Source organism: Nerophis ophidion, linkage group LG01 (genome assembly GCF_033978795.1).
Source record: "Nerophis ophidion isolate RoL-2023_Sa linkage group LG01, RoL_Noph_v1.0, whole genome shotgun sequence".
In the NCBI taxonomy this organism is placed as follows: domain Eukaryota; kingdom Metazoa; phylum Chordata; class Actinopteri; order Syngnathiformes; family Syngnathidae; genus Nerophis; species Nerophis ophidion.
This window is the reverse complement of record NC_084611.1, coordinates 32,314,686-32,454,680: the sequence shown is the minus strand read 5'-3', so window position 1 is coordinate 32,454,680 and position 139,995 is coordinate 32,314,686. Positions and strand designations below refer to the sequence as shown.

Genomic DNA, 139,995 nt, shown 5'->3' with positions numbered 1-139,995 from the left:
TTGTCCGTGAGGGTGCCGCGCAATATAATGACGACCTCCGCCATGCTGCACAAGACAAGCGCAGACTAAGAAAGGAGAGAGCATCCACCAAACAGGCCCAACCCAAACCCACCACCACTACGTTCCCTTGTCCACATTGCCCCAGAATAATCGGGTCCAGAATCGGCCTCCACGCCCACCTGAAGACCCACAAGGACCAGGAAGCAGGACAGTCATACTCGACCACGAGTGACCGCCGATGGTGTGTGTGTGTGTGTGTGTGTGTTTGCACTCTGCTTAGATCAACATTTGCACTCCAACCATCGGAAATAAAAGTTAGTGTGAAAGAGGAGAAACAGACAATTCTTAAATGCAAATAGAAAAAACAAATTTCGGGCCATTCTTCCTATTCATTTCTGAAAAAAAAGTTGAACAACTAATGACAGTTTTTTAAAACGACAGTAGGACTCCTGCTGAACAAAGATGTTACCGTTATGCTGAAAACGTGCTAAACATAATGAAAAAGCTAAAATACTGCTTCCGGTTCAATTTGTCATTTAACAGATGAACACGCATTTTTGCAATTTGGATGAACGTATATTAGATTTTTGTGTTTATCTGGAAAAAAAAAAATCCATAAAAGGAAAACAGCACAAAATCCAATTCAATGGCAATATTTTTTTAATGAAAATCAACCCCTTTTTGTTTGTTTTAAAATCTGCCTCATATAAAAAAAATAATGGCCCTAATTAATTTTTTTATTTGCGTTATAAGAATTAGAAATAGATTGAAGGGAAGGTACATGGTCTCAAAAAGGGGTTGATTTTCATGAAAATATTGCCATAAAAGTGGATTGTGTGCTGTTTTCCTTTTATGGATTTAAATTTTTCCAGATAAACACAAAAATAAAAAAAAAAAGTGTCCAAAATGCATCTGTGTGATGACAAATTGAACCGGAAGCAGTATTTTAGCTTTTCGGTCCATGTTCATTCTATTTCCAATTATGAAACGCAGTTCAAAAAATACAATGAAATCCGTTTTTGGAATTTTATTATATATGGCAGATTTTAAAACAAACAAAAAAGTGTTGATTTTCTTAAAATGATTGCCGCTAAGTTGAATTTTGTGCTGTTTTACTTTAATGGATTAGAATTTTTCCAGATAATTGCAAAAAAAATCTACAAAAATTTGTGGCTATCTGTGTGATGACAATTGAACCGGAAGCAGTATTTTAGCCTTTCCTTTGCGTTTAGCATGTTTTTAGGACAACGCTAACATATTTGTTCAGCAGGAGTCTTATTGAGTCCTATAAAAAAGTGTCATTAAATACTTGTCGAACTTGTGTTTCAGAAATGAAAATACAAAAAATGGTCCAAAACTTGTTTTTTAGGACTTCTGCTAAACAAATATGTTAGCGTTGTGCTAAAAACATGTTTAAAGCAAAAGAAAGGCTAAAATACTGCTTCCAGTTCAATATGTCATCACACAGATAACCACGCATTTTTGCACATTTTTTTTTTATTTTTGTGTTTATCTGGAAAAATAAAAATCCATAAAAGGAAAACAGCACAAAATTAAATTTTATGGCAATATTCTAATGAAAATCAACCCCTTGTGTTTGTTTTAAAATCTGCAATATATAATAAAAATAAAAAAAACGGCCCTGATTTTTTTATTTTGATTTGCATTTAAGAATTGGAAATAGAGTGTACAAAAGGTACACAGACCCTTTTCATTTGCATTTAGCATGTTTTTAGCATAACGGTAACACCTTTGTTTAGCAGGAGTCCTATTGTTGTTTTAAAAAAGTGTCATTAAATAGTTGTCCAACTTTGGTTTCAGAAATGAAAATGGAAAAAATGGTCCAAAATGTGTTTTTTGACTTGCATTTAAGAATTTGAAATTGAATGAAACAAAGGTACACAGACCATGAACTTACTTAATGTGAATTCAATTGAAATAATTTCACATGCATTGGAAAAGCAAGATGGCGGCGCCCGGACGGGCTGCGACACTGCGGAGCTCTTGCTAAAGATGGAACATTTGGCGGAAATGCCGGACAGTTCTGCAGACTTCATGGCTGGCTCGCATCGTGGTCACTCCGTGATCACGTACGACCGCCAGACACTTCTGGATATGGACATATCGGGCCGTTTTGGACTGATAGACGCGTGCTTGCTGGACGTGCTAACTAGCACGGGAGTGCTGCGGCGGCTACATCCAGCGGCCCGTGAAGCAGCGGAGTATAGTAGCAGCGGGGCCGTCTACGGAGCAGACGCCAGCGGTGTGATCGGAAACGCGGATGTCGAGCGGGGCTAAAAACAAAGCAGAAGGCTAATCCCCACAGAACACCACTTCCCTCCATCCTGCAGCCGGATTTAAATAAAGGATGCGAGACTACTGGTCTGGGTAAGGAGTCAGTTAAATTAGAACAAGTTTTTTCTGCTTTGAGTGTTTCAGAGTTGGACATGTGTTTTACCGAGGTGGCTAACTATGATGCGTGCAGTTTATCAAAGCAACAAACAAACAATCGAAAAATTCCCGTTACTGAGGTGGCTAACCATGATGCGTGCAGTTTATCAAAGCAACAATCAAACAATCGGAAAATTCCCGTCGTATCAATTCCTAGATATGGTCGTAATTATACTGAATGCACTGGGCATAATAAACACAACATTATTAAAATTGCTACTACGGATAATTTGATCAAAAATTCCCTAAAACAGCCCACTACCTATAATATAGGTTTTTTAAACATAAGATCATTGTCTCCCAAAACGTTGTTAGTTAATGATATTATCAGAGACAACAATCTTAACGTCATCGGTCTCGGTGAAACCTGGCTTAAACCAAACGACGTTTTTGCGCTAAATGAGGCATGTCCTCCTAACTTTACACATGCGCATATTGCCCATGTGGGGTGGGGGGGTCGCACTAATATACAACGAAAACTTTAACCTTAGTCCTAACATAAATAATAAATATAAATTGTTTGAGGTGCTTACTAAGAGGTCTGTCACACCGCTGCCTCTACACCTGGCTGTTATCTACCGCCCCCCAGGGCCCTATTCGGACTTTATCAATGAATTCTCAGAGTTCGTTGCTGATTTAGTGACACACGCCGATAATATAATCATAATGGGGGACTTTAATATCCATATGAATACTCCATCGGACCCACCGTGCGTAGCGCTCCAGACTATAATTGATAGCTGTGGTCTCACACAAATAATAAATGAACCCACGCATGGCAACGGTAATACGATAGACCTAGTGCTTGTCAGGGGTATCACCGTTTCCAAAGTTACGATACTCCCGTACACTAAAGTATTGTCCGATCATTACCTTATAAAATTCGAGGTTCAGACGCATGTTCGTCAAACTAATAATAATAATAACTGCTATAGCAGCCGCAACATTAATACGGCCACAACGACAACTCTTGCTGACCTACTGCCCTCGGTAATGGCACCATTCCCAAAATATGTGGGCTCTATTGATAACCTCACTAACAACTTTAACGACGCCCTGCGCGAAACCATTGATAACATAGCACCGCTAAAGTTAAAAAAGGCTCCAAAAAAGCGCACCCCGTGGTTTACAGAAGAAACTAGAGCTCAGAAATTATTATGTAGAAAGCTGGAACGCAAGTGGCGCACGACTAAACTTGAGGTGCACCATCAAGCATGGAGTGATGGTTTAATAACTTATAAACGCATGCTTACCTTAGCTAAAGCTAAATATTACTCAAATCTCATCCACCGTAATAAAAACGATCCTAAATGTTTGTTTAGTACGGTAGCTTCGCTAACCCAACAAGGGACTCCTTCCAGTAGCTCCACCCACTCAGCTGATGACTTTATGCAATTCTTTAGTAAGAAAATTGAAGTCATTAGAAAGGAGATTAAAGACAATGCGTCCCAGCTACAACGGGGTTCTATTAACACTGATACGATGGTATATACGGCGGATACTGCCCTCCAAAATAGTTTCTCTCGTTTTGAGGAAATAACATTAGAGGAATTGTTACAACGTGTAAATGGAATAAAACAAACAACATGTTTACTTGACCCTCTTCCTGGGAAACTGATCAAGGAGCTCTTTGTATTATTAGGTCCATCAGTGCTAAATATTATAAACTTATCACTTTCCTCGGGCACTGTTCCCCTAGCATTCAAAAAAGCGGTTATTCATCCTCTTCTTAAAAGACCTAACCTCGATCCTGACCTCATGGTAAACTACCGGCCTTCCCTTTATTTCAAAAATCCTCGAAAAAATTGTTGCGGAGCAGTTAAATGAACACTTAGCGTCTAACAATCTATTTGAAACATTTCAATCCGGTTTCAGGGCAAATCACTCCACGGAGACAGCCCTCGCAAAAATGACTAATGATCTATTGCTAACGATGGATTCTGATGCGTCATCTATGTTGCTGCTCCTCGATCTTAGCGCTGCTTTCGATACTGTCGATCATAATATTTTATTACAACGTATCAAAACACGAATTGGTATGTCAGACTTAGCCCTGTCTTGGTTTAACTCTTATCTTACTGATAGGATGCAGTGTGTCTCCCATAACAATGTGACCTCGGACTACGTTAAGGTAACGTGTGGAGTTCCCCAGGGTTCGGTCCTTGGCCCTGCACTCTTCAGCATCTACATGCTGCCGCTAGGTGACATCATACGCAAATACGGTGTTAGCTTTCACTGTTACGCTGATGACACCCAACTCTACATGCCCCTAAAGCTGACCAACATGCCGGATTGTAGTCAGCTGGAGGCGTGTCTTAATGAAATCAAACAATGGATGTCCGCTAACTTTTTGCAACTTAACGCCAAAAAAACGGAAATGCTGATTATCGGTCCTGCTAGACACCGAACTCTATTTAATAATACAACTCTAACATTTGAAAACCAAACAATTAAACAAGGCGACACGGTAAAGAATCTGGGTGTTATCTTCGACCCAACTCTCTCCTTTGAGGCACACATTAAAAGCGTTACTAAAACGGCCTTCTTTCATCTCCGTATTATCGCTAAAATTCGCTCCATTCTGTCCACTAAAGACGCTGAGATCATTATCCATGCGTTTGTTACGTCTCGTCTCGATTACTGTAATGTATTATTTTCGGGTCTCCCCATGTCTAGCATTAAAAGATTACAGTTGGTACAAAATGCGGCTGCTAGACTTTTGACAAGAACAAGAAAGTTTGATCACATTACGCCTGTACTGGCTCACCTGCACTGGCTTCCTGTGCACTTAAGATGTGACTTTAAGGTTTTACTACTTACGTATAAAATACTACACGGTCTAGCTCCATCCTATCTTGCCGATTGTATTGTACCATATGTCCCGGCAAGAAATCTGCGTTCAAAGGACTCCGGCTTATTAGTGATTCCCAAAGCCCAAAAAAAGTCTGCGGGCTATAGAGCTTTTTCATTTCGGGCTCCAGTACTCTAGAATGCCCTCCCGGTAACAGTTCGAGATGCCACCTCAGTAGAAGCATTTAAGTCTCACCTTAAAACTCATTTGTATACCCTAGCCTTTAAATAGACTCCCTTTTTAGACCAGTTGATCTGCCGTTTCTTTTCTTTTTCTTCTATGTCCCACTCTCCTTTGTGGAGGGAGTACGGTCCGATCCGGTGGCTATGTACTGCTCGCCTGTGTATCGGCTGGGGACATCTCTGCGCTGCTGATCCGCCTCCGCTTGGGATGGTTTCCTGCTGGCTCCGCTGTGAACGGGACTCTCGCTGCTGTGTTGGATCCATTATGGATTGAACTTTCACAGTATCATGTTAGACCCGCTCGACATCCATTGCTTTCCTCCTCTCCAAGGTTCTCATAGTCATCATTGTCGCCGACGTCCCACTGGGTCATTATTGTCACTGATGTCCCACTGGGTGTGAGTTTTCCTTGCCCTTATGTGGGCCTACCGAGGATGTCGTAGTGGTTTGTGCAGCCCTTTGAGACACTAGTGATTTAGGGCTATATAAGTAAACATTGATTGATTGATTGACATGGGCTTGGGCTTTGGCTTTTTTTCGACTCAGTCGTTATAAAGTTGAAATTATGAGATGTTTTCTTATTTATTGTTGTTTTAACCTACCCGTACATTGAAGGTGTAGCATAGTAAGCAGTACAAAAATAGAAATATATGCATATTTTGAATATTCATGTTTGTCTGGATATAGCTTTGATATCTGTCGAAACCCTGTATGCAGAAATGCTTCCAGGATTTTGTTTTCTCTCCAGGGGCTAAGGGGAGGCTTGAACGATACGTATATGGGTAAGAAAACAATCGATTTTTACGACTTAAGTAAGTATATTTTATTTATAAAGCGCTTTTCACAGATAAAATCAAATTGCACTATACAAAACAATGGTGAAGTACAACAACAATTCAATTTAAGAGAAAAGAAGCAACATCCTAAAAAAATATACAAAGTGGATTAAAAATTATAGTTAAAAGGAGCATTAACTAAGCTTTTCAAATGTTTCATGCAAGTTTCAACACAGTCAAGATCACAGAGGGACTGGTGCAATTTGTTCCAGAGTCTGGGAGCTTTAGCCTGGAATGCCAGGTTTCCACAGGTTTTTAAAACAAGTTTTTGGGATCTTTAGAAGACCCTGGCCTGAAGACCGAAGACTGCGCCCTGAAGAGTAGGGGCATAACAAGTCAGTGATGTACTGAGGGGCCCCACCATGCAATGCATATAAATGTCAGGACTAAAATGTAAAAAACTCAATGCGGAATTTGACTGGAAGCCCATGAAGACTGGATAAAACGGGGGTGATATGGGCTGTTCTGGGTGCACAGGTCTAAAGTCTGGCAGCCGCATTATGTACAGTCTGAAGTCTCTTTAGCTTTGACTTGTTGAAAAGAGGATTGCAATATTCATTGCGAGACGAAATGAACGCGTGAATGATCATTTCGAAATCCAATTTTGACAACAAATTTCTCACTTTAGAAATTTTTCTGAGATGATAAAAGCAGTTTTTGGTCATTTGACGACAGTGACCCTCCAAAGACATGGGCTGATCAAACACAACCCCCAGGTTTCTGAGGCTGCTTTTAACAGAATCACTCAGAGCACCAAGGGAGTTCTTGATCAGGGGGATCTTTTTTATTGGGAGCAATTGTCAGAGGGGTTAGTGCGTCTGCCTCACAATACGAAGTTCCTGCAGTCCTGGGTTCAAATCCAGGCTCGGGATCTTTCTGTGTGGAGTTTGCATGTTCTCCCCGTGAATGCGTGGGTTCCCTCCGGGTACTCCGGCTTCCTCCCACTTCCAAAGACATGCACCTGGGGATAGGTTGATTGGCAACACTAAATTGGCCCTAGTGTGTGAATGTGAGTGTGAATGTTGTCTGTCTATCTGTGTTGGCCCTGTGATGAGGTGGCGACTTGTCCAGGGTGTACCCTGCCTTCCGCCCGATTGTAGCTGAGATAGGCGCCAGCGCCCCCCGCGACCCCGAAAGGGAATAAGCGGTAGAAAATGGATGGATGGATGGATGTCAGTTTTCCATTTTGTTAGAATTTATCTGGAGGAAATTTGAGGACAGACTTCAGTTCTCATTTTTTCAATAAAAGCAGTTGTGATACCCAGCACAAGCCAGTTCAATGTACAAATAATTTATAACTGAATTTGACCGAAGAATACTCAAACAAATGATTGGCGAGTTTTATATGAATGGCGCTTGACAGCGTTGTGTTATTTGAGTCCAAAATGGCTCTTTCAACGTTCTGAGTGGCCTACCCCTGTGTTAGTGGAAAAGCGGCAAATGAGTGAAAGCAACAGACGTTGCCATGGAGATGAGGGTTTTCTTACGTGCCTGGCTGCAGTCACACCGCGACACCTGTCCGTCAGTAATAACAGTCCCCGATAACCTGGACCAATTCGAACCGTTATTTGTTGGGTTTTTGTTGGGACCCCAGGTAAATTGAGTTTGAGACCCCTCCCCTAAAGGGATATGGATGTTTTGCGAGATCTCGCAATACTTTTTGCGAAATCTCGCAAAAGTTTTTTTTCCTAAGTCAGTGAGCCGGAAGTAAAACAGACACAGTGATGGTGAACCAGAAGTGAAACAAACACAGCGATGGTGAACCAGAAGTATAACCGACACAGCGATGAGGAGCTGGAACCTACCCCATTATCTGTGCTTTGTTGTGGGACCATAATACGATTAGATGTCTTTATATGTTTATATGCCAATACCAAAATAGAAATCAATAAACTTCTCCCAAGGACAATGGGTAGGCTCCTCCATCGCTGTGTCTGTTTTACTTGCGGTTCACTGATATAGAAAACAATTTTTGGGCGAGATCTCGCAAAAGGTTTTTTTCCTATGTCAGTGAGCCGGAAGTGAAACTGACTCAGCGATGGTGAACCGTAAGTGAAAAAAACACAGCGATGGTGAACCGTAAGTGAAACCGACACAGCGATGGAGGAGCAGGAGCCTACCCCATCATATGTGCTCTGTTGTGGAACCATAATACGATTTGATGTCTTTATATGTTACGCCAATACTAAAATAGAAGTCAATAAACTCCTCCCACAGACGATGGGTAGGCTCCTCCATCGCTTTGTCTGTTTCACTTCCGGTTCACCATCGCTCTGTCTGTTTTACTTCCGGCTCACTCACATAGGAAAAAAATCTTTTGCGAGATCTCGCAATACATTTGCGAGGTCACTCAATACTTTTTATATGTTAGGCCAATAGGAAAAAAAAACTTTTGCGAAATCTCGCAAAACATTTGTATCCACTCCATGTCCCTTTGGGCATGCCTGGTCAATTAGTTTGACTCGGGAGGCCACATTTAGAGAAAAAATGTGCTTGGGGGCCTGTATGTTTCTTTTTATGAATACTTATACAAAACCTCACAATAATGTCTGATTGAATGTTAAAAACGTTATGACAAACATCCTTAAAAAACATAATGGAATTTTACATTTTTCTATGAAGGATAAAACACTGAATATTGAAAAAATATAAACGTCCCACCCCCTTTCGATTAACACATTTTACAATCAAGTGAAACGCAACAAACAGTGAAATATGAACGCGAAGGGTCCAAAATAAACCCACCTGCAATCTGCTTTAGAACTATGTTGTGAAAATCTCCTTTCGCATCTGTGGAAACGCTCCCCACCCACACTGCTTGGTGCCTTGTCTGAGCTGCTGTGACTTACATTACCATACTAACTAGATGACCATAGTAACTAATTAGATGACCAGAGTAACTGTTATATCATCCTTAAGCGCAGATTCAAACCATTGAAATACTTTGTATAGTTCAAGACTTACGGTCTTTAGAAAACATCATAATGGCAGCTACACTTTCCATCTTAAAGGGGAACATTATCACCAGACCTATGTAAGCGTCAATATATACCTTGATGTTGCAGAAAAAAGACCATATATTTTTTTAACCGATTTCCGAACTCTAAATGGGTGAATTTTGGCGAATTAAACGCTTTTCTATTATTTGCTCTCCGAGCGATGACGTCAAAACGTGATGTCACCTAGGTAGTCAACGCCATTTCCTCAAACACATTACACGTAGCAAATCAAATCAGCTCTGTTATTTTCCGTTTTTTTCGACTGTTTTCCTGTACCTTGGAGACATCATGCCTCGTCGGTGTGTTGTCGGAGGGTGTAACAACACGATCAGGGACAGATTTAAGTTGATTTACGTAAAATGCTCATCGATTAGCACGGCATGTTAATCGATGCTAACATGCTATTTAGGCTAGCTGTATGTACATATTGCATCGTTATGCCTCATTTGTAGCTATATTTGCATCCAGCCTTTCCCTCCACCCATATTTAATGCCAAACAAACACATACCAATCGATGGATTTAAGTTGCTCCAGTGTCAAGAGATGCGAAAGTCCCTCGTTTGGTCCGCACATTTTACCGGCGATGCTACGAGAGAGATGGCACAGAGATGAATGGATACCCTGCGACACTCAAAGCAGATGCATTTCCAACGATTAAGTCAACGAAATCACAAAGGTGAGTTTTGTTGATGTTATTGACTTATGTGCTAATCAGACATACAATATTTGGTCGCGGCATGACTGCCTGCTAATCGATACTAACACGCTATTTAGGCTAGCTGTATGTACATTTGTAGCTATATTTGCATCCAGCCTTTCCCTCCACCCACATTTAATGCCAAACAAACACTACCAATCGACTGATTTAAGTTGCTCCAGTGTCAATGAGAAAGTCCCGATCGTTTGGTCTGCACATTTTACGGCAGACATGGCCGAATAGCGTCAATAGCTATTCGCTCAATAGCTTCAGTTTCTTCTTCAATTTCGTTTTCGCTATCTGCCTCCAAACCCCAGCCATCCGTTTCAATACATGCGTAATCTGTTGAATCGCTTGAGCCGCTGAAATCCGAGTCTGAATCCGAGCTAACGTCGCTATATCTTGCTGTGGTATCCGCCATGTTGTTTGTTATGGCATCACTGGATGACGTCACAGGAAAATGGACGGTGGCTTCGCAGATAGCGAAAATCAGGCACTTTAAAGCCTTTTTTCGGGATATTCCGGGATGGGTAAAATTTGGAAAAAAACTTCGAAAAATAAAATAAGCCACTGGGAACAGATTTTTATTGGTTTTAACCCTTCTGAAATTGTGATAATGTTCCTCTTTAAAGATGTAAAAAATGTATTTGGGAATGTCCTGCGGGCCAGATTGATAAACTCAACGGGTCGCATGTGGCATCTGGGCCTTAATGTGCCCAGATCTGCTTTAGGGGCTCCGTACATAACGATTACGAACGATTGGCAAAGTACCACAAAAAAAATAGTGCAGTTCCCCTTTGGGTGTCTTAGCCGCCAGTAGATCTGCAATGATACCGTTGACGATACTGCCCTCACAAAGTAAGTGTCACTTTTTTTCACTTTGCTTTTTAATGCATGTGATTGCGTTAGTGTGCTCAGTTCACAGGTTTAGAAGTCATTCGCCAAAGATGAAAAGGAAAGTTGAGGTGAGGTCAGCCTGCTGCTGATGCTGATGATGCTGCTGGGACTCCCAGACTGAGCAGATGGAATTGTGGGAAAACATGAGATGTGAGACGGGCTCTCTCTCTCTCTCTCTCTCCCTCTCTCTCTCTCTCTCTCTCTCTCTCCCTCTCTCTCTCTCTCTCTCTCTCTCTCTCCCTCTCTCTCTCTCTCTCTCCCCTCCCTCAGGGCGGCCACACATCAGGCTGTCTCGACTCCTCACCAGCCTCCGTTTCTTTATCTCCTCTCATCTAACGGATCGATCCCAGCTGATGGCTGTCTGGTCTCCCACCACCTCCGGTATCATCCTCGTCTTACACACATGTATCCGGATAAGGGGGTGCATTGCTTGATTTAGACTTTTTTTTCCGCTATGAAAACTCAGGGGTTTTGTCTTTATCCTTTCATCGGATCTTTTGTGTGCAGACGGACGGGCTGACGTGATACTCCGGTGAGTCTGATACGGTTATAGTGTTATCGACTTCTGCACTTTTTTTTTTTCAACCGCTTCTTTATACGTTTTAGGGGATGCAGTATTCATTGTTTGGCTAGTTTAAAGGCACACACACACACACACACACACACACACACCGGCAGCTGCTGCATCAAGCCAGTGTGCTGACACCTGCAAATACACAGACCCTCTAAAGTCCAACGCAATCAGTTCCTAGATTTTTTCTTAATTCAAAACATTTAAAAAAAAAATGTCATATGTTGTTTTAACCCACATTTAGACTTTTTTTTCTTTTTTTTATTACCTGGCATGAAAAAGTAGTGAACTAAAATATACAACATGCACTGCCTTTGACAGGATGTATTGTTAAGTGTAATACAAGTGTAAAAAGCAGTTAACTCACATTAATGACTGTGTGAGCCAGAGGTAAGGCACTTCTTGTCGACTAGTCGTGTATTACAGTGGTCCCCAACCACCGGTCCGGGGACTAGGACCGGTCCGTGAAGCATTTGCTACCGGCCCCGGACGAAACGTTAAATAACTTATAAAGGACTGCATTTTCTCCAACTTAACTTTGGCCAGGGGTGTCAAACTTGTTTTCATTGAGGGTCACACCGCAGTCATGGCCATACTTGCCAACCGTGAGACCTCCGAATTCCGGAGATTATGTTTTTTTTCTTTGGGGGTGGGGACTGGGGACGGTTGGCTGTTAAGGGGGGAGGAGTATATTTATAGCACTGAAATTCAAATATTTCTTATATATATATATATATATATATATATATATATATATATATATATATATATATATATATATATATATATATGTAAGAAATACTTGACTTTCAGTAAATTCTAGCTATATTATATATATATATATATATGTATATGTATATATATTTATATATATGTATATATACATATATATATAGAAGATATACTTGAATTTCAGTATTCATTTATTTACACATATACACACACATAAAAGTCTGAGCTACATTAAATAGTTGTCCAACCCGGAGATGGCACTCCACCCTTTTCCGGGCGAGAACCATGGACTCGGACTTGGAGGTGCTGATTCTCATTACGGTCGCTTCACACTCTGCTGCGAACCAATCCAGTGAGAGCTGAAGATCCCGGCCAGATGAAGCCATCAGGACCACATCGTCTGCAAAAAGCAGAGACCTAATCCCGCGGCCACCAAATCGGAACCCCTCAACGCCTTGACTGCGCCTAGAAATTCTGTCCATAAATATTATGAACAGAATCGGTGACAAAGGACAGCCTTGGCGGAGTCCAACCCTCACTAGAAACGTGTCCGATATACTGCCGGCAATGCGGACCAACCTCTGACACTGATCGTACAGGGAGCGAACCGCCACAATCAGACAGTCCGACAACCCATACTCTCTGAGCACTCCCCACAGAACTTCCCGGGGGACACGGTCAAATGCCTTCTCCAAGTCCACAAAACCCATGTAGACTGGTTGGGCAAACTCCCATGCACCCTCAAGGACCCTGCCGAGAGTATAGAGCTGGTCCACAGTTCCACGACCAGGACGAAAACCACACTGTTCCTCCTGAATCCGAGGTTCGACTATCCGGCGTAGCCTCCTCTCCAGTACACCTGAATAAACCTTACCAGGAAGGCTGAGGAGTGTGATTCCACGATAGTTGGAACATACCCTCTGGTCCCCCTTCTTAAAGAAAGGGACCACCACCCCAGTCTGCCAATCCAGAGGTAACGCCCCCGATGCTGCAGAGTCTTGTCAACCAAGACAGCCCCACAGCCTCCAGAGCTTTAAGGAACTCCGGGCGGGTCTCATCCACCCCCGGGGCCTTGCCACCGAGGAGGTTTTTAACTACCTCAGCAACCTCAGCACAAGAAATAGGAGAGCCCACCACAGATTCCAACAGCAATGCTTCCTCATAGGAAGACATGTTGGTGGGATTGAGGAGGTCTTCGAAGTATTCCTTCCACCTATCCACAACATCCGCAGTTGAGGTCAGCAGATCACCATCCGCACCACACACGGTGTTGATAGTGTACTGCTTCCCCTTCCTGAGGCAGCGGATGGTGGTCCAGAATCGCTTCGAAGCCGTCCGGAAGTCGTTTTCCTTGGTTTCCCCGAACTCCTCCCATGTCTGAGTTTTTGCCTCCGCGACCGCTGAAGCTGAACACAGCTTGGCCCGTCGGTACCTGTCCACTGCCTCCGGAGTCCTATGAGCCAAAAGAACACAATAGGACTCCTTCTTCAGCTTGACAGCATCCCTCACCGCTGGTGTCCACCAACGGGTTCTAGGATTACCGCCCCGATAGGGACCAACTACCTTACGGCCACAGCACCAATCGGCCGCCTCGACAATAGAGGTGCGGAACATGGTCCACTCGGACTCAATATCCAGCACCTCCCTCGTGACATGTTCAAAGTTCTTCCGGAGGTGGGAATTGAAACTCTCTCTGACAGGAGACTCTGCCAGACGTTCCCAGCAGACCCTCACAATTCGTTTGGGCCTGCCAGGTCTGTCCGGCATCCTCCCCCACCATCGCAGCCAACTCACCACCAGGTGGTGATCAGTTGAAAGCTCCGCCCCTCTCTCCACCCTGGTGTCCAAAACATGAGGCTGCAAATCCGATGACACAACTACAAAGTCGATCATGGAACTGCGGCCTAGGGTGTCCTGGTGCCAAGTGCACATATAGACACCCTTATGTTTGAAAATGGTGTTTGTTACGGACATTCTGTGACGAGCACAAAAGTCCAGGTTTTACTGTCGTTGCCAACATGAGCGTTGAAGTCACCCAGTAGGACAAGGGAATCAACCGGGGAAGAACTTTCCAGTACTCCCTCGAGTGTACCCAAAAAGGGTGGGTACTCTGAACTGGTGTTTGGTGCGTAAGCACAAACAACAGTCAGGACCCGTCCCCCCACTCGAAGGCGGAGGGAGGCTTCCCTCTCATCCAATGGGTTGAACTCAAACGTGCAGGCTTTGAGCCAGGGGTAAACAAGAATTGCTACCCCAGCTCGTCGCCTTTCACTGCCGGCAACGCCAGAGTGGAAGAGAGTCCAGTCCCTCTCGAGAGAAGTGGTTCCAGAGCCCTTGCTGTGCGTCCAGCCGGAACTTCTCTACCTCGCGCACTAGCTCAGGCTCCTTCTCCCCCAGTGAGGTGACGTTCCACGTCCCAAGAGCTAGCTTATGTAGCCGAGGATCGGACTGCCAAGTGCCCTGCCTTCGGCTGCCACCCAGCTAACACTGCTACCGACCTCTATGGCCCCTGCTATGGGTGGTGAGCCCATTGGAGGGGGAACCCACGTTGCCTCTTTAGGCTGTGCCCGACCGGGCCCCATGGGAACAGGCCCGGCCACCAGGTGCTCGCCATCGTGCCCCAACACCGGGCCCGGCTCCAGAAGGGGGCCCCGTAGACCCGCGTCCGGGCGGGGGAAATCTGAGTCCTTTTGTTGTGTTATTCATAGAGGTCTTCGAGCTGCTCGTTGTCTGATCCCTCACCTAGGACAAGTTTGTCTTGGGAGACCCTACCAGGGGGCATAGAAGCCCCCGGACAACATAGCTCCAAGAATCATTGGGACACGCAAACTCCTCTACCACGTTAAGGTGGCAGCTCAGAGAGGAGGAAGTCTCCCGCGAAAATCGGGAGGGTTGGCAAGTATGGTCATGGCTGCCAATAGAGGGCCACTTGTAACAGTAAATAATTGATTTAAATATTTAACTTTTTTTTTTACTTGAAGAGTAAAACAAATCTGTGGATTTGACCACTGTTCTTTACAGGAAAAAAAAAAGGCAGCTTACTTGCCAAACTTTTACCGTAAAATATATGGTGTTATTTTATTATAATTATTTTTACAACATATTACTGTAAATTGAAATACAGGAGTGCCGTTTAATTTTATTTTGGCAACTTAGCTGCCAAATTTTTTACCATAATAAAATGTGGTACCATAAAATTATCAACCGCGGATTTAAAAAACAAAACTAAAACTGACAGCTCAGTGGACAGAATTTTACTGTGAAAAAACATCGGTCATTTTTTTTTTTTCAACTTAGTAATATGCTGTAAAAAAAAAAAATCCCTAAATTTTACAATAAAATCTATTGGTCTTTTTTAGTGTACAATTTGATGGATAACTTGCTTCGAAACCACAAGTTAAGCAGATATTTAAGTATTTCTTTGGATTTTGACCAACAAATTTAGCTAATATAATATTTTTTGCAATATTGGAAACTATTTTTTCCCTGTTAAACTAAAAAAAAACCCTATGCCTTTAGTAAGAAAATATAACATACTTCCAGGCTTTTGCGGGCCATATAAAATGAAGTGGCGGGACGTATCTGGCCCGCGGGCCTTGAGTTTGACACCTGTGCACTAGACACACCAATGAGCTTGTTTATAGATGTACAATAATACTCCTCATAGGAAGTTGCCATTTGTTCTAACTTTGTGACATGATACAATACACATTAATGAACATATGAATTATAAATGTGACAGATGGTAGCCAAAGGCTGATTACCATCAGCATTTCATTGTAAAGAAACAAGCCCAGGGCTTCCACTAATTCAGTGTTACAGTGAACTGTTTTTTTTCACAAATGGGAAACTGGTCCCTGAAAATAATGCCTACATTAAACAGATCCATGGTGCAAAAAATGTTGGGGACCATTGGTGTATAGCAATGATTCGCAGTTATGGCTGCCATCAGAGGGCGACTTGTAACAGCGAATAATGTATGACTTTGCCTCTAGATGTCATTATTAATTATATAAATTTTTTTAAGTAGACCCGCGACCCCAAAGCAAATAAGCGGTAAGAAATGGATGGATGGATGGGTTTTAAGTAGACTGTCGATTTTGCTGTAAAAATGTTACTTGAGGGCTTCACGGTGGCAGAGGGGTTAGTGCGTCTGCCTCACAATACGAAGGTCCTGCAGTCCTGGGTTCAAATCCAGGCTCGGGATCTTTCTGTGTGGAGTTTGCATGTTCTCCCCGTGAATGCGTGGGTTCCCTCCGGGTACTCCAGCTTCCTCCCACTTCCAAAGACATGCACCTGGGGATAGGTTGATTGGCAACACTAAATTGGCCCTAGTGTGTGAATGTGAGTGTGAATGTTGTCTGTCTATCTGTGTTGGCCCTGCGATGAGGTGGCGACTTGTCCAGGGTGTACTCCGCCTTCCGCCCGATTGTAGCTGAGATAGGCGCCAGCGCCCCCCGCGACCCCGAACGGGAATAAGCGGCAGAAAATGGATGGATGGATGGATGTTACACTTGCAAAATTTTACTGTAAAATATAGTGTTTGTTTTTTTTCACAACATTTTACGGTAAATGGAAAAACAATACCACTGTTTTTTTTGGGGGGGGGGGGAAGCGTGGGGGGATTTCAAGAAAAAAGCTGGCTGCTTAGTTGCAAGAATTTTTGTGTTAAATTGACATTGGTTTTTACAACATTATATTGTTAATGGAAAAACAGTGCAAGTTCTTTTTTTATTCTGGCAACTTAGCTGCCAGTTTATCTTCCGTAAAGAACAAATGTACTATCTTTCCATTTACAGTAAGACACCGTTAAAAACAACAACCGCAGATTTTGCAGTCAAAAACTGGCAGCTCAGTCCACAAAATTTTTACGCAAAAAAACTGTAGTTTTTTTTCAACTTACATTGGATATGCTGTAGGCTCCAGTGACCTGAAATTGAGATACGCCGTGAAAAATGGATGGATGGATGCTGTAAAGAATGTAAAATGTATTGTCATTTTTATTAATTTGATGGCTTAGTTTGCTGTGAAGTTAAGTATTTTTATTTGGACAAAAACCTGTTTGGAAAGTATGGTAATATACTGTAATATTTGTTGCAATATTGGATAATATTAAAGTTTAAAAGGTATGCAATTTCAAGCTGGAGATATATTTTCTCTGTCAAAATGACAAAAATGTATTATATTTAGTGAGAAAATATGAAGTACTTTATTGATACATTTCCAGGTGTTTGCGGGGCAAATCTGGCCCCCGGGCCTTGAGTTTGACACCCGTGACCTAGAGGTATGCCAAAGAATCACTTGATTAAAGTACAGTACAGTGTGTTATTATCCTTTATTCAAACACAGTGCTACTGTTCAAACTGTGTGTAATGTTACAGTGGCCAAAATATGAACTAAACTTGTCAAATAAAACCTCTGCCCTTTTTTTAATGTTAATTTTAATAAATAATTAGGTCTACTACGCTATAGTGTTTTAATGTAGGTCATTATGGCGGTACTTGGAGAGCCAAGTGTCTTCTGAGCTGGTACTCGGTGAAAAAAGTTTGCGAACCACTGGTGTAGTATTTATGCATCGGTTTTCATCACCTTTTTGAACAATGCTGTTGTGATGGTTCTATTGAACTAATTTTGAAAAGTCAGCTGCTGTTGCATAAGCTGCAGAATAACGACGAGTGAGTTCAAACACACAGACTCACTCACACACTCACACAAAAGCGTTGTCTCCAGCGGTGATGCATTATTTATAAAGTAAGTCCAGATCTGCACCTCCCAACCAACACCAACGCAGCCAGCTTTCTCCTTCTCAGTCTCTCAGCTCACTTTGCACTTTGCGTCGACTGTGAGGTGAACACAAACATGAAAGAGTAAAATGTGTTATGTCAGGGGGGGCTGCAATATTTTGTCTGTGTTATTTACTGCATATAACCTTGGTAGTCTAGCGACATCTGAAAGCTGGCAATTTAACAATCATATTTTTATCATGGTTGGTAGTTTATACATACCTTCCAATAATTACAGGGTTAAGATATGAATTACAAAAAGTATGACACACTACACCATCCATATGTGTGTGTGTGCATATATATATATATATATATGCACACACACACATACAAGGGGGTGAAGGGCTTTGCATCAAGGTTCGGGTATGGGCTGCCATTCTCCACCCAGGGCAGTGAGGATCTCGAGAGGTGGGAGGGGAGTGGTCTGGTAGTTCTTCCACAGTTCAATTGCGTTGTTAGAATGACGAAAATGGGTTCCATGTGTATATATATATATATATATATATATATATATATATATATATATATATATATATATATATATATATATATATATATATATATATATGTATGTATGTGTATGTATGTACAGTATGTATATATATATATATATATATATATATATATCTATATATATATATATATATATATATACACACCAGTGACGTGCGGTGAGTTCATGGCTGGTGAGGCACTGACTTCATCACAGTCAGATTTATAAACATATGAACCTAAACAGTATCTTATTCACCATTTGATTGCCAGCAGTTAACGGGTTATGTTTAAAAGCTCGTACCAGGATTCTTTACACATACAAACTGTAGCACACAAAAAAGCACATTTAATAAAAAAAAAACGTTATGATGATCTTACCTTTACTTATAAATGAAGTCCATGCGCCGTTCCTTCTGAACAAAAGCATCGATAACTTGTTTATAGAAGTCTTCCTTGTCTTTCTTCGGTTTTAAAAGTCTCTCTGTCTTGATGGAGATCACTGTCTGAAGCAAACCTGTTAGCTCCGGCGTTGGTCTTCCTTTAATTATTACCTCCTGCTTCAATTGAAAGTCCAGTTTAGAAAACGGTTTTATTTAAGATATGTAATCATCCATGTTAAAAGAGGAAAAAATAAACGATCGCTGCCTGCCGCTGCACTTGACTTGCTAACTGCAGCTTGTTGTCACTTATTCTGCAGCCGAGTATTCGCAAGAATGTTCTCTGGGATCACTAGCGCCCTCTATCACCAGGATGCGGGAGAACAGGTGCCTCACACAGTGCATCTTCGCAGCCGTTTTGTGATTGCCCAGCACAAGAAATACGTTACACACATACAGTTGTTGACAAAATACATTGTACATTATATACCTCAGCTAACTAAACTATGGAAATGTATAATATAGTTTATATAGCAATACGGTCTCACAGCACAGCAGCCAGCAGTTAGCCGCGTCGTTGCGCAATCCATGGTGAGGCTCAACTGGCTGCTGACTCACCGCAAGTCTCTTCTCAGTATTTCAATGTCAAATGTGAAAATTCAGCGTTTTTGAATAAAAATAATCTAAAACTGGTGAAGTTATATGGAAAATAACTTTTTAAAGTATAATCACAAGATACATATAACAATTTAATTAAAAAAAAATTATCTTACATTTTTTTTCTTTCCATGATGGCCTCCCCTGACTGCACGTCACTGACTAGAGCATACTTGCCAACCTTGAGGCCTCCGAATTTGGCAGCGGGGGCGTGGGGGACGGGGTGTTAACTCTTCAAGATAGTGCTGCAAGGGATTTTGGGTATGTGTTCTGTTGTGTTTATGTTGTGTTACAGTGCTGATGTTCTCCCGAAATGTGTTTGTCATTTTTGTTGGGTGTGGGTTCACAGTGTGGCGCATATTTGTATCAGTGTTAAAGTTGTTTATACGGCCGCCCTCAGTGTAACCTGTATGGCTGTTGACCAAGTATGCATTGCGTTCCCTTGTGCATGTGTGTGTATGTGTGTAAAAGACACATATGTGACTGTGGCAGCACGAATAGACAGTGTCTCTAAGGTTTATTGGCGCTCTGCACTTTTTGAAACTGATACCGATAACTTAGAAACCGATACAGATTTTTTACATTCTAAAGCATTTATCGGCAAATAATATTGGACATCTCTAATCTCTTATTATTATTGGCTCTAATGATATTGTGAAGGCGTATCTAATACTGTGGCCAGTGAGTGTGACATCAAGGACTATAGTTTGGCACCAGCTCAGAGCGAAGCGTCATATTGAAGTAGATGATCTTTGGCAGCCATATATTGCCATGTGACACTAACACCTCTATAATTGAGACTCTGTTGTTGTGTGACTTTCATCCATCTTCCTCCCCCAGCAGCAGCAGCAGATGTGCCGGCCTGAGTGACGCAACTATTGGTGGGATGCTGACCACCCCCCACGCTCCAAGCCAAGCATAAAGGCAACAGGAAGCAGATTTGCAAACGGATTAAAACACACTATGCTGCACCACCATTGGTTGTCTATGGACACCACGAGAAGACACTGTACACATTTTTGCCGTCATGGATGAAGAGGACGACAACATCATTGAGTCTTACATCTTACCTGACTCCACCCACTTCCTCCTCCTGACCTCCCTGTACAGACAAAGAAGAAACATGTCTGGATGCGTTTACATCCACCAGCAAGACGACGTCTAATCCAAAGTACCTCAAACCACGAAGCAGCCATGGCCAGACAAGACACCTCACACTTCCCCCATGGCTTTGACCTCAGCGCCCACTTTGTTGACCTGCGGCCCCTCGGCGCTGGTGGCACCGGTCTGGTCCTATCAGCAATGGACCAGCGTACGGGACGACGCGTGGCCATTAAGAAGCTGCTGATGCGGGATGCTGTGACGGTGAAGCACGCACTGAGGGAGGTCAAAAATCGCCCGCCGGCTGCACCATGAGAACGTAGTCCAGGTCCGTGAGGTTTTGGCACCCTACGGGAGACCCCCGGCGAAAGATCCGGTTCAGGTGGGAGCTCTGTATGTGATCCAGGAGTGCATGGAGATGGATTTGGCCAGATTGCTGGAGCAAGGAGCTCTATCTACAGGTACTCTGATTCATATCATGTGTTTACACTGCAAAAAAGTCAGTGTTCAAAAACAAGAAAAAAAAAATACAAAAATGAGGGGTATTTTACTTGAACTAAGCAAAATTATCTGCCTATAGAACAAGAAAATTTGGCTTGTCAAGACTTTCCAAAACGAGTAAAATTAGCTAACCTGAATGAACCCAAAAATACCTTAAAATAAGTATATTCTCACTAATAACAACTGTGCTACTATACGAGTATGTGTTTTCTATTGTTTCATTGAAGATAAAACAGCAAAGTCCATTTGACTGTCTTCTGTTTTGATATGAGACACAATTGTGTCAAAGTCATGAAATTATTACTTTGAAAAAAGCAGTTTTATACTTGTGAGTGTCGAAGACTTTGCAACTATTGATATTCTAGTTTCAAGCATGTTTTACTCAATATAGGTCATCAAATCTCAGCAACAAGCTGTAATATCTTACTGAGATCCTTTAGGACTAAAACCCTTAAAACAAGTAAAACACTCAAACTTAAAATCTTATGTATGGTCGCGCAAGTCCCGGCATGCCCAAAATGTCCATAACACACCAAGTCGAGTCGCAGCGGGAGGGGGGATAAAAGTTGGAAATGTCAGCAAAAGTTGTAAAATGTTCAAAATACCTACCCAGGTTCGAGTCCCACGAGTCCCACCGCCGGCCGGGATGCCCAAAATGTCCAAATCGGGCGCAGCACAGTCCCACGGGAAGGCTGGGAGAAAAGTGAGAAAAGTCGGTAAAATGTTCAAAAATCCCACCCGGGTTCCCATGTGGGACTCGAACCTGGGTAGGTATTTAGAAAATTTTTGCCGACTTTTCTCACTTTTCTCCCCCCTTCCCGTGGGACTTTGCTGGGTGCGTTTTGGAATTTTTTTTACTTGTACTTGTGCGGCCGGCGGCGGGACTCGTGGGACTTGAACCCGGGGAAATATTTTGGACACAATTGTGACTTTTGAACATTTTGGCCGCCTTTTCCCCTCTTTTTCCCTGCCTTCCTGTGCACCATTGCTGGGTGTGTTTTAGACATTTGAAAAAAATAGTTTCAAGCATTTTTTACTTAATATAGGGTCATCAAATCTCAGCAACAAGCTGTAATATCTTACTGAGATCATTTAGGACCAAAACACTTAAAACAAATAAAACACTAACATAAAATCTGCTTAGTGAGAATAATTATCTTATCAGAAAGAAAATAAGCAAATATCACCCTTGTTTGAGATATTTAATCTTACTTAGATTTCAATTTTTGCAGTGTAACTACACACCTCTGTCCCAGCATTGCAGATTACCTTTGTACACAGGCAATGATCAGACTACCTTTAAAGTCCTCAAATAGCCGGCCATTTTTTACACATGCTTCCAAATAGCCATGTGCAATCCTTTTTTACACAGTCCTCTCAAAATAGCTGCGTTCAGCAAAAGATAATTCATCCACATTTTCCTTTTACACAGAACCAAGTGTATTGCTGCCACTGTGTGTTTATACTGAAATCAGAAAATGAGATGACAGTTGCAACAACAATTGCTTTCAAATAATACTGTGAGAGAAAGTAGTCTTTGGTATTGCAGAATACCCTTCCACACAGACAGTATATAGTTTTAACACTACCTTCTCAGTTGTGAAATAGCTGGGTTGAATCCTACTTGTCCTTTTACATAAGCGTCAAGCTTTATTTAATACTACCATTGTTGTCTTCAAATAGACGGGTTCTTGTTCTGGGTCTTCTTTCAAACAGAGGTCCCAAATAGCCACATTCAAATAGTATCAGATTGTTTATCCATTTTTGCTTTTTACACAGACCCTGTGTGTATCATCAGGAGACTCTTAAGGCTCCTGTTACACAGGCATTAAGCTTTAATACTAACTTTGTGGGCGGAAAATAGCTGAGTAGACTTATTGTTCTTCATTCACACAGAGGTCGCAAATAGCCACAATCGAGTATGAGCACATTATTTATCTACCTTTGCCTTTTACACAGAGCCCAGGCTAATTCTGAAACTGTGTGTTCACACTGAAATCAGATAATGAGATGACAGTCGCAACAACAATTGCTTGTAAACAACACTGAGAGAGAAGTGAGTTTTTGGAATCTCATAATACCCTTGCACACAGGCAGTGTTCAGTTCTAAAAACTACCTTCTCCGGTGGAAAATACCTGAGTCGACTTTTAAGTCTCCTGATACACAGGCATTAAGCTTTAATACTACCTTTGTTGCCTACAAATAGATGGGTTCTTGTTTTGGTTCTTCTTTCACACAGAGGTCCCAAAAATCCACATTCGAGTGGTAACAGATTGTTTATAAACTTTTAGTTTTTACCCAGACCCTGTGTGCATCCTCACACTGAAATCAGATAATGAGATGACAGTCGCAACAACAATTGCTTTCAAACAACACTGAGAGAAGTGAATTGTTGGCATTGCATAATACCCTTGCACACAGGCAGTGATCAGTTCTAACATTACCTTCTCCGGTGAAAAATACCCGAGTCGACTTTTATGTCTCCTGTTACACAGGCATTAAGCTTTAATATTACTTTTGTTGCCTACAAATAGAGGTCCCAAATTGCCACATTCGAGTAGTAACAGATTGTTTATAAACGTTTTATTTTTACACAGACCCTGTGTGCATCCTCACACTGAAATAAGATAATGAGATGACAGTTGAAAAACAATTGCTTTCAAACAACACTGTGAGAGAAGTGAGATTTTGGCATCGCATAATACCCTTGCACACAGGCAGTGCTCAGTTCTAACGTTACCTTCTTCGGTGGAAAATACCCGAGTCGACTCTTAAGTCTCCTGTTACACAGGCATTAAGCTTTAATACTACCTTTGTGGGCGTAAAGTAGACGCAGAGGTCCCAAATAGCCACATTCGAGTAGTAACAGATTGTTTATAAACTTTTGCTTTTTACACAGACCCTGTGTGCAACCGACGCACGGAGGGGTGGGGGTGGGGGGGTTGAGTTGGTGGTAGCTGGGTGTGTAATGTAGCCCGGAAGAGTCAAGGATATATGGGATTCTGGGTATTTGTTCTGTCGTGTTTATGTTGTGTTATGGTGCTAGTGTTCTCCTGAAATGTGTTTGTCATTTTTGTTTGTGTGGGTTCACAGAGTGGCGCATATTAGTAAGAGTGCTAAAGTTGTTTAACCGGCCACCCTCAGTGTGACCTGTATTGCTGTTGAATAAGGATGCCTTGCAGTCTACTACGTGTGTCTGTAATAGCCTCGTCAAACAATTCTTTGGGCTGGCAAGCTATTTGTACAAGCTGTAGAGGGCGCTACCGGTAGTGCCATCATTGTATGTCCTTATTATTGTTCATTGAATGAACACCAGCGTACATTCCAGAGAATAATTACTCTGCAATTCGGGAGTTTCTGGTAAAATTGGGAGGGTTGGCAGGTGTGACGCTGTCAAGCGTCATTCATATAAAACTCGTGGGCCGCACTAACATTTAATTTTCTTATAAGGTGCGGGCCGCATGTCTGAGAACCCTGGTTTATACATAGCACGAAGCAAAAAAAAACTCTGTATGCAGTATTATTTCGTTATAATTTTCAAAAGAGTTATGTGGCTCCCATTGTTTTCTTCACTTTGTGAAACGGGTCAAAATGGTTCTTTGAGTGGTAAAGGTTGCCGACCCCTGATCTAGGGCAGTGGTTCTTAACCTTTTTTCAGTGATGTACCCCCTGTGAACATTTTTTCAATTCAAGTACCCCCTAATCAGAGCAAAGCATTTTTGGTTGAAAAAAAGAGATAAAGAAGTAAAATACAGCATTATGTCATCAGTTTCTGATTTATTAAATTGTATAACAATGCAAAATATTGCTCATTCGTAGTGGTCTTTCTTGTATTATTTGGAAAAAAAGATAGAAAAATAACTAAAGACTTGTTGAAAAATAAACAAGTGATTCAATTGTAAATAAAGATTTCTACACATAGAAGTAATCATCAACTTAAAGTGCCCTCTTTGGTGATTGTAATAGAGATCCATCTGGATTCATGAACTTAATTCAAAACATTTCTTCACAAAAAAAGAAATCTTTAACATCAATATTTATGGAACATGTCCACAAAAATCTAGCTGTCAACACTGAATATTGCATTGTTGTATTTCTTTTCACAGTTTATGAACTCAGGCATGGCAAAGTTGGTAGAGTGACTGTGCCAGCAATCTGAGGGTTACTGTTTCAATTCCCAGGTTCTACCATCCTAGTCACGTCCGTTGTGTCCTTGGGCAAGACACTTCACCCTTGCTCCTGATGGGTCCTGGTGAGCGCCTTGCATGGCAGCTCCTACCGTCAGTGTGTAAATGTGTGTGTGAATGGGCGAATGTGGAAAATACTGTCAAAGCGCTTTGGGCTCCTTAAAGGGGAACATTATCACAATTTCTGAATGGTTCAAACCAATAAAAATCAGTTCCCAGTGGCTTATTTTGTTTTTCGAAGTTTTTCTCCAAATTTTACCCATCACGCAAAATCCCGAAAAACGGCTTCAAAGTGCCTGATTTGCACCATCGCTATATCCACCCGTCTATTGTCCTGTGACGTCACTGCGTGAAGCCACCAGAAACAAACATGGCGGGTAGTACAGAAAGGTATAGCATAGTAGCTCGGATTCAGACTCAGATTTCAGCGGCGTAAGCGATTCAACAGATTACGCATGTATTGAAACCGATGGTTGGAGTGTGGAGGCAGGTACCGAAAACTAAATTAAAGAAGAAACCGAAGCTTTTGACCCATATCACGACCGACAGCGGCACGGGAGGAAGTGCGGACAAATTCAGCGATTGACTTCTAACCAACGATTGGTATGTGTTTGTTTGGCATTAAATGTGGGTGGAGGAAAAGGCTGAATGCAAATATAGCTACAAATGATGCATCATTATGCATCATTATGCATCATGCCGTGACCAAATATGCATCATGCCGTGACCAAATATGTCTGATTAGCATGCCACATACGTCAATAACATCAACAAACTCACCTTTGTGATTTCGTTGACTTTATCGTTGGAAATGCATCTGCTTTGAGTGTCGCGGGATATCCACACATTCTTGCCATCTCTGTCGTAGTATAGCTGTCGTCGGTACAGTGTGCAGAACAAACGAGGGACTTTCGCATCTTTTGACCACTGGTGCAACTTGAATCCGTGTCTGTTCGTGTTGTAACACCCTCCGACAACACACCGACGAGGCATGATGTCTCCAAGGTACCGGAAAACAGTCGAAAAAAACGGAAAATAACCGAGCTGATTTGACTTGGTGTGTGTAATGTGTTTGAGAAAATGACGGGTCGCTTCACGATGTGACGTCACGGGTGGAAGGTCATTGCTCCGACAGGCGAACAATTGAAAGGCGTTTAAATCGCCAAATTCACCCTTTTAGAGTTCGGAAATCAGTTAAAAAAACATATGGTCTTTTTTTCTGCAACGTCAAGGTATATATTGACGCTTACATAGGTCTGGTCATAACGTTCCCCTTTAAAAAGGGGTAGAAAAGCGCTATACAAGTACAACCCATTTACCATTTACATTCATATTTTGTTAAAATATTATTCAATAAATATATTTATAAAGGATTTTGGAATTAATCAAGTACCCCCAGGGGTACGCCTACCCCCATTTGAGAACCACTGATCTAGGGAGGGGAGAGCGTAGGAATCGGAACCGGAGTCGTCCAAATTCATACAATGCCCAAACCTAATGCCTGTTCACACAGAACAGTGACATGGAACTAAGGCGGGAAAAGGTCAACATTAACCTGCAAGTGTCAAAGGTCAACGGGAAAAGTTGAGGCCAGGGTCAGCGTGTCTCAGAGCACCCTTTTGATGCCAGAATACAGCAACAGCAGACGTTTCCAGATGGGAACACAAACATGTTGTGCTCAAGTGTACTGGATGGAATAATAAATTGGGATTTGGCCTCTTTGACCCTCCACAGGCCACGCTACTCTGCTTTTCTACCAGCTGCTGAGGGGACTCAAGTTCATCCACTCGGCTAACGTGCTGCACAGAGACCTGAAACCTGCCAACATTTTCATCAACACTGACCAACTGCTGCTCAAGATCGGAGACTTCGGCCTTGCCAGGATTGTCGACCCTCACTATTCTCACAAGGTACACTGCAAAAACTGAAATGTAAGTAAGATTAAATATCTCAAATAAGCGTAATATTTGCTTATTTTCTGTCTGAAAAGATCATTCTTCTCACTAAGCAAACTTTATGTTAGTGTTTTGCTTGTTTTAAGGGTTTTGGTCCTAAATGATCTCAGTAAGATATTACAGTTTGTTGCTGAGATTTTTTATTTTTATTTTAATTTTATTTTTTTTGTCATGAAAAAGGGAGATTTTTTGGGTTGGGGCACTAATTGTAAGTGTATCTTGTGTTTTTTATGTTGATTTAATTAAAAATAATAATAATAAAAAATTATTCTGCGGCCTAGTACCAATCGAGCTTTGGCCCGGTGGTTGGGGACCACTGCTATAACACACGTGTAAGGAAACTAAAAGTGGTGTTATCATCATTTTAGGAATCTAACAGAGTTCGTGGCTCTAGGTGGGTTTTATTTGGGGGGAAATGAGCTCCAATGGCTACGTATATGCTGAAGGTTGCCGACTCCTAACCTATATTGAGTAAAACATGCTTGAAACTAGAATATCAACTGATGCAAAGCTGTGTCATTAACACTCACAAGTATAAAACAATTTTTTTTAAAGCAATAATTTCTTTCTTCAAGAATGAAAAAAAAAATCCTGATGCCGAGCGCTTATCATTATGTCAAGATAATGACACTAGCATTTACTTAATTTAAGACATATTGAGCAAAAAGGTCTCTTTTTTTCTACCAAGAAAAGTGCACTTGTTATTAGTGAGAATATACTTATTTTAAGGTATTTTTGGGTTCATTGAGGTTAGCTCATTTTACTTGTTTTGGAAAGTCTTGACAAGCCAGATTTTCTTGTTCTATTTGGCAGATCATTTTGGTAAATTCATATTAAATACCCCTAATTTTTGTAACTTTTGTTTTTGTTTTTGAACACTGACTTTTTGCAGTGTAAAGTTCAAAGATACAGTAAGGAACAATTGTATCATCGTCATTATGTTTTGTTACAGTTCATTTTTTCCTTGCTGTCTTTCTTATGAATCATTTCTGGGAAGAGTTAGCAGTGGGTTATCACATATACACATGCACATGCACACACACGCACACTCGCACACATCACACAAAGTAAATATAACGTGTAAATGTTTGCCACGAATCAACTTTCCCCCCTAAATCTTCCTCGTTTGTTCTCTGGTCCCCCTCCCTCTGTGTGCACCCAGCTGATCTGCTGTCCTGTGATCTGAGCTGACGCCGATCACCTTTCACAAGGACTCTGAGCACACACACACACACACACACACACACACACACACAAAAACGCTCTTGTATTTCTCACTTTCTTGAGACCTCCGCATAATACCTACGTCTTTCGGACCACCCTTTCTAGATATCTAAAGATTTGTATTTACAACATTAATAATATATACATACTACGCAAACATAAAAAAGGTTGATGTGCAAAATGAGTTGGAATTTCACAAGATAAAGGTCACACTTTCACAAGAAAAACTTCTAAAAGTCGTCATTTTACTCAACGCAAGTCAAAATGTATTATTTATTTTTTATAAAAAATGGGGCAGCACGGAGACTTAGGGGTTAGTGCATCTGCCTCGCAATACGAAGGTCCTGAGTAGTCCTGGGTTCAATCCCCGGCTCGGGATCTTTCTGTGTATAGTTTGCATGTCCTCCCCGTGACTTCGTGGGTTCCCTCCGGGTACTCCGGCTTCCTCCCACCTCCAAAAACATGCACCTGGGGATAGGTTGATTGGCAACACTAAATTGGCCCTTGTGTGAATGTGAGTGTCTATCTGTGTTGGCCCTTCGATGAGGTGGCGACTTGTCCAGGGTGTACACCGCCTTCCGTCCGAATGCAGCTGAGATAGGCTACAGTGACCCCCAAAGACCCCTAAAAGGACAAGCGTTAAAAAATGGATGGATGGATATTATTAAAATGCTGATGACACCCAACTCTACATGCCCCTAAAGCTGACCAACACGCGGGATTGTAGTCAGCTGGAGGCGTGTCTTAATGAAATTAAACAATGGATGTCTGCTAACTTTTTACAACTCAACGTCAAGAAAACAGAAATGCTGATTATCGGTCCTGTTAGGCACTGACATCTTTTTAATAATACAACCTTAACATTTGACAACCAAACAATTAATTACACAGGGCGACTCGGTATAGAATCTGGGTATTATTTTCGACTCAACTCTCTCGTTTGAGTCACACATTAAGAGTGTTACTATAACGGCCCTTGTGGAGGGGGATGGGGGGGCACTGGTCCGGTGGCCATGGACGAAGTGCTGGCTGTCCAAAGGTCGGGACCCGGGGTGGACCGCTTGCCTGTGCATCGGTTGGGGACATCTCTGTGCTGCTGACCCATCTCCGCTCGAGATGTTCTCCTGCTGGCCCCACTATGGACTGGACTCTCACTATTATGTTAGATCCACTATGGACTGGACTCTCACTATTACGTTAGATCCACTATGGACTGGACTTTCACAATATTATGCTAGACCCACTCAACGTCCATTGCAGCCGGTCTCCCCTAAAGGGTGCGGGGTCACCCACATCTGCGGTCCTCTCCAATGTTTTTCATAGTCATTCACATTGACATCCCACTGGGTTGTGAGTTTTTCCTTGCCCTTATGTGGGCTCTGAACCAAGGATGTCGTTGTGGCTTGTGCAGCCCTTTGAGAAACTTGTGATTTAGGGCTATATAAATAAACATCGATTGATTGATTGAAAATTTTACAAGAAAAAGTGAACATTGTGCAATATTATGATAAAAGTTGGAATTGTACTCAATAACAGTCGCAATTTTGCAAGAAAAGCTTAAAATGTTAGCAATTTTTTAAAAAAAAGTTGTAATTTTACTAGACAAAAGTCTCAATTTTATAAGGAAACTTTTACATTTTGGCAATTATATAGTAATAATCGCAATTTTACTATCACAAAAGTCAAAATTTTACTCGAAAAATTTCACTATTTTACAAGAACGACAACAAAAATAGGCAATATTGTGATAAAAGTCAGAATTTGATATGACAAATGTCCCCATTTTGCATTGAAAAGTGATAATTTTACATAAAAAATGTATCATTTCACGAGAAAATATTGCAATATTACAGAAACAGAAAGAATGAGAAATTGTTCCCAATTGTATAAGAAAAAAGTCGACACATTGTGAGAAAAAGAATGCTTTTAGTTATTTTTTGTAACATTTTTTATTGTTTTTTTTATAATTAGTTTTTAATCTTTATTTATTTCAAGTTATTACAGTATGTCCCTATAAACAAATGTATTTTATTTTTTTAATTAATTTTGGCCAAAGGGGGTGCATTTCAATTTGTTACACACACTTGTTATTTCATATGTTGACCAGAGGGGGAGCACTTTTAAAACTGACACACACTCGATTGGAAAAATCCCTCCTTTTTGGGACCACCGTAATTTTGATAGATTTCATCACTAGTGGTGGAAATTAGACATTCTCTATAAGACAGAATGGTTTTCCATTTGGGACCATGATATTGGTCCTAACTTGTTCACCGGTATGGAAGGTACTTTTCCTTGTTGACGTCTCAAGAAGGGTGAATTACAAGAACACACACACACACACGCACGCTGCTCGACTTGTGTTACAGTATTGCAGGGGGATTACTGACATGAAGCAGTCTATAAAACAGATAACAGGTATCTGCACACCTGATAATGTGCTAAGTTTAGGTCAGCGACAAGTATAAATAGTATAATTACTAGAAGTGCTAAAAAAAATCAATTCACATCCAAATGGCAATTTCTATCTATTCCGATTCTAAATTATTCCTGATTTTCGAAAATCTTTTTTTTTCTACTTTTTAAGAATCAATTTTTTTTTAAAAAGACGTTTAAGCTATCTCCATGATTATTAGCTGCGCCTATACGGCATTCATCAGCAACCAAAAGTTAAAGTTAAAGTACCAATGATTGTCACACAAACACTAGGTGTGGTAAAAATTTGTCCTCTGCATTTGACCCATCCCCCTGGGAGGTGAGGGGAGCAGTGGGCAGCAGCAGTGGGCAGCAGGAGTGGGCAGCGCCCGGGAATCATTTTTGGTGATTTAACCCCCAATTCCAACCCTTGATGCTGAGTGCCAAGCAGGGAGGTAATGGGTCCCATTTTTATGGTCTTTGGTATGACTCGGCCAGGGTTTGAACTCACAACCTACCGATCTCAGGACGGACACTCTAACAACCAGGCCACTAGTAGGTGGCTACCAAAGGAGGTTTTGTAGCCTGCAAGCTGTTTTGCAAAGGTTTTGTTATAAAAATTATACCCAAAAAATATATTGCCAGAATCGGTTTGAATCGAGAACCATGTGGAATCGACAATCAATCCCGAATCGCATCGTCTCCCCAAGAATCGGAATTAGTACGAATCGTGAGTAGCCCAAAGATTCACACCTGTAATAACTACGGATTTCATTGGATTTGATTTCGTATATTACAAATTTACAGGACCCATAGACCCCAGATAACCAACATTTCACTGGCAAGTTATTTTCACTTATTTCTGATCTATTATAATGAATCTGGCACCCATTTCCCATATTATTAATCCATCCAAACATTTACTACCGCTTGTCCGAACAGGACAAGCGGTAGATGGATGGTTCGCTTCCCCTTTGGTCCGGATGACACAATGTCGAATATTTCCAAAAACAATTTGAAATGTGGACTCGTCAGACCACAGAACACTTTTCCACTTTGCGTCAGTCCATCCTAGATGATCTCGGGCCGAGAGAAGCCAGCGGCGTTTCTGGATGTTGTTGATCGATGGCTTTCGCTCTGCATAGTAAAGCTTTAACTTGCACTTACAGAAGTAGCGACAAACTGTATTTAGTGACAGTGGTTTTCTGAAGTGTTCCTGAGCCCATGCGGTGATATCCTTTAGAGATTGATGTCGGTTTTTGATACAGTGCCGTCTGAGGGATCGAAGGTCACGGTCATTCAATGTTGGTTTCCGGCCCTGCCGCCTACGATTTCTCTATATTCTCTGAACCTTTTGATGATATTATGGACCGTGGATGTTGAAATCCCTAAATTTCTTGCAATTGCACTTTGAGAAACGTTGTTCTTAAACTGTTTGACTATTTGCTCACGCAGTTGTGGACAAAGGGGTGTACCTCGCCCCATCCTTTCTTGTAAAAGACTGACCTTTTTTTGGGAGGCTGTTTTTATACCCAATCATGGCACCCACCTGTTCCCAATTAGCCTGCCCACCTGTGGGATGTTCCAAATAAGTGATGAGTGTTCCTCAACTTTATCAGTATTTATTGCCACCTTTCCCAACTTCTTTGTCAAGGGTTGCTGGCATCAATTTCTAAAGTTAATGATTATTTGCACAAAAAAAATGTTTATCAGTTTGAACATCAAATATGTTGTCTTTGTAGCATATTCAACTGAATATGGGTTGAAAATGATTTGCAAATCATTGTATTCCGTTTATATGTACATCTAACACAATTTCCCAACTCATATGGAAACAGGGTTTGTAAAACTATTGTTTTGATCACTTAATTACATGTTTTTGTCGCCTTGGTTTATGATTAATTTTAGACTGGTATGGTTTACATTATGACCAAAAAAATGAATACAAAATAATCTGTAAATATAATGTGTTTGCTTTGATTTAAGTTTTGAGTCTGAGATTTTTCTCCCAATAATTAGGCTCAAGAAAGCCATATTTAGCACCCAATTGCCATACTGACCTGGCTGTGCGCGGTGAAACTACAGATAGCTGTGCTCTCAAGCGTCTTAAGGAAAACATCAGTAGAAGAGGACGGAAAATTGAATATTAGCAGCTTACATAGTTTCTCTCTCGTTTTTGAGCATCTAATCTGTTCTTTTTTCAGTTTTTCCTCAGGTTTCAACTCCTTGAAAGTGCTCCTGATTTTCAGGGTCATATTTGGCTTGAATCTTTTCAATTTTTTTCTGGACGAGTAACCAAGCAAAATATCTCGTCTTTCCCCAGGGCTATCTGTCTGAGGGTCTGGTCACTAAGTGGTACTGTTCTCCTCGTCTGCTGCTGTCCCCCAACAACTACACAAAGGCTATAGACATGTGGGCCGCAGGGTGCATCCTGGCTGAAATGCTGACTGGACGCATGCTCTTTGCAGGTAACAGCAATATATGATACATGTGCTGCATGTGTCTTGGCTACAGTAGGACAACAAAGTGATAATATTACAAAACCCAAAACTGTCATGTCTGTGATCATGTTTTGTTTAAGTCATGTTTTGTTTGGTTTTTGGACACTCAGTTCCTGCTTTTTCACTCTCTTGTTTTGTCACCATAGCAACCATTAGTTTCAGCGGTTTCACATTTTGAGTCACGCACCTGTTTTCACTAATCATGTCACTAATATTTAAACCGATAGTTGCCAGGAAGTCAGCCTGGCGACATTACCTCTGCTCATTTCATGCCATGCTTCTTCTGATACTCATGCCTGTTCATAGTTATGCTTCTTGCCATGCAACGTAAGTTTAGTTTTTTCATGTCACAGTTAACGAGTTTTTCTTCATGTTTATAGTTTCTGCTTTTGTGCAAGTTTTTGTTTCATTAGCCAATATTTTGTACTTCCGCCTTGTGCGCGCCTTTTGTTCTTTTTTATAGTAATAAATAAATATTTCCTTACCTTCACGTCTTGCCCGCTCCAACTTTCCTTTGCATTCCGGGAAAACAAACCCCAAAGTCCACGTACTGACAAAAAACAGTGAGAACTTGTTGAATTATGTCCTGACGTCAAGCAACTTAACCCTAACGTTGGGACAAATGCTTTTTGAAAATGTTTATTCAATGTCAGGTAGTAACTTTGATACGACCATTTATTTTTTTAGTAATTTTCCAACAAGTATTTTACAACACAAATACAACGTTGGAACAACATGCTTTTTGACAACCTTTATTCAATGCCAGGTTGTGACGTTGATTTGACCATTGAAATTTGGTCATCCGCCAACCAACAACGTCGATCCAATGTTAAACAACAACTATTTTGCAACGTTGTTTCAAAATCAGTTTTAATGGATATGTACTTATAGTCAACGTTGAACCAATGTCTTTTGCCTGCTGGGAATTTAATAGTCAGTGTTACAAGAATAAATTGAGGAAAACTGTACAGTTATATCAACAAAAAACACAATTGAATTAACTTCAAGAATTAAACATAAAACATACTTGTATGTACCACTTGTACAGGAAAGGACAGAGCAGGCTGTACCTCCTGAGGAGGCTGCGCTCCTTCAACATCTGTGGATGTACTACCAGTCTGTGGTTACAAGTGTTCTGTACTACATCGTAGTGTGTTGGGGGGCAGTACATCTAAGAAGGATAGCTCCAGACTGGAGAAATTGATCAGGCGGGCCGGTTCTACAGATCAAAATAAAACTGGACTCACTGGTGACGGTAGCAGATTAGAGGACTGTGGAAAAACTAAGTGAGCATCCTGGATGATGCCAGTCACCCTCTGCATAGCGTTATCAGAATACAATGATTTGCAAATCATTTTCAATCCATATTCAGTTGAATATTCTACAAAGACAACTTATTTGATGTTCAAACTGATAAACATTTTTTTTTTGCAAATAATCATTAACTTTAGAATTTGATGCCAGCAACACGTGACAAAAAAGTCGGGAAAGGAGGCAATAAATACTGTTAAGTTGAGAAATTCTGATTAAACACTTATTTAGAACATCCCACAGGTGTGCAGGCTAATTGGGAACAGGTGGGTGCCATGATTGGGTATAAAAGCAGCTTCCATGAAATGCTAAGTAATTCACAAACAAGGATGGGGCGAGTGTCACCAATTTGTAAGCAAATTGTCGAACAGTTTTAGAACAACATTTCTCATCACCTATTGCAAAGAATTTGGGGATTTTACCATCTACGGTCTGTAAAATTGTCAAAAGGTTCAGAGAATCTGGAGAAATCACTTCACGTAAGCGATATTACGGACCGTTGAGCCCTCAGGCAGTACCGCATCAAAAAACAGACATCAGTGTGTAAAGGATATCACCACATGGACTCAGGAACACTTCATAAAACCACTGTCAGTGACTACAGTTGGTTGCTACATCTGTAAGTGCAAGTTAAAATTCTGCTATGCAAACAAAACCCATTTATCAACAACACCAAGAAACACCTCTGGCTTCGCTGGGATAGAGCTCATCTAAGATGGACTGATGCAAAGTGGAAAAGTGTTCTGTGGTCTGACGAGTCCACACTTCAAATTATATTTGGAAACTGTGGACGTGGTGTCCTCCAGAACAAAGAGGAAAATCACCATCCGGATAGTTATAGGCGCAAAGTTCAAAAGCCAGCATCTGTGATAGTATGGGGGTGTATTAGTGCCAAAGGCATGGGTAACTTACACATCTGTGAAGGTACCATTAATGCTGAATGGTCCATACAGGTTTTGGAGCAACACATGTTGTCATCCAAGCAACGTTATCATGGACGCCCCTGCCTATTTCAGCAAGACAATGCCAAGCCACGTGTTACAACAGCGTGGTTTCGTAGTAAAAGAGTGCGGGTACTTTCCTGGCCCGCCTGCAGTCCAGACCTGTCTCCCATCCAAAATGTGTGGCGCATTATGAAGCGTAAAATACGACAGCGGAGACCCCGGACTGTTGAACAACTGAAGCTCTACATAAAACAAGAATGAGAAAAAAATTCCACTTTCAAAGCTTCAACAATTAATTTCCTCAGTTCCCAAACGTTTATTGAGTGTTGTTAAAAGAATAGGTGATGTAACACAATGGTGAACATGCCCTTTCCCAACTACTTTGGCATGTGTTGCAGCCATGAAATTCTAAGTTAATTCTTATTTGCAAAAAAAAAATAAAGTTTATGAGTTTGAACATCAAATATCTTGTCTTTGTGGTGCATTCAACTGAATATGGGTTGAAAAGGATTTGCAAATCATCATGGGAAATTGTGTTAGATGTAAATACCAACTCATATGGAAACGGGCTTTGTACAATCCACAAAGAGGGCACTTTAAGTTGATGAATACTTCTATGTGTAGAAATCTTTATTTATAATTGGATCACTTGTTTATTTTTCAACAGGTTTTTAGTTATTTTTATATCTTTTTTTCCCAAATAGTTCAAGAAAGACCACTACAAATGAGAAATATTTTGCACTGTTATAAAATGTAATAAACCAGAAACTGATGACATAGTGCTGTATTTTACTTCTTTATCTCTTTTTTTTCAACCAAAAATGCTTGGCTCTGATTCGGGGGTACTCTAATTAAAAAAAATTACACAGGGGGTACATCCCGGGAAAAAGGTTGACAACCACTGCTGTACATTGCTGCTGGGATTTTAAATTTCCTGAGGGAACTTTCCTGAAGGAATCAATAAAGTACTATCTATCTATCTATCTACTTGGGATTTTTGTACCTACCTATTGGTAATGTCATACATTTTGCATCATATTAAATAACGTGACATCAGAGTTTTGCCCGCTGGCTCTACTCATCAAAGACAGTGGATGTTCTCCTGCAGTCTAAGTGATTGCCTGAGCAGAATACCAAATGATTGTAGACAAAGTCTGGCTGTGGCAACTGCATTTTCTTCCTTCTCTACAAGCTTATTTGACCTCTTCCTAAACAGATTACACCATGGAAGACATCGCCACACATCCATCCCTGCAAGTGTTTCATTTACACTTCAGCACAGAGCAGCTGAACAATCATTTTGTTATTATTTACCAGAGGGAACACAATGTGCATTACATACAGCACACTTGCAGTGTTACAGTATGCTGAGTGTGTGTTTTGCTACAGCTCCATCTGCTGGTGTGTTGGCTTTACAATCATATGCATTGTTTTTCCTCTAACAGGAGCTCATGAGTTGGAGCAAATGCAGCTCATCCTTGACACGGTGCCAGTGATCAGAGACGAAGACAGACAGGACCTGCTCCAGGTGACTATGATAATGATGATAACTACAGCACGTGAAGTCGTACTTTCAGTTTTGTCCTCCTGTTTTCATGTGCAGGTGATGCCTTCGTGTATTAATCGTGGTTGGAAGGTCAAGAAGCCCATCTCTCAGCTGGTACATGAGGTGGATGCTGAAGGTGTGTAGGAGTTCAACCAATCGGATCATTGGTCCCGCCCACTGCCTTGTTGACGAGTGGCTGTCACAGCCCCATTTGCTTGAAATACATGGTCAAAAGTAAATAATAAATGTAAAGAATGATATAAAAATCAACATTCAAAAATATGAATAAATAAACATGATTATAGTTAAATAAATATATACATTAAACATGTCATGAAATGAATATATTGTTTATCAAATAAATAATACATTGTACCAGCATAATTGCTCAAGATAAGAGTCCACAATTTAATTATTTAATGGATTGTTGAATTTTATTCAAGGATTTTGAATCTTTATAATATTTAAATATAACATTTTTTAAATTAATAAATTATTTTTTTATATAAATTACACAATTTAGTTACAGTTATTAGTAAGTGAATAATTTATTTGTATGTATTTGTTTTCAATCAATGTTTATTTATATAGCCCCAAATCACAAATGTCTCAAAGGACTGCACAAATCATTACGACTACAACATCCAAATTATTAATTTATCAAATTATATTTAATTCATCCAATTGATTGAAAGCCCTGAGAATTCTTAATTTGATTGATTAATTCCTATTTTAGTTATATTTTTTCAATGGTTTTATATGTGTGTAATTCTGACGCGTACAACAGAAATATCATAATTGTAACCATTTTTTGATAATGAGATTTTTTTTATACAATTCATTCTTAATTTGATTCATTCTTATTTGATATGTAAATTTTATTGGCTTATTATCTGTATTCTGGCGCACACATGCACACACACGCACACAAAGACATAATTGTTACCATTGTTTGATAATGAGATGTATTTATTTAATTTAATTTAATTTTAATATAGTTATACATTTTTATTGTATTCATTGATTGTATTGGCTTTACATGTAAGTATATTCTGACACATACAAATAAATCATAATTGTTACCATTGTTTGATAATGAGATGTATGTATTACATTTTTGTTTAAATCATTATTAATTTATTAAATTTATTTTTATTTTATTGATATATTTTATTGGATTTATGTATATATTCTGGTACACATTAAAAAAAATCGCAATTGTTACCATTGTTTGATAATAAAACTAAAAACAAGCACTTTTATTTTTATTTTTCTAGACTTTTTGTGTGCATGCCTTACATGTTAAAACCTACTGATTTACAAACGTTTGTTATTCATATCCAATTCAACAGTAGTACCTTATGGTGAAGTTGTGATGTTTTGATTTATTTTAGTCCTCATTTGCAGCATGATGCCATACCTAAAAACATAGGGCTGGTGTTTGTCCCCCTGTCCTCCCAGCTGTAGACTTCCTGGAGCAAATCCTGACCTTTAACCCCATGGATCGCCTTACGGCTGAGGCGGCACTGTCCCAACCGTTTCTGCGTCTGTATTCCTGTCCAGATGATGAGCCCACCTCGTCGCACCCCTTCCACATCGAGGATGAGCTTGAGGACTGCCTCATCATGGAGCAAGGCCTCAGCAACAGCCTCAGTCGGACCTCCAGCATCCACTGGGACTGGTACCGTAAACAACTGTATCCCATAATTACAATGCAAACCATTTGTGGTCCATTCTGTCATCCAACAGCTTATCAGCGGATGTCTGCTGGCGGCAGTCCGATGGGAGGTGTCACTGCATGCCTTCTGGTCACTTAACCTCTGAAATGGAAGACACCACAGAAGAAGAGGAGGTCCAGAGGGACCCGAGAGCCATCAGCGTCTCACTTTCAGAGGAGGCCCAGGTAGGGATGGGCCTTGGCATATAAATATAATTAACTGCTTGTAACATTTGGGTTATTAACAACAAAATATTGATTTCTTTTGGTGCAATATTCTGTAGAAAAGAGAATAAATGCATCTGTGATATATTTTGATTCGTTTGGGAACAAGGAAACTAAATAGCGATCAGGGAGGAATGCGTACTATAACAGTATTAAAATACATTAAAAATATGAATCTGGAAACCTCCTTTATTGATACTGCTGTCGAATAGTTATGACAAAATATCTCGATTTTGATGAAACTATCAGAAAGGCAAAATTGTAATAATGTTTAACCGATTAACTGTAGTGATATTTAATCTTGAGTTTTGGCCTTTTGAGACGCAGTATTTAGGCTAAGTTATGTTGATACCACGCAGAGTGAAAATAGGTATTTTAACTATAACTTACGGGTAGGTCAGGTTGAAATACTGTATATTGAAATAAACATGATCAACTGTATGAATGATATCCATTTTATACATTTGGAATTTCAAGATGTTTGTGATTAGACGGGAAGATTACCATATTGATTGTAAAGGTCTCATGCATGGTGGGTTCTCCTGGGACCGACAGAACTCAGTTCAGGGCTGTCTCTACAGCTGCCTCCGTGTTCCGTCCTTCTCGCTCGTGTGGTTTTGTCTCCTCATAAGCGCGGTTTCCCCCTCATGCCCTGGGACGCTGCTGGGCAATCTACTCACCTGCCAGTTGGGCTTCGAAGCCCGGCCATACACGCTCCCTTCCCGCAGGAGGCGCGCTGACCACGCCCCCCTCCGCATAGATATTTTAGGGAAAGGAGGTATATCATATTTTTACAAGCTTGGTAAAGGGGGACTTTATGTCGGTAAGACTTTTAAGGATACAAACTAGTGTGAGTAGTGTCAACTATACGCAAAATGAAAATAATATAATACAATAAAAACATGAAATATTGATATGCCAATACCACACTTATCGATACTGAATACATTATTGGATATTGATATTTTGACCAATTTGGCTGTGAATGAAGCATGTATTATTATCATCATGTATTTATATTTTGATTTGTCTGGTAACATGGAAACTAAATAGCATTTGTGTGTACTGTATGGAAATTAACCATCTGCTAACCCAGTAAAGTGTTTCTCATTTTAAGGTGGACCCACGTAAATATTCCCACAGCAGTTCCGCTGAGCGCTTCCTGGAACACTCCCACTCCTCCCTGGACCGCGCATGTGGTCTGGGCTTCGGGGACTTGGACTGTGGCCGTTCGTGCGACTACAAAGTGGGGTCGCCGTCCTATCTGGACCGGATCGCTTGGCGGGAGGGCAAGCCTCAGCACTACTCAGAACCCAGGCTCATTCTGGATCTTTCTCACTGGAAGCGCAACGCCACCAGCAGCCCGCCGGTGTCCATCCAGCCCATAGGTGGCAGCGTGGAGGACATGAGGGAGGTCACGGGAACGGAAACGGGGGATTTGTTTGAGGAGATCTCCCGTTGGGTGGAGAGCACACAGTCTCGTCAGTACTCACAGAGTCCATCTTTGGAGCCACAATCCCCCTCCTGCTACACCTCCTCGCCGCCTCTCCCTCTCTCCCCTGCTGACCTCCAGAACCCAGTCTTCCAATACGCAGAGCTCGGACCATGTGACTACGACGAGGACCGACTCAGCCCCTTTCCACCTGTCACTCCTCCATCTCTCCGCTCACTCCTCCCCTCCACTCCCACCTCTCCTCCGCCCCCTCAGTCGCCTCACAGCGAGTCTCCTGCCTCCTCTCCTCTTTTTCCTCCTTCCCAACCTGAACCTCTCTCCTCCTCCTCGTCCTCCGTGGCTGAATCCCGGGCGTCGCCTCTTGTCAAGCAGAAGGAGCGTCTGTTCGACTTGGATGTGTTTATCTCTCGTGCTTTGAAACTGTGCCGGCAGAATAAGGAGAGAGGAGACGGGAAGGGGCGCAGGGAAGGAGGATGGAGGGAAGAGAGCACAAATGGAAGGGTTACAAGACCGCCTGAGCATAGGACGCCGCCACCACCGACCTAAAGTCCTCTAAGTACACAACAAGGGTGCTTATATATTGATACTCAAATAGTTTTAAGGCTAAATGAATAAAAATTACCAACCATAATATGGTTTTTAATTATTATTTTTTACAATTGCCTTTATACTTCCGATACATATCGGAAATTTGCATACATGCTCTTTATTCTCAGGAGCAAAAAGATCCCGTTGACTCCCAGTATAACCACATTTTTTTTAAATTATTTAGTAGTACCTCAACTTATGAGCTTAGTCGGTTCTGTTAACTTAAAACACTTGTATCACCCATTAAAATGATTTAATGTCAATTTAATTGGTGCTTGGTCTCTACAAAGCAGCACCATTTTAACATGCCTATTGAAAAGAAAACACCCTTTTAGATCATTAATATTGCGTCAAAACCAAACAAAATAATTTAGTACAAACAACTACAGTAGTTTTATGAAGTTCTGTAATAATAATGTACAGCATTTACCTTCTACGGTATCTGCTTTCAGCTGCTTCTCAGTCAAACACACCATCAGCAGCTTTTACTTAGTTTCATAGGTAAATGTCCACTCTATGGATATTTTTTCAACATCCTTAGCTGGCATTATCGATTCATGCTGCTTCATTATGGTGCAGACGAGCAGTGCTACTTCATTCGTATTGCTTCGCGAGCACGTGCCGTAATGTTTTTGATTTTTTTGTTTGTTTGTTTAATTTGATGAATATCAACCACTTCTTCTCAGCACTGTCTTTTGGGCCGATCTTAGGGTGTTTATTTTAACATGTGCAACGCCAACGAGAGGCGGGGATGCTTGTAACTCAATTGTTTGCATCCAACTTCAAGCACAACAACAGCTCTTATCTCAAAACACTCTTAAGTTGAGGTAATATTGTTTTACAATCCGGACACACTAAAATGGTTTCCCGGTGAATACACAATTAATTCAGTTATCGCCCTCTGAAAAATGGAACCTGATTTGGGGGAGGAAATGTAACATATTTTGTCTTTTTCCCATTCCAAACAAAAACCCATAGTTTTTACATGGCCAAAAGGGCATCACACATAACATAAAAACAACTTGATATGTACGGTGAGGCCTGGATTTGCAGAGAATATTTAATCTGGTGAAAATGCAAATGATGTCAAAGTGTCATCGCGCTTTCATGACATGCACTGTTTTGGGACCCCGATAAGTGTAATTTCCGTTTAAAGGGGCCTGAAGGGTTAAATATTTAATTTCATAGTCTTTTGTGTTTTATAATAAAACGGGGGTGTCTACGTTTTAGGAATCAAAACCAGATGTTGTTTTAGTACATTGTTAAATATGCTTTATGTTTTATATAGATCAGGCCTGGGCAATTATTTTCACTCGGGGGCCAAATTTAGAGAAAAAACTGTGTCTGGGGGCCGGTGTATCTATTTTTGAGGAAACTAATATAAAACCTCACAATAAAGTCTGATTGAATGCCAAAAATGTTAGGACAGACCGCCTTAAAAATGGAATGGAATTGTGTTTTTTTTCAATGAACGATAAAACCCTGAATATTGAGAACATATGAACGTCACACCTGCTCTCAATTGACATGTTTTACAATCAAGCCAAATGCAACAAACACAGCGAAATATGAATGTGAAGGGTAAAAAAACTCAATACATCTACAATCTGATATATGTGATATATCACTAAGCATTAGAACTTTCTTGTAAAAATCTCCTTCCACGTCTGTTCCTGACACACACATTTCAGGCTGGCCGCTCTGGAAACACTCTGTGGAAACCCACTCTGCTTGGTGCCTCGTCTGACCTGATGTGACGTAGATTATCATAGGGTTGTACGGTATACGGGTATTAGTATAGTACTGCGATATTAATAAATCATATTCGGTACCATACAGCCTCTAAGATTTTTTTTGTTAAAATAAAGCCAATAATGCATTTGTGGTCCCCTTTATTTAGAAAAGTATCTTAAAGTACCAAAAAGTATCAAAATAATATTGGTATTAGGACAACACTAGTCACTAAAATATCATGCAAAAGCGCAGATTCCAACCATTGGAATATATCGTATAGTTCAAGACTTATGGTAATTTAAAAAACATCACTGCAGACCATAGAGGCAGCTACACTTTCCATCTTAAAGATCTAAAACAAATATTTGGGAATGTCCAGCGGGCCAGTTTGAAAAGCTTAACGGGCTGCATGTGGCACCCGGGCCTTAATTTGCCCAGGTCTGATATAAATAGACTTGAGTATAAAAATGTGGTTGATACAAATCGAACAATTGATTTACTTCTGTTGAAAAAACATTTTACAAACCACTAAGTGAGACCCTGAATCGTTTTTTGTACCATGAGTGACATTTTTACATTTGAAGAGTATACCTTGCTGGCCTTGGAAGTAAGGCGTTACCATGGAGACCACCACAAAGCCCTATGGGGTACCTTAGAGAACAGATTGTACCTCCTACTGTACCTGTACTTATGACTGTTTACTTCTTTTTATCACTTGTAGCACTTGACGCCACACAAAGGGGATTCGATTCAAAGCTCCTATTCTACCAATGGTCTTCCAAACACAGGAAGTTCCTGTCAATGAGGACTATCATGTGGGGGGAATGCAGCGAATACTGCATTGTGATGCTGCATCATGCCTTGTAAACTTGTACAGTGTATGCAGTAATGTACATTTCTTCTGACTGTTGTGTGAAGTGGCCTTCACTTGGAGCACATCTTTAGGTTCATTTGCAGTGTTTTGTTTGGTTTAAATGTGCAATGCTGTTGTTCTTTTTCATTTTTAAAACACTGATTTTGCAATACAAAGCTGACATATCCAGTGCACAAACTACTATACACATTGTACAATGCAATTTATAACAAGGATAATATTACATATAAATGGAAAAGGACAGCAAATATAATATCCATATAGAGAAGACTAACATCAACGTAATCATGTTGTCGTGTGCCTTACTCTTCATAGTGTTGTATTTGCTGCCTCTTTATATTTTTTAACGACGCAATAAGAATTATTTTCTTTAACTTTGGAACTTCAAAACACACATTCAATTCATCTGAGGTAAAATTAATATTTTTTAAACTTAAAGAGCACATCACCTTATACATACTTTCCGCTAAGACAGCAATAACCTACAGTCGTGCTCATAAGCTCACATACCCTGGGAGAATTTATGATTTCTTGGCCATTCATGCATGGTCGAGTGGCCAAAAAGTTAAATTTTGGTCTCATCACTCCAAATGACTTTGTTTTGGAAGTTTTAAGGCTTGTCTCTGTGCTGTTTGGCATGTAAGCGGGATGCTTTGTGACATTTGCACAGAAATGGCTTTCTTCTGATGACTCGACCATGCAGCCCATTTTTCTTCAAGTGCCTCCTTATTGTGCATCTTGAAACAGCCACACCACAATTTTTCAGAGAGTTCTGTATTTCAGCTGAAGTTATTTGTGGATTTTTCTTTGCATCTCGAACAATTTTGTTGGCTGCTGTGGCTGAAATCTTTGCTGGTCTACCTGAATCCCTCATTTGCCACTTCTTAATCAGCGTTTGAACACTGCTGATTGGCATTCTCAATACCTTGGATATCTTTTTATACCCTTTTCCTGTTTTATGCCATTCAATTACCTTTTCTCGCAGAAGTTGAGAGGCTCGTCTCTGTGCTGTTTGGCGTAATGTAAGCAGGATGCTTTGTGACATTTGCGCAGAAATGGCTTTCTTCTGGCGACTCGACCATGCAGCCCATTTTTCTTCAAGTGCCTCCTTATTGTACATCTTGAAACAGCCACACCACAATTTTTCAGAGAGTCCTGTATTTCAGCTGAAGTTATTTGTGGATTTTTCTTTACATCTCGAACAATTTTCCTGGCTGTTGTGGCTGAAATCTTTTCTGGTCTACCTGAATCCCTCATTTTGCACTTCTTAATCAGCGTTTGAACACTGCTGGTTGACATTCTCAATTCCTTGGATATCTTTTTATACACCTTTTCTTTTTTGTACAGTTCAATTACCTTTTCTCGCAGATCTTTTGTCTTCCCCATGACTCAGAATCCAGACACATCTGTGCAGCACAGGATGAAAGAAGCAATGGTCTGTCAGAAGCCCAGAAACTCACTGACCTTTTATACACACATTAATTACAAACAAGCATGTCACGGGTGAGGATTGAAACCTTGATTAGCCACTCAAACCTGATTGTGTCAACTTTTGTGCATGTTATCAGATCAAAGTCACTGGGGTATGTAAACTTTTGATCAGGCTCATTTGGGTACTTTCTTTTATCATTTTGATTTAAAAAGAGTAAACACAGTTGTTTGCCAATAAATAGCTTCACACAACCATTAAGCATGAGTGGAAGAAAGGTTTTTGTGTTATCATTCATATTCTCTTAAGAATGGCCAAGAAATCATAAATTCTCCCAGAGTATGTAAACTTATGAGCAGAAGTGTATCTAACTAATGACGCGTATGGTTACAGAGCTCAAATTATTTTACTTATTTTACTTTTTTTAATGAAGCACTGCATATAATGTGCCTCTATACATGTTAATGCTTCCCAGCTTGCATTTGAATGTAACATAGCCGCTTACACTATTTTGCATGCTTTGACGATAATCCAAATATCTTACAGCAACTTTGTAACACTGACAGTGTGCCATTATTTCTTGCAGGCTTTTTCTACTCTGGGGAAAAGTGGGAGCGTTTTAACTGAACGCTAAGTATTGATGAACGGTACCTTTTTTGCACATTTTTGTTGAAAGAAATAATAAAATATTTGTAGAACATTCCTTGCACTGTGTATTGCTTTCAACTTTTTACCCCATTCCACTTTAAAAATATTTTGCATGATTTAAAATGAAATGTAGAATTTTTTTATTCAAATAAGTATATTTTGTTATTATTTTTATACAATTACTTCATATATATAATGGATATATTTCAAATATAATTGTAGCCAATCTTTGTTTTAAATTTGGTGTTCCTGCAAAACCACTGGACCAGACGAAGCCCAAACTCCTTGTGGCATCTGTATCACACTTTGAAAACTGACTAATATTTTTTCTCCAAATAAAAGAAAATTTAAAACAATTGGATGCATAATTAAAATATAGGATTATTCCATATGATATAAATAAATTGAAATTAAAATGTATTTACTAAAATATTATAATGATTCAAATCCAGAGACTAATATTGAACACATATGAAAAAAAGTATAACTATAATCAGAAAAATAATCCAATAACTAAGTAATAATATATCCATGAAGTGATAAATTTTAAAAATCTAAAAAAAATAATTTATATTTTATTCAACAATATTATAAATTATTTGGACAGTGTTGATAATCTATCTAATATTTTAACTATTTTTAAAATTGTCTCTATATTTAATTCAGGAACAAAAACCCTTTGAGTCGCTAGGTACACAAACAGTAAAAAAGAAAAAAGTTCAGTCATTATTAAAATAAAATTCTATGCATTTATAAAATTACATAATATTTAAATTTTGGTATATAGAGTTACCTAACACGATTGTTTCACATCGTGTTTATGATTAATTTCATTAATAGAAAATCATTTTGACTTATGGATTTGTATTTAAATATTACTTTATATTTATTTAACTCGGGAACAAAAACCCTTTAAGTCATTAGGTACTCAAACAGTGAAGAAAAAAAGTCCAGTCATTATTAAAATGAAATTCTATGCCTTTATAAAATGATATAAATATTTATCATATCGAAATGAATTGTTCATTTTCTGAAATCCATTCATGGATCTGTAATTTAGTTACTTTAAAACGATTGTTTCACATCGTGTTTATGATTAATTTCATGAATAGAAAATATCGAAAATAATTTCACATTTTAACTATCAATCTATCCATCCATAATAGATTTGCATTCAAATATTACTTTATATTTATTAAATTCAGAGGAAAAAAACGTATTTAGTTACGTAAATACAGTTGTTCTCAAATGGGGGTACGCGTACCCCATGGGGTACTTGAAGGTATGCCAAGGAGTACGTGAGAGTTTTAAAAAAGATATTCTAAAAATAGCAACAATTCAAAAATCCTTTATAAATATATTTATTGAATAATACTTCAACAAAATATGAATGTAAGTTCATAAACTGTGAAAAGAAATGCAATAATGCAATATTCAGCGTTGACAGCTAGATTTTTTGTGGACATGTTCCATAGATATTAATGTTAAAGAATTCTTTTTTTGTGAAGATATCTTTAGAATTAAGTTCATTAATCCAGATGGATCTCTATTGCAATACCCAAAGAGGGCACTTTAACTTGATGATTACTTCTATGTGTAGAAATCTTTATTTAGAATTGAATTACTTGTTTATTTTTCAACAAGTGTTTAGTTATTTTTATATCTTTTTTCCAAATAGTTTAAGAAAAACCTCTACAAATTAACAATATTTTGCACTGTTATACAATTTAATAAATCAAAAACTGATGACATAGTGTGGTATTTTACTTCTTTATCTCTTTTTTTTTCAACCAAAAATGCTTTTCTCTGATTAGGGGGTACTTGAATTAAAAGCATGTTCATAGGGGGTACATCACTGAAAAAAGGTTGAGAACCACTGCGTTAATACGGTTATTTCACATCGTGTTTATGATTAATTTCACAAATAGAAAATATCATAAATCATTTCACATTGTAGCTAATAGATTTGTACTCAAACTTTACTTTATAATTGTTGAAGTTTAGACAACAAATATTATTTCAGAGTCACATGTTGCTCAAAATGTGAAAGTCTTCCTTTTGTAGTTTTTACGGTAGAGTGGCGTCACATAGTGGAGAAGGGGGTAAAAAAAAAAAAGCATTGCGCACATTGTTGTTTACGGTAAACGTTGAACAGAAATCCCGGCTTCTGATTGGCTGAGCGTCCACAGTCCTCTCTACTGTGCTTTGCCAATCTTCTTTCAGCGCATCAACCGTGCCTTCTCCCTTCTGGTCTGCTGCCTGACTGACAGACTGACTGCCAGAGCTGTCACATCCACCCGGGAGAGACACCAACTATGCGCTGGTGGGATTAATTTAAAAAAAACCCAATAATCCTCGACAGCAGGTGAGTTGCTATTTAGAAGGGGAAGACGTGTGTGACATTGAGGAACTTTGTTGTCGCAGGGAGCATTAGTTTTTGAGGAAGGAGGTTCGTCTGTGATGTAGGCTTTTTAAAACACAAAGTGCTTCTTCGTCTCATTTATTTTGTGTACCAAATACACAAAAAGAGCTTTGTCATTAATATTGTTCGATAAGTCAAATGGTTAGTGGTTATATGTTGTGTTATTAGCGGCGCGTGATAGCAGGCTGAGCTAGCTTCTTCGCTAGCAGCTCCATTCAGTCCTAATGACAGCGTTAGCGTACAGTAGATTTCAGTTCCCAGAGTTGAACATCTTCCTTCTTGCCTAACGTCAGGGGTTTCCAAAGTGCAGCCCGCAGGTCATTTTTTAACAGCCCCACGGCCCAGTTTAAAGGCCTTCTGATATGAGATTGTCTTATTTAAACGGGGATAGCTGGTCCATTCTATGTGTCATACTTGATCATTTCACGATATTTCCATATTTTTGCTGAAAGGATTTAGTAGATAACATTGACGATAAAGTTCGCAACTTTTGGTCGCTAATAAAAAAGCCTTGGCTGTACCGGAAGTAGCAGACGATGTTCGCGTGACGTCACTGGTTTTAGAGCTCCTCACATTGTTTACAATCATAGCCACCAGCAGCTAGAGCGATTCGGAACGAGAAAGCGACAATTTCCCCATTAATTTGAGCGAAGATGAAAGATTCGTGGATGAGGAAATTTAGAGTGTAGGACTAGAAAGAAAGAAAAAAGGCGAATGCAGTGGGAGCGATTCAGATGTTATTAGACACATTTACTAGGATAATTCTGGAAAATCCCTTATCTGCTTATTGTGTTACTAGTGTTTTAGTGAGATTATATGGTACCTGAAAGTCGGAGGGGTGTGGCCACGGGTGTGGTGACCGCCAGTGTCTCTGGTGGGAGAAGGTAATAGTCCGCAGCTGCAGGAGGACGCAAACTCCGCTCATAACTACGGTAAAAGCCGACTTATTACCACAATTTTCTTACCGACACCTGCCGGTTGACATGTGGTCGGGAACTATGTTCGCTTGACCACTCTGTTCCATTGTAAAGCTTCACCTTTGGGAATTTTAAACAAGGAAACACCGGCTGTGTTTTTGTGGCTAAAGGCTAAAAGCTTCCCACCTCCATCTTTCTACTTTGACATCTCCATTATTAATTGAACAAATTGCAAAAGTTTCAGCAACACAGATGTCCAGAATACTGTGTAATTATGCGATTAAAGCGGACTACTTATAGCTTGGATCGGGCTGGAAAAAAATGTCCGCTACAACCGGTGACGTCAAACGCACAGGACACTTCGCAGGAAATTTAAAATTGCAATTTAGTAAACTAAAAAGGCCGTATAGGCATGTGTTGCAATGTTAATATTTCATCATTGATATATACACTATCAGACTGCGTGGTCGGTGGTAGTGGGTTTCAGTAGGCCTTTTAAAATACGATAGAAAAAAAAATTAAAACATAAAATGTGTAATGAAAGAGCAAACAGGTGGAATGTAACAATAAAATGTTGCAATGTTTACTCGAATAACACAAAGCTGCCATGCAGGTTGTTTCTTTCTTTAAAAAATAATAATGAATCAAAATCTTTGTCATTATGAATTATTGACCTATTCAAGGCTCTGAAAAAAATCTAATTAAATATTCCACTTTGAGATATTTTTGGGGTGAAATTTTGCATGTTTTGTGTTTCCCCATATATAAACAAGAAAACAACTTACGGTATAATTGACGGACAGATCTGAAGGTGATCTCGAGATTACTGTATTCAAAGTAAACAGTAAAAAAATATATACAATTTATGTTGTTAAACACTTCAATGAGTAGGGCCCTTTTTGGTCCTAATAATTTTAATGTGATTTGTTTTTAAGTGTCATTGCTCAAAAATAAAAAAAATAAAATCAATGGGGTTATGAGTAATTGACCTTTTTAAAGGCCTACTGAAACGAGATTTTCTTATTTAAACGGGGATAGCAGGTCCATTCTATGTGTCATACTTGATCATTTCGTGATATTGTCATATTTTTGCTGAAAGGATTTAGTAGAGAACAAGGACGATAAAGTTCGCAACTTTTGGTGCTGATAAAAAAGCCTCGCCTTTATCGGAAGTCGCAGACGATGACGTCACAAAGTAAGGGCTCCTCACGTCCTCACATTGTTTTTAATGGGAGCCTCCAGCAGCAAGAACTATTCGGACCGAGAAAACAACAATTTCCCCATTAATTTGAGCGAGAATGAAAGATTCCTGGATGATGATATTGATAGCGAAGGACTAGAAAAAAATTCAATAAAATAAAGTAAAAAAAAAAAAAAAGGCGATTGCATTGGGACGGATTCAGATGTTTTTAGACACATTTACTAGGATAATTCTGGGAAATCCCTTATCTTTCTATTGTGTTGCTAGTGTTTTAGTGAGATTAAATAGTACCTGATAGTCGGAGGGGTGTGTCCACGGGTGTCTAGAGGCCAGTGTCTTAGGGAAGTCACGGCAGATACAAAGACGGTGCAAACTCCACACATCTCTGATAAGAGGCAACTTTTTAACACAATTTTCTCACAGATCCATGTTCGCTTGACCGCTCTAAACCATAGTAAAGCTTCACCTCCGGGAATTTTAAACAAGGATTCACCGTGTGTTTGTGTAGCTAAAGCTGCCCAACTCCATCTTTCTACTTTGACTTCTACATTATTAATTGAACAAATTGCAAAAGATTCAGCAACACAGATGTCCAGAATACTGTTTAATTGCGCGATGAAAAGAGACGACGTTAAGCCGCAAATAGTGCTGCGCTAATATGTCCTGACAGTCCGTGACGTCACGCGCACGCGTCATCGTTCTGCGACGTTTTCAACAAGAAACTCTGGGGAAATTTAAAATTGCAATTTAGTAAACTAAAATTGCAATTTAGTAAACTAAACAGGTGTTGCAATGTTAATATTTCATCATTAATATATAAACTATCAGACTGCGTGGTCGGTAGAAGTGGGTTTCAGTAGGCCTTTAAGGCTCCAATTCTTATATTATCTCAAATATTCCACCTATAAATTTTATTGGGTGAAAATATTGCATATTTTGTGTTTTTTCCATAAAAAAACAGGGTTTTCTTTTACAAAAAGAGCATACAACTTAAATCTTTAAAAATGTTATATTGACAGAATGACCTAATGTTGTTCTAGAGATTTAAAACTTGAAAAATAATACAAATAATAATACTGAATAATGTCACATTTTAAATATTTTTTCAACCAAAATCCTATGGGGACTGAGTGGAAGCCTAAATGTATATTTTTTATACATATATTGTATTGGTTTTTAAAATTAAAAAAAAAAATCAAAATGGCCCCGGTTGCTTTGATTTCTCAGTGTGCGGCCCTCAGTAGAAAAAGTTTGGGCACCCCTGCCTTATTGATATACACTTCCATGTAGAGGAAATAGTCCTTCAAAATCACCTCTGATAAATGGATTATCGCAATATGATTAGAAATCATGCTAGCTGGTTCATTTTCCCTCCCACCTAAAAATACTCCCTGAGTCCCATCTTGACAGCCATGTATATAATACAGTATGCACCTCAGTTAAGGAACTCATAGGCACATGAGTGCTAAATCTATATGACCATATAACACCAATTCTCAAATCCCTTCACTGGCTTCCTGTTCCACTCTGGATTGAATACAAAGTCTCCCTACTAACCCACCAGTGCCTCCATTAAAATGCCCCCCTCTACCTCAAAGAACTACTTACCCCCAAATCATCCACACGATACCTCCGCTCCAGACAGGCTAACCTCCTCCAACCTCCGAGGACAAAGCTACGAACAATGGGAGACCGGGCTTTCTGCTCAGCCGCTCTCAGTCTGTGGAACGATCTCCCTGACCACCTGAGGGCACCACAGACTGTGGATGCATTTAAAAAAGGCTTAAAAACCCTTCTTTTTAAAAAAAAAACGTTTTTTTAGATATATGCATACTATCCTTCCATCCATTTTCTACCGTTTGTCCCTAATGGGGTCGCGGGGGGTGCTGGAGTCTAACTCAGCTGCATTCGGGCGAAAGGCGTTTACACTCTGGACAAGTCGCCACCTCATCACAGGGCCAACACGGATAGACAACATCCACACTCACATTCACACACTAGGGCCAATTTAGTGTTGCCAATCAACCTATCCCCAGGTGCATAGTTCGAGCTATTAGGCAGTTCTAGTTTTTATTTTAATTTATTTTTATTATCTTTTTATTTATTTATTTATTTTAAATACACTGAAGCACTTTGAGGTTGTTTACTCAATGTAAAGTGCTTTTTGTAAAAATAAAATCTATTATTATTTTTTTTAAATGTATCCTTTGGTGTACCTCAGGGATCAATACTAAGACCAAAATTGTTCAATCTCTATATAAATGACATTTTTAAAGTTACAAAAGATTTACAGTTGGTATTATTTGCGTAGGCAGCACAGTGGACTGGGGTTAGTTCATATGCCTCACAATACAAAAGTCCTAAATTCAATCCCGGGCTCGGGATCGATCTTTCAGTGTGGCATTTGCATGTTCTCCCCATGACTGCGTGGGTTCCCGCCGGGTACTCCGGCTTCCTCCCACCTCCAAAGAGATATACCTGGGGGATAGGTTGATTGGTAACACTAAATTGGCCCTTCCGCCCGAATACAGCTGAGATAGGTTCCTGCACCCCCTGCGACCTCGAAAGGGACAAGCGGTACAAAATGGATGGATTATTTGTGGATGACACGACAGCATTTTGTTCAGGAGAGAACACACAGAAGATAATACAAATAATAAAAGAAGAAATGAACAATTTAAAAAGATGGTTTGACAAAAACAGACTATCTTTGCATCTCAGTAAAACTAATATAATGCTATTTGGTAACAGTAGAAGAGAAAGTCAAACACAAATACAAATAGATGGAATAGAAATTGAAATAGTAAATGAAACCAAATTTCTAGGCTCGACGATAAATTGAACTGGAAATCCCATGTAAAAAAATATACAACATAAAGTAGCAAGAAACACATCAATAATGAATAAAGCAAAACATGTTCTAGACTAGGAGTGTGGGAAAAAAATCGATTCGAATACGAATTGCGATTCTCACGTTGTGCGATTCAGAATCGATTCTCTTTTTTTTTTTAATCGATAAAAATTTTTTATTCGTCCATCCATTTCCTACTGCTTATTACCTTTTTAATTTTTTTATTTTTTTACATTTGTTTTATTTGTTTTATTTTAATTTTTTTTATCAATCCAACAAAACAATACACAGCAATACCATAACAATGCAATCCAATTCCAAAACCAAACCTGACCCAGCAACACTCAGAACTGCAATAAACAGAGCAATTGAAAGAGACACAAACACGACACAGAACAAACCAAAAGTAGTGAAACAAAAATGAATATTATCAACAACAGTATCAATTTTAGTTATAATACCAGCATAGCATAAAAATCCCTCATTGACATTATCATTAGACATTTATAAAAAATAAAAAAAAAGAACAATAGTGTCACAGTGGCTTACACTTGCATCGCATCTCACAAGCTTGACAACACACTGTGTCCAATGTTTTCACAAAGATAAAATAAGTCGTATTTTTGGTTCATTTAATAGTTAAAACAAATTTACATTGATGCAATCAGTTGATAAAACATTGTCCTTTACAATTATAAAAGCTTTAAAAAAAAAAATCCACTACTCTGCTTGCATGTCAGCAGACTGGGGTAGATCCTGCTGAAATCCTATGTATTGAATGAATACAGAATCGTTTTGAATCGGAAAAATATCGTTTTTGAATCGAGAATCGCGTTGAATCGAAAACATCGATATATAATTGAATCGCGACCCCAAGAATCGATATTGAATCGAATCGTGGGACACCCAAAGATTGGCAGCCCTATTCTAAACCAAAAGTCATTCCATATTCTTTACGGCTCGCGAGTGTTACCATATCTGACTTATTGTGCAGAAATATGGGGAAATAACTACAAAAGTACACTTGATTCAGTAACGGTGTTACAAAAAAGAGCAGTTACAATAATAAATCATGTTTGATATAGAGAACATACAAACCTTTTTATATATTGAATCAAAAATACTGAAATTCCAAAACATAGTGAATTTGCCAACAGCTATAATTATACACAGAGCAAACTATATCCTGCTACCCAAGAATATACAACAATTCCTTTCAACAAAAGAGGAGGAATATAATCTTACAGAAAAAATGTAATTTAAGACATTTGTACGCACATTCAACACTTAATTCCACAACTGTGGAATTAAAATATGGACTGGATTAAGCAAATAAATCAGACAAAGTACTAATATGATCCTCTTCAAAAAACTCACACACAACACTTAATTCCACAATTGTGGAATTAAAATATGGACTGGATTAAGCAAATAAATCAGCAAAAGTACTAATATGATCCTCTTCAAAAAACTCTTCAAACTTAGTGATTACAAAGAAGAAGAACCATGATAAACAGTCTGAATTTATCTCATCCATCTATTCATTTTCAAGATAGTCTTACTCATCTCACCATATGAACTATAACTAGCTTAATTCACCAATTATCATTTTTTTATTTGTATTGTTATTACTTATGGAGTATATTGTGAATACATTGAGAACAGGAAGTGAACATAAGTTTTAGCAACTGCTATGTAAAGGAAAAGGGGTACGATTAAATAAGCTCTGCTTCTTCCTACTCCTTTTCGAACATGCTGAATAGAGAAACTGGAAATTGTGACGTGTCATGTTGTATGCATGCATGTTCCAAATATTCAAACTCGACTTAATATTTGCTGGCAAATAGATAACTAGAAAGTAAACATACATGTTTATTTCAACTACAGGAGTAATTATCAAACTGTGGTGCGTGTACCACAGGTGGTACATGGGCTTTATCTAGTACAGACGTGTCAAACTCAGTTTTAATTGAGGGCCACGTCGCAGCTATGGTTGCCCTCAGAAGGCCGCTATTAACAGTGAATAATATAGAGATAGATTATAAATGTGTATATATAAAACATGTGTCTCTTTTTTTACGTACACTGTACAAAACCAAATCTTTAGATTGTACTGTATTAAACTGGCATCTCAGTCGCCACAATTTTAACGTAATATTTACAAGTTTTTTTGTGTTTTTTTTACAGCATATAAAATAAAAAAATACATGGAATAAAATGTAATAGAAAAACGGTACTACTACTGTTTTTTATGTAAAAAATCATGCAAATTTTTTATACTGTAAAATCTTAGGTTGTTTGTTGGATTACTTGTTTTGAAATCATAAGTCAAACAAATACTTAAGTATTTATCTTTATTTAAACAATAACATTGTTTTTAAATGTATGATGATATAATATTTAGTTTTATTATTACAGAAGATTAAAGTGTAAATATATGTAATTGTACGGATTACATACATTTTTGTAATATATTTATTAAGGAAATATAAGGTACTTTAATTACACATCATTTCCACGCTTTCGGGGGCCACACAAATGGGTGTGGTGGGCCAGATCTGGCCCCCAGGCCTTGAGTTGACGCCTGTAAAATAGTAGTACACCAAAGAATCACTTAGTTAAAGTACAGTGTTTTATTTTTATTTTTTTCAAACACAGTCTCACTGTTCAAACGGTGTGTCATGTTAAAGTAGCCAGTAGAACCTCTGCTTTGTTTAATGAATCCGTAGGCCTGCTATGCTACTGCATATTAATTTTGGACATTATAATGGTATTTGGCGGGCCAAGTTTTTACTGAGGTGGTACTTAGTGAAAAAAGTTTAAGAACCACCGCCCTATAGTACAAATCACGCTCAAAACATCTACTGATTGTTTTGACATAGATATGACACTTGTGAAAAAAAACATACATTCCATCACCAAACCACTAACTTACATATTTAACCTGTCCTTCCAAACAGGACAATTTCCTAATAAAATGAAAATGGCAAAGGTAATACCAATATATAAAAATGGGAACAAACACATCTTCACAAACTACCGACCTGTTTCTTTGCTCCCGCAGTTTTCCAAAATCTCAGAGAAATTATTTAACATTAGATTAGAGAAATTTATATATAAACATAAGATAATTATTGAAAGTCAATAAGGTTTTAGGACAGCAAGGTCAACATCTATGGCAATAATTGATGCAGTAGAAGAGATAACCAATAGCTTAGATAGTAAGAAATACAGCTGGAATTTACATGGATCTGAGTAAAGCATTTGACACCATTAATCATCAAATATTACTGAAAAAATTATTCAGATATGGAATAAGGGGAGTAGCTTTGACTTGGATAAGGAGCTATTTAACACAAAGACAGCAGTTTGTGAGGATGGGCGAGTTTACATCTGGGCATTTGGACATTGCTTGTGGGGTTTCACAGGGATCCGTTCTTGGTCCAAAGTTATTTAACTTATATTTCAATGACATATTTACAGTATCAAATGTATTAAAATTAGTCATATTCGCAGACGACACTAATATTTTCTATTCTAACGATAATTATACAAATTTTGTATCCACCCTAAATAATGAACTTGCAAAATTAAAAACATGGTTAGATATAAACAAATTATCCCTTAATTTAAAGAAAACAAAAGTTATGTTATTTGGCTATTCCAATCCAGGACCAGCAATAAATATAGATGGGGTGATTCTAGAAACGGTGTCAGAAATTAAATTCTTAGGAGTCACTATTGATAATAAATTAAGCTGGAAACCACACATAAGACACATACAAAGCAAAATCTCCAAAACCATCTCTATTATCAATAAATCCAAATTCTTCTTAAATTACACAGCTCTGCATTTATTGTATTGTTCATTGGTCTTGCCATATCTAAATTACTGCATAGAAATCTGGGGCAACAACTACAAAACTTCACTACATCCCCTGGTTACACTCCAAAAACGTGCGATAAGAATTCTACACAAGGTGGGATATTGTGACCACACAAATATTTTATTTTTACAATCTAAATTATTAAAACTGCCTGATCTAGATGATTTTAATACAGCTCAATTACTATTTAAAGCAAACAAAAAGGTTCTACCTGCCAATATTCAAAAACATTTCAAACACAGAGAAGGAGTTCATAATCTAAGGGGGTGTAGTATCTTTAATATTCCAACAGTAAGAACTACCAGGAAAAGTTTGTGTGTGTCTGTGCGTGGAGCGAAACTTTGGAACGGATTGGATGTGGGGCTCAAGCAATGTCCAAATGTCCATCAGTTCAAAACAAGATACAAAAAAATGGTATGGGCAATGTATATGAATGTGAACATGGATGCCTAAGTGTTAAACTCCATCACTGGCTAATAATGATTATTATTATTATTGTTGTTGTTGTTATTATCATCATCATCATCATCATCATCTTCATTATTTTATATGTATTATTGGCATCATTTATTGTCATTGCTATTGATATTGTTCATATTGTTATTATTATTGTTATCATTATCGATATTATTATTGTTTAGTCATTATTGATATTATCATTATTATTATTACATCTATGACATCACCCAACTAGTTAAACTATATGAATTAGTATCAACAAGAGGAATACATTGAATTGTGTGTGTGTGTGTGTGTGTGTGTGTGTGTGTGTGTGTGTGTGTGTGTGTGTGTGTGTGTGTGTGTGTGTGTGTGTGTGTGTGTGTGTGTGTGTGTGTGTGTGTGTGTGTGTGTGTGCGCACACAAACAATCCTATATGCAATTTGAGTAATACTAATTTTCTGCAAATGTAAAAACAAATAAGAATTCTGACTAAAGAATTGGTGCCGATGGAAACTAAGAAAAGGGATTTGGGTACACTATCTGGAGTACAGGGCAGGCGAGTGGGGGATCTTATGTTCGTGGATAACTCCTCTGGCAGGGGGCTCCCCTCGTCTCTTTTAATGCACACCATAGGACACATAATAAGTACACTATCTGGAGTACAGGGCAGGTGAGTGGGGGATCTTATGTTCGTGGATAACTCCTCTGGCAGGGGGCTCCCCTCGTCTCTTTTAATGCACAGCATAGGACACATAGCAAGAGTGGTCCTCAGGTCCTGTTGATCAGGGGCAGTAGCTCCACAGCCACAGATCCACTATTAACCACTAATATCACAGTTAAAATGAAAGCTTGTTCCCATAGGCACCATAAACTGTTAATAATGTTTAGACAAAAGTGTATATTATATATACTGTTATATTTATAGTATTTATATTAGGTGTGTGTGTGTGTGTGTGTGTGTGTGTGTGTGTGTGTGTGTGTATTTTGGGTATATGCATGTGTGTATGTATGTGATTATGTGTATATATATATATATATATATATATTTATGTATATATGTGTGTGTGTATATGTGTGTGTTGTGTACATATGTGTGTGTACATATGTATATATGTAAGTGTGTGTGAATTTAAATGTATTTTATATAGACAATATATAGCAGCAACCACTGAATTGAATTATATTATTGTATTATATATTGTATATATATATATTGTATATGTATGGGGGTGGGACCTAATAAGTTTACTTCTTCCCACTCCCTTTTGAGCCAATCTTGACATCTACAAAAGATTAGTCACATGTAATGTTTTCAATGTAGGTGTAAAAATAATGTATCTATATATTTCTTTTGTATTTTATGTCATTCCCTTGTTTTGTTTGCATGGCTCAAAATAAACCATTCATTCATTAAGTAGTATACGACAGGCAGGTCCCCAAGCAAAATGCACAAAAACCATTCATATGCAACAGCTAAATCAATAGACACATTTTTTAAATAACATTCATTGACTTCAGGGTCAAAGCTGGGTTAACTCACACACCATTAGCAAACACTAATAACAAAACGTTCACTGGAGCTGCTGAAAAAACTTCCTAGGCCATATTGCATAAGTATTCACGCTGAAATCATAAAACTACCACATGAAAGCACGCCTATGTTTTAGTGTGCACAATACGTGGGAGGCAAGGTCAATAAAAGAGTGCTCTGGTTATTTATTTGCTTTTCCATTTCCACAAGTATTTTCCTTAATACATTGTGTCAAAACCATAAATTGTAACCATCATAAAACCGTTACTTTCTGTTCTGTGTCGGGTAATGAAGTGTGTATTAATGTGTGTATATATATATATATATATATATATATATATATATATATACTGTGTGTATATACAGATACTGTATATATATATACTGTGTGTATATACAGATACTGTATATACATACTGTGTGTGTATATACATATATATATATACATATATATATACATATATATATATATATATATATATATATATACATACTGTGTGTATATACAGATACTGTATATACATACTGTGTATATATATGTATTAATATATATGTGTGTGTATATATATGTATATAGATATGTATATATATATGTATATTTATATATGTATATATGTATGTGCATATATATGTATATTTATATATATGTATGTGCATATATTATATATATATGTATATTTACATATATTTGTATGTGCATTTATATACACATGTATGTATATATATATGTGCATAAATATTTATACATATATGTATGTATGTGCATATATATTTATATATATATGCACATATATATTTATATATATAATATATATATATATATATATATATATATATATATATATATATATATACATATATGCACATATATATACGAATGTTTATATTCATCTTAGAGAATGCAAACCAACAGTTAAAGTAAATGGTGGTATTTCATTTTGAGCACATAATAAAATAGGGTCCCCAGGTTTACATTTGCATTTTGACTAGATTAGTCCTGGCAACATAAAAGGCAGTAAATTGTACCTCGGTATACAAAGTGATAGCTCTATCCGTGAGAAGAGACTACATGTTTAATTTAACGCCAATATTGAAGTTATGGGCTAATCTGTTTTTTTCAGACACTTACACACAAACATCTCCTTACATGGTACTCTACTGAACTAGCACACACCCAGACCCAGGAAGGAGGAATAATAAACTGTTGGTTTGGCTTCTCCAAGGAAGGAGAGACACATTTTTTTGACTTGACCTCGTCCAGTTACTGAAGTCCTGTGTATAAACATTGTCCAGTTTATTCCTCCTTCTAACATTGTTAAATGTTGTATTGTTCATTGTAAGCCTGATACAATGTTGAGTGGGGATGAAACAAAGTCTATAATGTTAGTAGTTGTTTTGAAAACCGAGAGGAAGTGCAATAGGACGCTCCAGACTTGAAAGTTGCTTACAGGACCGTTTCATGTTTCCTTTGGGTGGCATCTAGCAGCTGTGTATCAGCAAGTTTAAGTCACATGCGCTACAATGACCATTTATAATGACTATTTTATTCAACAGATCTTCTCATGTACAAAACCCAAAACCAGTGAAGTTGGCACTTTGTGTAATTCATAAATAAATAAAAAATACAATGATTTGCAAATCCTTTTCAACTTATATTCAATTGAATAGACTGCAAAGACAAGATATTCAATGTTTGAACTGAGGAACTTATTTTTTTGCAAATAATCATTAACTTAGAATTTAATGGCAGCAACACATTGCAAAAAAGTCGGCACAGGGACATGTTTACCATTGTGTTACATGGCTTTTCCTTTTAACAACACTCAGTAAACGTTGGGGAACTGAGGAGACCAATTTTTGAAGCTTTTCAGGTGGAATTCTTTCCCATTCTTGCTTGATGTACAGCTTAAGTTGTTCAACAGTCTGTGGTCTCTGTTGTCATATTTTATGCTTCATAATGCACCACACATTTTAAATGGGAGACAGGTCTGGACTACTATGAAGCCATGCTGTTGTATCACGTGGCTTGGCATTGTCTTGCTGAAAAAAGCAGGGGCTTCCGTGATAACGTTGCTTGGATGGCAACCTATGTTGCTCCAAAACCTGTAAGTACCTTTCAGCATTAATGGTGCCTTCACAGATGCGTAAGTTACCCATGCCTTGGGCACTAATACACCCCCATACCATCACAGATACTGGCTTTTCAACTTATGGGACACTCTAACCACAAGGCAACTGAGCAGGTAACAGTAACAAACAATAAACAAAAAAAATACCAATCTGGATGGTTCTTTCCCTCTTTGTTCCTGAGGACACAAGATCCACATTTTCCAAAAACAATTTCAAATGTGGGCTTGTCAGACCACAGAACACTTTTACACTTTGCATCAGTCCATCTTAGGTGAGCTAGGGCCCAGCAAAGCCGGCTGCGTTTCTGGGTGTTGTTGATAAATGGCTTTCCCTTAGCATAGTAGAGTTTTACCTTGCACTTGCAGATGTAGTGAAGTGAATTATATTTATATAGCGCTTTTCTCTAGTGACTCAAAGCGCTTTACATTGTGAAACCCAATATCTAAGTTACATTTTTAAACCAGTGTGGGTGGCACTGGGAGCAGGTGGGTAAAGTGTCTTTCCCAAGGACACAACGGCAGTGACTAGGTTGGAAGAAGCGGGTATCGTACCTGGTACCCTCAAGTTGCTGGCACGGCCACTGTACCAACCGAGCTATACCGCCCGCATTGTAATTATTGACAGTGGTTTTCTGAAGTGTTCCTGAGCCCATGTGATGATATTCACACACTAATGTCGGTATAGCTGAGGGATCCAAGGTTTCGTTTAGTCTAGTTTAGTTAGTTTAGTTTATTATTTCTTGGGTCAATGGTCAACAAAATGAACAAACAGTTTTACCTAATCAAACAGGTCATAGGCAGTGAAGTGAATTATATTTATATAGCGCTTTTCTCAAGTGACTCAAAGCGCTTTACATAGTGAAACCCAATATCTAAGTTACATTTAAACCAGTGTGGGTGGCACTGGGAGCAGGTGGGTAAAGTGTCTTGCCCAAGGACACAACGGCAGTGACTAGGATGGCACAAGCGGGAATCGAACCTGCAACCCTCAAGTTGCTGACACGGTCACTCTACCAACTGAGCTATGCCGCCCCAGTCAATGTTACATTCAGTGATGTCTCCAGATTCTCTGAACCTTTTAAAGATATTTCAGACCTTAGATGGTGAAATCCCTAATGTTGTTCTTAAACTGTTCGACAATTTCCTCACGCATTTGTTCACAAAGTGGTGACCCTCGCCTCATCCTTGTTTGTGAATGACTGAGCATTTCATGGAAGTTGCTTTTATACCCAATCATGGCACCCACATGTTCACAATTAGCCTGTTCACCTGTGGGTTTTTACAAATAAGTGTTTGATGAGCATTCCTAAACTTTCTGAGTCTTTTTTGCCACTTGTGCCAGCTTTTTTGAAACATGTTGCAGGCATCAAATTACAAATGAGCTAATATTTGCAAAAAATAACAAAGTTTTCCAGTTCAAACGTTAAGTATCTTGTCGTTGCAGTCTATTCAATTGAATATAGGTTGAAGAGGATTTGCAAATAATTGTATTCTGTTTTTATTTACAATTTACACAACGTGCCAACCTCACTGGTTTTGGGGTTTGTACTCAAACTGAAATAAGGTAACTGAAATGTAACATCCAGCATACAGTATGATGCAACCTGATCATCTTAGTTCTTTCCACAATCAAGACATGTCTTTCCATTTCTTTTCCTAGTGTGGAGGATTATGTCAATCGCCTTAAAGCTTTGTTGTTTTTTTCCAATCATGCACACTGAATCACTGACATCTACATGCAGATTAATGACCTTTGGTTCTAATCCTTGTGTGTGGCTCCTCTGTATTTTCTTTACCTAAAAAGGTTCATGCACCACACTCAACTTTAATTATTATTAGGTATTATAATTATGATAATACAATTAACATTAACTGTTTTTTTTTTGAGACAACAAAGTAGTTGGACTTAAATTTCATGCAGCCTCTGCTGGTTCACAGCTTGTACATTGTTCAAGATATACACTGTCATCACTCTGGTTACTTTATTTATAACCACCAGTACCGTAAATGCTCTAATTATAGTTTATTTACAGAAAAATTTAGAAATAAACTTTAATCATCTAGAAGCGCAAGATGATTAAAGTCAGGGGAAGACCCAAGACACGTTAGGGAGACTATGTCTTCTGGCTGGCCTTGGAACGCCACAGGATCCACCGGGAAGAGTTGGACAAAGTGGGAGAGGGAAGTTTGAGCTCTGTGCTTAGGCTGCTGCTCTCGCAACCTGATCGTGGATAAGCGGAAGAAGACGGCTGGATGGATAAACTTTAATACTAATTTGGAGTATATGGGAAAGAGAAAAGATGACACGTTTTTTAATCACATGGTCATTTATTAACAAGTATGTTGCACAACAAAGCAGCAACAGAACCAATGTTGTAATTGTTAAGAGGTTAACACAGCTGATGAATTTATTGTAGACAAAGACAGGTGTAACACGCGTGAGTTTCGCACCAACAACTGATTTGTGCACAACACTTCAGCGTGCATCTAAACTGACCCCTGATATGTTTCACACCATGCACGCAAAGACTATAGAAAACTTAAGATTAGTTGAAAAGGGGCGTTATTTTGAGTGTTCAGTACATTTCATATTATCTGATAACAATCACACAATAATGCTATCTCTTCCCTTTCAGCATTCAGGCATCATAGCTTTCAGAGGATCCACCATGTTGTCCAGGCTGAGTAGCACCATTTCCCAAAGGCCCGTGGTTTTTTCCGTCTGCAGATGGGCACACACCAAAGAGAAGGGCAAGCCGCTCATGCTCAACCCCCGCACTAACAAAGTAAATAATGTTTCACCTTGTTATGAACTCTCCTAATGAGTGTATGCTTATTGTGCGCCAGAGTGCAAAACAGATGCATGGTGGATACCCCCCAGCTTTGCCTTGAATATAAGGTTTGCATTGTATGTCCTCATACAGTGGCCACACTTAATTACTGAACTGCTGAAAGTACCATGTGTTTATTAAGAGTGTTTTTATTTGTAAAAAAACAAAATATTATTATATTTAAAATGATATAGCAACAATTAGGGATGGGCAATATAGGCTAAAACTTGCATCACAATAAATATTTCTGCAATAACGATCACGATGTGTAAATTGCCATATACAGTGATGATGATATAACCATTTCAAAACAGGTTACAAAGGCTCCTAATTTGGCTGCTGACATATGCGGTAATGTTGCATCTTTTCCGGTTGTACTATTTTCTCAAAACCATTATTACTTCACAGTATTTGTTAATTTTACTGTTAATATCTGGTTACTCTCTGTTGAAACATTGTTATATCTACACTGTTGAAATGTAATAAGCACTTATTTTTCTGTTGTTTGGATACTTTCCATTAGTTTTGGGCGATACTACAAATTTAGGTATTGATCCAATACCAAGTAGTTACAGGGGCAGAATTGGTCATACTAAAAATGATCAATGTCATATAATTTATAAAATATTGGATCACAACTATAATCGGACAAAAAAATAGAACAGTGTAGGAGTTAATGTTACACACAAGTGTAACAATATCAATTAAATGTTTAAATAATTTGCTTATTCCTTTTATTACATACAATATTTTGGACAAAATTAAGTCAATAGTGCAAAATAAAAAAAAATTACGATTGGCTTAGATTTCAATCCTTTGTTTTTTTGTACTTTAAGTCCTCCTGTGTCAAGGTATTTATTTCTTGAGTTTATAAACAATACCAGCAAGGTAAAAAAAAAAAAAGATTCTTACAGTAACCACTGAGGTGTGTCATCCATATACTGATACTGTACTTAGTATCGTTAGTGTAGATATTTGTATCGATACGCCTACACCTGATTACATTCAAGAGCTCCAACTTAGCGGTTAACAGGGCTTCTTGTATCCTCCTACCCTGTGTAATGTAGCATGTTTACTTTAGTTATTCATCATCCTCCAGTGATAATTATTGTAGTAAGAAACATAGTTTATTTGCCACCGTGGCGTCGAGGATTAGTTAGCTGCTAGCGAGGATGCAACATTACATTTAGGAGGCCTCTGTTTGCTTGTCGCTGTTAAATTTGCAGCACATACCTAGAATTGGTCATCAACATGCATCATCACAATCTGACGATAGTATTAAAATCTTTATCATCGTCCAAATTGTTATAAGGTGTTCTTAACTTTTTTGATCTCGGGGCCCAACTTTTACACTACAGAAGGGCCTGGGGCCCACTCAAATAATAACATTGGATTAGTTATTTAATGCTAAAACCTTGTCAAATGATATGAGAGCGTGTGTTCATCCCAAAGAGGGCCAACTGAAAATTATGAACATGGAAAGTTTCAGCATGTACGCCAATCAATACTTAGTTGCAGCTCCTTTTGCCTGAATTGCTGCAGCAATACGGCGTGGTGTGGAGTGGACCAGTCTGTTGCACTCCTCAGGTGTTATGAAAGCCCAGGTTGCTTTAATAGTGGCCTTCAGCTCTTCAGCATTGTTGGGTCTGGCATCTCGCATCTTCCGCTTCACAATACTCCATAGGTTTTCTATGGGGTTAAGGTCAGGTGAGTTTGCAGGCCAATCAAGAACTAGGATACCATGGTCCTTAAACCAGGTACTGGTAGATTTGGCACTGTGTGCAGGTGCCAAGTCATGTTGGAAAATGAAATCTTCACCTCTATAAAATTGGTCCGCGGCAGGCAGCATAAAGTGTTCCAAAACTTCCTGGTAGACTGCTGCATTGACCCTAGACCTCAGGAAACACAGTGGACCAACACCAGCAGATGAAATGGCACCCCAGACCATTGTGGAAATTTGACACTGGACTTCAGGCAACATGGATTCTGTGCCTCTCCTGTCTTCCTCCAGACTCTGGGACCTTGATTTCCAAAGGAGATACAACATTTACTTTCATCTGAAAACATAACTTTGGACCACTCAGCAGCAGTCCAGTCCTTTTTGTCTTGAGCCCAGGCGAGACGCTTTTGACGTTGTCTCTTATTCGAGAGTGGCTTTACACAAGGAATGCGACAGCTGAAGCCCATATCTTGCAAATGTCGGTGCGTGGTGGTTCCTGAAGCACTCACTCCAGCTGCAGTCCACTCTTTGTGGATCTCCCCCACATTTTTGAATCGGTTTTGTTTGACAATCCTCTCCAGGGCGCGGTTATCCCTCTTGCTTGTACACTTTTTCTACCACATCTTTGTCTTCCCTTCGCCTCTCTATTAATGTGCTTGGACACAGAGCTCTGGGAACATCCAACCTCTTTAGCAATGACCTTTTGTGTCTTGCCCTCCTTCTTTAAAGTATCAATGGTCATCTTTTGGACAGTTGTCAAGTCAGCAGTCTTCCCCATGATTGTGTGTCATACAGAATCAAAACGAGAGACCATTTAAAGGCTTTTCCAGGTGTTTTGAGTTAGTTAGCTAATTAGAGTGTAGCATCAGGTGTCTTCAATATCTGACCTTTTCACCATATTCTAATTTTCTGAGATGTTGAATTTAGGGTTTTCATTGGTTGTCAGCTATAATCATCTCCTTTTTGGCAAAAAACACTTGAAATGTATCAGTCTGTTTGGAATGAATGTATACATTCTACAAGTTTGACTTTCTAAATTGAATTAATTAAATAGATCAACTTTTTCATGATGTTCTAATAATATGACCAGCACCTGTATGTCGTCTATGTCTGTGCAACCCTAGTAATAATTCAAACAAAAGATCCAAATGCTTTCTGTCATTATACCACTCCTGTTTATGAAAGTGGATACTCTCTTTCGATGCAGCAAATCAAATCTTGCAAGTAGAGACATCAATCAGACGCTGAAGCTATACAATGCTCTGCAAAGCCAGCTCCTGCATACATAACAACACTTTCTTGCAGCAGAACAACTGCTCTGGTTTAAAAATGTTTGATACATTTTCTTGAATGGGCTTCACTTGACCTTTGCTACATAGCTGGAGCAACTCTTCCAAACTCAGATTTCAGCAGAAGTGTTGTTGTGCTATAAATAGAACATACCAACCTTACACGTAAACCGTCCCCCCACCAACTGACTGCTGTGCTGTGAATAATAACACAATAATGCTCAAATCTGGCGCAAAGTAGGCATTTGTGGCCTGTTACAAGTGTGTCAATCCAGTCAATATTAATCAATATCCTTTATTCAAACAGTTAAAAACTCATTTAGATAAAAATCTCTTGACAGGCCTATAGGTGACGATAGCGATGGAAAGTGTTCCCTCACCATGACTTTGCATTTTGCAGGGTGAGCCTCCCCCTTTGTATCTTCAAACTGTCTAAACACAGGAGATTCAAATTTTATAGATTAGTGCTTCATGAATGGGTGGGGCGAGACTTACTTTATATGACCATACAGCACACCCCCGACCTTGTCTTTATTGGCTTCCTGCAGGTGACACCCTCCTCCTTCCCTCATTTCTTTCACCAGCTGCAAAACTGCTTTCACATGGTCACTTCTTTCAGCTCTCATCTTCTCCCTGACAGGGGTCAAGAGGTGTTGTTTCAATGGCAATCTGCCGGAATGTGCCAGACATTTCATCACACAAAACTATAACACAGAATAGAGTATATCCTTAACATATTCACTAGGGACGGGCGATATTGCCTAAAATATATTTTGCGATTTATCCTGCAGGCTCTTGCAATAACTATATATCACAATATATTATTTGACATTTAAAATATAATAGAACGATTTCAGAATGGGTTACAAAGACTACCAATTTAGCTGCTGATGTATGCGATAACATTTCCTCTTGTTTTATTTACTCAAAATTATTATTAATCTAATTGTTAATTTATTGTACATAGTTGGTGGTTCATTTCTGTTGTAACAAGGTTCTGTTTACATGTCTGTTTAAATATGATAAGCATTTGTTATTCTGTTGTTTGTGTGCTTTACAGTAAGTGAAACTACAAATTTGGGTATTGATCGAATTCCAAGTAGTTACAGGGGCAGTATTTGTCATACCAATGCTCATATTTATATCTTTCAAGATCATCAAATTATTACATTTTTAATCGCAATTGTAATCTGAGATAAACACAGGATGGCAGTGTAACAGCATCAATTAATATTTAAATTACTTCCTTAATCACTTTTATTACATACAATATTTATAATAAAGTTAATAGTACAAACATCCATCCATCCATCCATTTCCTACCGCTTTTTCCATGACTAAACAAAAGCACAAATTACAATTGGATTGATTATCTAATTACTGTAGTATCGACCATTACTGTAACTGATACTATCTTTGGGATCGGTACTGTCGATATTTGTATCGATCCCTATTTTACTTCAAGGTCTCTATACTTTTTTGTTTTCTCCTGTGGCGTATTATGTATCAGGTTTGTCCTGATACACAATACTTGATAGAAACACAGTTTATTGTGTTTGCAGAGTGGAGGGACGTTAGCCGCTAGCGAGGACGCCATATTGCGTTGGGGATGCCTTTGTTTGCTGGTCGCTGTCAAACGGCTACAATGTGTCGTCAACATTAATTATCACATTATGGTGATAGTATTGATAGCTCTACCGTCGGCCAAATTTCTTTCATGCTTATTGTCTATATTGCGGAATCCTAATATTCACATTCAACTACTCAACGGCAGAGAGTAGCATTTAGGAGTAAGGCATATATCGGGGAGGATGCCTTTATTTTAACATATGCTATGCAGGATATATAATTAGATATATTTATACTATTTAATAATAAATAAAATAATACTAATGTTACAATAAATTGTCTTTCTTTCCAAATATTTTTCTTCCCTCCGACTACAGCTTCCACCTACTGATCAAGGCGTGCTCAGTTGGTGAACAACAGTTTTTCAAAATTCGGGACTTTTAAAAACATGCTTTTGCTTTGGCCCAAAGGGTTTAGGTGTGTGCCAAAGGGTACCTGCTAAGCTGCATACAATAGCACTTCCTCTTCAAGTTCTACTGTGAAGTTCAGCTTTACCGATGCCATGTCCGCTCTGGGGACAGTGTGTTTTGAGGTGTTTACTGCACTACATGTTGGTGGCATGAGTCATTTGTAAAGGTAAACACAGGGACTAAACAGGCATTGTTCAAGAAACTGAGGCACGGCATCTATTAAATTGAGAAGTGAATAGATGAAAAACATTCTATTGACTTTGAATAGAGTATTTGTATCACCATGAATTGATTAACATGGACTCCGACTTAAACAAGTTCAAAAACTTATTCAGGTGTTAAAATTTAGTGGTCAATTGTACGGAATATGTACTGAACTGTGCAATCTACTAATAAAAGTTTCAATCAATCAATCAAATTTCAATCAATCAATCAACATTTCATAAATGTGTACACTATTCAACTTTCCTGTCAATGCTGTTTTCGATGGATTCCACTGACCTACTTACTATTGTCTCTTTATGTTTTCCCAGGGAATGGCCTTTTCTTTACAGGAGCGACAAATGTTGGGCATACACGGCCTGCTGCCCCCTAAAGTAGAAACACAAGACCTTCAAGCCATGCGCTTCCAGAACAACCTCAAGAAAATGACAGATCCCCTTGAAAAGTACATGTTGTGTCAAGCATTGAAAAAAAATATTTTGTATACCACGAGTTTTCTCCCAAATTTCACTTTACAGGTACATCTACCTGATGGGCATCCAGGAAAGAAACGAGAGGCTCTTCTACAGAGTCTTGATGGGGGACATCGAGGAGCTGATGCCGATTGTCTACACTCCCACTGTGGGCCTGGCCTGCACACAGTATGGACACATCTTCAGACGGCCTAAGTAAGCAAGCTCTCATAGCTATTTAGACAATAAGGGCTGTGTTGACTTATTCACAGTGGATTGTAAGTGAAGTGAAGTGAATTATATTTATATAGCGCTTTTCTCAAGTGACTGAAAGCGCTTTACATAGTGACACCCAATATCTAAGTTACATTTAAACCAGTGTGGGTGGCACTGGGAGCAGGTGGGTAAAGTGTCTTGCCCAAGGACACAATGGCAATAACTAGGATGGCACAAGCGGGAATCGAACCTGCAACTCTCAAGTTGCTGGCACGGCCACTCTACCAACCGAGCTATGCCGCCCGCCGGCAAACTACTCTAAAGCTCTAAAGCACGGTTTCTAAGCCATAGACCCTGGACCCATTGCTCAGAGTCGTGTATAGAGTATGGGCAACCAAACAACAGGCCCAATTACTGCTACCAAAGAATCTCTACAGCTATTCTCGGATGAATGCAATTACTGTCGTTTTGATGTTAGTTTTTCTGACGAAATTAACAAAAATAATACGGCATATATAATTTTAAACATACTCCAGCTTATAAACTTACAATTAAGCATGCTTTTATTTTGTGAAAGTATAGTTTTGCTGCTACATTCCTGCTCTGTTTTGTGACCATCAGGCACACACGCACCCAATGGCGCAATAATTGTAAAAATATACACAGAACGACCAAAAAAATTACGTATTATCCTTATTTTGTCAAAATCTTCAATAGCTTTGGACCACAAATCACAGAGAAATTGTGACTTTAGTGGAAAGTGTGTCATCTGTGGTGGCTGCCTCCAATGTATTTTTAATCACTGTATGTACAAACCTCGTTTCCATATGAGTTGGGAAATTGTGTTAGAGGTAAATAAAAACAGAATACAATATTTTTCAAATCCGTTTCAACCCATATTCAACTGAATGCACTACAAAGACAAGATATTTGATGTTCAAACTTATAAACTTTATTTTTTATTTTTGTAAATAATAATTAACTTACAATTTCATGGATGCAACACGTGCCAAAGTAGTTGGGATGGGGCATGTTCACTATTGTGTTACATCGCCTTTTCTTTCAACAACACTCAATAAACGTTTGGGAACTGAGTAAACTAATTGTTGAACCTTGGAAAGTGGAATTCTTTCCCATTCTTGTTTTATGTCGAGCTTCAGTGCGGAGTCTCCGCTGTCGTATTTTACGCTTCATAATGCGCCACACATTTTCGATGCGAGACAGGTCTGGACTGCAGGCGGGCAAGGAAAGTACCCGCACTCTTTTTTTACGAAGCCACGCTGTTGCAACACATGCTGAATGTGGCTTGGCATTGTCTTGCTGAAATAAGCAGGGGCGTCCATGAAAAAGACGGTGCCTAAATGGCAGCATATGTTGTTCCAAAACCTGTATGTACCTTTCAGCATTAATGGGGCCTTCACAGATGTGTAAATTACCCATGCCTTGGGTACTAATGCACCCCCATACCATCACAGATGCTGGCTTTTGAACTTTGCGTCGATTACAGTCTGGATGGTTCGCTTCCCCTTTGGTCCGGATGATACGATGTTGAATATTTCCAAACACAATTTGAAATGTGGACTCGTCAGACCACAGAACACTTTTCCACTTTGCATCAGTTCATCTTAGATGATCCCGGGCTCAGTGACGCCGACAACGTTTCTGGATGTTGTTGATAAATGGCTTTCGCTTTGCATAGTAGAGTTTTAACTTGCACTTACACATGTAGCGACGAACTGTATTTAGTGACAGTGGTTTTCTGAAGTGTTCCTGAGCCCATGTGGTGATATCCTTTAGAGATTAATGTCGGTTTTTGATACAGTGCCATCTGAGGGATCGAAGGTCATGGTCATTCAATGTTGGTTTCCGGCCATGCCGCTTACGTGGAGTGATTTCTCCATATTCTCTGAACCTTTTGATTATATTATGGACCGTATATGTTGAAATCCCTAAATTTCTTGCAATTGCACTTTGAGAAACGTTGTTCTTTAACTCCTTCACTATTTGCTCACGCAGTTGTGGACAAAGGGGTGTACCTCGCCCCATCCTTTCTTGTGAAAGACTGAGCATTTTTTGGGAAGCTGTTTTTATACCCAATCATGACACCCACCTGTTCCCAATTAGTCTGCACACCTGTGGGATGTTCTAAGTAAGTGTTTGATGAGCATTCCTCAACTTTATCAGTGTTTAATGCCACCTTTCCCAACTTCTTTGTCACGTGTTCCTGGCATCAAATTCTAAATTCAACCACTAGGCCTACTCAGTGGCCTAGTGCAGTGGTTCTCAAATGGGGGTATGCGTACCCCTGGGGGTACTTGAAGGTATGTCAAGGGGTACGTGAGATTTTTTTTAAATATTCTAAAAAATAGCAACAATTCAAAAATCCTTTATAAATATATTTATTGAATAATACTTCAACAAAATATGAATGTAACTTCATAAACAGTGAAAAGAAATGCAACAATGCAATATTCAGTGTTGACAGCTAGATTGTCTGTGGACATGTTCCATAAATATTGATGTTAAAGATTTTTTTTTTTGTGAAGAAATGTTTAAAATTAAGTTCATGAATCCAGATGGATCTCTACTACAATCCCCAAAGAGGGCACTTTAAGTTGATGATTACTTCTATGTGTAGAAATCTTTATTTATAATGGAATCACTTGTTTATTTTAAAACAAGTTTTTAGTTATTTTTATATCTTTTTTCCAAATAGTTCAAGACCACTACAAATGAGCAATATTTTGCACTGTTATACAATTTAATAAATCAGAAACTGATGACATAGTGCTTTATTTTACTTCTTTATCTCTTTTTTTCAACCAAAAATGCTTTGCTCTGATTAGGGGGTACTTGAATTAAAAAAATGTTCACAGGGGGTACGTTACTGAAAAAAAGTTGAGAACCACTGGCCTAGTGGTTGGAGTCTCCGCCCTGAGATCGGTGTCATACCAAAGACTATAAAAATGGAACCCATTACCTTCCTGCTTGGCACTCAGCATCAAGGGTTTGAATGGGGGGTTAAATCACCACAAATGATTTCCGGGCGCGGCACTGCTGCTCCCCACTGCTCTCCTCACCTCCCAGGCTGTTAACAAGGGGATGGGTCAAATGCAGAGGACACATTTTGCCACACCTAGTGTGTGTGTGACAATCATTGGTACTTTAACTTTAACTTTAAAGTTAATGATTATTTGCACAAAAAAAATGTTTATCAGTTTGAACATCAAATATGTTGTCTTTGTAGTGCATTAAACTGAATATGGGTTGAAAATGATTTGCAAACCATTGTATTCCGTTTATATTTACATCTAACACAATTTCTTAACTCATATGGAAACAGGGTTTGTATACAGTACCTAGATATAATAACACAGATATGGTAACACTGGTGAGAACACTGGTGAGCAGTGGAGAGTATGGAGAGATTTTTGGCCTAGAACATATTTTGCATAATTGACATATTTCTTGCCACTCTGAGATTATCAGTTCACTATTTATTATGTATTATTACACCCAAAATTTGGTTTAGTTTACTCTTTCAATGTCCTTGTATTTGTATTTGTGCTTTACTTTCTCTACTGTTGCCAAATTGCATTATTTTACTTTTACTGAGATTTGAAGGTCGTATGTTTTATTCAAACCATCTCTTTAATGTATTAATTTATTTTGTTATTTGTGTTAGCCTCTTTGTGTTCTGTCTTGAACAAAAGAGCGACATTTTTTCTCGTGTTTACCTCGCACAAGATGCTGTAATCTGTGGCTTTTCAGTGTTGATGGCGAACCTTCCCTCCCCATACTTGTTTGTCTTCTTTTCGGGTTGTTGGGGAAAGCGATGTAAAACTTTTCCACAATTCAGCCACACGCTGAACAACAGGCCATTTATACACATCAAAAAACTAACTACGAACCGCCGCAAACACATACCGTTAGCTCAAAGTTAGTAGCAGTGATGGCACCCTGTGGTCATATAAGTGCTTATTGACCAATCATTGATGAGATCGCCTGAAGTCTAGTTGGCCATATTGTCTTTATACACGACATTGCTGGACCGCGAGCACCACTCAGAGGGCTGCCAAAAATATTGTTTTTCAGTTTAAATACACTTTTCCACCACTCATGGCAGTACTGACAGTATCAAGCAAACAGAAGAAGTCTATTGCTAAAGTCATCGAGAAGTGTTTTAAGCGCAAAAACTATAACTAAAGTGGTGAAGCTTTATTTGAAATTTCAGGTTAGTTAAGAATGATTTAATATTTTTAAATCCGTTTATTTTAGCACAACATAGTTGCATGTGCATTTATTTTTCGTCCCTTCTTATGCAGTATATTTTGGCTAGTACCGTATTTTTCCGAGTATAAGTCGCGCCGGAGTATAAGTTGCACCTGCCAAAAATGCATAATAAAGAAGAGAAAAAAACATGTATAAGTCGCACTGGAGTATAAGTCGCATTTTTGGGGGGAAATTATTTGATAAAACCCAACACCAAGAATAGACATTTGAAAGGCAGTTTTATAAAAAATAGTGAACAAACAGGCTGAATGAGTGTACGTTATATGATGCATAAATAACCAACTTAGAACGTGCCTGGTATGTTAACGTAAGAAATGTTAAGAGTCATTCAAATAACTATAACATATAGAACATGCTATACGTTTATCAAACAATCTGTCACTCCTAATCGCTAAATCCGATGAAATCTTATACCTCTAGTCTCTTACATGAATGAGCTAAATATTTGATATTTTACGGTAATGTGTTAATAATTTCACACATAAGTTGCTCCTGAGTATAAGTCGCACCCCCGGCCAAACTGTGAAAAAAACTGAGACTTATAGTCCGAAAAATACGGTACTTATTTTTGTAGTCAGCCTGCCCTGAGCCTAAGGTTTGTGTTTTCAATACTTGTCTTTGTGTTTAACACATGATTTCATATCATTTGACAAAATTGTAAGCTGATGCTCTAAGGTATATCCAAGGTTACTTGTCACTTCAGAAGAATATTGTGATAAAATGTTTGCAGAAATGTGAGATACTGCGTGCTATACTTAGGCTTTTGAAAACAACAACAAGGGGTTGGCTATATAGTTGTTTCTCTCACCAGAGGTTTGTTCATCTCCATTTTGGATAAAGGACACATCCGCTCCATTCTGGACAACTGGCCAGAGACCAATGTGGCTGTGAGTATGTGCCCCAAAATCTCGTGTGGATGCTGTTGTCTGCTGGTCAGGTATTCCATAACTTAAGTCAATAAATGTTTCTGTCTTAATGTAGGCAGTAGTCGTGACTGATGGGGAGCGTATTCTAGGCCTTGGTGATCTGGGAGTGTATGGCATGGGAATCCCTGTTGGAAAACTCTGCCTGTACACAGCCTGTGCCGGCATCCGGCCTGAAAAGTGTCTGCCTGTAGTGATTGATGTTGGCACGAACAACGAGGTGGGACGATGTGGAGAAAAATGACGTAAAGTTCCATAATTTCTGACACGTCTGTTCTCGCTTATTCAGACTCTCCTTAAAGATCCGCTTTATATGGGCTTGTACCAGCGGAGAGACCGCTCTCAGGCCTATGACGACCTCATTGATGAGTTCATGGAGGCCGTGGTGGACAAATACGGGCAAGACACCTTGATACAGTTCGAGGACTTTGGGAACCACAACGCATTCCGCTTCCTGAGGAAGTACAGGGAAAAATACTGCACCTTTAACGACGATATTCAAGGTTCAATCATTTATGCTCAATATTAGTAGAATCCAAGCATAATAGTTTATTCAAATTTGGCATCCGCTCTAATGGATGCGACTTCTCAAAGAATTGGCATATGCGTCACCTCTAAAGGACTGTTGTACACACCTTGATTGCGTATATGTCGCAGTAGCATCTTTACATCGTGCAGAGAAAAATGGCATCTGTAAAGATGTCGTTCACAGTGGAATTTTATGACAAAAATGGGGGAAAGGAGTACTATGGGCCTGATTTACTAACATCCAAACACCAGCCGGTAAGCAGTGTGTGCAATCTATAAAATATTGTGTACTATTACTGAGTTGCGTACGATTTACTTAGACTGCGTGTCCAATTGTTAAAGTGCTGAAAAACACCTTCTTTAAATGAGGATCTTGTGTGTACTATACGGCGCATCACCATGTTATCATATGTATCATAGGAAAACGCCACAGTTTTGCTATGTTTTCAAACATGCAGAAGACATGTATTACTTTTATGGGCAGTATAAAAGCAGTGCATCTACAATGAAACCACTTTTTATTTATTTTTTACGGGTGAAGGTGGGCTCATTGGTGAGAGGCTGCACTTACTCCACTCAAGATGCAAAAAAATCATACTTAAATAAGTGAGTAAATAAATTAAATGTATTTTCTATGTGGTTACAAAACATCATAAAAAATATTAAAGGACACAAACGCATCAGTTGAATGTGTTTTAATCAACTCACTATGTACTTTAGCAACTATAACAGACGCGATCCACTTTGCACACGTTTAGTATGTCAGCTTTGTGAGTGCTATGAGGTTTGCACGGGTTATAGCACACGTAGACCTTTAGTTAATCAGGCCTTATATGCATAAACTACAGTAGATTTACGTGTTTATTTGTTTCTGTGACGGAGCTTTTAACTCAAGTCACCGTGTTCCATTGAAATTGATTGAAATCACTTTAATTGGTGATTTGTATAGTAGAATGGCTTCTGGTGCACAAGATAATTCGATATGTCTGGTAACACGACCGACAAATAATCGTTGATGTCACTCGACAAATCTTTTTTTGATAAAGGATAAGGATCAATTCCATTCTATGGTTCATTTGCTCGTATCTTCTTTTTGCAGGAAGATCAAAGCCTCTTGCGTACTCTAATAATGTGCGCTGCCTGCTGCACAACAGCCATCTTGGCTTGGTTAACTACCACCGTTTTTCACTTCCGTGAAAAAGTCACGTGTCGGAATACACGCAATTACGTTGGGGTTTAGCTAAATGGCTCTGTGATGAATTTTCTTTATTTTCTTGGTTACAGGCACTGCAGCTGTAGCCCTCGCTGGTCTGCTAGCAGCTCAGAGAGCGACAGGGAAGGGCATCACGGAGCACCGGGTGCTTTTCCTTGGAGCCGGAGAGGTATTCTGCTTGTTCTTCTTCTTTTTGTCTCCAATAAAGATTCAAGCATCTTTTACTTCCCGTCCTGTCCACAGGCTGCTCTTGGCATTGCAAACCTGATCGTGATGGCCATGATGGAGGCGGGAATGTCACAGGCAGAGGCCAGGGAGAAGATCTGGATGTTTGACAAAGATGGTTTACTAGTAAAGGTCAGTGAGCGCAGCACAAACTAGATTATAAGAATGAATAGACTGGCATGTCTGTGTCGCTTCTTCCAGACTGGCTAAATGAAGTTATCCTACTCGACAATACATTTATTATTATTGATTTTGTAGCTATGAGTTATTGCTTATGTCTTCAGGGTAGAACGCAGGCAATGGACACGAACCAGGAAGCATTCATTCACGACAGTCCAGGTGACGTTCACAGCTACCTGGATGCTGTCAACACCATCAAACCTACAGTTATCATAGGTAAGCCAGGACTTTAGTTCAACTGTGGAACCCATATGTGTCGACATCCCTTGGACTAATGTTGACATAAGCGGTTGTCTACATAACGCAAAACGAATCCCTCCATTGCTTCCACATTTACTTTTGCTAAAGACATTGGGAAAAATGGGAAAACATAAAACATTTTTTTACCTACCTATTTCGGTGGCTAACAATCTAAAAATAATGTAATGGGTAAATAATCCAGGTTAATACCACAGTTGTCCCTCCCAACATTGAGATACAAAGTTTGCAGCTTCAATCTTTCGCAGATTGTTTTAAACACAGTCTTTGGAATTCTGGCTGAAATTCCAAATTTTTAAGCTAGAAAAAGGCTAAATGGAACTAAAAATATCAATACTTCAGTAGTAGTGGCCAAACCAATCAGCGCGGTGTTCAATATCGTGACCAATGATTGGCTCAACCTCAGGTAGCATTACTATATTAACTTAAAGGTGTGTAAAGGTTCCTAAATTCAACCCCGGGCTCGGGATCTTTCTATGTGGAGTTTGCATGTACTCCGGCTTCCTCCCACCTCATAAGACATGCACCTGGGGATAGGTTGTTTGGCAACACCAAATTGGCCCTAGTGTGTGAATGTGAGTGTGAATGTTGTCTGTCTATCTGTGTTGGCCTTGTGATGAGGTGGTGACTTGTCCAGGGTGTACACCGCCTTCTGCCCGACTGATGGTGTGTAAAGTTTACTATGTGGGTGTTATCTTTATGTCTAGAAGGCTCTCATAATGTTAAAACCTGTATCTAGAATGTTGTAAAACTCTTTATTTATGCTTTAGCCATGAAAATATTAAATTCATAATTAATAGTTCCTACTTTGCAGAAATTAATTTACCATAGTCAGGCCCAAAATGAATTAACAGTAATAAAGAAGGAATTACAGCACAGTGCTTTTTTTTTTTTAAACTTGGTGTGCACTGAACAGGAGTTCACTATGTGTAGGGTACTAGACTTACTGCAATTCTATATGTTGACAGAATGATTTTAGATTATCTCATTTGGTCTCTTATTTTATGTGACTTCAACATTTACTCCAAAAAAAAAACATGGTTGACCAGGAGTTGATGATGATAGGGACAGTTTGTCGAAATAAACCGACTGAAGTGTATTCCACTGTGGTTTGTTTTGCTCGCTGTAATTAAGGTTCATGTCTGTGACTGCAGGTGTTGCAGGAGCCGGCCGACTGTTCAGCCATGATGTCATCAAGGCTATGGGAGTCCTAAACGAGCGACCAATCATCTTTGCCTTGAGTAACCCCACTACCAAAGCAGAGTGTACAGCAGAGGACGCCTACACCCTCACTGATGTACACAGCCTGTTTTTCTAGTTTGAAATCTAACGTATGGACTTCTTACATTTCTTCTTCCTGTTTTTTGCCGCTCCCATCGCACACAGGGAAGATGTCTTTTCGCCAGTGGTAGTCCATTTGGTCCAGTGACTCTGAGGGACGGAAGAGTCATCACTCCCGGACAAGGAAACAACGCTTACATCTTCCCAGGTGAGCAACTTCAAAGTATGTTTAAAGATCGCCATGAAGAAGGTGTTGTTGATGTGTGTGCGTGTGACAGGTGTGGCTCTGGCCGTGATCCTGAGTGGAGTACGACACATCAGTGACACTGTGTTCCTGGAAGCTGCTAAGGTAATAATATATTTGTCTCTTTGGACAACAGTTAGGCTTTTTTTAATTTGATATCATGTTTTGGAACATTTAAAAAAAAAAAAAGGTCCAGCAATTAAAAATGAGAAAACTCGTTAGATGTTCAAGACAAATATATATTAATTTTTTGTATGTTATTTTTTTTATTGTCATAATTTTTCCATCCATCCATCCATCCATTTTTTACTGCTTATTCCCTTTGGGGTCGCGGGGGGCTCTGGTGCCTATCTCAGTTACAATCAGGCGGAAGGCGGTGTACACCCTGGACAAGTCGCCACCTCATCGCAGGGCCAACAGAGATTTCCGTTAAACAATATTAATCCTGACGCTTGAAAAAAAAAGCTTTCCTCTTGTAATTGGATGTTGTTTTAAATGATTGTTATTTTTTTTTTTATTCCCAACAAATATTATATATTTAGGTTGGTAACTGTGACTTTCAGTTTTTTTTCTTAATAATATTAATTAATTCTCCTAACATTCTATCTTTTTTATGGTTACTATGTATTTTTCGTCATAACAGTATGACTTGTTATTATTATTATTATTATTATTATTATGATGTCTTGTTTCATAACATTACTACTTCAGTCTTGGAATTATGTTTTAAATATTTTTTTGTTGTTCTATTACTACTTTATTCACTTAAGACTACAATTTAAAAAAAAAAAATTGTTCTCCTAACTTTATGCCCAGTTTCTCATTACATAATGACTTATTGTTCCTAACAGTTTCACTTTATTTCTGGAACATTAACCTTTAGGGTTTTTGTCCTTTAATATTATTTTATTATTTTCATATCATATTGTCTTTTTTCTTGTTAATGTTGTGTAACAGACATTACTAATGTCTCTTAATATTATGACTTTTTTTTCCTCAAAAGTACAACTTTATCTTGTAATATTACAACCTATTTTCCTCATAAGAATACAACTTTTTACTTGCAATATTACGATTGTCATAACATTCGGGTTGGATTGTTACGTCTTTCTTCACGTAACAGTAAAACAAGTGATTGTAACATTAAGTCTTCAGTCCAAGCCTGGTCTGGTTTAATAACAATGTGACATACTGCACATCAGTGTTAGTCACTCTCACTTTGAGTCCTGCTGGTATAGTGGTTCACGCAAATGATCTCGCTGCTCATCCGGTAGACGCTGGCAGAGCAGCTGACTGCTGAAGAGCTGGAGGAAGGCCGACTATACCCGCCGCTCTCCAACATCAGAGAGGTTTCACTCCAGATGGCTGTCAAGGCAAGAAAAACAGATCATACTTAAACTCCCTATAACTTGTTAACTAACTGCTTTGACTTCAGGTGGTGGAGTTTGTGTACGCTAAAGGCATGGCGTTCCGCTACCCAGAGCCCTTAGACAAGAACGCCTTTGTGCACGCGACCGTGTGGAACACCAACTATGACTCCTTCCTGCCCGACACCTACGACTGGCCTGGGGTCAGCTTTAGCCCCAAAACTAACTAGCAAAGTACACCCCTCCTCGTTTAATTTACTGTCCCTTAGTTGGAATCATGATTTAAAGTTTGTATGTGAAACATGCATGCACTGTACCCCCTAGTGGTGGAAAAAACAGTGTTAAAGTATTGTTTGAGCACCAAAAGCTTTGCAAACGGACTAACCATCTAAAAACACTCCGAACAGTAGAAGTAACACTTTTTTAAGAGACGGGCATACTTCATACAGCATCTGAATCAATATCCACTCCAGCCATTTTTGTTTCATCATTGGATTTGTGGCAGCTGTAATAGTGTTTGTTGTTCACTGTGGATTTTTGTAATGTAGCCCCATGGTGGTATGGATCTCCCACTTAGCTTCACAGGTTTAAAAGCTGCTGCACCTTCCTCCCTGACACTTTGAAACTTGATATTATTATGGTATTTTTTTGTTGTGTTTGTTATGTTATGTTATGTTATGTATTTAACCAGAAGTTACTTATCGGGCTGTCAAGAATACAACAAATTGTCCCATAATATATAAATATATTTTTTTAAAGTATTTTTTTTATAACTAGGTTTTTACTGGAAAAAGCTTTGAATCAGTTAGTTTCTTCTAGTTTGTAGCCACACAATAATTTGTCACCACCTAAAATGCCATTGTAACAATATTTTCATGTATTGTTGATATTTTTACAACGCATAGTAATTTTTATAAAAGTGAAAAGAGCAAAGTATGAGGTGTTTTTAGGTCTATTTTTCAAATGTACCATACAGTAAGTGTTAAGACATGTACCATAAAAAGCATTGTTGACATCACACACTGGAAATCAAACAAACTAACCTCACAACCTATTGTAGTTTGACATGAATTTTACGTGTTTTAATCATTTATCGTTCATTTTCAAACAAATATAAATGTCTCACATTGATTTAATCTTAAGACAGTTGCTAAGTGACTGCATAACATTTGACAGCACTTGTCTGATTGTCTTTGTCAAATGTTTTATTCAGCATACTGTCCCATTGTTGAATGCTGTATGTTTATTTGAAGAGAAACTCCATGAAGTAGTTACTGCGTCTTACTGGGTTATATTTTGGTGTCAAAAAATGTCAAAAGCAAAATGGCCTTATACTCTGTCTGCAAGAACAGAATGTTTATGCTGCTTAAAATACATAGTGGAGATTAATAAAAAAAAATAAAAATTACTCTTCTTTCTCCAATCAATAACAACATTATTTTGACAGTATTGAGTTGAGTTGAGTTTGTGTTTATTTGGAACATGCATGCATACAACATGATCCATCCCAATTTCCAGTTTCTCTATTCAACATGTTTGAAAAGGAGTAGGAAGAAGCAGAATTTATTTAATCCTACCCCTTTTCTTTTACATAGCTGTTGCTAAAACGTTTGTTCACTTCCTGTTATCAATGTATTCACAATATACTCCATAACTAATAGCATTAAAATAAATAAATAATAATTTGTGAAGTAAGTTATATTTCATATGGTGAGATAAATTAGATTATCTAGAAAATGAATGAATGGAGGAAATAAATTCAGAATGGTTATAATGGTTCTTCTTCTTTGTACTTTGTAAACACTTTAAGTTTGAAGAGTTTCTTGAAGTGAATCATATTAGTACTTTGTTTGAGTTTTTTTTCATCCATTATATAATTTAATTCCACATACTAAAATATACTGAAGGTCTTAAGTGTTTTAAATGTTTTAAATTACATATTTCTCTAGGATTACATATTTCCTCTTTTTTAAAGAAGAATTGTTGTACATTCTTGGGTAACAGATTGTAGTTTGCTTTGTGCATAATTTTAGCTGTTTGCAAATGCACTATGTTGTGCGATTTCAGTATTTTCAATTCAATAAATAAAGGGTTTGTATGTTCTCTATATCCAACATGATGTATTATTATAACTGATCTTTTTATTAACACCGTTAATGAATGAAGTGTACTTTTGTAGTTGTTTCCCAACATTTCTACACAATAACTTAGATAAGGTAACACTAGGGAGTAGGGTTGTACGGTATACCGGTACTAGTATAGTATCGCAATACTAATGAATCATCTCTCTGAAACATACCAGTCCAGATATTAACAATAAATGAACAAACAGATTAATAATTTTCTACCACTTGTCCTTAATAATGTTGACAAAAAAATAGAATGATAAATTATATAATATTTTACAGCATATGTCAGATGACTAATTAGGAGCCTTTGTTTGTTTGCTTACTACTAAAAGACAAGTTGTCTTGTATGTTAACTATTATATTTAAGGACTTAACTGCAACAAGAAACATGTTTAATGTACCCTAAGATTTTGTGTTACAATTCTCGCCCGGGAAAGGGTGGAGTGCTATCTCCAAGTTGGGGAGGAGATCTTGCCCCAAGTGGAGGATTTCAAGTACCTAGGTGTCTTGCTGACGAGTGGGGGACGGGTGGATCGTGACATTGACAGACGGATCGGTGCGTTGTGGTTAAGTAGCTGAGCCGGAAGGCAAAGCTCTCGATTTACCTGTCGATCTACGCTCCCATCCTCACCTATGGTCATGAGCTTTGGTTTATGACCGAAAGGACAAGATCATGGGTACAAGCGGCCACAATGGGCTTCCTCCGCTGGGTGGTGGGGCTCTCCCTTAAAGATAGGGTCAGAAGCTCTGCCATCCGGGAGGAGCTCAGAGTAAAGCCGCTGCTCATCCCATTTGAGAGGAGCCAGATGAGGTGGTTCGGGCATCTGGTCAGGATGTCACCCAACGCCTCCCTAGGGAGGTGTTTGGGGTATGTCCGACCGGTAGGAGGCCACGGGGAAGACCCAGGATACGTTTGGCTGGCCTGGGAATTCCTCAGGATCCCCCGGGAGGAGCTGGACAAATTGGCTGGGGAGAGGGAAGTCTGGGCTTCTTTGCTTAGGCTGCTGCCCCCGCGACCCGACCTCGGATAAGTGGAAGAAATTGGATGGATATAGCCAATAATGCAATTTTTTTTTGTGGTCCTGTTATTAAGAAAAGTACCAAAATAATTTTAGTACCGGTACCAAATAATTGGTGTCGTTACAACACTACTAGCGAGCAGTAGAGAATATGAATGTATAATAGTTCTGGTAATGTGATTTCCTACTGTCTTAAACCCACCACGATGCCTTGTTTTTCCTGTATGCTGTTTCAGTATACATTTCGGTATGTGTTGGTTTTTGTCTGTAACCTGCGACTTAGTATTTTTGTATTATTTCATTCTGAGAGAGTATTTTAGTTGGAGTGGGATGATGTCATAGATTTAGACGGTTTTTGTAGAAATCCGTGACACACACACACGGCTGTCCACTTCACAGTGTAGACTTTACTGAACCAACTGCGCATGCGCCAAACATACCTAAACAACTACGGATGCCCATAGGGGACATCCACTGCATCGCCCCTTCTCCAATGTACAACAAGGAATGAACAATCATTGCAATGTATTTGTAAATAAGCATCACCATTTAAAATTAATCAACTTAACACCCACCATAAATTGAATAACGTGGAACCCCGACTTAAACAAGTTGAAAAACTTATTCGGGTGTTACCATTTAGTGGTCAATTGTACGGAATATGTACTGAACTGTGCAATCTACTAATAAAAGTATCAATCAATCAATCAAAACCCTAAAAAGCAGGGGAGTCCAAACTTTTTCCACTGAGGGCTGCACACTGAAAAAATCTAAGCAAGCGGGGGCCATTTGGATAAATTTTTTTTATTTAAAAAAAACAATACATTATATGTATAAACAATATACATTTAGGCCTCCACTCAGTCCCATAGGACTTTGGTCAAAAAAATATTTAAAATGTGTCATTATTCAGTATTATTTTTATTATTTTTCAAGTTTTAAATCTCTAGATCAGGGGTCACCAACCTTTTTGAAACCAAGAGCTACTTCTTGGGTACTGATAAATGTGAAGGGCTACCAGTTTGATACACACTTAAATAAACTGCCAGAAATAGCCAATTTGCTCGATTTACCTTTAATATATATATATATATATATATATATATATATATACATTAAAAAATTGGTATTTCTGTCTGTCATTCCGTCGTACATTTTCCTTTTACAGAAGGTTTTTTGTTGAGAATAAATGATGAAAAAAACCCAAAGAGGAGAAAAACGAAAAAAAAATGAAAATACAATTTTGAAACATTGTTTATCTTCAATTTCGACTCTTTAAAATTCAAAATTCAACCGAAAAAAATGAATGGAAAAACAAGCTAATTCGAATCTTTTTGAAAAAAATAAAATAATTTATGGAACATTATTAGTAATTTTTCCTGATTAAGATTAATTTAAAAATTTTGATGACATGTTTTAAATAGGTTAAAATTAATATGTAACAAATTGGACCAAGCTATATTTCTAACAAAGACAAATCATTATTTCTTCTAGATTTTCCAAAACATTTGAAAAGAAATTCAAAAGACTTTGAAATAAGATTTAAATTTGATTCTACAGATTTTCTAGATTTGCCAGAGTAATTTTTTGAATTTTAATTATAATAAGTTTGAAGAAATATTTCACAAGTATTCTTCGTCGAAAAAACAGAAGCTAAAATGAAGAATTCAATTATCCATCCATCCATCCATTTTCTACCGCTTATTCCCTTTCGGGGTCGCGGGGGGCGCTGGCGCCTATCTCAGCTACAATCGGGCGGAAGGCGGGGTACACCCTGGACAAGTCGCCACCTCATCGCAGGGCCAACACAGATAGACAGACAACATTCACACTCACATTCACACACTAGGGCCAATTTAGTGTTGCCAATCAACCTATCCCCAGGTGCATGTCTTTGGAAGTGGGAGGAAGCCGGAGTACCCGGAGGGAACCCACGCATTCACGGGGAGAACATGCAAACTCCACACAGAAAGATCCCGAGCCTGGATTTGAACCCAGGACTGCAGGACCTTCGTATTGTGAGGCAGACGCACTAACCCCTCTGCCACCGTGAAGCCCTTATTCTTTACAATAATATTTTTTTTTAATTACTTGAACATTGATTTAAATTGTCAGGAAAGAAGAGGAAGGAATTTGAAAGGTAAAAAGGTATATGTGTTTAAAAATCATAAAATATTTTTTTAAGTTTGTATTTTTTCTCTAAAATTGTCTTTCTGACAATTTGAGTTTTGTCTCTCTTAGAATTAAAAATGTCGAGCAAGCGAGACCAGCTTGCTAGTAAATAAATACAATTTTAAAATAAGAGGCAGCTCACTGGTAAGTGCTGCTATTTGAGCTATTTTTAGAACAGGCCAGCGGGCGACTCATCTGGTCCTTACGGGCTACCTGGTGCCCGCGGGCACCGCATTGGTGACCCCTGCACTAGAGATTTACTGTAAGCGTTGAATTAAAAAAAATAATGATAATTTGACTTGTTTTTAACATTTTAATGATTTAGACCCTTTATGGAAGCCCTAAAGGTAAAAAAAAACTAAACAGAATCCATATATTTTGTTATGGTTTGAAAATAAAAAATATCAAATTGGCCCCCACATGCTTTAATTCTTCTGTGTGCGGCCCTCAGTGGGAAAAGTTTGGACACCCCTGGTTTTGACCATCACTCTGCTAGTTATGGTTTTGAACGCACCACCATCGCAAATTGCACATCGTCATCATAGCGCGACGAGTGTTAGCATGAGCATACGTGACCGGGCCATTAGGCTAGTAATGCTGTTGACAGTTTACAACACTTGTCCAGAGTGTGAGAGGCAGCAGACATGACCATGGACCTCACTTTCCTGGGAACGGGCTCGGCCTACCCGTCTCCCCACCGCGGAGCCTCGGCTCTGGTCCTGCGGAACGAGGGCGACTGTTGGCTCTTCGACTGCGGGGAAGGGACGCAGACTCAGCTGATGAAAAGCCAGCTGCGAGCCGGTCAGTGGACCTAATACCTTTAAAAAATGTTTAATTAACTTAATAGTTATTAAAAAAAAAACTTTAACGCTTGTCCAGTTAAGCAATAAAAAATAGACTTATTCCTTACATTGGACACGTGATCAAGTGCCCGGATGTTGAGTACTTTTACTGTACTGACACGACACTATAGTTACAGAATGGGAAATGACAACAAATGTAACAAAATAGTCGTGGATTACCTGTAAAATTATAGAAGACAGGTGACATGTCCTCTTTTTTTATGGTGACGTAGTTGTAAACATTCATTAAGAATTGTTGATAATCCTCTTGTAATTTTTTATAAATTAGACTCCGCCATACTTCCGGGTTGAAAATGCACGCGCATTTGCACCAACGTCATCACTGTTTGTAAACAGTTAAAGGGTCCACCTAGTGGGGAGTTTAAATATTGCAACATACCAGCCACTTTATTTTTGTGTGTGTATATATATATATATATATATATACATATATGTATATATATATATATATATACATATATATACATATATATATATATATATATATATATATATATATATATATATATATATATATACATATATATATATATATATACACATATCAAAGTACCAATGATTGTCACACACACACTAGGTGTGGTGAAATTTGTCCTCTGCATATATACATGTATATATATATATGTATACACATATATATAGACACACATATATTTATATATATATATATACACATGTATACACATATATACACACACAGACATATATATATATATATATATATATATATATATATATGTATATATAAATATATACACACACATATACATATATATATATGTGTGTGTGTATGTATATACACATGTATGCGCATATATACACATATATTTAATGTATACATATATATTTGTATATTATATATACATGTGTATATATATATATATATATATATATATGTGTATTTGTGTATTTATATATATGTACTGTATATATATATGTGTGTGTATGTGTCTATATATATATATATGTGTGTTTATATATGTGTGTGTGTGCATATATATATATATATATTTTTTTTTTTTTAGAAACCTTTATTCATAATATGCAACATTAACATACAATCAAAGAAGTAATGATAAACAAAACAAGTACAGAAACACTACAAAACAGCGCCAGGGGGTTGTAAACTCAATAAAGCAACTAAAATAAAATACAACCTATCAATACGAAGGGCCTGAGTAGTCCTGGGTGTGAATGTTGTCTGTCTATCTGTGGTGGCCCTGCGATGAGGTTGCGACTTGTCCATGGTGTACGCCGCCTTCCGCCCAATTGTAGCTGAGATAGGCACCAGCGACCCCAAAGGGAATAAGCGGTAGAAATGGATGGATGGATATATATATATATATATATATATATATATATATATATATATATATATATATAGGTGTGGGAAAAATCACAAGACTACTTCATCTCTACAGAACTGTTTCATGAGGGGTTCCCTCAATCATCAGGAGATATATATATATATATATATATATATATATATGAAACAAAGTGTAAAGCCACAGGCTCACACAAGTTCCGTAAAATAATCCAAATTTGGAGCACAGCATCATAGTTTTCACAGCTTTTTTGTTGTTGGAGGTAGAAGCGTTTTAAAGTAAAGTTATAAGTCTTTTTTTCAAAGGCACAAAAAACAGGTCAGGCATGCAACTTTATTTTATCGAGACTCAAAAAGGAACCATGTGACGTCACTGTAGACAACAATCCCCTTAACATTGTGTCTCAGGTCGAATCAGCAAGGTTTTCATCTCCCACCTGCATGGAGATCACCTTTTTGGCCTGCCTGGTCTCCTCTGCACCATCAGCCTCAACCTGCCCTCCGACCCCCAGCACAGCCCCAAGTGTGTGGACATCTACGGGCCCCGCGGCCTGCGCCATTTTCTCCGGGTGGCGCTTGGACTCACGGGCTCGCAGCTGATCTTCCCCTACGCTGGTGAGGACAACCTATCTCAACGACGTATCACCTTTTATTTATGTTTGTTTATCCACACCAAACTAATGTTATTGAAGCCTTTACATTTGAAATCAGTACTTTTGCCACGACCCCTGGACTAATAAATAAAACGCCTTTTTCTTACATTTGTATGCAGTCCATGAACTGGAGCCCACACAGGACCAAAGTCCAGAAGAAGGTCAGCTGAGTGTTGAGGTTTGTCTTCTTTTTGACTTGTATTCTTGTAAACTTCAGACAATGGCTTCGTTACAAGACGTGTGTTTTTGTGTCTCCAGGTGACGAGAGAGTGCGGTGCGGCGCTCTCTCAGGAGCAACTCGGCGCCAACATCTGTCTGGACGTCTCCTCTGACTGCTACTTCCTGTTTGAAGACGACAAGTTCATTGTGAAAGCCTTCAGGTTGTTCCATCGCGTTCCCTCTTTTGGGTTCTGTGTTCAGGAGCGCCATCGACCCGGGAGGCTGAAAACAGAACTGCTGAAAGAACTCGGTAGGTCCGCCATTTACATTTTTAATTTTTGTTTGAATAAATAACAGGGGGTGTGGCGAAAAACCGCAGTAAACAAAAGTCTGCCGATGTGGAAGAAAAAAAACACTTAAAATTTAATTTTCACTTGAGAAAAAATGAATAGTCCGTGGTATTATTTTTGTTTATAGGAATACAACACATATTACATTTAAAGGAGAAAAAACAAGCCAAAAAAAAAAAAAACGTTTGAAAATTGTGAGTCTTGAGATATTTTAAATAAGATGTTCTAGGTTTTTTTTGTAATGCTGTGTTTTTTATACATATATAAATATTAAAATACAATATTTGCTGTAGTATGAAGGTTTTATTTTATTGTTAACATTTTTTTTATATAATTAGGGGAATAACAAGCCCAAAAAATATTTTTGAAAATTGTGAGTCTTAAGATTTTTTTAAATATTTTTTTTGTAATGCTTTTTTTCCACTATTTTTGCCATTTTTAATTTTAATTTTAATTTTTTGGTGTGTGTTTTCACATACGTATAGTACCTGTGCAAAGTACACATTGGGAATTCAAGGGAAAGATATAAAAATTAATTAAAATATCAGAAATCAGTACTAATATTGACTTTTGAATCCCCAATCATCAAACTATTAAAAAAACAAAAAACCCTTTTTTCAGAGAACAAAAATAAAATACAAATCATATATAAAGGTTCTCATAGTCATCATTGTCACCGACGTCCCACTGGGTGTGAGTTTTCCTTGCCCTTATGTGGGCCTACCGAGGATGTCGTGGTGGTTTGTGCAGCCCTTTGAGACACTAGTGATTTAGGGCTATATAAGTAAACATTGATTGATTGATTGATATAAATATTAAAATAAATATTTGCTGTAGTATGAAGGTTTTATTTTATTGTGTTAACCTTTTTTTACAAGTAGGGGAATAAGCAAGCCCAAAAAATATTTTAGAAAATTGTGAGTCTTAAGATTTTTTAAAATCAAAAGTAGTAGGTTTCTTTATAGTATGCTGTTTTTTTCCCTTTTTTTTTTTTTTTTTTGCCATTTTTAATTATCATTGTTTTTTTGCGTGTGTTTTCACGTACAAAGTACAAATTGGGAATTCAAGGGAAAAATATAAAAATTAATTAAAATATTCAGAAATCAGTACGCATATTGACTATTTTGAATTCCCAATCATCAAACTATTAAAAAATAAAAAAATAAAACCTTATTTCAAAGAACAACAATAAAATACAAATCATATATTTAATATTAAAATAAAATATTTGCTGTAGTTTGAAGGTTTTATTTTATTGTGTTAACAATTTTTTTTTATAATTAGGGGAATAAACAAGCCAAAAAAATAGTTTTGAAAATTGTAAGGCTTAAGATTTTTTAAAATAACAAGTAGTAGGTTTTTTGAAAATTGTAAGTCTTAAGATTTTTTTAAATAAAAAGTAGTAGGTTTTTTTGTAATATGCTGTTTTTTCCCCTTTTTTTGACATTTTTAACTATCATTGTTTTTTTGTGTGTTTTCACGTACATATAGTACCTGTGCAAAGTACAAATTGGGAATTCAAGGGGAAAAAATAATTAAAATACTCATAAATCAGTACTAATATTGATTGTTTAATTCCTAATTATTAAACTATTTAAAAAAACATTTTTTTAAAACCTTATTCAAGAGAAAAAATAAAATACAAATCATTAATAATAATTAAAATAAAAAATTATGTAGTATAGAGGTTTTTTCTTTTATTTCCGTTCTTTAAATAATTTGATGTATAAATATGGGATCTGGTCTTGTAGCCGGAGATGGACATTATTTTATGGGAAGGAAGAAAGTGAGTGTGAAGACGATGTTGATTTAAGATACAAGTGTTTTGAGTTAAGAGCTCTGCCATAGAACCAATTACGCTTTTAAGTTGGGTAACTACGTATAAATCAAATGTTTTATAATGTTTATGCAGCTATTAAACTCAGAAGTCTTACAAATGTGTTCGTGGTCCCCAGGTGTGAAACCAGGTCCGGTCTACGGGCGTCTTAAAGCGGGTCAACCGGTGACTCTTGAGAGTGGACGTTTGCTTTTGCCCAGCGAGGTTCTAGAAGAAAGCATCCCTGGAAGGAAAGTGTGCATTCTGGGGGACTGCAGCTCGGTGTTGGGTGAGGCGCCCGTGAGGGTCTGCCAGGGGGCCGACCTCCTGGTCCACGAGGCCACGCTGGGGGACGAGCACAGGGACAAGGCGGTGGAGCACGGACACAGCACACCTCAGATGGCGGCGGAGTTGGCGCGGGACTGCTGCGCCAAAAAGTTGGTGTTGTATCATTTTAGTCAGAGGTACAAACCCAGCTCACTGCAGCGCAGCGAAGACGATACCGATGATGATGTCACTGAGCTCCAACGTCAGGCTGAGCAAGTCCTACTTGATGATGGCGTGGACGTCATCCTGGCTGAGGACTTTCTCACCATCTCCATTCCTCTGCACAGACCTAAGTCACCTTAATAGTTTCAACTGTCATATTTTATTATCCCTTTATTTTCTACAAAGCTGAATGTAAAGAAAATAAGTTATCAATCAGCCTGTTATGGGAGGCTCAGATGATAGCGCTCTCAGTTAGCATGTGAGAGATGACATCAATGCTTGCATTCTCCAATTATGGTCCCTAAGAAAATACTTTTTAATAGTTTTAAACACAAGCCTGTTGCTGATAGTAACCCAAACATTGAAAAGGATGGATATTTCATGTATAGTTTTACCCTAGAGGCGGTATGGCTCCTGTTGGTAGAGTGGCCGTGCCAGCAACTTGAGAGTTCCAGGTTCGATTCCTGGTTTCGCCATCCTAGTCTTTGCCGTTGTGTCCTTGGGCAAGGCCACTTTTCCCCACCTGCTCGCAGTGCCACCCACGCTGGTTTAAATGTAACTTAGATATTGGGTTTCACTATGTAAAAGTGCTTTGAGTCACTAGAGAAAAGCGCTATATAAATACAATTCACTTCACTACCCTGAAATCAAAGATTTCTGCTTATTTTTCCAGAGCTTTTATTTCTGGATCTGTACACAAGGTAATAAAGAACAGAAAATACAAAATGTTTCAACAAAAGGAGAATAAAAGGAAAAAAACCAAAAACCGTCAATGTCTGTACAATTTTTATAAACAATAGATAACTTCAACATTTCTTAGTGATACCTTTGATTGTCTACAATTCTCCATATACATTTCTGTAGCTTCTTTATTCACAAATGTGTTTTCTATGGATTGATCTTTTAAATGTCTTATCCAAAACCACAACTGCTATAACCTTTTAAAATATTTTAAACCTTAAATGACAATAGAAAATATAAAATAAAATTTGCTTAGTGCTCACACAGTCATTCACACACACACACGTCAATAAAATATCACATTTTTCGCCAGAGTTCACAGGGTGATGAGCATTTTGCTACTTCAATCTACGACTTAATGGCCTTTACATTCTGACAAGTGTCTTGTACAAACCACAAGTGAAATAAATAGCACTGCACCGCTAAAGCTACCAAGAGTTGGATCTACTGCATTATGCTTTAAAAAAATAAAATAAACTTCCTCAAGAGCAGCAGCATCTCTTTACCACTGAGGCAAATATAGACGACATGAAGGATAGTTTTTTTTTTTTTAACAATGCGACTTTAGAAAACAACGCTAATTATAATTTGTTGTTTTGGGGGAATCAGTTGCGCCCAGCATGCATAGAGCAAACTAACTTGTGAAAAAAAAAAAAATACAAAAAGTCAACTAAGTCAAATGCAAAACTTTGAAAATCCTGTACATATCTACAAAATATGGCCATTGGAAGGAAATAATTGTATGAACATATATTCACAATTAGAGGTCAGGTATTAGACTTTTTAAAAGGCTAAGTTGCTAAATGGTTATTTACATGAAAGATGTCATGTAACAGGAGGAGCCCTGAAAATGAACCATTCACAGCAACGATGCATAGACATGACGTAAACAGCGAGTACAATCACCTTTCTGCAAGCACATACTTGCGTGGGCCGCACACAACCTTAATACTGATGGGAGTGAAACTGAGGGGTAAGGAGAAAAAAAACCTTTGTTAAACATTTTGCAACTGGAAAGTAACATGTAGAAAATCTTAAAAACACTGATTTTTTTTAAAACTATATTTCTGCCATGCTTAGGAATTAATAATGTACTTTTTCTAAAGGTGGTTCAGAACATTTGCAAATAAGTCATGTTTGAAAAGATGTATAAAAAAAAAAGGGGGGGTAAACAAAAGGGAAACAAATTAAAATTTGGCGCCACTTTGATGACTTAAAAGACACCAGATATATTATTCATGAAAAAAAAGCAATGTATAAAGTAAAAAAGTAATGTTTTTTAACATTAAAAATAAAGAGTAAAAACAAAAAGTACAACCATCACTAATTTCCGCTTCAAGGGGTTAAAGTTGATACCATAATACCCGATTTCCTTGCAAGTTAACATCTTTGACTAGCAATTGTGTGGTTTTTAAACAAAAAATTGATGAGATTTGTGATTATGTTGAGAATAAAAGTGTTTGTATTCCAAAACCGCCCTCCAAAAAGAAACACCCCATAAAGTGTGCAGAAGGTAACAAAACGAGAGTTAGGACAGAAGCGTTGCGATGGGCTGCTTTACTGCAGAAGTACCTGTAAACCACGAGACTGAACAACAAATAAAGTACCACTTGAAGTAAGAGCGACAAGCACCAAGAGCGAGAATCATTTTGGCAGCGGAGAAGAATGGCAGGAAAGAAAAGAAAAAAAAAAAAAGAGGACAAGTAGGAACGATTACGCGGCCTCCCCCTAGTGTACTGGACATGGACGTTACCACGGTGACATACAAGTCAATAAAATGGCTGTTATAAACTCTTGAGAGAAATCAAGATTCTTAGTTCTATGAGAGACATCACTGATGTCATATTAGACAAAAAAGAAAAGTATATTATGTACATATCTATATATATATATATATTTATATATCTATATATTCTCCTGTGAGGTCAGTCTATGTACAAGACAAAAAAGGAAGATCACTCCGACTGAAGTGCTGCCGCGTGCTGCGTGTGATGGCGTGCGTGCGCCCCCAAGAAGCCGTTGGGCTCGCCGCCGGCCGCCAAGCTCCCAAAGTCTGTTACCGACACGGCCATTTTGGCGGAGGTTATGCGGTGGTGGTGTGCCGTCGTCCGGCGGGCTTCAAAGTCCACGCCGAGGTTGCTTACAGAGACGTCGCCAATAAAAGAGTCCGGCAGCGCCATCTTGAGTCTCTTGGAGGGACGCTCGCAGTCTTTGTTGACGCACACGCCGCCCAGCTGGCCCAGCTCCGAGTGGTAGAAGCCGGCGTCCAGCATGTTGAGACAGTCAGAGTCGGCGCCGTTGGAAGGGAAGCCAAGCGGCTCGTCGTGGCTGAGGGAGGCGCGGTGGAGAGACTCCAGGGGGGGGAAGCTGTAGGACTCCAACACCTCTGCTGGGCTGCACACGGTCGCCACGCTGTTGCTCAGCGCTGGAAGGACACAAAGCTCAGTGTTAAGTCCGCTAGTGTTCTTAACGCTCCATCATGCTACAACGCCACAGGGCTAGCATGAGTGACACCGCTCCCCCTGTACACCCCCTGCGGACCTTGAAGTAGGGCTGGGCGATTAGATCGCTATACCGCGGGTTTGTCTCTGTGATATAGAAAATGACTATATCGTGATATTCGAGTATACGTTCTCACGCAGTTGCTTTTAGCTGCAGGCGTTAAACTGCATGCATTTCTCCCTCTTTCTTGTCTCACCTTGTCACAGAGACTTAAACAAGCGCACCTTCTTGCTCATGACACGTGTGCAACGTCACACGCCCTCCCCGAGCAGAGAGGTAGCGACTTGGGTAACTTTAACTGTGACGCCAATGGTGCGGTGTGAGCAGTAATACGAGAGAAAGAAGGTGCGAATCGGGTAACAAATGGAAGAAGAATTAATCCATCCATCCATCCATTTTCTACCGCTTATTCCCTTTTTAGGGGTAGCGGGGGGCGCTAGCGCCTATCTCAGCTACAATCGGGCGGAAGGCGGGGTACACCCTGGACAAGTCGCCACCTCATGGAAGAAGAATTAACTCCCCACAAAAACAGCACGTCCATCATCTGGCGGTGGTTTGGCTTCAAGCGGGAAGATATTGAACAGACAACCGTTATATGTTAAGTTTGTGGCAAAAGCGTTACTACAAAAAGTAGCACCACTGCTAATGTAGCATCATATCAAAAGTCACCCGCCAGAAAATGAAGAGTGCTTGAAACTCTGCATGTCAATATCTTCGTTCGGTGCCACACCCACAAAATGCCGAAGCAACAATTTCCAGATAAACACCGTATGAAAAAAAAAATCAACAACAGAAGGAGATAACGTCCGCAGGAACCTACCACAGAACGAAGGACATACACTGATTTCCTATTATGCAGCTAATTTTTATTTGACAGTTATTGAAATATCTTGTGTGACATCATGCACAAAAGTGCACTTTGTTTTTAACTATTGTAGTGGTGTTCTGTACAAAAAGTGCACTTTTAATTTAGTGTTGTTTTGATATGTCATCTTAGTGACATCATGCACAAAAGTGCACTAACAGCTTGTTTTAAAATGTCTCTGACAATCTTGCACTTTCTGTTTTGAAAATGACATGAATGTTTGTGCCACTGCTTAATAACTGTTTGATACATACAGTTTTGGTCAATTGACTTTAGTTGTGATTTCTCTCTCTGCATGAAAGTTTAAAATGAGCATATATTAATGCAGTATGAACAAGAATGTTTTAATGTAGACACATAGAATCATCATACTGCTGTGATTAAATGCATCAAGTGTTCATTCAAGGCTAAGGCAAAAGATCGAGATATATATTGTGTATTGTGACATGACCTAAAAATATTGATGTTAATAAAAGGCCATATCGCCCAGCCCTACCTCAAATACTACATTGATGATGCAGCACAGTACCGGAAAGCAATCTGCATGTTTAAAAGCAGCAAAACTAGCAGAAACAAGGTAAAAGTCTATTTTGATAGCTCACACCATCGTATAAGTTTGACTTACATAACAAATGTTTTAATTAAAAAGATAAAGACATGTCAACATCTATAGTTTGCATGTTAATGACAAGAAGGGGTTCCAAAAATCAAACACTAATCTACAATTAATACCTTTCTAAATGTGTACATGTTAATACCAGATTAAGGCTACACAGTAGTGATTCTGCCATGACAAAAGTGCAAATTGAATGTTATGTGCATTTGTATGAGGATAAAATAGAGATCATCAAAAAAATATAGTTTCCCTAATTAACATTTATTCCATTATTCGATTAATCAACAGATTTGTCGATTGAGGGTTTCCCTTACATGTAATTGATCGTGGCGCTCCACCACGGCAAAATAAAAGTCATCACACCTTAAAAATTAGGGTTTTTACGTGAAAACAAATTGAGGTAATACGGTGCATCCGGGAAGTATTCACAGCGCTTCAATTTTTCCACATTTTGTTACGTTACAGCTTTATTCTAAAATGGATTCAATTTTTTTCTCACAATTTTACAGATAATATCACATAATAGCAATGTGGAAAGGGCTTTTAAGTTTTTTTAATAGCAAAAATATGAAAACAAAAATCACATCTACATAGGCTTTCACAGCCTTTGCTTAACACATTGTTAAATGCACAGCAATTACAGCCTCAAATCTTTGAATACGATGCCATAAGCTGGACACATGTATCTTTGGGCAGTATCACCCATTCCTCTTTGCAGCACCTGTCAAGCTCCATCATCTTGGATGACAAGTGTTGGTTTTCATCCAGGATGTCTCTGTACGTTGCTGCATTTATCTTTCCCACTTTCCTGACTCGTCTCCCAGTTACTGCCGCTGAAAACAATCCCCACAGTATGATGCTGCCAGGCCGATATTTTACTGTCGGGATGGTATTGAGCGGTGCCGAATATCCTCCAAAGATGATACTTGGCATTCACGCCAAAGAGTTCAAACTTGTCTGCCACTCTAGATGTGAAACCTGATATTGGTACACCTGTGAAAGCTAAAAGATAAAAAAAGGGTAACCCCACTTAAAATGCTACTGGAGACACTGCACCTTGATGTAGTTCAATAAAAACTATTGTCTTCTGTGGAAATTTAAAGAACGCGAACTGTGTGTGATTTACTACAATAGTGCCAGTCTCTTAAGTTCAAACTTTTGTTTTTATGAAATTGTTCATGCATTGCACAGCTTTTATTTTACACAGTGATCCCTACAAAGCAGTTAGTAACTCAACCCTCATGAATAGTTTCTACCGCTGTCTGTATGGTGTGTTGAGTTAGCAAAGGATTAATACTTGGACATGACAAATGTGGTATTTGATACCTAGAAGAGTTTTTTGATTTTGTATTTTGTTTAATCCCAGATAGGATGTGATATACATTGTAATTGTTTTGTAGATACATTGAGAAAATGTCTAAGTTTTAGTGTGTTCATCATGGTGTTTTTCACAACTGCTCCAATTTTTTTCTCAGAATTTTTAACTGCCTTGAAGTGTTTTGTCAAAAGGATTCTTTGCGATTTGTACATTTTCAGAATGTGTTTGTTATATTTTAGGCCAAAGTAAAATAAAGCAAACAATCTGAAGTTGTCGAAATTGCATTCTTAGGTTATCATACCATCATTTTACCAGTCCGGCCCACGTCAGAATACATTTTCCTTCATGCTGCCCCTGAGCTCAAATGAGTTTGACACCCCTGAACTCTTGAGTCGGTCTGCATAAAGCCAAATACTTTTTGAAGTAAATTATTGCTTTTCTAATGTGCTTGAGACAGAATATGTTGACAGTCTAAAATTAACATGTCTCTTTCACTCATTATTTTTGCACTTTAATGCATTTTTATAAATAAAATATAAAAATCGCAAATTCAATCTCAGTCGCAATATTGGAGATGAAAAGCGGAATTATGTTTTCCCCAAAATCGGCCATCACTAATTTAGACTCCTCTAGATAGTCATTTTAAAAAAAAAAAGTGATGTGACAAAAAAAGACACTAGTTGCTGCAATTTTTCTAACCCTTTGTGAGGATTGTGATTGAATCTTCATCTAAACAAGATTATGTGAGTATCCTGTCGGTCGGCATACCGGCGAGAGTGCGAATTGTAAGTACAATGGGAAGTGTTTTATTATGGTTTATTTGAATCTTTAGCACCTATCAATACTGTTGATGCTATAGCTTTTCAATCAGGCCACCTCCGTTTAGCATTCAGCTTCTCAAATTTATTTGTCATACTCTATGTTCAGGCTCAAAAACATACGCTTCTGTATTGTAATTTTTCCTAAAGTAATCATTGCTGGCTATACTTTTTTGATTATATCTATTAATTCTGAAACTTTGGAAGTGTTTTGGCGTCATATAAGATATATAAAGAAACTTGTTTTTGCATTCGACAGGTACTTTAAAAAAAAACGATGAAATCCAACACAACGCCACAGATAGCTTGCAGTCCTGCGGGAAACACTTATAGGCTATCTGTGCATTTTGGAGGTTTAGCATTACAATATTATTCAAGCATCCAGCCACCTAAAATGGGCATTATTTGTAGTTATTAAATGAAAATTAAAAAAACCAGATATGTATAATTTTGTCCAAGAAGAAAAAAAGTTTACCTGTGAGGTCGCTGGCAGTGATGGAGTTGAGCAGGCTGAGCTGCTGTTCTGTCGTCGCTTCCAGCCTCCCTCCTCCGCCGCCTCCCGAGCAGACAGAGGACGAGCTGTCAACGGCCAGGCCTTCCGCTTCATCCACAAGCCTGTCCATCAGGTCCCTGCAGAACAAGCGTGATGTATTTCGTTTATCCCAGTGTTTTTCCATTACGGTTGCCTCAAAACTCACTACCAATCTGTGCACTTACGTTACACCAGGGTAGCTGCTGTACTTTTTCTTTCCAAAGCGATTCTGCTGCACAAAGAAGTCAAAGCGCTCAGACTTCTTCCACATGTAGTAAAACGCCACACATTCTGCTACTGTCCGCGTCGTGACCTGAGGGAGAAGACAGACATAAATAAAAAGGTGAGAAAAATGAGCCATTCGGGAGAGAAAAAAAATTCAGTTTACTGTGGCATCACAACTTACTTTGTGTTTCTGTATGAGGTGAAAGTTCTTGTCGTACATCTGCAGCGCATGTTCAAAGTTTTTGCACTCCTCCTCCGACCATGGCGGTGATTTTTCTATGATTAGACCAAAGCAGAAAATCAGCATCTTCATGGTCACAAGACGGAAATGCACATGAATACTGGCGAGTGTGCATGTGAAAACAAAGGGGGCTAAGAATCGCGCTATTAATTTTAAGCAAAAAAATCATGGTTCACACTTTTTGCAGAATTGTGTAGCCCCGATTCAAGCTTTGAAACACATACGATCAACTATTTTGTGATAAATACGTTTATTCAATGACTTTGCTTACCTTTCGAGGACTTTAGGTGGCTACAGTATTGCTCGAGTGCCTCGTGGGTGTTGTAGTTGCACTTAACAAGTTCACACAAAGCCTGCCAAAGGAGAAACAAAAAAGGTCAAGTGAACGACAATTAAGAGGTTGGTTGAAGAAATTGCATGATTTGTACAGAACAATTTTGAATTGTCTATCAAAATAATATCTGTCAAAAAAAAAAATCTAAATCAGATTAATCACAGGGTTGCTGTGGTTTATTTTTGATTAATCTTAATTAAATGCAATAGCAAAGAAAGCAGAGAGTCAAAATTAAAAGTTGATATACGTACTTAACTTTTTTGTACTTCAGTATTTATTTGGTGTATTTTGGAAAAAATGTTTTTATGTTACTACATTATACATATTTTCCTAACACATGTGTTTTTCAAACATTTTAAATTTTGAAAATTGTTTCACGGGTGTACGATGCACTGGCAGTTATTTAACAATACCCCAAAGCCAAACAGCGCATATAAATCCTTCATGTGTCTAACGGGAGAGATTATCTGATCAAATAGCCTTCAAAGGAGGTCAAAATGATAAAAAACTAAATGTTTTTGATATTTTTGTTTAGAACTGAAGTTTAAGGGATAAAAACTTGAGTCCTTTTTGGCTTTGAAGATAATGAAATTTGAATGTCCCCACATGGATAAAACACATTTAACTTCATGTTCATGTTAACAAAAACATGTCTGCTTTTATAAATGTACTACATTAATGTGGACCCGTTTGGTGTTTTTACTGCGCTATTTTTTGTATTTTTTGGAAGCGTGATAGTGAAAATAAAACTAATTCCTGCAGTGCATGATACTTAATGATGGTTGACTGTTCAGTTGTGTTTTTTTGTACTCATGTTGGAGAGGACCAACATGCTGTTTAGCGTGTTTTATATTGACTTGTTTGCTTCAGCAGCCTGTCATTACCAAATCAACTGCACATTTGTGACAGAAACACTATTTAAGCCAACTGCCTTTCAAAATTAGATTACTTTTGTTTCAATCACATTTGGCACACTGAACTAGTTTTCAAAAGATACAAAGTAAAAGTGGATGGAAAAAAAGGACCCACCTGCTCATTGTCTCGAACATGCATGCCCAGTTTGTCAAATCCCGTCTTCTCACCGGTCGTTCGAGACAGCACATCAGTTAGGAAGCACTTGACTTTGCTCTCTGGCAATGCACCTGGACTCCACATTAACTCATCATGATCTTCATACGCTGCAACCAAAACAAAGTGGAGCTTAGTCAACAATTACATAGAATATCAGCACTGATAGAAACAAGAAAGAGTAGTCACCTCTCTCTCCTTCTGTGTAGTAGCAGACAGTGGAAGGAACTTCTGCTTGGTACTCTGCTCCCACCATTATTTCCTATAATACCATTCAAACACCGAGGGAGTTACATTTTATATTTATTGCAATGTCTCTCTTCTTGGTGTGTTCCAGTATTTTGTGTACCTTTCTGGAGTCTTCTGGACTTGGGCCATCGTCGTCACACTCTGAATCTTTATCCCCATCAGAGATTGCATTGGCTAAGACAAAAGAAAGATATACTTTGAGATGGTTCAAGATGAGAGATACTCTGTTACCAATAGTATTGTGTGATATGTACAAAAATATATGTATCCCAAAATGAGAAATTGATATCCCGATAACGATGTACAACACAATATAGTATATTTTCTTATATCTTTTCTCATTTGTAAAAACACATTTTCTATATAAAAAAGACAAGCAGAAAAACAAAAACTAAATTAAAAAATCATTGAGTTTTTTGTAGTACCAGCCCTTTTTTTCGACATACTAGGGCTGCGACTACACATGAATTTAGAGATGGACACTGTAATTTCTCAGTCGATCGACGGCTAATTTTTTAAAACACAAGAGTTCCTCTTCCTTCTTTCCGGCACAATTTTAATGTCAGATTTTGTTGGTTTAACTTCTATTTTGCTTTCTGTCCGTCTCTGCTACATTGTTAACATCTATGCTCCTGCCGGCTCTTGCACGTATGATGTATCGGTGCCGAAAAGTTATCAGGTGACAAAGCAGCAACATTGCTACAATTACATTAGCCGTGGCCCAGATGTTAAAGTTTTGACACAAACAATAAAGAATTATATCTTACAATAGACATTTTTAGGCAGCATTACAGTATATATGTATCGTAATATTGGACAGTACTCTTTTTTTAATATAGAATACAATGGGCAGTGTATGTATATGCAGCGCTTAACAAAATAAGTTTTATGCCACAATTGCCCTAATTTACCAGCGTCATCACCAGAAAAGCAATGTTTTATGTTTCAGTAATGATTAATGAATACTGCTGCATGAACCATTACTATTTCACACATTGTGCGAATCACAATTTGTATTAAAAAGGTCACTTACAGTGATTAACTTACCTTCCTGAAAAAGACAACTGCCAATTTCAAAGTCAAATGAGGTTCATGCAAAAGTATAGTAAAAAGTGAAACAATATAAAAGTTTTTGGTTACATGTGGAAAAAGACATTTTGTTGTTTCAGTTTGTTATTTGCCAGATAGTCTTTAGTTTTACAGGTTTTGTAAAGATTTAAAATAAACAGGTAGTCTAATAAATGTGTTCAGCAATGAATATTGATGTGTAAACAACCCGTTGCACACAACTGGTAACAAATAATACACGTTGGTATTTTTTTTTTAAAAAAGGAAGAAGATTTTTTTTTTTTTTGATAACCATAAATAGCAGTTGTCAAACCCGAGGCCCGCGGGTCAGCTCTGGCTCACCGCATAATTCTAATGGCCCACCACATTTCATGGAGTCCGCTACAATGTGTTAAGTGGCCCACCACTTCATTTCATGTCGTCTGCCACATAATTTGGCATGCCACAATATTCTAAGTGACCCGCCATGTCATTCATGTAATTGAATGTGGTTCGCCACATTATTTCAAGTAGAACACCACATCATCTTATGTGGTGGTTATGCCACATCATTTTATGTCGTTCGGCATCACCATTTTAATGTAGCCCTCTACAACATTTTATGCGGTCGACTTTATTATTTTAACAAGCCTGCCCCATTTACGTGGTCCACCATATCATTTAATGTGGCCTCACATACTTTATGTAGCCCGCCACATCAATGTGCCCTGTGAAATGCGGGAAATAAAGCACCTTTTGGCTAATGTGTTTGTTCTTTCAATTTTCACAGAAAATTGTACTGCATTCAATTGCATGCATGTTTTACACATTAGTATTATCTGACCATGCAACAAGTTCCAAGAATTATTTTGTATTTAAAAATAAATACCTGTTCGTCACCTTGAGTTACGATTTCAAATCAAGTTATCCATCAGTCTACTAAAAATATAATTATCAAAAACAGTTGCCTACGTAAATTGTGTAACGTGGCTATTACAATATATACATATTTTTTAATGTGCTAATATACAAACTTCCCCACTGAGGGCGGCCATAATTCCAAGTGGCCCTCAATAAAAACTAGTTTGACACCGCTGCCATAAAAAAAATTCAACTAAAACATATTATTGGTTTGCATGATACCGATAACTTTCTGCTGTTTCAAGACCAATACTGACAACTTATTTATCCTTTTTTTCCCCCAACAATGGTAAGACTTGGTTGCCACCGTTTCTGTCTTCAATGGCTTTTAAAACCCTGTTGTAGCATTGTTGGTGTTTATATGGCTGATAAGGTTTTATGTGATGTATTCCAAAGTGTTTTACTCATTACAAAAAATTTCAGAACATTTGACACAAAATGTCTTCATCTGAAACAGGGAAGAAAGTTCCACACAGACGATGATATGTTTGTTTACAATGAACTCAGGGGGAGTTTTAGGCAAGGCACGTAGGAGGAAAAAAACAACTTTTGATTTGCTCACTTACCGTAACCCACCTGCATTACAGTACAGGTAATCTCACTTCATTTAAGTGTTCTTTAATCTGAGGTATTTTTTTTTTAAACGTTATATCCTTATCGGTGTGATGTCATAATTACTTGTGACAGACAAGAATCATCATCTTGCACCCCAACATTTTATACTTGTATATCTCTGAACATCAATATTATATTAATTTTATTTATATAAACAGCATATTTTTAATAATAGATATGTTTAATTAGTAATACATTATTTCCTAATAAATGTATACCCCTCAACCCCAGACACACACTTTATGTGTTGCTTGTAATATACTTTTACAATTATTGTTTTTCTGAGTGGGTTACTTACATCGAAGAGTCCGAGGGAAGAAATCGGTGGTTTCATGGGAGGTGACCGAGGGGGTGAGATCATCAGCCGAAGACTGTGTCTCCTCCTCGTAATCGCCAGACAACAAGTCTTTAGCAATTTCCTCCTTGGAGCAAATGAGTCAAGTTGACCAAACAATTTCACAAAAAAGCTGCTTCTTCTCGGAAAGAGAAGGACTCCCCCCAAAGTGAAAAAATAAAGAAAGGACATTTACCTTGTCTAAAGTCATGTCAGGCAGCTCGTCTGTGAGGTCTCCAGAGGAGCTGTCTATACTGGACCCAGCTGATGCCTCGTAGCGGTAGATGGCCAACAGCTCCTCCAAAGGCATATTACCCTCCTGGTAAAGATGAAAACAACAGTCGGCATGTGGATCAACAGGTGTTTTTTTCAAATGTTATTAATTTAGCAGATAACAGAAAAAAAATATGTAATTGTCAGATAAATAACATGTAGCAAACTTTTTTTTTTTTTTAAAGTCTTGGCATGTTATGTAGAAAAAAAAATACAAAAACTAACAAATTGTAGTGATGTTTTCCCAATTGTGAAGATACCATGACTCATTTAACTACCAGTGTATTAAACATGTGTTACATACAATACAGTTAAATCCAGAAGGATTTAAGTAATGACAGCGTTTATTATTTTGTCTTTGGAGATATTTGCAAAAAAATTGTCGAAATACCTTTAAGCCCTTAAAATTTACTTTGCATAGGAAAAAAAATAATTGTATGTAATATGTTGGCTAAAAAAATACAAATTTACACAAGCAAAGCAATAAATAAAATGGCTAAATAAAGTATTGACAAAGTTTCACTTCACTATTGAACATGTAGGAAGCGGTCGAGTTGTAAATTACTTAACTGACAATCAATTGAGGGCCCTTATAAACAAAAGTGCAGAGTAAAAATAACAATACATTAAAAGCAGATGTATTAACAAGTAATATGAAAAAAAAAAAACGAGTGAGGAAACACCATCATGACATGACAATTGTCTGATATGTTTTGAGGACTCTAAAAAATAAGTTTAAACTGAAACATTTGCACACTGTGGAGTTGTTCAAGTACCTAGGAGTCTTGTTCACGAGTGAGGGAAGAGTAGATCGTGAGATCGACAGGCGGATCGGTGCGGCGTCTTCATTAATGCGGACGTTGTACTGATCTGTTGTGGTGAAGAAGGAGCTGAGCCAGAAGGCAAAGCTCTCAATTTACCGGTCGATCTACGTTCCCATCCTCACCTATGGTCATGAGCTTTGGGTCATGACCGAAAGGATAAGATCACGGGTACAAGCGGCTGAAATGAGTTTCCTCCGCCGGGTGGCGGGGGTCTCCCTTAGAGATAGGGTGAGAAGCTCTGCCATCCGGGAGGAGCTCAAAGTAAAGCCGCTGCTCCTCCACATCGAGAGGAGCCAGATGAGGTGGCTCGGGCATCTGGTCAGGATGCCACCCGAACGCCTCACTAGGGAGGTGTTTAGGGCCCGTCCAACCGGGAGGCGGCCACGGGGAAGACCCAGGACACGTTGGGAAGACTATGTCTCCCGGCTGGCCTGGGAGCGCCTCGGTATCCCCCGGGAAGAGCTAGATGAAGTGGCTGGGGAGAGGGATCTCTGGGCTTCCCCGCTTAGGCTGCTGCCCCCGCGACCCGACCTCGGATAAGCGGAAGAAGATGGATGGATGGATAGCATTTGCACACTGTTGTGGTGGCATTTGTTTTTGCGATAATTTTGAGCCAACAACACTTAATGACAAATAAGATAATTTACCCCTTGTTTTTCATTACGCAATGGTACAAATGCACTTATGTGCTGAAAGCAACAAATAGCGTGAAAGCTTTTCAAGCATGCACATGGCAATTTATGGAACCTACCGACTAATTTTTCGTTTATCGCCTTATTGAATATTCATTCAGGCCCATGTAACATATGCTACTGCATGTTTGGTAGGAGCTGAACTGACCGAATAGACGTGTCATGTCACAGGTCATTTGTGACCCTTTGTGAAATTGGTCATGAACTCAATCTATGTAAATTTATAAAATAAATATATTTTCAACATGAAGCCTATTTGATTTAATTTGGCTAGGATGTGTAGTTACTCAGATATTTATATTTCAAATTCACTTTTCACTACAGTCACCGATCAAATAGTTTTGGAACAAACTTTTTTCGACCTATTATGTTTCAGTCTAAACCACAGCTCAGATGGATTCTATTAAAAAGAAAAAGCAAACTTCAGAGTTGACAGACAATATCTTAACTAAATTGCACAAATAACCACACGGATGAAGACTCCCATAAATGAATGAATATGATATCTTATATGACGGAGATCTTTTTAAAATGTTAATAAACGTACCTTCTCCAGATCTGCAATCTCAGATCTGATATTCCCCCCTCCTTCAAGAGACTCTTCCTCCTCCAGAGTCCTCTCATCATCGTACTCATGGACTAGCATTTCTGCAGTTGGGTCAAAGTCATGATCTTCTGACGACAAAGAGCCAACTATGGAAACATCAACAAAAAAAATTCTAACCAAGAGCATTTGTCTTGCTGCAGCATTTACTTTAAAGGCCTACTGAAATTAGATTTTATTATTCAAACGGGGATAGCAGGTCCATTCTATGTGTCACTTTGATCATTTCGCGATATTGCCATATTTTTGCTGAAAGGATGTAGTAGAGAACATCGACAGTAAAGTTCGCAACTTTTGGTCGCTAATAAAAAAAGCCTTGCCTGTCCCGGAAGTAGCAGAGGATGTGCGCGTGACGTCACGGGTAGTGGAGCTCCTCACATCCTCACATTGTTTACAATCATGGCTACCTGCAGCGAGAGCAATTCAGACCAAGAAAGCGACGATTTCCCCATTAAATTGAGCGAGGATGAAAGATTTGTGGATAAGGAAAGTGAAAGAGAAGGACTAGAAAAAAAAAAAGAAAGAAAAAAGACTAGGGCAGTGGGAGCGATTCAGATGTTATTAGACACATTTACGAGGATAATTCTGGAAAATCCCTTATCTGCTTATTGTGTTACTAGTGTTTTAGTGAGATTATATGGTCGTACCTGAAAGTCGGAGGGGTGTGGCAGCGGGTGTGGTGACCGCCAGTGTCTCCATGGGAAGCCACGTTTCTCGAGAAAATTGTGGTAATAAGTCGGCTCCCACCGCTAACATGAGCGGAGCTTGTGTCGTTCCTCCTGCAGCTGTCAAAGAGGCCGCTGCGACTTTCTTGCCTCCTCCGTGGCTTCCCTCAGAGACACTGGCGGTCACCACACCCCTCCGACTTTCAGGTATGACTATATAATCTCACTAAAAACACTAGTAACACAATAAGCAGATAAGGGATTTTCCAGAATTATCCCAATAAATGTGTCTAATAACATCTGAATCGCTCCCACTGCCCTAGTCTTTTTATTTTTATTTTAGTCCTTCACTCTCACTATCCTCATCCACGAGTCTTTCATTCTCACTCAAATTAATGGGGAAATTGTTGCTTTCTCGGTCCAAATCGCTCTAGCTGCTAGTGGCCATGATTGTAAACAATGTGAGGATGTGAGGCGCTCTACAACCAGTGACGTCACGCGCATATCGTCTGCTACTTCCGGTACAGGCAAGGCTTTTTTATTAGCGACCAAAAGTTGCAAACTTTATCGTCGATGTTCTCTACTAAATCCTTTCAGAAAAATATGGCAACATCGCGAAATGATCAAGTATGACACATAGAATGGACCTGCTATCCCCGTTTAAATAAGAAAATCTCATTTCAGTGGGCCTTTAATTATCAGCATTGCTTTTGTAATTTGATACAACATTGATCACTGCTCATAAAAAACAAATGCATCAACCACAATATTTTTTTGGGTAAAATACAAGATTCTTACCTGGACTTGAACTCCCAAGGCAAGCCTAGAAACACAAACATAGCATCAATTACACTTCAAAAGTAAATTCATCATGTTATTAAATGAGTAATAAGTTTATCCTAAAAAAAATGTGACGAGTGATGAGCAGAAAAGCAGCATCTACCGTTACCTGAACTGAAGTAGGCGGCTAAACCAACATGACCCGCGCTAACGTTGCATATGATAAAATAGCACGTTTTCAGGGATGAAAATGTCATTTATAAAAAAAATGTTTTTTAGTTCGCCTCCGGTAAGAGCGGACGCCAGCTAGCCAGGAAGCTAACATGAGTAACAACCTCAAACGTCGATTCATGTAAACATCAACATTTTCTTAGCGCGCAATAACATTTGATACCTTTTCGTTCCTCTAAAAACACAGCGACACATCGACAACTCGGCGAGTTTTTTTTTCCTTCACCGTAAACGCGTATTAGATGATTTAAGCAGCAAAAGCTAATGTGAAATTTACGTATCAATTTCCACCGCCGAAGGAGCTGAGAGCGACGGCGCAGCGGCCTAGTCGTGAAGGATCACTCCCCACATTCGGACACATCTACGGTTGATAAAATAAACCATATTTTTCCAACGAGTCACGCTATATAGAGGGAAAAAAACACATCTTCCCAATCGATAGCATAAAAGTGAGAAAATACGACGGTAAATGTTAAAAATATCGATTTGAGATTGAACGCTTCTCTCCTGTTTTCCCTCTTACCTCCGCCATATTGGTACCTTTAGCTAATGAGCCAGTCGTCGCAGAGTTCCCGGATGAAGGCTCCCAGCCAATCAGAGAGCGGGATGACCCCCTCGGTCGTGACGCCGTTCAAAATCATCCACAGATTAACGGGGATCCTTTCCACCCTGATTGACATTATACACGCAGCATAAAATCTATATATTTTTTAAAAGACACCAAAAAAATACATGTGTAATTTACACCATTGCGTGGTCTTTGTCAATCCTGCAAACGACGAGCCGTGGGCGCGTGTGTAGAATGTTCTCGCAGCAAGGTATCAGCTGAGATGGCTTTTACTTGATATTAATTATTTTATTGAAGTCATTTGTATTGTATTTTTTATCCTATTAGTTACACAAGATATTATTTAGTTATATTTATCTATTTCCATCCATCCCTTTTCTACAGATTATTCCCTTTTGGGGTCGCGGGGGGCGCTGGTGCCTATTTCAGCTACAGTCGGGCGGAAGGCGTTGTTCACCCTGGACAACACAGATAGACAGACAACATTCACACTCACATTCACACACTATGGCCAATTTAGTGTTGCCAATCAACCTATCCCCAGGTGCATGTCTTTGGAAGTGGGAGGAAGATGGAGTACCCGGAGGGAACCCACGCAGTCACGGGGAGAACATGCAAACTCCACACAGAAAGATCTTGAGCCCGGGATTGAACCCAGGACTCTTCAGGACCTTTGTATTGTGAGGCAGACACACTATACATCTCAATCAATCAATCAATGTTTACTTATATAGCCCTAAATCACTAGTGTATCAAAGGGCTGCACAAACCACAACACAAACCACAACACAAACCACTACGACATCCTCGGTAGGCCCACATAAGGGCAAGGAAAACTCACACCCAGTGGGACGTCGGTGACAATGATGACTATGAGAACCTTGGAGAGGACCACATATGTGGGCAACCCCCCCTCTAGGGGACCAAAAGCAATGGATGTCGAGCAGGTCTAACATGATACTGTGAAAGTTCAATCCATAGTGGATCCAACACAGCAGCGAGAGTCCCGGCCACAGCGGAGCCAGCAGGAAACCATCCCAAGCGGAGGTGGATCAGCAGCGCAGAGATGTCCCCAGCCGATATACAGGCGAGCGGTCCATCCTGAGTCCCAACTTTAGACAGCCAGTCCACCGGACCCCCTCCACAAGGGAGAGTGGGACATAGGAGAAAAGAAAAGAAACGGCAGATCAACTGGTTTTAAAAAGGGAGTCTATTTAAAGGCTTGAGTATACAAATGAGTTTTAAGGTGAGACTTAAATGCTTCTACTGAGGTGGCATCTCAAACTGTTACCGGGAGGGCATTCCAGAGTACCGGAGCCCGAATGGAAAACCCTCTATAGCCCGCAGACTTTTTTTGGGCTTTGGGAATCACTAATAAGTCGGAGTCCGCAGATTTCTTGCCGGGACATATGGTACAATACAATCGGTAAGATAGGCTGGAGCTAGACCGTGTAGTATTTTATACGTAAGTTGTAAAACTTTAAAGTCACATCTTAAGTGCACAGGAAGCCAGTGCAGGTGAGCCAGTAAAGACGTAATATGATCAAAGTTTCTTGTTCTTGTCAAAAGTTGAGCAGCCGCATTTTGTACTAACTGTAATCTTTTAATGCTAGACATGGGGAGACCCGAAAATAATACGTTACAGTAATCGAGGTGAGACGTAACAAACACATGGATAATGATCTCAGCGTCTTTAGTGGACAAAATGGAGCGAATTTTAGCGATATTACGGAGATGAAAGAAGGCCGTTTTAGTAACGCTTTTAATGTTTGACTCAAAGGAGAGAGTTGGGTCGAACATAATACCCAGATTCTTTACCGTGTCGCCTTGTTTAATTGTTTGGTTGTCAATTGTTAAAGCTGTATTATTAAATAGAGGTCGGTGTCTAGCAGGACCGATAATCAGCTTTCCCGTTTTTTTGGCGTTGAGTTGCAAAAAGTTAGTGGACATCCATTATTTAATTTCATTAAGACACGCCTCCAGCTGACTACAATATATATATATATATATATATATATATATATACATATATATATATAAATGATAAATGGGTTGTACTTGTATAGCGCTTTTCTACCTTCAAGGTACTCAAAGCGCTTTGACACTACTTCCACATTTACCCATTCACACACACATTCACACACTGATGGAGGGAGCTGCCATGCAAGGCGCTGACCAGCACCCATCAGGAGCAAGGGTGAAGTGTCTTGCTCAGGACACAACGGACGTGACGAAGTTGGTACTAGGTGGGATTTGAACCAGAGACCCTCAGGTTGCGCACGGCCACTCTCCCACTGCGCCACGCCGTCCCTAATATATATATATATATATATATATATATATATATATATATATATATATATATATATATATATATATATATATATATATATATATATATATATATATATATATATATATATATATATATAATGTTTGAGCTGCCATATATATATATATATATATATATATATATATATATATATATATATATATAGGGAGGCAACGGGAGGGAGGCCCCGGTGACCCCCGTCCAGGCGGGTGAAATATGAGTCTTTCGTTTGTGTTCATCATAGAGGTCTTCAAGCTGCTCTTTCTCTGGTCCCTCACCTAGGACCAGTTTGCCTTGGGAGACCCTACCAGGGAGTTTAAAGCCCCCGGACAACATAGCTCCTCGGATCATTGGGACACGCAAACTCCTCTACCACGGTAAGGTGGCAGCTCAGAGAGGAGTGTATATATAATTAATATATAATAGTATATATATATATATATATATATATATATATATATATATTTATGTCTTAATCTATAATATTATAAAAATATCATTTAATTATATGTATATATTATTATATATATATATATATATATATATGCACACTACATATAAATATACATATATATAAAAAAACATTATGATATACTCTACAGACAGAAAGTTACAGTAATGTACACTTTATTCAATGCTTGTGCTACAGCACGCATCTCATTGTGCAACATGTGATTATTTTAAGAGGAACTAATAATAATAATGGATTACATTTATGTAGCGCTTTTCTAGACACTCAAAGCGCTTCCCAGAGAAGTGAGAACCCATCATTCATTCACACCTGGTGGTGGTAAGCTACGTTCGTATCCACAGCTGCCCTGGGGTAGACTGACGGAAGCATGGCTGCCGGTTTGCGGCTACGGCCCCTCTGAACATCACCCATCATTCATCCACCGGTGTGAGGGGCACTAGGGAAAAGGTAGAAGTGTCCTGCCCAAGGATACAACGGCAGCGATTTGGATGGCAAGAGGCGGAGAGCGAACCTGCAACCCTCAGGTTTCTGGCACGGCCGCTCTACCCATTACGTCACCGTGCCGCCTCGATTTACGAACCTGTTTATTAGGAACTTTTCAGTTTACAAACTTTTAGAGCAGGCCAAATGTGGCTATGTATGCGAACCATGTTTCTGTGTACGAACGCTTCATTAATTTTGTGTCCTACTGCCAGTCATTTTTTGCTTGCTTGTATTGAAGAGATTGAGGAAGAGAGCTTCGTACCACAGTAACACTTTCTTAGTGATTGGGAACAGACTTTTCTGAAAAATATTCCAATGCAAACTTATTTAACAGCAGAGTAAAAGACTACCTCTCTTGTTCAGCTAAGACTGAGACAAACTTTAATGATCCACAAGGGAAATTGTTCCAAACAGTAGCTCAGTTATAATGATGGAAAGTGTAAGGATGGAAAGGACAATGCAGGTATAAATGGACTAAATATAGCGATGTAAAAGCGGCGCCTCTTTCAACCGCACGCACACAGGGCACCCCCCGCCCCCACCGCCTCCTCGGTTCTCTTCTCTCCCTCTTTTAGCTCTTTTCTCTCCTTGTGAATTGCAGCTTACAAGAAGACTTTGTTGATGTTCATCAGACTCAAAGTCAGCTTTATGTACTGTAAATGTTTTTTCCTTTTTTCAAATGTTTATTGTAGCACTATAGTTGTTAAATAAATTATTTTTGTGATTTTTGATAGTTTGTGAGGGCACCAAAGGGACTTATGTGTGTGTGTGTGCATGTTGCCAAAGCAGCCCGTACAGAGGACTGTTGTTGTCCATGTTGTTTTAGCTTGTTAATAAAGAGATTTAATTTGTCATCTCCTTGTTATGTTTGTTTGATATACAGTACTGTAGAGCATCTTATATTTTGTTCAAACTAGTGGTTCCCTCCGGGTACTCCGGCTTCCTCCCACCTCCAAAGACATGCACCTGGGGATAGGTTGATTGGCAACACTAAATTGGCCCTAGTGTGTGAAAGTGAGTGTGAATGTTGTCTGTCTATCTGTGTTGGCCCTGCGATGAGGTGGCGACTTGTCCAGCGTGTACCCCGCCTTCCGCCCGATTGTAGCTGAGATAGGCGCCAGCGCACCCCGCGATCCCAAAAGGGAATAAGCGGTAAAAAATGGATGGATGGATAGTGGACAAACTATCGATAAAATAGAGACTATTGTCGAGGCTGAAACCCATTATTCATATTTACAAACCCCATTTCCATATGAGTCGGGAAATTGTGTTAGATGTAAATATAAACGGAATACAATGATTTGCAAATCATGTTCAACCCATATTCAGTTGATTATTCCGCCCGATTGTAGCTGAGATAGGCGAAAGCGCCCCCCGCGACCCTAAAAAGGGAATAAGCGGTAGTAAACGGATGGATGGATGCTACTAAGACAACATATTTGATGTTCAAACTAATAAACATTTTTTTTGTGCAAATAATCATTAACTTTTGAATTTTATGCCAGCAACATGTGACAAAGAAGTTGGGGAAAGGTGGCAATAAATACTGATGAAGTTGAGAAATGCTCATCAAACACTTATTTGGAACATCCCACAGGTGTGCAGGCTAATTGGTAACAGTTGGGTGCCATAATTGGGTATGAAAAACAGCTTCACAAGAAAGGATGGGGCGAGGTACACCCCTTTGTCCACAACTGCGTGAGCAAATAGTCAAACAGTTTAAGAACAACGTTTCTCAAAGTGCAATTGCAAGAAATTTAGGGATTTCAACATCTACGGTCCATAATATCATCAAAAAGTTCAAAGAATCTGGAGAAATCACCCCACGTAAGCGGCATGGCAGGAAACCAACATTGAATGACCGTGACCTTCGATCCCTCAGACGGCACTGTATCAAAAACCGACATCAATCTCTAAAGGATATCACCACATGGGCTCAGGAACACTTCAGAAAATCACTGTCACTAAATACAGTTGGTCGCTACATCTGTAAGTGCAAGTTAAAGCTCGACTATGCAAAGCAAAAGCCATTTATCAACAACATCCACAAACACCGCCGGCTTTTCTGGGCCTGAGATCATCTAAGATGGACTGATGCAAAGTGGAAAAGTGTTCTGTGGTCTGACGAGTCCACATTTCAAATAGTTTTTGGAAATATTCGACATCGTGTCATCCGGACAAAAGTGGAAGCAAACCATCCAGACTGTTATTGACGCAAATTTCGAAACCCAGCATCTGTGATGGTATGGGGGTGCATTAGTGCCCAAGGCATGGGTAACTTACACATCTGTGAAGGCACCATTAATGCTGAAAGGTACATACAGGTTTTGGAACAACATATGCTGCCATCTAAGCGCCGTCTTTTTCATGGACACCCCTGCTTATTTCAGCAAGACAATGCCAAGCCACTTTCAGCACTGGTTACAACAGCGTGGCTTTGTAGTAAAAGAGTGCGGGTGCTTTCCTGGCCCGCCTGCAGTCCAGACCTGTCTCCCATCGAAAATGTGTGGCGCATTATAACGACTAAAGCTCTACATAAAACAAGAATGGGAAAGAATTCCACTTTCAAAGCTTCAACAATTAGTTTCCTCAGTTCCCAAACATTTATTGAGTGTTGTTAAAAGAAAAGGTGATGTAACACAGTGGTGAACATGCCTTTTCCCAACTACTTTGGCACGTGTTGCAGCCATGAAATTCTAAGTTAATTATTATTTGCAAAAAAAAATGAAGTTTATGAGTTTGAACATCAAATATCTTGTTTTTGTAGTGCATTTAATTGAATGTGGGTTGAAAAGGATTTGCAAATAATTGTATTCCATTTATATTTACATCTAACACAATTTCCCAACTGATATGGAAACGGGGTTTCTATATTGTTTCTTATGGAGTAATTTGCTTCACTATACAAATATTTTGCATTACGGACCCTGTTCTGGAACCAAGTACATTTGTAAATCAAGATTCTACTGTAAATGTGATCTATGGAAGGAGTATGAATTCTTTCAAAAGCAGGGCCCCCACAATACTAGTACGTAGATCATGGAAAAAAAAAACTTTTTTTTGTTATTTTCGTTGGGCTTAATCACCTATATTAGAAAATAATTGCTGGCTGTTATTGGACTGTGTATAAAAAGACATTTAACTTGTTATGTCAGGTGTGGGACAGGTGAGCTGCTGCATGGTGTGGCCACAGTGTGCATGTCTGTTCACATGTGATCCACTGAATGCAGGGAGTATGTGAGTTTACTCAGACGCATAAAAAATTAGGTGGAATTTTGGTTTGCCAGCCAGGCCAGTAACACTCACATTCATCCGTATGGACAGTTTAGAATCTCCAATTGACCGAACATGCATGATTTTGGGCATGTTCCTGTGCCTGGAGCCAGCATCAGCACAAGGAGAACATGCAAACTTCACACAGAGATTATCAAGGGAAATTCGAACCTAGTTTTCCAGACTAACAATAACCCAACCATGCTTGAATTCTCATATAGTGTGGGAAAACAGAAAAATTTGAACTTTTGTGCAGAAAAACACAACTTTTTCTTTAGCGGAAATGAATAAAGATCAATAACGCAGGTGAGACTACACAGACGCTGTTCTTGTCCTTGTCCTGTTACCATGAATTGATTTACGTGAACCCTGACTTAAACAAATTGAAAAACTTATTCGGGTGTTACCATTTAGTGGTCAATTGTATGGAATATAAACTGTACTGTGCAATCGACTAATAAAAGTTTCAATCAATCAATCAATCAATCTGTAGCTCCTTCACATAACAACACATTGTTGTCTTAAATACCTCTCATTGTTCATACAATCAGCAGTGGTGGACATTCTATATCAGGGGTCTCAGACACGCATACTTGCCAACCCTCCCGGATTTTCCGGAATACTCCCGAAATTCAGCGCCTCTCCCGAAAACCTCCCGGAAGAAATTTTCTCCCGAAAGTCTTCCGAAATTCAGCTGGAGCTGGAGCCCACGCCCCCTCCAGCTCAAACATGCACAGTTCGAAGCTTGAAAAGGAGGATTGCAGTTCTGACGGTGTTTAAAGTAATTTTTAAAAATGACTGCTATTCCTCCTCCTTTTCGACCGGACGAACGCTGAGAATTAAAGTAGAAACACTCCGGAGGCAGAAGTTCATTAAGAAGGGCGGACTCACCGGCTCTCAGCCATGTTTCCGTCACACAGAGAAAGTCAAGTCTGCGGGAAGTGAAGAAATCCTTCAGTATAAACGTTTTGTTTGTCAAAGATCTTGCGTTCACAAGACCGAACCTGGCGGGGGCCAGCACGTCCAAGGGCGCAGCTAATCCAGGTGGGGCCCGACACAGCCTGCAGGTGGCGGGGGGGAGGAGCAACGAGGCGGGAAAGGAAGGCAGGAATCCGGCCAGGTGAAAAAGCTGACTGGGACGTCTAAAAACCAACGTCGAAGTTGATTATCAATGAGAGAGGGGCAAAGATCCAACAGTGTTTGGCGGTCATACACAAGCAGTGAGCTGACAGAGACGAAAATAGACGCAAACAACACAAAAATGAACAGAACTGACAGCTAGTACGGCAGGGCAAAGCAAATACTGGCGCCATCTTCTGGAAACTCAGAAGTGACGTTACTCAAATAGTGAAAGGTAAGTGTTGTTTTTTTAGTAACCAGCAAGCACAGTACAGTTAGTAGAACAACTGTGTTTTTATTACTGTGTATTTGATAGGTGCCGTCTGAAATTCAACTATTTCTTTTATTTATATATATAATAAAATAAATATATATAGCTAGAATTCACTGAAAGTTAAGTATTTCATATATATATATATATATATATATATAAATATTTATATATATATATATATCATATATATATGAAATACTCGAGTTGGTGAATTGGCTATAAATATACTCTCCTCTTAACCACGCCCCCCGCCCCACGCCCCACCTCCCGAAATCGGAGGTCTCAAGGTTGGCAAGTATGCAGACACGTGGCCCGCGAGATGTTATTTTGCGGCCCCCACCTTAATATGCAAGTTTAATTTTAGTGCGGCCCACGAGTTTTATATGAATGCCGCTTGACAGCGTTGTGTTATTTGGGTCCAAAATGGCTCTTTCAAAATTCTGGGTGGCCGACCCGTGTTAGTGGAAAAGCGGCAAATGAGTGAAAGAGACAGAGACGTTGCAATGGAGATGAGGGTTTTCTTACGTGCCTGGCTGCTGTCACACCACGACACCTGTCCGTCAGTAATAACAGTCCCCGATAACCTGGACCAATTTCAACCGTTATTTGTTTTGTTTTTATTGTTTAATTTGCATTGCCTCACACGATGAACACTACATATATTTCTACGTTTGTATATGAGGTTGGATAACACTCCAGCCGCCGTCACTTTTTTGCGCTCGCTATACCGGTACTTTCCCGGCTATTATCTGCCGACCACCGTGTTGCTGTAGGGAGGAATAGCGGAACGACACACTTTACGGAAATAACATTATTTTCCGTGCGTCGGCTAAATACAAATATATTCCACAACCTCAAACATTTATTTTTCAAAGCCTGCAGTGAAGAGATAGATTAGTGATAAGCAAAGACAATTCCAGGAAAAGTGGGAGATGCAATATTTCTTTGTTGAGCACAGGGGCACCCCGACGTGTTTTATTTGCACAGAGAAAGTTGCGGTGCACAAGGGATACATTTTGAAACGTCATTATACAACAAGACATGCTGAGAGGTATCCAACATTTTTTTTAAGAAATCACCCAGACTCTGCATCCAGTGACCCCCAGATGAATTGAGTTTGAGACCCCTGTTTATTATATGTTCAAAATATACTTTATTCTACCCTAACTCTATCTTAAGCATATTTTGTGTAGTGATGTGTGGAGTTTGCATGTTCTCCCCGTGAATGCGTGGGTTCGCTCCGGGTACTCCGGCTTCCGCCCACTTCCGAAGACATGCACCTGGGGATAGGTTGATTGGCAACACTAAAATGGGCCGTAGTGTGTGAATGTGGGTGTGAATGTTGTCTGTCTATCTGTGTTGGCCCTGCGATGAGGTGGCGACTTGTCCAGGGTGTAGGCTGCCTTCCGCCCGATTGTAGCTGAGATAGGCGCCAGCACCCCCCGCGACCCTAAAAAGGGAATAAGCGGTAGGAAATGGATGGGTGGATGGATGATTCAAAGCTGATGCAGGCCTGCAACCACCTGGTGGCGCCATTTCATAGCTTTGCATTGCTCATGACTCAGCTGAGGCATTTTTTTCTCCCCCTTCACCCTTCAAACGCCCCCTTCAGAGGAGCTGCAACATGACTTGACTGTGTGACATCCTTCTGTTAGGTTTAATCCAATGGTGAGTCATGCAGGACTTGTGCTCTGTTTACAAACAACCTCTGCAGACTCCGGGGGTTAGGTTTATTAAAAGGAGTCATCAATTGCTAGGCTTTTGGGTAAGTTTGAGTAACATAAACAACTGTAAAAGATGACATTAAGGTGTAGGCTACCTACCCATCTGGTGCAAATGTGGCCCATCTTCCTGAGACAATAAATCGAGTTGACATTGTTCATTCTTTTACATCTTTATCATCTATAAGTGGCTGGATATGCAAAAGTAAGTAGACTGTGTCACCAATAGATGTATTGTTGTGCATGGGCATTTAAAACCACACAAACCTAATTCCTGAAATGTGCGGTGCACTATATTTTTTTATTACTGTATGGGTTAGTGCGGGGGTCTGCAACCTGCGGCTGTAGAGCTCTGGAGCTTTTTCCAAAATGAATGAAAATAGAAAAAGTATATATTTTGTTTTAATGGGGTTTCTGTAGGAGAACAACACAAACCTCCCTAATTATTTTCTTTCTTTCTTTTTTAATGATTGTCACACACACACACATGAGTTGTGTGGAAATTAGTCCCTGCATTTGACCTATCACCCTTGATCACCCCCTGGGAGGTGAAAGGAGCAGCGAGCAGCAGCGGTGGCCGTGCCCGGGAATCATTTTTGGTGATTTAACCCCCTATTCCAACCCTTGATACTGAGTGCCAAGCAAGGAGGTAATGGGTCCAAGTTTTATAGTCTTTGGTATGACTCGACCAGGGTTTGAACTCATTGATAGAAATCCCATTGCTTATATTAAAGACTATTCTCTGATGTGTGTATTTGGCAATTTTGTTCTACTAATTTTGGCGGTCCTTGAACTCACCGTCATTTGTTTACATGTACAACCTTCTTCAACGATGCCAGGGAAAGACATATTTTATGCCATTCATTCTATGTCTTATTTTGTCCACCAATCGTTTTTATGCTGTGCGTGAATGCACAAAGGTGAACAATGTTATTGACTTGTGTGGAGTCCTATTAAGTATATTTGGTCAGTGCATGACTGCAAGGTAATCGATGCTAACATGCTATTGAGCTTTATTTACTTATTGCATTATTATGCCTCACTTGTAGGTATATTTTAGCTCATTTAATTTCCTATGTACTCCGTGTATTTAATTTATGTCTGCATTTCTCATGACATATTATCCGTATATAATATTGCCTGCATTTCTGCTAGTGGTTTGTGTGCAGTTATAGACCACAGCAAACGTAACCCAGCTTGCATAGATTGTTATAAATCCATTCGAAGAAGACAGCACGCCATTTCCTTCTACTTGGACACACATCTATACTTTTGGCCATTCTAAAACGGTCATTTGGAGGAGTCATCTCACCCCCTGAGAATCCTCGGTTTTACTAATGTTTTCCAATGTTGTAGATATGGGTAAAATTAATAATACATTTCAACATTTCTGTCGACGAAGATTTGTGTCGGCCTGCGACACTTAATCATTTGATAGTAGGCTAACATAGACACCTATATCATGTGTTGACCTCATCATATCACTTACCATATTTCCTTGACTAGCCACCAGGTTTATTATATGCGCCTGACATGTATTACTGCTGGGGCATTCTCACTCCCAAATTAATAAGCGCATGCTTACTTATTCAGCAGGGACAAATTTGTGGTGTCACGATTGGCCCTTCCCTCCCATCTTTTTCAATCCAGGGAGGAGTCTATTTTTAACCTTTTCAATGTGTAAATCAGGGCTCTTCTTCCACAGCCATACATATCACACTAATGGTTGTGATATAAAACAACTTTAACACGCTTAATAATATGCACCACACTCTGTGAACCCACACCAAACACATTTCTGGAGAACATTGGCTCTGTAACACATTATAAACGCAACATAACACTTACCCAGAATGCAATGCATCCACAACTCCTGGCTACACCATACACCCGCAGGCACCAGCGCCCCCCGCGACCCCAAAGGGAATAAGCGGTAGAAAATGGATTGATGGATTATATTAAAATATTTCAGCTTGGTTCTTATACAGGTTACTGAATGTAAATTAAGTATTGGTGACTGTTTTTGAATGCGTTTTTAAAAGTGATTTAGAGGTAGAATTGATTGCTCTCATTAGTTGCATTGCTAGTCATCAAGAACGAGCTGATTTTTACATGTTATAAGGCAAAAAAAAAACAAAAAAACCTTTTGTCTTGTTGTCTTTCATGATTGTGAATGATTGGCAAAAATAAAAAAAATGTGCATTTCCCCTACAAAATCCAGCAGTGCTGGTCAATTAGCTAAATCCATTACACAAACATATTAGGCCGCATTTCTGGGGGTCTGACAAGCACATGTCCGTCATTGTCCGCCTTGATGTTTTCCTTAGTCTACTAGTGTTCTTGCCTTTCAGTTCAGTTCAATTCAGTTTCAATTTATTTCGAACATGCATACGATACAATGTAATGCATCACACAATTCCAGTTGTTTCATTACAGCACGTCCGAAAAGGAGTAGGAAGAAGCGGAGCTTATGTAATCTTACCCCTTTTCGTACCATAGCAATTTTATCCAAATTCCTTGTTCTCTGTAACAGAACAGTGATCAAAGAAATAATGAATAAATAATATACTATAACATAATAATATAATGTAAACAAACAAATATTAAATACATAAATAATATTTGTCTCAATTAAAAAAGGGCATTATTTGGCATTAACATAGTATATTAACATCCTTTCACAACCTTCCCATGTTGTGGGTCCTTGGCCCAGATTTTAGACACAGCTGACAGTTAACAGTAAACATATTTTGCAACATGGTGTGATGATTTACCTTCTTGAAGAAGTTTGATAATCCCCTCCTTATGATAACTATGCTAATTTCAAATGGCAACTTTCTGGCTTTATGAAACACTAAAATAAATTAATAACAAATTGTGGTAGTCAGTAACAGTTTAATTTTTTTAGACCAAATACGGTGAAACAATTACAGAATTGCTCAATTCCAAGGAAAAAAAATCACCTTGTAATTTTTATTTAAAAGATAACCTCCGCATCAGATTAAGTCTGTTTATTACCCCAATTAAAAAGGAGTGTTTACACCTTAGAGAGCTGTTGCACAAAGTGATTTGACATGAATCATGGCTCCAACATGAGAAATGCCCATTGAAACAAAGGTGAGGATTATCAAACTCCTTCAAGAAAGTAAATCATCACGCAATGTCGCAAAAGATGTTGATTGTTCACAGTCCGCGGTTTCTAAAATCTGAACCAATTTATCCATTGGGTTGACTTTTTTTCTTGCCCTGATGTGGGATCTTGAAGACAAACTAGGTGTCGTTGTGGCTTGTGCAGCCCTTTGAGACATTTGCGATTAAGGGTGAAATAAAATGAAATTTGATTGACTTTGATTGATGATTGAGTACAAACAACATGCAAAGGTGGCCAAAGGCAAGCACACTGGTAGACTAAGGAAAACATCAAAGAGTCAAGACAAAAAACAAGCCTGAGAGTTGCCATTTGAAAAGACTATAGTTTTGTGTCATGTCTGGTATCTACTTTTTTTCTACACAATTAAACAACAGAATGAACGTCCTCCAAGTCTGGGGATTCATGACTTTTCCTTGGGTTGTACTGTATATACTACAGGTTATTCTTGCAATTATGCTTTGTGTCTGCATTCATTTATCCTGTCCAATCCCTACATAACTGCCTGTTAAGGTAAACCTACCATACCTCCTCCCTCACATTAGTTAAAACAAAATATCCATCCATCCATCAATCTTCTACCGCTTGTCCCTTTCGGGGTCGCGGTGGGTGTTGGACATACTTGCCAACCCTCCCGATTTTTGCGGGAGCCTCCCGAATTTCAGTGCCCCTCCCGAAAATCTCCCGGGGCAACCATTCTCCCGAATTTCTCCCGATTTCCACCCGGACAACAATATTGGGGGCGTGCCTTAAAGGGACTGCCTTTAGCGTCCTCTACAACCTGTCGTCACATCAGCTTTTCCCCCATACAAACATGCCGTTGGCCCAGTCACATAATAAACGCAGCTTTTATAACACACACATAAGTGAATGCAACGCATACTTGGTCAACAGCCATACAGGTCACACTGAGGGTGGCCGTATAAACAACTTTAACACTGTTACAAATATGCGCCACACTTTGAACCCACACCAAACAAGAATGACATACACATTTCGGGAGAACATCTGCACCGTAACACAACATAAACACAACATAACAAATACCCAGAACCCCCTGCAGCACTAACTCTTCTGGGACGCTACAATATATACCCCTTCATACACACACTTGTTATTACACGTGTTGTCCAGAGGGCGGAACACTTCAAATTGTTACACACACTTGTTATTACATATGTTGACCAGAGGGGGAGCGCTTTTAAAACCGACACACAGTCGACATGCACCTGGGGATAGGTTGATTGGCAACACTAAATTGGCCCTAGTGTGTGAATGTGAGTGTGAATGTTGTCTGTCTATCTGTGTTGGCCCTGCGATGAGGTGGCGATTTGTCCAGGGTGTACTACGCATTCAGCCCGATTGTATTTGAGATAGGCTCCAGCGCCCCCCGCGACCCCAAAGGGGAATAAGCGGTAGGAAATGGATGGATGGATATTTAGCCTCATTGGTAGATTCCCTTCCGGGTACTCCATCTTCCTCCCACCTCCAAAAACATGCAGCTGGGGATAGGTTCAAGTTATTTCAGTATGTCTGTAGCACCCCCTGCGAACCCAAAAGGGACAAGCGAACCCAAAAGGGACAAGCGGTAAAAAATGGATGGATACATGGATAGCACACTTGCACAGAAAGCACGTGTGTCTAAGTCCCACCCACTCATGCACAAATTATACATTTTCAGAAATGTATAATTGGTTTTTTTCCCCCGAAGAAACCATCCACCCAACTTGAAGGTGGAGCAATGAGCGAGTGGGCGCTGCCATTTCCTCTCTCGCACACTTCCATGTGTACTGTAGGTGTTTGTGTATATCCAGCACTTGCGTCACGCCTCACACCGAGATTTCTCCCTCGATTGACTCAGCAGCGGCGGAAATGACCATATTTGACGCTGTGACGTGGCAGGCACATCCAAACTTGGTGGGGAAAACGGGCGTCCGTTTAAATATGGTAAGGACCTATGTGCACTAAACGTATTACTTCCGGTGGCGGACGCACCGGATTCTTTGTACAAGCTGCGACACGTCCGACTCTCCTCTAAAGCCATGCGAGTCAAGTGTGCATTGTGATGAAGAGGGTAAATATGATGATCAATGAACGCAATGTGAAGGACAGCGCATACAGCTGTGCTGGACAAAAGGCTACTTATGAAGAGCCATGTGGGTGACTCTGTCTCCAAGGCAACCACAGATTCCACAAGAGCTGTTTGCGGGGGAAAACCTGAAAGACAGCCTCCTGGGAGACTCACTTTTTTCAAAATGTCCCACAAAAAAAGGGAACTTTTAGGTAACTATTTCTGCAAGATAAAAAGGAGATTCTATTTCACAGAGCAACCTGCTTAAGTTGGTCCCGCTTATGGTGACAACTTATCTGTGTCCACCTGCTCAGTGGCCTTGTGGTTAGAGTGTCTGCCTTGAGACTGGAAGGTCGTGAGTTCAAACCCTGGCCGAGTTATAATAAAGACTATAAAAATGGGACCCATTACCTCCCTGCTTGACACTCAGCATTAATGGGGTTGGAATTGGGGGATAAAAAAAATCACCCAATGATTTCTGTGTGCGGCCACCGCTGCTGCTCACTGCTCCCCTCACCTCCCAGGGGGTGAACATGGGGATAGGTGAAATGCAGAGGATAATTTCACCACACCTAGTGTGTGTGTGATTATCGTTGGGACTTTAACTTTATGTCCACAAACTCAACAATCGTAAACAAGTTGTTTGGTGATTGGCCGACCCAAAACAGCATCATTTTAGCATGAACCATGCCTTTTTAAAAATAAAAACAAACTTTTAGATAATAAGTACTGTGTGAAAACAAAACTATTTAATGTACTACTAAAAACCACAGTAGTTTCATCAAACAATGTAATAATAATGTACAGCAGTGGGCACCAACCTTTTCGAGCCCAAGATCCCTGGTCTCAGCCAAAAACCAAAGCAAAATCAATAAAATCTATCCCTGTGTGTATATATATATATATATATATATATATATATATATATATATGTATATCCTTCTCATTCAATGTGTTTCTTTATTTCCATGACTATTTACATTGTAGATGGTCACTGAAGGCATCAAAACTATGAAAGAACACATGTAGAGTTATGTACTTAACTAAAAAGGTGAAATAACTGAAAAACATGTTTTGTATTCTAGTTTCTTTAAAATAGCCACTCTTTGCTCTGATAAGTTTGTTTTGCAAACTCTTGGCATTCTCTCGAGCTTCAAGAGGTAGTCACCTGAAATGGTTTTCACTTCACAGGTGTGCTTCAAGCTCATTGAGAAAATGCCAGGAGTGTGCAAAGCAGTAATCAGAGGAAATGGTGGCTATTTTGAAGAAACTAGAATATAAAACATGTTTTCAGTTATTTCACCTTTTTTAATGTCATGGCTGTCTTGAGTTTCCGATAATTTCTACAACTTTTTTTTTTTTTTGTGATGGAGTGATTGGAGCACATACTTGTTGGTCACAAAAATATTCATGAAGTTTCGTTCTTTTATGAATTTATTATGGTTCTACTGAAAATGTGACCAAATCTGCTGGGTCAAAAGTATACATACAGCAATGTTAATATTTGGTTACATGTCCCTCGGCAAGTTTCACTGCAATAAGGCGCTTTTGGTCGCCATCCACAAGCTTCTGGTCGAATTTTTGACCACTCCTTTTGACAAAATTGGTGCAGTTCAGCTAAAATTTATTGATTTCTTCAGCATTGTCCACATGTTTAAGTCAGGATTTTGGGAAGGCCATTCTAAAACCTTAATTCTAGCCTGATTTAGCCATTCCTTTACCACTTTTGACATGTGTTTGGGGTCATTGTCCTGTTAGAACACCCAATTGAGCCCAAGACCCAACCTCCGGGCTGATGATTTTAGGTTGTCCTGAAGAATTTGGAGGTAATCCTCCTTTTTCATTGTCCCATTTACTCTCTGTAAAGCACCAGTTCCATTGGCAGCAAAACAGGCCCAGAGCATTATACTACCACTACAACCATGCTTGACGGTAGGCCTGCTGTTCCTGGGATTAAAGGCCTCACCTTTTCTCCTCCAAACATATTGCTGGTATTGTGGCCAAACAGCTCAATTTTCATTTCATCTGACCACAAAACTCCCCACCAGAAGGTCTTATCTTTGTCCATGTGATGTCAGATGAAACAAAAATGGAGCTGTTTGGTTACAATACCTAGCAATATGTTTTTATTTGTTCAAGACAAAGCTTTAGGCTGTTTTTATTGGCTGATGTCAACATTTTGGCTTATTGTTATAGTGCGTTTTGATGTTTTCTCAATTTTTGCTGGTATTTGTTGTGTTGTTGTTTTTTGTAAAGTGCCTATGGCCAATGACAATTGAGTCACGGGCCACAGAAGGCCCTGTGCCACACTTCGGCCACCCCTGCTATAGAAGCTAACTATTTATGGCCACTATAGTCTTAGTACTGTTTTGGTCACATATGGGACACGAGTCACATGCTTTTTATGTCAGCACCGGAAGTAGTAAAATCAGCTTTTCACCTGGCGGGTTTTTCCTGTGTGATAAAGAGGGGATAAATGGGAAAGTCCTTAGGTAGCTGCCGCCTTGTTTTATCATATATTACTGCCTTGGCATGTGTCAATGTTGAGTTTTCTATTCGCAATAAATCTAAACAAAATCCGTACTATTGAGCAATATGTTCACGGAGTCTCGATTTGCTTCACGTCGCAGGTGAGCGATGATAGTCATGGATCTATTCAATTTGTTGCAACAGTCAGACATTCAGTCATTGTTGCAGCTTGATGATTTATGAGCACGTCATGCAATGCGCGTTTGCAAGACCAGCCGGTGTAGCGTGCGGCTGGCGCTCAGGGGGTGTGGCCACGGTCTTGAGAGCGGCTGAAGAGAGAGAGGCAGAGGCAAGTGGGCCAATTCAGGGGTTTAAATACATGCTTGTGTGGAGGTGTCACTTATGTCATATTAATACTTTTTTCCCTCTAATATTTTCTAGATCGATTGGTAGGGTCCCAAAGATCGACGAGTCGAGCGCGATCGACGGGGTGGGGACCCCTGATGTACAGCATTTACTTTTGGGAGTGGACTTCCACGGTATCTTCTGGTTAGAGTGTCCGCCCTGAGATCGGTAGATTGTAAGTTCAAACCCCGGCCGAGTCATAACAAAGACTATAAAAATGGGACCCATTACCTCCCTGCTTGGCACTCAGCATCAAGGGTTGGAATGGGGGGTTAAATCACCAAAATTGATTCTCGGTCGTGGCACCGCTGCTGCCCACTGCTCCCCTTACCATACTTGACAGCTCTCCCGATTTAACCGGGAGACTCCCGAATTTCAGTGCCCCTCCCAAAAATCTCCTGGGGCAACCATTCTCCCGAATTTCTCCCAATTTTCACCAGGACAACAATATTGGGGGCGTGCCTTTTAAGGCACTGCCTTTAGCATCCTCTCTCACCTGAAAAGGAGACTATTATAAATATCTCTGTTATCCATAGGTTTATCTATAACCCCTAAAGTAGGCAGGCACGGATCTATTTCTCAGCATGTTTTATTCCAGCCGGCACATTAATACACCAACACACAACATCCGGTTTCCCATCATGCATTGCTTCAAAACTACGGCAAGTAGTAATGTCCAAAAACATAACAGAGACGTAGCAGAAGAACGAAGAAGAGACATGGCGACGACAAGTAAGAAGAAGAAGTACGCTTGCAAGTTCCGAAATTATTAGAAAAAAATATTTTCAGTTTCATCCAGGACAGCTCAAAGGGGAAGGGGTATGCTGCCTGCAAATTTTGTAGATTACACTTCTCCATTGAACACGGTGGCCGAACGGATATACTCATTCATGAACGGATTATTCATACATATATATATATATATATATATATATATATATATATATATATATATATATATGTATGAATATATATATATATATATTTATATATATATATAAATATATATATATATATATATATATATATATATATATTTATATATATATATAAATATATATATATATATATATATATATATATATATATATATATATATATATATATATATATAGTATATATATATATAAATACTTGAAAATATATTCACCCCCCTACCCCGCATCTCCTGAATTCGGAGGTCTCCAGTTTGGCTAGCATGCCCCTCACCTCCCAGGCAGTGAAACAACGGGATTAGATCAAATGCAGAGGACCAATTTCATCACATCTTCTGTGTGTGTGATAATCATTGGTACTTTAACTTTAGCAGATTCTCCATATTTTCATAGATAAATGTCCGCCGTATAGCCATTTTTTTAACAAACATGGCTGGCTTAAACTTGGATTTTCACTGGGTGCGGAATGGCTGCTGAACGAAACCACCACGGGACAGCACCGCCATCTACAATCGGGCAATCCCCAGATCTGGCGAATCTGCGCATAATCACATGATATGGGAAGTTATAGGAATGTGAACCACAAATAGTTTATTCTGTCCTTCAAGAGGAGTAGAAGCAAATAAACTTGGTCCTGCAATTGATAACAGGTGCTGAAAGGCAACACCAATGTTTTGCCTTGATAAACAAATTAATTTTTTGTAGCAAGCACCCATAGAACAGTAGCATCATCCCTGGTGAGCTGTAGCAGCGACCACTCCCCTGCTTTCCCAATCCCTGTATTTGCTTGTATTGACACAGGCCCACATATAGCTGTCCAGGATATGCCTGTATTTTATTCTGTAGTTTTGGACCTCCAGAACCAGCATGCCCTCATCGATCAACGAGGTGAAACTACATCAATCAATCAATCAATGTTTATTTATGTAGCCCTTCGGAGAGACACAGCCGACAGCAGGGTAGGACAAACGACAGTCCTACTCAAGACGGTGGCCAGGGGGCGGAGTGTGCAGCAGAGCTGGGAGGCGGGGCGCTCTTGGAACGACGCTGCGGCAATCCAAGTCAGGTGCGTGGATCACACACCTGCTCTCAATCCATGCATCTTCTCCTGCAGCATAAAAGGGGAGAAGGAGGAGCGATCGGGGCAGAAGGAGTAGGAGAACTAGCAACAGAACCTGAAGACCGAGAATGACCGACAGCGAGTCGACGAGAGCGACGAAGACGTGGCCAACTGAAGGCGAGAGAGGAGCGAGCAGGATCGGAGGCGCTGAAAAGCGATCCGAGCAAAAGATGGAAACTTTATTGAAAAATAAAACAAGAGTCAAACCTGCTCAGCGCTATCCGTCCTCAATGGTCCCTGCAACCCACACGATGACGGCAGTAAGCCTTTCACAAGCCCTAAATCACAAGTGTCTCAAAGGGCTGCACAAGCCACAACGACATCCTCGGTTCAGATCCCACATCAGGACAATGAAAAACTCAACCCAGTGGGATGACAATGAGAAACCTTGGAGAGGACCGCAGAGGTGGGGACCCCTCCGGGGTCGACTGGTGCAATGGACATTGAGTGGGTCTAGCATAATACTGTAAAAGTCCAGTCCATAGTGGATCTAACATAGTAGTGGAAGTCCAGTCCATAGTGGAGCTAGCAGGAGACCATCCCGAGCGGAGGTGAGCAGTGCAGAGATGTCCCCAACCGATGCACAGGCGAGCGGTCCACGCCGGGTCCCGACTATGCACAGCCAGCACTCCTCCGTGTCCACCGAACATGTGCCCCGCCCCTTCACAAGGGAGAAGGTTAGAGCAGAAAAGAAAAGAAACGGCAGATCAACTGGTCTAAAAGGGGGTTCTATTCAAAAGGCTAGACTATACAAATTAGTTTTAAGATGGGACTTAAATGCTTCTACTGAGGTAGTATCTCCAACTGTTACCGGGAGGGCATTCCAGAGTACTGAAGCCCGAATAGAAAACGCTCTATAGCCCGCAGACTTTTTTTGGGCTCTGAGAATCACTAATAAAATCTACGTCTGAAAACCTTTAACGAGTTGACTTCATGTCCGTCGCCGCCTATTTTTAATTTTTATTTTTAAAGTAATTTATTTTGTGTTTGTGCATGACTTGCTACAATGCCTGCTCAGTGGCCTGGTGGTCACAGTGTCCGCCCTGAGATCGGTAGGTCGTGAGGTCAAACCCCGACTATAAAAATGGGACCCATTACCTGCCTGCTTGGCACTCTGCATCAGGGGTTGGAATTCGGGGTTAAATCACCAAAAATGATTCCCGAACACAGCCACCGCTGCTGCTCACTGCTCCCCTCACCTCCCCGGGGGGTGGAACATGGTGATGGGTCAAATACAGAGGATAATTTCACCACACCTAATGTGTGTGTGCCTATCAGTGGTGCTTTACCTTTAACTTGACTTCCTGTCCAACACAAGCAGATTTTAGCTAAATTTGAACAGATTTGTTGCGGCGTCTGGAAAATATAGAAGCTCCGCACATATCTAGCGCAGGAATGCAGAATGTCAACGGCATATAGCTGACGTTCCGCAAGGGGGTGGAAACGGACACATTGACTTGAATAAAAATGAAACGAGTCCACTGACGTGCAGGTGCCGTTCCGCGCCCGTTTTGCATGGTGTGGAAATCTGCGGTTAGACTCCTCCTGCCTCATTCATCCACTTCTTCTTCTCCTTACTGATCTTCACACTCACCCTTTTCCTTCCTACGGTTTAAAAACAAAGTTATGTCCATGTGGCGACTTGTCCAGGGTGTACCCCGCCTACCGCCCGAATGCAGCTGAGATAGGCTCCAGAACCCCACCGCGACCCCGAAAAAGGGACAAGCGGTAGAAAATGGATGGATGGATGCATTATTATGGAGAAAACGCAGTAAACATAGGCCAGTCAGACAGACTGGGCAGTGACATAAGCATAGACGATAAACAGCACGAAGGCGACTGGATATTAAAAGACTCCACTTAAATTGCAAAAGGGGTGACATCCATGAACTGTGTGAACAGCTCATTGCACTCTTTCACTTATGTTACATGTGGTGCTACTTAAACATGATGTAACTGTACAGCGCTTCCTAATGCTACCATTCAACTGTGTTCTTTTCCCTCTTATGCTGCTTTTTGTCCATAATGTACTTAGTTAGACATTTATAATGGACATGGAGTTGCAGCTGTATTGTCAATCTACCTCACAAGGCTAATAACGTAAATTCATGCTTTTTACCTGGAAGCAGAAGAGCTGCACATGCACAACATCGACATGCATTAGTCAGAATGTCATTAGGACAACTGTGCTAGTGCAACTCAAATACAGAAGAATGGAAAAAAAACACACATATGGTGTGCCCGTTTCTTTCCCTTAATGCCACACAACATTTATTGTACATGGCTGACATTCTTCACACTTTGAAATCCCACTTTTCAATTGCAGTCTTTGTCTGCGCTAGGTCAACTAAATAAATGATACCAGTAGTTACCGGCTTAGTTGCGCAACAGAGTCATATTTTACATAATAATTCTTTGGTTGGAACTTTTAGTCTAAAAGTGAATAACAGGAAAAGTGGGGTGTACGAAACCAAGGTGCTGCTGGATTTGTTAGAGTTAATCTGAGCATTTAAGTCATACTGAAAAAGTTATATTGCTCATAATGTGCAATTTCCTGAGTAAGGATGTCCTGTTATATGGTTATCAATACATTTTTCCTCTTTGATATTATTACTACCCTTTATGGTACGGTAGAATGTTCGATATGCCAACATAATTTTAAAAACATGTTTTTGGAAATTCAAATTTAAATTTTCCATATATATGCATATATGTATATATATATATATATATATATATATATATATATATATATATATATATATATATATATCAATCAATCAATCAATCAATGTTTACTTATATAGCCCTAAATCACTAGTGTCTCAAAGGGCTGCACAAACCACTACGACATCCTCGGTAGGCCCACATAAGGGCAAGGAAAACTCACACCCAGTGGGACATCGGTGACAATAATGACCCAGTGGGACGTCGGTGACAATGATGACTATGAGAACATGCTACTGTGAAAGATCAATCCATTATGGATCCAACACAGTCGCGAGAGTCCAGTCCAAAGCGGATCCAACACAGCAGCGAGAGTCCCGTTCACAGCGGAGCCAGCAGGAAACCATCCCAAGTGGAGGCTGATCAGCAGCGCAGAGATGTCCCCAGCCGATACACAGGCGAGCAGTACATGGCCACCGGATCGGACCGGACTCCCTCCACAAAGGAGAGTGGGACATAGAAGAAAAAGAAAAGAAACGGCAGATCAACTGGTCTAAAAAGGGAGTCTATTTAAAGGCTAGAGTATACAGATGAGTTTTAAGGTGAGACTTAAATGCTTCTACTGAGGTAGCATCTCGAACTGTTACCGGGAGGGCATTCCAGAGTACTGGAGCCCGAAATGAAAAAGCTCTACAGCCCGCAGACTTTTTTTGGGCTTTGGGGATCACTAATAAGCCGGAGTCCTTTGAACGCAGATTTCTTGCCGGGACATATGGTACAATACAATCGGCAAGATAGGATGGAGCTAGACCGTGTAGTATTTTATACGTAAGTAGTAAAACCTTAAAGTCACATCTTAAGTGCACAGGAAGCCAGTGCAGGTGAGCCAGTACAGGCGTAATGTGATCAAACTTTCTTGTTCTTGTCAAAAGTCTAGCAGCCGCATTTTGTACCAACTGTAATCTTTTAATGCTAGACATGGGGAGACCCGAAAATAATACGTTACAGTAGTCGAGGCGAGACGTAACAAACGCATGGATAATGATCTCAGCGTCTTTAGTGGACAGAATGGACCGAATTTTAGCAATATTGCGGAGATGAAAGAAGGCCGTTTTAGTAACGCTTTTAATGTGTGCCTCAAAGGAGAGAGTTGGGTCGAAGATAATACCCAGATTCTTTACCGTGTCGCCTTGTTTAATTGTTTGGTTGTCAAATGTTAGAGTTGTATTATTAAATAGAGTTCGGTGTCTAGCAGGACCGATAATCAGCATTTCCGTTTTTTTGGCGTTGAGTTGCAAAAAGTTAGCGGACATCCATTGTTTAATTTCATTAAGACACGCCTCCAGCTGACTACAATCCGGCATGTTGGTCAGCTTTAGGGGCATGTAGAGTTGGGTGTCATCAGCATAACAGTGAAAGCTAACACCGTATTTGCGTATGATGTCACCTAGCGGCAGCATGTAGATGCTGAAGAGTGCAGGGCCAAGGACCGAACCCTGGGGAACTCCACACGTTACCTTAACGTAGTCCGAGGTCACATTGTTATGGGAGACACACTGCATCCTATCCGTAAGATAAGAGTTAAACCAAGACAGGGCTAAGTCTGACATACCAATTCGTGTTTTGATACGTTCTAATAAAATATTATGATCGACAGTATCGAAAGCAGCGCTAAGATCGAGGAGCAGCAACATAGATGACGCATCAGAATCCATCGTTAGCAATAGATCATTAGTCATTTTTGCGAGGGCTGTCTCCGTCGAGGGATTTGCCCTGAAACCGGATTGAAAGGTTTCACATAGATTGTTAGACGCTAAGTGTTCATTTAACTGCTCCGCAACAATTTTTTCGAGGATTTTTGAAATAAAGGGAAGGTGAGACACCGGTCGGTAGTTTACCATGAGGTCAGGATCGAGGTTAGGTCTTTTAAGAAGAGGATGAATAACCGCTTTTTTGAATGCTAGGGGAACAGTGCCCGAGGAAAGTGATAAGTTTATAATATTTAGCACTGATGGACCTAATAATACAAAGAGCTCCTTGATCAGTTTCCCAGGAAGAGGGTCAAGTAAACATGTTGTTTGTTTTATTCCATTTACACGTTGTAACAATTCCTCTAATGTTATTTCCTCAAAACGAGAGAAACTATTTTGGAGGGCAGTATCCGCTGTATATACAATCGTGTCAGTGTTAATAGAACCCCGTTGTAGCTGGGACGCATTGTCTTTAATCTCCTTTCTAATGACTTCAATTTTCTTACTAAAGAATTGCATAAAGTCATCAGCTGAGTGGGTGGAGCTACTGGAAGGAGTCCCTTGTTGGGTTAGCGATGCTACCGTACTAAACAAAAATTTAGGATCGTTTTTATTACGGTGGATGAGATTTGAGTAATAATTAGCTTTAGCTAAGGTAAGCATGTGTTTATAAGTTATTAAACCATCACTCCATGCTTGATGGTGCACCTCAAGTTTAGTCGTGCGCCATTTGCGTTCCAGCTTTCTGCATAATAATTTCTGAGCTCTAGTTTCTTCTGTAAACCACGGGGTGCGCTTTTTTGGAGCCTTTTTTAACTTTAGCGGTGCTATGTTATCAATGGTTTCGCGCAGGGCGTCGTTAAAGTTGTTAGTGAGGTTATCAATAGAGCCCACATATTTTGGGAATGGTGCCATTACCGAGGGCAGTAGGTCAGCAAGAGTTGTCGTTGTGGCTGTATTAATGTTGCGGCTACTATAGCAGTTATTATTATTATTAGTTTGACGAACATGCGTCTGAACCTCGAATTTTATAAGGTAATGATCGGACAATACTTTAGTATACGGGAGTATCGCAACTTTGGAAGCGGTGATACCCCTGACAAGCACTAGGTCTATCGTATTACCGTTGCGATGCGTGGGTTCATTTATTATTTGTGTGAGACCACAGCTATCAATTATAGTCTGGAGCGCTACGCACGGTGGGTCCGATGGGGTATTCATATGGATATTAAAGTCCCCCATTATGATTATATTATCGGCGTGTGTTACTAGATCAGCAACGAACTCTGAGAATTCATTGATAAAGTCCGAATAGGGCCCTGGGGGGCGGTAGATAACAGCCAGGTGTAGAGGCAGCGGTGTGACAGACCTCATAGTAAGCACCTCAAACGATTTATATTTATTATTTATGTTAGGACTAAGGTTAAAGTTTTCGTTGTATATTAGTGCGACCCCCCCACCCCTTTTAAGCGGACGGGCAATATGCGCATGTGTAAAGTTAGGAGGACATGCCTCATTTAGCGCAAAAAAGTCGTTTGGTTTAAGCCAGGTTTCGCTGAGACCGATGACGTTAAGATTGTTGTCTCTGATAATATCATTAACTAATAACGTTTTGGGAGACAATGATCTTATGTTTAAAAAACCTATATTATAGGTAGTGGGCTGTTTTAGGGAATTTTTGATCAAATTATCCGTAGTAGCAATATTAATAATGTTGTGTTTATTATGCCCAGTGCATTCAGTATAATTACGACCATATCTAGGAATTGATACGACGGGAATGTTCCGATTGTTTGATTGTTGCTTTGATAAACTGCACGCATCATGGTTAACCTCCTCAGTAACGGGGATTTTCCGATTGTTTGTTTGTTGCTTTGATAAACTGCACGCATCATAGTTAGCCACCTCAGTAACGGGGATTTTCCGATTGTTTGTTTGTTGCTTTGATAAACTGCACGCATCATAGTTAGCCACCTCAGTAAAACACATGTCCAACTCTGAAACACTCAAAGCAGAAAAAACTTGTTCTAATTTAACTGACTCCTTACCCAGACCAGTAGTCTTGCATCTTCCATTTAAATGCGGCTGCAGGATGGAGGGAAGTGTTCTGTGGGGATTAGCCTTCTGCTTTGTTTCAAGCCCCGCTCGGCATCCGCGTTTCTGATCACACCGCTGGCGTCTGCTCCGTAGACGGCCCCCGCTGCTACTAGACTCCGCTGCTTCACAGGCCGCTGGATGTAGCCGCCGACGTATTCCCATGCTAGTTAGCCCGTCGAACAAGCCCGCGTCTATCAGTCCAAAACGGCCCGATATGTCCATATCCAGAAGTGTCTGGCGGTCGTACGTGATCACGGAGTGACCACGATGCGAGCCAGCCATGAAGTCTGCAGAACTGTCCGGCATTTCCGCCAAATGTTCCATCTTTAGCAAGAGCACCGCAGTGTCGCAGCCCGTCCGGGCGCCGCCATCTTGCCAACTATATATATATATATATAATATATATATATATATATATATGTAGGTGTTGGAAAAATCACAAGACTACTTCATCTCTACAGAACTGTTTCATGAGGGGTTCCCTCAATCATCAGGAGATTTTAATGGAAGCATTCACATACAATGGTTTATATAGGGCACAGAGGGGGTGGGTACAGGCAGGCGTAGGGTGTGGTGATTGGCTCATGTGTTACCTAGGAGGTGTTTCCGTCTGTGGCGGCATGTTGAAATGATTTCACTGCGCTTGTTGAGGGATGATAGATCTGGATGATATACAATAAACAGTTTCTCTTTTAAGCATAGGTTGCATCTTTTATTACCACTGTTGTAACCCCTCATGAAACAGATCTGTAGAGATGAAGTAGTCTTGTGATTTTTTCCCACACCTACAATAAGTCGTCACCTCATCGCAAGGCCAACACTGATAGAATGTTGTTCCTAAATAATTTGCTCAGGCATTGGTTGACAAAGTGGTGACCCTCGCCCCGTCCTTGTTTGTGAATGACTGAGCATTTCATGGCTGCTTTTATACCCAATCATGGCACCCACCTGTTCCCAATTAGCCTGTTCACCTGTGGGATCTTCCAAATAAGTGTTTGATGAGCATTCCTAAACTTTCACAGTCTTTTTTGCCACTTATGCCAGCTTTCTTGAAACATGTTGCAATTCCAAATGAGCTCATATTCGCAAAAATACAATGTTTTAGGTTTGAACGTTAAATATCTTGTCTTTGCAGTCTATTTAATGATAATATAATTATATATATATATATATATATATATATAATATTTAAAATATAAGTTGAAAAGTATTTGCAAATTATTGTATTCTGTTTTCATCTACCATTTGTCAGGGTTAGTTGATGATGAACCCCAAGATGCAGAGAAGGAGGCAGGCATTGAGCAAGAAAACATGATTTAATTAAAACTAAAGAACAAACAAAAAGCACCCACGTGGGCGGAATAACAAACTAAGGGAACTAGCACTGGGAGCTAGAAAACAAAAAGGAACTTTAGCATGGAAGCTAGTGGGTAGCAAACAGAAAAACTCTCCAACAGCTAATGGCTAACAAAAACAGCTTACTGCTACGACGACCAGGACAAAATGTAGTACGACGGGTAGTAGCTGTAACAATGCCAGACAAGACAGGTAGCAAAGACACGAGAAAAACATGTGGCAACGACAAGACAATACAATGATCCAGCAACTGACACAAGACAAAGCAGGTACAAATAGGAGAAGGCTGATTGGCAACAGGTGTGGCCAGGTGCCAATCAGCCACAGCTGAGGAGGAACACAGCACTCAGGGAACAAGACAGGAAGCTGACAAAATAAGAGCACTAAACAGGAACTAAAGACAGGAGATACTAAACACAGAGGAAACAGACAAATGCAGAGGAAAAAACTAAAACATAGACAAACTGTCAGGGGAAAGCCTGACACCATTAACACAACGCGACAACCTCACTGCTCTTGGGCCTCGTAGAGCAGGTTAGGAGGTAGAGATTTGTAACTGAGAAATGCAATTTAAAAAATGACTTCCGGTTTTAGGTATATGTGTTTGATCAACTCATTCAGAATAGGATGTTTATTTATAGAGCCTAAGTGCAGTTCCCCGTTTAATCATTTTGGTTGAAGGTACAGTGTGACGATTGACAGGCGGAACTTTTTATTTAGCTATTTTCTATTGCCGTGCACAAAGTCAGAGCACCGGATGCCACAACAGAAAATAAATACAAATAAATTATCAGATAAAACAGTCTTGCGAGCCAATTCTAATGCACTAGAGAGTAACAGTTAATGTAAACTTTGCTAACAATTGTGTTAATATATTTTGACTATATATAAAAGCATCGGCACTACATGTTTTTAAGTGGCATTAAAAAGCATTCAATTAGATTTGCTGATACCTGTAGAAGCCCTGATAATATTATACAAGTGAAACTCATACAATTACAACATGGTGTAAAAGTCCATTCATGTCAGATATTAACTTCAAATGTGAAACTAATCTGTGATATTAACTCATTACATGCAAAGTGAGATATGGCAAACCTTTATTTGTTATAATTTGAAACACCAGGGCTTACAGTTTTTGAAGCCTTACATTTTCTGAGATTTTGAATTCAAAGTTTTCTTAAGTTGTAAACCATCATCATCAATATTATAACCAATACAGGCTTGACATATCTCACTTTACATGTAATAAGTTAATATCGCATGTTACTAAATGTAACAATATTGTGTAATACGCACATGAATAAAGTCTAGAGAAAAATATTATTTCATTTGTTAAGGAACCGACTCGTTGAACAGAATCGAAAGTGGAATTGGAACCAGAAATATTCTATCAATTCCCATTCCTACTTACATCATTGATAAGCTGATTTGCTGATTTGCTGACATGTCATATTAGATTTACAAACCCCGTTTCCATATGAGTTGGGAAATTGTGTTAGATATAAATATAAATGGAATACAATGATTTGCAAATCATTTTCAACCCATATTCATTTGAATATGCTACAAAGACAACATGTTTGATGTTCAAACTGATAAACATTGTTTTTTTTGCAAATAATAATTAACTTAGAATTTAATGCCAGCAACATGTGAAAAAGATGTTGGGAAAGGTGGCAATAAATACTGATAAAGTTGAGGAATGCTCATCAAACACTTATATGGGACATCCCACAGGTGTGCAGGCTAATTGGAAACAGGTGGGTCCCTTGATTGGGTATAAAAGCAGCTTCCATGAAATGCTAAGTAATTCACAAACAATGATGGGGCGAGGGTCACCACTTTGAAAGCAAATTGTCGAACAGTTTTAGAACAACATTTTTCAACGAACTATTGCGAGGAATTTAGGGATTTTACCATCTACGGTCCGTAAAATCATCAAAAGGTTCAGAGAATCTGGAGAAATCACTGCATGTAAGCGATGATATTGCGGACCTTTGATCCCTCACGCGGTACTGCATCAAAAACCGACATCAGTGTATAAAGGATATCACCACATAGGCTCAGGAACACTTCATAAAACCACTGTCAGTAACTATAGTTGGTCGCTACATCTGTAAGTGCAAGTTAAAACTCTACTATGCAAAGCCAAACACATTTATCAACAACACCCTGAAATGCCGCTGGCTTCTCTGGGCCCGATCTCATCTAAAATGGACTGATGCAAAGTGGAAAAGTGTTCTGTGGTCTGACGAGTCCACATTTCAAATTATATTTGGAAACAGAGAACGTGGTGTCCTCCAGAACAAAGAGGAAAATAACCATTCGGATTGTTATAGGCGCAAAGTTCAAAAGCCAGCATCTGTGATGGTATGGGGGTGTATTAGTGCCCAAGGCATGAGTAACTTACACATCTGTGAAGGCACCATTAATGCTGGAAGGTCCATACAGGTTTTGGAGAAACATACTGTATGTTGTCATCCAAGCAACGTTATCATGGACACCCCTGCTTATTTCAGCAAGACAATGCCAAGCCACGTGTTACAACATTGTGGCTTCGTAGTAAAAGAGTGCGGGTACTTTCCTGGCCCGCCTTCAGTCCAGACCTGTCTCCCATCGAAACTGTGTGGCGCATTATGAAGCGTAAAATACGACGGACTGTTGAACGACTGAAGCTCTACATAAAACAAGAATGGGAAAGAATTCCACTTTCAAAGCTTCAACAATTAGTTTCCTCAGTTCCCAAACGTTTATTGAGGGTTGTTAAAAGAAAAGGTGATGTAACACAGTGGTGAACATGCCCTTTCCCAACTACTTTGGCACGTGTTGCAGCCATGAAATTCTAAGTTAATTATTATTTGCAAAAAAAAAATAAAGTTTATGAGTTTGAACCTCAAATATTTTGTCTTTGTAGTGCATTCAACTGGATATGGGTTGAAAAGGATTTGCAAATCATTGTATTTTGTTTATATTTACATGTAACACAATTTCCCAACTCATATGGAAACGGGGTTTGTATATAAACTATAATGATGTTTTGATTGTCTGACTTTCAAGACACATATTATAAGTTGTTCTACATTGTGAATTGCTTGAATTGTATTTTAGCTTGACTTTAGAGCAGTCTTATATTTAAACTGCAGCTGAATTTTTTCTTTTGTGCGGCTATGTGAATGGTGAAGAATATAAAACATAAATCAAATGAACATCTGGGGGTATGAATAATCTGTGCACCGAGATAAGGGCCCTTTTCTTCACACCTAGAAAAAAGTTATTTCCAGGTGGCGGTTTCATTATTTCATCCACGACAATGGTCAGATCAAACAGATTGGAAGACAGTATCGAGAAACGTTTTGGGACATTGGTTTGTTGTGATAAAATTTGATCTAAAGGTGTGAGAAACAAACTTGACACTTTGCTATATTTTGATAATAATTTAAAGCAAGAACTACACTGTGGCTTAAGTTATTCACATGCTCCCTACTTCTATTCCTCTTTTTATACCATAGCTCCATGTTCTATAGCGTTATCAGGATAGATTGGGCAGGGAGGAAAAAAACTCCAAAAAAGTGTATGGAAATCTCTGGTGGAGTAGCACTGTGAGCGCTAAATTATGTAATAACTCTACTGGGCTTCACGGTGGTAGAGGGGTTAGTGCGTCTGCCTCACAATACGAAGGTCCTGCAGTCCTGGGTTCAAATCCAGGCTCGGGATCT

General features: G+C 39.2%; 4 protein-coding genes and 2 long non-coding RNA genes across 13 annotated transcripts; 4 read left to right on the top strand and 2 right to left on the bottom strand.

Moving 5' to 3' along the window:
- The first annotated feature begins 11,217 nt into the window (after positions 1-11,217).
- Positions 11,218-45,894, top strand: mapk4 (mitogen-activated protein kinase 4). The gene is given in 10 exon segments (XM_061900990.1): positions 11,218-11,446; positions 20,373-20,921; positions 20,923-21,094; positions 27,057-27,232; positions 33,240-33,384; positions 37,118-37,200; positions 37,276-37,354; positions 38,680-38,899; positions 38,968-39,121; positions 40,278-45,894. Coding segments are annotated over 9 exon segments (2,169 nt in total). The 5' UTR covers positions 11,218-11,446; positions 20,373-20,663; the 3' UTR covers positions 41,160-45,894.
- A 2,185-nt stretch (positions 45,895-48,079) lies between these two features.
- me2 (malic enzyme 2, NAD(+)-dependent, mitochondrial) lies at positions 48,080-81,954 on the top strand. 2 transcript variants are annotated; one of them, XM_061900953.1, is made up of 15 exons: positions 48,080-48,251; positions 63,902-64,051; positions 69,678-69,811; positions 69,885-70,034; positions 75,139-75,214; positions 75,309-75,470; positions 75,540-75,753; positions 77,063-77,160; positions 77,235-77,348; positions 77,501-77,612; positions 78,809-78,951; positions 79,041-79,143; positions 79,214-79,284; positions 80,454-80,552; positions 80,615-81,954. In XM_061900953.1, the coding sequence occupies exons 2-15, from the start codon at positions 63,935-63,937 to the stop codon at positions 80,774-80,776; spliced, it is 1,755 nt and encodes a 584-aa protein (XP_061756937.1). In that variant the 5' UTR covers positions 48,080-48,251; positions 63,902-63,934; the 3' UTR covers positions 80,777-81,954. The 2 variants fall into 2 exon arrangements, with proteins under 2 accessions (XP_061756937.1, XP_061756945.1); XM_061900961.1 differs by lacking the exon at positions 63,902-64,051.
- LOC133553117 (uncharacterized) lies at positions 67,381-83,657 on the bottom strand. Of its 4 annotated transcripts, XR_009806850.1 has the most exons (6): positions 80,398-83,657; positions 73,015-73,122; positions 69,895-69,998; positions 69,654-69,735; positions 67,630-67,738; positions 67,381-67,537 (listed from the first exon to the last, which is right to left on the bottom strand). It is a non-coding gene; the product is annotated as an uncharacterized LOC133553117 (long non-coding RNA). The 4 variants fall into 4 exon arrangements; XR_009806849.1 differs by lacking the exon at positions 73,015-73,122 and having other exon boundaries at positions 67,601-67,738; positions 80,398-83,652; XR_009806847.1 differs by lacking the exon at positions 73,015-73,122 and having other exon boundaries at positions 80,398-83,648.
- A 2,728-nt stretch (positions 83,658-86,385) lies between these two features.
- Positions 86,386-92,286, top strand: elac1 (elaC ribonuclease Z 1). Its single transcript, XM_061900942.1, has 5 exons — positions 86,386-86,667; positions 88,462-88,668; positions 88,826-88,884; positions 88,965-89,175; positions 91,171-92,286. Exons 1-5 carry the CDS (start codon positions 86,511-86,513, stop codon positions 91,659-91,661), a joined length of 1,125 nt encoding a protein of 374 aa, XP_061756926.1. The 5' UTR covers positions 86,386-86,510; the 3' UTR covers positions 91,662-92,286.
- Positions 92,287-92,289: 3 nt separating this feature from the next.
- On the bottom strand, positions 92,290-108,646 carry mier3b (mesoderm induction early response 1, family member 3 b). 4 transcript variants are annotated; one of them, XM_061900906.1, is made up of 13 exons: positions 108,539-108,646; positions 107,803-107,827; positions 106,283-106,428; positions 104,143-104,265; positions 103,911-104,034; positions 101,130-101,203; positions 100,970-101,042; positions 100,742-100,890; positions 99,650-99,731; positions 99,319-99,413; positions 99,098-99,225; positions 98,856-99,010; positions 92,290-94,686 (listed from the first exon to the last, which is right to left on the bottom strand). In XM_061900906.1, exons 1-13 carry the CDS (start codon positions 108,545-108,547, stop codon positions 94,217-94,219), a joined length of 1,653 nt encoding a protein of 550 aa, XP_061756890.1. In that variant the 5' UTR covers positions 108,548-108,646; the 3' UTR covers positions 92,290-94,216. The 4 variants fall into 4 exon arrangements, with proteins under 4 accessions (XP_061756890.1, XP_061756907.1, XP_061756898.1 ...); XM_061900923.1 differs by lacking the exon at positions 108,539-108,646 and adding an exon at positions 108,293-108,532; XM_061900914.1 differs by lacking the exon at positions 108,539-108,646 and adding an exon at positions 107,954-108,270.
- A 14,559-nt stretch (positions 108,647-123,205) lies between these two features.
- LOC133568407 (uncharacterized) lies at positions 123,206-128,615 on the top strand. Its single transcript, XR_009809604.1, has 2 exons — positions 123,206-123,352; positions 128,400-128,615. It is a non-coding gene; the product is annotated as an uncharacterized LOC133568407 (long non-coding RNA).
- Positions 128,616-139,995: the final 11,380 nt, after the last annotated feature.

Bases quoted from the DNA above. Each gene is read 5' to 3' on its own strand.
- mier3b (XM_061900906.1), bottom strand. The intron at 99,414-99,649 runs GTAAGCAAAGTC...GTCTAATCATAG, and splicing joins CCACCTAAAGTCCTCGAAAG to AAAAATCACCGCCATGGTCG. The intron at 99,011-99,097 runs GTAAGTGCACAG...CTTGTTCTGCAG, and splicing joins AGCAGCTACCCTGGTGTAAC to GGACCTGATGGACAGGCTTG.
- me2 (XM_061900953.1), top strand. From the start codon at position 63,935: ATGTTGTCCAGGCTGAGTAGCACCATTTCCCAAAGGCCCGTGGTTTTT. The intron at 69,812-69,884 runs GTACATGTTGTG...TTCACTTTACAG, and splicing joins ATGACAGATCCCCTTGAAAA to GTACATCTACCTGATGGGCA. The intron at 77,613-78,808 runs GTAAGCCAGGAC...CTGTGACTGCAG, and splicing joins CAAACCTACAGTTATCATAG to GTGTTGCAGGAGCCGGCCGA.
- elac1 (XM_061900942.1), top strand. From the start codon at position 86,511: ATGACCATGGACCTCACTTTCCTGGGAACGGGCTCGGCCTACCCGTCT. The intron at 86,668-88,461 runs GTCAGTGGACCT...ATTGTGTCTCAG, and splicing joins GAAAAGCCAGCTGCGAGCCG to GTCGAATCAGCAAGGTTTTC. The intron at 89,176-91,170 runs GTAGGTCCGCCA...CGTGGTCCCCAG, and splicing joins AGAACTGCTGAAAGAACTCG to GTGTGAAACCAGGTCCGGTC.